The 142422-nt window shown below is 48.3% G+C and overlaps 4 protein-coding genes across 8 annotated transcripts; 2 read left to right on the plus strand and 2 right to left on the minus strand.

Moving 5' to 3' along the window:
* Positions 1 to 345: 345 nt before the first annotated feature.
* Crtap (cartilage associated protein) lies at positions 346 to 16083 on the minus strand. The gene is made up of 7 exons (XM_052723151.1): positions 15337 to 16083; positions 11138 to 11287; positions 9621 to 9792; positions 6168 to 6296; positions 4744 to 4889; positions 3189 to 3272; positions 346 to 841 (listed from the first exon to the last, which is right to left on the minus strand). The coding sequence occupies exons 1-7, from the start codon at positions 16021 to 16023 to the stop codon at positions 788 to 790; spliced, it is 1422 nt and encodes a 473-aa protein (XP_052579111.1). The 5' UTR covers positions 16024 to 16083; the 3' UTR covers positions 346 to 787.
* An 18282-nt stretch (positions 16084 to 34365) lies between these two features.
* Positions 34366 to 110615, plus strand: Glb1 (galactosidase beta 1). Of its 3 annotated transcripts, XM_052723167.1 has the most exons (16): positions 34366 to 34542; positions 51699 to 51868; positions 55287 to 55437; positions 56504 to 56564; positions 58474 to 58568; positions 65979 to 66159; positions 69947 to 70005; positions 73459 to 73580; positions 73661 to 73701; positions 77196 to 77308; positions 83819 to 83893; positions 87714 to 87803; positions 91248 to 91364; positions 94074 to 94205; positions 98422 to 98676; positions 110063 to 110615. In XM_052723167.1, exons 1-16 carry the CDS (start codon positions 34468 to 34470, stop codon positions 110324 to 110326), a joined length of 2001 nt encoding a protein of 666 aa, XP_052579127.1. In that variant the 5' UTR covers positions 34366 to 34467; the 3' UTR covers positions 110327 to 110615. The 3 variants fall into 3 exon arrangements, with proteins under 3 accessions (XP_052579127.1, XP_052579137.1, XP_052579146.1); XM_052723177.1 differs by lacking the exon at positions 98422 to 98676; XM_052723186.1 differs by lacking the exons at positions 34366 to 34542; positions 51699 to 51868 and adding an exon at positions 51879 to 52019.
* Tmppe (transmembrane protein with metallophosphoesterase domain) lies at positions 34429 to 44417 on the plus strand. Of its 3 annotated transcripts, XM_052723222.1 has the most exons (3): positions 34429 to 34542; positions 37234 to 37530; positions 37592 to 44417. In XM_052723222.1, exons 2-3 carry the CDS (start codon positions 37345 to 37347, stop codon positions 38747 to 38749), a joined length of 1344 nt encoding a protein of 447 aa, XP_052579182.1. In that variant the 5' UTR covers positions 34429 to 34542; positions 37234 to 37344; the 3' UTR covers positions 38750 to 44417. The 3 variants fall into 3 exon arrangements, with proteins under 3 accessions (XP_052579182.1, XP_052579172.1, XP_052579161.1); XM_052723212.1 differs by lacking the exon at positions 34429 to 34542 and adding an exon at positions 34567 to 34828 and having other exon boundaries at positions 37234 to 44417; XM_052723201.1 differs by lacking the exon at positions 34429 to 34542 and adding an exon at positions 35219 to 35333 and having other exon boundaries at positions 37234 to 44417.
* A 16106-nt stretch (positions 110616 to 126721) lies between the features above and the next one.
* Positions 126722 to 128028, minus strand: Ccr4 (C-C motif chemokine receptor 4). The gene has a single exon (XM_052729856.1). The coding sequence runs from the start codon at positions 128008 to 128010 to the stop codon at positions 126937 to 126939; it is 1074 nt and encodes a 357-aa protein (XP_052585816.1). The 5' UTR covers positions 128011 to 128028; the 3' UTR covers positions 126722 to 126936.
* Positions 128029 to 142422: the final 14394 nt, after the last annotated feature.

The raw sequence follows: 142422 nt of genomic DNA on the forward strand, positions 1-142422 counted from the left end.
CTCTGCACATCTACTCAACTTGTTTCTCAGTGGGTGCGGGGGTAGGGGTAGGGGTGGGAGTACGGGGGTGGCTCAGGTCAGACTAATTGAAGACCATCGTGAGGCTCCAGGAAGCTTAGCCTTTATCTTCTGTCATTTTAACAAGTGACTTGCCGGGTGGTGGTGGTGTGCGCACTTAATCCCAGCACTTGGGAGGCAGAGGCAGGTGGTTCTCTGTGAGTTCAAAGCCAGCCTGGTCTACAGACTGAGTTCCAGGACAGGCACCAAAACTACACAGAGAAACCCTGTCTTGAAAAAACAAAACAAAACAAAAAAAGTGATGTAAAGGAGATGAGAGTCTAGAAGGGCAGAGAGACCGAAGAATTCTTCAAATATATTTATCATCTTTTAGTGTTTTTCTTCCTTAAAAAATAATACTGATTTTTTTTTTCAAGGATTAAAAACAGACCACAGAAGAGACTGTCTTTCTGGGGGAGACAAGACAAATGTGAACATGGGGGACAGACGGGATGATGGGAAGGTGTGTGTGGGTAGAAAGACGGGTGTGAACAAGAGGAAGATGGCTGGGGAGACATGTGACCATGAAGACGAATGTGACCAGAGAAGACAGGTGGGAAGGTGGGTAGACAGGTGCGAACACAGGGAGGGCAGGCTGGACCCTGGTTCCGCATAGTAAGAGAGAGGCTGGCTCCCCTTTCCTTTAAAAAGGGAAGGCTTTGAGGTATCATCAACCCAGGCACTTGAGGGAAAGGGAACACAGAAGAGAAGTCTCTTTAGTTGCTGTGGACTAGCCAGCCTCTTCCGCCTCCAACAGGTCATCCACATATTCCACAACCTCTCCCTGGAAGACAGAGCAGACGCGCAGTTAGGCGGGCCGCACATGAAAGGCACCCAAGAGGCCACCACGGGCTGGCTGCTCGGGCCAAAGCAGGTTCCCCTCCTGGCTCAGAGCCCAGGTGACCTGATTCCTCCCAAGGAACGGAACCTCATCTTCTACCCCATGTGACCTCAGCGTCAAGTGACCTGCCACCCCAAAGACGACCCATGTCACGCAGGTGGTCTAGCCACCAATCTGAAAGGCTCCACATGGTTCCCCGCTCTGGGCATTCTTCTTCTCCCTCCTGGTCCCTCAGTTCTGCCTCGGGAACTCATTTTTCTGGTACTTTCTGCTCTGACCAGCAGCCCACACTTCCCAAACCACCGCAGCCACACTCGCTCTGAGAGCATCCCTGGGACTCTCTTCAATGAGACCCAATCTAAGGCTCAGGCCTGGGCATCACTTTTTATTCATTTATTTAGCAGCCCCGGGGATTGAACCCAGGGCTTTGTGCATTGCAGGTAAATGCTATAGCACTGAGCTACATCCCCAGCCTCCACTTCCTCGCTTGCACAGCACTTTCATCCCCAGTGGGCATTCCATTCTCACAGCTATGGTCACTCCTATTTCATAGAGGGCTGACGCTGTCTTCCTTAGAGGCGGTAGCCCTGTGAATCAGCATGGTGAAACTCCCCTGACCCTGTCTTTCTCAGAGGTGCTTCCTCCAGAACTGGAACGGTAGGAAGAGTGGGTGGAGGGGGGTGGGGGAGGGGCAGCTCAGAGCCTCTGGCCCGGCCCAGGCCCAGCATCTCTCAGAACTTCCCATCCTCCAGGCTCCTCCAGGATGTGAAGGATCAGGACAGAAGCAGCTCCCAGCTTTCTTCTGGCTCCAAACACAGCAAGTTCCCAGCTTTCTTACAAAGCATTTTCCAGTTCCTTCCAAAAAAATCTCTCTAAGTAATTAGGGGTACCCACAGATGGCTTCTCTGTGGCCCGGCTGCCCCTCCACTTCAAGTCAGGACGAATCAAGAAGGAAGCAATCAGGAAATATCTACCATGCAGCAGGTAGAGTGCAGTGTGTGCCTGGCGTGGGTCAAGTCCCGAGCTGACACTGGGCATGGTGGTAAGTCTCTGCAAGGCCAGCACTTGAGAGGTCCCAGTAGGTGGGTCAGAAGTTCAAGGTCATCCTCAGCTACACAGCAAGCTGGGGGCCAGCCTGTGCTACGTGAGACCTTGTCTCAAAGCACAAAACGCCTCAAACAAACAACAAAGGGCTGCCTAAGGGACATCCAGCCAGGAAGTCTGCTTCCAGAAAAGGATGAACTTCGAGCAGCAAGGACATCTTCTAATAACCTGGTGGGAAATGGGAGGGATTCCCAAGCGTCTCCAGAGTGCAGAACAACTCACCACACTCTTTAAGAAATGATGGTGTGGGGACCTGAGAGAGAGCTCGGCGGGTAAAGGTGCTTGCTGTGAAGCCCGACAACCTGGGTTCAATCCCTGGCACCCACATGGTGGAAGGAGAGAACCATCTGCCTCAAGCTGTCCTCTGACCTCCACACTGGTGCTGTGACATGCCCCTGCCCCTCCCCCACACATATAAATAAGGTTTAAAAAAAACATGGCATGGTGAGACACACCTAACACTTTACACTTGGGCAGGAGACAGGGCTGTTCAAAGCTAGCCTGGGCTACATATCACTTTTGAGGCTAGTCTGGGCACATGGCAAGACCTTGTCTTACAAAAAAAAGGGGGGCTGGGAGATGGCTCTGTGGATAAAGTGCCTGCTGCTCAGGCTGAAGGCCCAAGTTCTGATTCCCAGGATGCACGTACATAGCACCAAGGCACAGACACATGTCTGTCACCTCGACGCCGGAGAGGAAGACAGAGCAAGGAGGGTCCGGGAGCTGGCTTCCCAGTCACTCTGAATGAATAGACTCCAGGTTCTGTGAGAGACTCTGCTTCCAAAAATAAAGTGGAGGGGCCAGCAAGATGGCTTAGTGGGTAAAGGAACTGCCCTACAAGTCTGGTGACCTGAGTTCAATCCCTAGAACTCCACAGGGTTGTCCTCTGACCCCCACACGTGCAGTGACAAGTGCCCCCAACCTGTATCTCACACGCACGCACGCACGCACGCACGCACGCACGCACGCACGCACACACAGACATCTGGCGCATACTCCAAACTTCCTAGAAAGTTGGACTTTTCCACACCAGAGCACTGGCTTCATTAAAACCCCCACAGCAGCTGCTTTCTCGAGGGCCCCTTCTGTTCCTTGTTTAAGGGAGGACTCGGCCTTTAAGGGACTCTAGCAGAGACATGAGTCATGTTTTCTCTCAGACAGACGTGTGCAGAACACGGAAGCTTACCTCATCGTCATCCATTAGGTGCTCCTGAGCAAAGCTGTACAGTTCTTTCTGGAGCGTAGTCACATTAAAGAACTGAACTGCTTCCTGTTCAGACACAAGAGAGAACCATCAGGGGACCAGATTTCTCACGTGAGAGCCGGCAGCAACTGGGCACAGGGTACCAGATTTCATTCAAGGGATGAAAGTATTTACAAGCGAATGGGAAAAACCAGAAGTTCAAAGTCATCCTTCATAGCAAGCTCAAGGCCAGCCTGTGCTATATGAGACCCTGTCTCAAACAAAACAACAACAATAAAAAAAAAAAAAAAAAAACCTGGGAGTACAGCTTAGTGGTAGAGCACTTGATCAGTATGAACAAGGTCCTGGATTCAATCCCCACAGCAACTGAGTAAATGTGTGAACGTGTGTTTCAGCAAGGAATTGAGATATGGAAGATTTATTTACGAAAACCTAGGACAGCATACAAAAATCCTGAAGAAATTACAAAAAAATCTGGGTTTCTGTTTTATTGGGACAGGGTGTTGCTTTATAGCCCAGGCTAGCCTCAAACTTACAATAATCCTATTGCCTCTGTGTCCAGAGTGCTAGAATTAGTCAGATGCCACCATGCCCAAAAGTGGCAATGAAACATTATTAATTAATAATTAACCCCCTGACGATAGGTATAAAGCCTCACATTTATCTGCCAAAGGAATCAAAGATGGTTCATTCTTGAAAGTCTATAACCCCAGCACTTGGGGGGCAGAAGCAGGAGGATTGCAAATTTGAGACCAGCCTGGGCTAGACAGTAAAACCCTATCTTTAAAGACCAAGGGCTGGAGGTGGCTCTGTGGTAGAGCACCTGCCTAGCATGTGGGAGCTCTGGGCTTCTAACACCATATACGTGTGTGTGTGTGTGTGTGTGTGTGTGTGTGTGTGTGTGTGTGTGTGTGTTGGGGGGTACGACAAAGTAAGTTACAAAAACACCATGAGAAGTAGAATCCTGTTTTTGTAAAACTAAATGCAGGCTGTGTGCATAAGTAACATATTGACTCAAAGAAGGGATTAAAAGGCTGTGGGGGCCTGGACAATAGCTCATTGGATAAAGGTGCTTGCCACCAAGTCGGGCCACTTGAGTCCAATCCTTGGGACCCACTGTGTAGAAGGAGGGAACTGATTCTCCTAAATTGTCCTCTGAGCTCCACACGCATGCTGTTGCAACTGCAAGCACACGCACGCACACACACACACACACACACACACACACACACACACACACACACAAAGTAAAAATATAAGAAAGAAATTAAGCAGGGTGTGATGGCATATGCTTCCAATCCCAGCATTCAGAAGGCAGAGGTAAGTGGGTCTCAAGGCTAACCTGGTCTACACAGTGACTTCTGGGTCAGCCAGGGCTACAGAGTCAGGGCCTGATGCAAGAGTGGCAGGGGGAACCAAGAGTAACCAGAAACAGAGAGAGTTCCTTCATTTCAGAACTGCCTCTCTCTGAAGGGCAAGCAGTCTCCTGAAGGCTGGAAGAAGGAAGGACAGAGGGGACCCAGTGTGGGACACTCACGGGTCTGGGCTGGAAATGCTCGTCCGAGAGGCCCCACTTGTCCCTGTGGTACTGGTAGTAGACCAGATTCTGCTGCATGACCTTGTCGTTCTTGTCGAAGAGCAGGTAGCTGACAGCGCAGGGGGCTGCGTTCTTCGGGTCGTTCACTGGAACCAGGGAGAAGAGGCTAGGCAGGCGGGCAAGCCATGCGCTGCAGCTCCAGGGCCACCCCCTCGAAGGCAGAAGCTTGACCTTCCTCCAGGAAAAGACCACGCCTGAGGCTTTCCCTCCAGCCCCTTCTCCAGAAAACCCTTGACCTCAGAAGGTGGGCAGGGTACAGGCTAAAGGATGGGGGAAGCCTCGGGTCACCCTCAGGCTGTGCTGACTCATCACAGGAGGTGGGTCTCAAGGCCTGGACCACACTGGGACTGAGGAACAGAGGCTGTTTAACTACAAAGGTTCCTGTTGGAGGCTGCAGTTCCTGGGTCCCATCAGGAGAGGACAACACCACCCAGAGAAGGTGGGCCCTCCTCCAACCAACCCAGATTTGGAAGACATAAAGAAGGGCTGGGGGTGCAGTTCAGGCGGTAGAGGACTCGCTGAATGTCCATGAAGCCCTGGTTCCAGCCCCACTTCTCCATAAACCACACATAATGGCACATTCCCAGCACCAGGGAGGTGGAGGTGGGAGGCTCGAGATTCAAGGTCATCCTTGGCTATACAGTGAGTTTGAGGCCAGTCTGGGCTACGTTGAGACTTGGTTTCTAAATACATAAATAAACAAATAACAAAGACTTGAAACTAGAGAAAGCAACAAGATAAACCACGGTAGGCTCTCAGAACTGGAAGAGTCAAAAGTTACCTTGTCCTGCCATCTCCTGGGTACAGGGGTTCGAACCTGCTCCAGTCCCCCTGCTTAGAACTGTACCCCTACATCACCATCAACATGGGCATTCTGCAGGGTGGCATTGGTCTTGGAAGGGAGGGGAGTCAGGCAAAAAGAAACGAGACACAAGCTCCTGGGTATTTATCCAGGCCCCTTCCACAGCCACTTCTAACCTGTAAAGCAGGCAACTCTATTATGTAACGAACTCTGGTTGGCAGGCATGACCCAGCCGAAAATGACTCAATTGTGCCACCTAGTGGCTATTTTTTATAACGACAACTTTTAACTTCAAGGAGGCTCTTCCCACAGAGTCTGGTGAGGGCTTCAAATGTAAATTACACCTACATTCAATAAATGTTAATTTTTACTTACACCTTTATCTACCTCCCTGGGAAGCAAAGATTTCCCAGGGGACAGGAGGCAAAACCTGAACTCAAGCCCTGCAGCTCAGGGTCTCTTTGTGCACAGCATGTACATGGCTTTGATGGGCCTTCTCAGCCACCATAGGTAACAGGGAAGTCTTGGGACGTCATTCAAGATCCTGCACGGGGTTACTTACACTTATAATAAGCAAACTGCAAATAGTGGTACATGGTGGCCACGAATTTCTCCACGGGATAGCCTCCTATGACTGGGGTCAGGGTCTCCTCACACTGAATCTTGCACTCCAGCACTTCTATATAATGATCTGAAAAACAGACATAAATTCTCAGAACAGTCTCAGCCCCTCTCCCAATCTCTCTCTCTACCACTAATCCAGCCCCAGCCGTTACTACCTTCAATCTAGTTCTGCCTTCCACACACACAGGTAAGAGAAAAAAGACACAACATTTAAAATAAAGAACCTGGAGTTAAGGACTGGCTCAGTGGTGAACAGCACTGGCTGCTCTTCCAAAGACCCAGGTTCAGATCCCGGCACCACATGGCGGCTCACAACCGCCTCTAACTCCAGTTTCAGGGGATCCTGTCATCCTCTTTTGGCCTCCAGAGACACCAGGCACACACGTAGTACATAGACAACATGCAACAAAGTACTCATACACTCAAAAGTAAATAATTAATTAAATAAATCAAGGGACTTTCATCTTTAATATTCAAAGTGTCTTAAGATCAGTAAGAAAATGACAAACACCTATCATAAAAACAGCCAAAGAGGGGCTGGGGGAAAAGAGGGTGGCTCATTGGGTATAGAGGCCTGCCGCCAAGACTACACACATAAATTGAATCCTCAGGACCCCACACAGTGGTGGAGAGAACCGACATCCACCAATTGTCATCTGACCACAAGTGTGCCACAGCGCTAACCCCCCCAAAATAAATAAATAAAAATACAATTTAAAATGTTTTAATGGCCAAAGAATGTTAATACACATTAATATGAACAGCAATCGAGCACTCGTGAGACGCTCTGCCTCTTCTGCAGCGAACAGTACCACTTTTCAACAGTTTAAACGGGAGGCTGGGAGTTTAGCTCACCGGCAGAGGGCTGACCTGACATGCAGGAGGCCCTGCATTTGATCCTGGCACCACAAAGACAACAGCAAACTGTCGAGTTGGTAGAAAAAAATTGAGACAGTGTCTCACGTAGCCCAGGCTGGCTTCAAACTGGGTGTAGCTAAGAAAGACCTTGGAACTCCTGATCTTCTTGGCGAAGATAAAAGGCATGCTCCACCATGACCAATGCAGAGCTGGGAACTGAACCCAGGGCCTCGTGCATGCTAGGTTAAGCTCATCAACTGAGCTACACTCCCAACCCCAAATAACATAAATTCTATGTTCGAATTTGGATATGTGAAATGGAAAAATGAAAACCGGAAGAGAGTTTGACATATTATTCCTCTTCTATCTAAAATAAGCACACAAAATATGGGGAAATTACTTATGTATGAGTAACCTTTACAGAAAAAAATGTTAGAGGCAAGAATGTCCAGGGGTGACGCTGGGAATGAGGAGAAGCATTTAAGGAATGTGAGTCCTCAGGGTCTGGCTGTTAACATGTAACTGGTAAGGAGATAACACTAGCCCTGCTCCAGCAGATACTTTAACTAAATGCTTAAGAATGAACAGTGCTGGGCTAGGACAGGGCGCAGGGGTTGGACATTTATAGAGCATATGTGAGGCCTAGGTTCAATCCCAGCATTGCAATACAAAGATAAAATTAAAAACATCACTTTCTATAAGAGAGTAACAGGCATCACACACGTCTTGATGTGACATTCTGAGGCTACTTCCAGTGTTCAGCCAAAAATGGACACTCCTAATAAAACTCTCAGAAACCAAATCATCTTGTTCACTTGTTTGCTTTGTTGTTGATTTTTGAGAAAGGGTCTCACTCTGCAGCTCTAGCTGTCCCGGAAGTCACAGAGATTTGCCTGTCTCTGACTCCCTACTGCTGGGATTAAAGGTGAGTGCCACTGTGCCCAGCCCAAATGAGAAATAGTTACAAAGTAATTGGCCTAAATGTCTTTAAAGTAAGGTTGGTGGCATACTACAGTAGCCAGGCACTCGGGAGGCAGAGGCAAGCAGATCTCTGTAAGTTCAAGGCCAGCCTGGTCTATAGAGTGAGTTCCAGGACAGCCAGGGCTGTACAGTGAAACACTGTCTTGAAAAATCAAAAGAGAAAGAAGGAAAGAAAGAAAATTGGTAATGTGGAAAGAAAGGCAGCAACATGGATGAGAGATTCACAAGGAAATGGAGGTGGGGAGGGCTGAAATGCTCGAAATGAAAAGTTCAATGAATGAAGAACACAATGAAATCAGTACCGATGATAATGATTTCAGAAGAAAGAATATTGGGGATGAAAAACAAGGCTGAGGAAATAATCCATTCAATATCAATAAAGAAAAAAATAACCCTGACCACCTTCTAAGAACTCCACCATAATCAAAACCCAAATCTAAACTGGGTGTGGTGGCCCACGCCTTTAATCCCAGCACTCAGGAGGCAGAGGCAAGAGGATTTCTGTAAGTTTGAGACCAGCCTGGTGTACATAGCCAGGCCAGCCTGGGCTACACAGTGAGACCCTGTCAAAAAGGAAAAACAAATTTCTTTTCTATCTTAAAAAAAGCGTTCCTCGCTCTTTTTCGTGGCACCTCCTAGGCGGTCGGCTGCGTCAAGATGAAGCTGAATATCTCTCCTCCCCTGCCACCAGCTGGCAGAAACTCACTGAAGCGGATGATGAATGCAAGCTTTGTACATTCTATGAGATGTGCGTGGCTACAGAGGTAGCTGCTGATGATCTGGGTGAAGTGGAAGGGTTATGTGGTCCGAACCAGCGGTGGGAATGACAGGCAAGGTTTTCCCAGGAGGCAAGGCATTTGACCTGGGCAGAGTGTGCCTGCTGTTGAGCAAGGGGCCTTCTTGTTAGAGAGCAAGGGGAACCGGAGAGAGGAAGAGCAGGTCTGTTCGATGATACACTGTAGATGCCAATCTGAGTGTTCTCAACTCGGTTACTGTGAAAGAAAGGAGAGGATATTCCTGGACAGACAGACACTACCATGCCTTGTAGGTTGGGACCTAAAAGAGCCTGCCGAATCTGAAAGCTTTCGTTTTGTTTTGTTTTTCCCTGAGACAGGGCTTCTCTGTGTAGCTTTGGAGCCTGTCCTGGAACTCACTCTGTAGACCAGGCTGGCCTCGAGCTCACACAGATCTGCCTGCCTCTGCTGGGATTAAAAACAAGTGTGCCATCACCACCCAACCAATCTGAAAGCTTTTTAATCTCTCTAAAGATAATGTCCGCCAATACATTATCAACAAGCCCTTAAAAAAGGTCAGAAGTCCAGGACCAAAGCATCCAAGATTCAGCGTCTTGTTACTCCACTCCAAAGAAAAGCACGAGGAACGGAGGGCCAAGGGATGCAGACTGTCCTCAATGAGAACTTCTACTTTTAAGTCTGAGTCCAGTCAAAAACAATCTTTAAGGGTAACAAATAAATAACCATACCTTGAAAAGAAAAGTGTTCCTCAGGTGCCAATCAGGGCATCTGGAGCGCAGGCCCCACCCGCCACTGACCTGCTATGGACAGGTAGAAGTCCTTGAAGTCCTTAATCTCCCTGGAGCCCTCGCAGGCAGCCAGGCATTCATAAAAGGCCTTGAAGAAGTCGGGGAGTGCCAGTTCCATGTCCGTAATGGACGTCCTCCAGTTCTCCCCATTATAGGCCCGCACCGCACGGACAAACAGGTTCTGGAAAGCAAGGACATGCAGTGAAGCTCTCTCCTGGCAAGTGGGAGACACGCCTGGCCACCCCCAAAAGAACCACGACCCCGGCCGAGCCATGCTTCGTCAGGCCTGGATGACCCTTGACTGGATGCAAACCAAGTATTGGGCACGTGAGTGTAGATTTGCCCACACTGTTCACAAGAGGTCCATTCTTCTAAAAACAGAATCTAGTACAGCCCAAGCTGACTTCAAGACCCCTGAGTAGCTGAGGATGACCTTAACCCCTTTTTTAAAAATTTATTTTTACAGTCTATTTAGTGTGGACTTACAGAGTCAGATAACAGCTTGGGGGGGGGGGCAGTTCTCTCCTACACCCTGTGAATCCTGGGGATCAAACGCAGGTAGACCCCCAGGCTTGGCAGCAAAAACCCTTACCCAGAGAGCCTTCTTGCCAGCCCAACCTTGAACTTCTGAGTTTGGAGTCACAGGCATGCACTCTCATACCCAGTTTTATATAACACTGGGGGCTGAACTCAGGGTTTTGAGCGTCTAGGCAAGCATTCTACCAACTGAGCTATGTCCCCAGCCCAAATGACTATATTTCTTCTTTAGTTCAACTCAAAATAGAGCAAGTATTTGACAATAAAATCAAATTCGGACAAAGGTAAAAGGAAAAGAAATCAGATCAATGATTCCCAGGAGTCAGGGGCCAGCCTGACTGAAAAGGACGGGGGAACTTGTCAGGCTGGGTGATAAACTCCTCACCGTGTTCTTTGTAGTCATCATAACACATGAAGTTGTCCTACATCACTGAACTATGTAAAGTTCATCAACAGTTAGCTGAAAGGGCACGGTGGTGCATGTGGCCCAGCCTGGCTTTGAACTTGCAGCAATCATCAATGCCTCAGCCTCCTCAGTGCTGGGACTACAGGCAAAAGCCACCATGCCCAATTTGCTAATTTTCCTTCAGGGAAATTTTGTGTTCAGCCAGTTGTTTCCTATTGTCATAATTCAGCAAATGTCACTGAAAATATCACAAGCATTCTTTAGACGTCAGCATCTGGGCCAGGAAGATGGCTCAGTGGATAAAGGTGCTTGCCACCAAGCCTGATGACCTGAGTTCAATCCCCAGACCCACATGGTCAAAGAAGAGAACTACACATTGTCCTCTGACCTCCACACAAGCGCTGTGTCTCACACACACACACATACACACACACACACACACACACACACACACACACACACTCTTACACACACACTCTCTCTCTAAATAATTAGAATGTAATTTTTTAAAAAGATACTAGTTGCTCCCAGAGACATGCTTCTTTAACATGCTGCACCAGCTGTGGGGTAAGCCAGAGAGTACCTCATAGGACTTGATTTCCAAGTCTTTAATGTGGTCTTCAGCTCCAGGCAAGCTCTTGTAATAGGCCATGTTTCTCTTCATCATCTCGTCGTCAGGGTGCTTCAGAAGGTAGGTGTGAGCCGCAGCGATGGCCTTCGGGAGGTCATTGGCCTAGGTGCACGGTGAGAGGGTAACAGTTCGGACACACGCTGAACCCTCAGTTTTAGAACTGAGAGCTTCATTTCAGCAACTTCTCTTGGCCCAGTCTTATGCAGCTCAGGCTAGCCTCAAGGCTGAGGATGACCTTGAACTTCTGACTTCCTGCCTTTACCTCCCCAAGTGCTGGGATCACAGGCATCCATGAATACACCCAGTTTTATGTGTCGATGGGGCTCAAACCCAGGAATGCTGCATGCCAGGCAAGTACTTTCCCACCTGAGCTACCCCCACCCCAGCACCAGCCTCTTCAGGGAGCCTTTTGGTTCCTTCTTTACCCAAATAACACTTCCGATTAAGAGGTCAATGACTTCAAGGCCTATCAAGACTTGGGCCAGCCATTCTGATGAGGCATTGTTCCCAGAAAGTGACAGTGCCATGGCTTCACCTGCTGTCCACTGTCTCCACCATCTAGGCCCCAGGAGGATGGCCTCTGTGGCATTTACAGCAGTCTCGGTGCTCTCTGGCTTCCACAGGGGTCACCCGTGAGGAGCCCAGTGGGAAGCTAAAAGGGAGGGCTACAGTCTACTCCATCTTCTGTCTCTCCCTCCAGTCACCCCTGACTGCAGTGTTCTCAAACTGAAGGTCACAGATCCTGTCAAGACGGCCTTCTCTACATGGTCACTCCTCCTCACTCCTCCCAACTCCCAGTAACCACTCACCTCCTCGCTCCTTCCGGCCATGGGTGGGGTACAACTGAGTGGCACTATGCTGGGGGATTAACACACCCCTTGTGAGTCTCTGCACCAGCACACACTTCTGTGGACAACTGTCCTGACAGAATTTCCCCACATCATCTCTTCTGCTGCAACCCTGACAAACAGCAATGTTCCCAGACCTCTCACAGAACCTCTGCCTCCGTTCTCGGGGACCTCTACTCCCCTCTGACTCATCTACTCCATGAAGATTTGTGAGGCATCTCCCATAAGCAGGCACTGTTTTCAGTGGTCAGTTCATGCAGGGTCTGCAGGAGCTGCAGGGCCCAGGGCCCTGGGTTGAGAGCTGTCCACCTGATCAGTACTACCAGGAACACAGATGATCTCAAATAGGACAGGTGTGCCATGGGGGGACCTTAGGAGGCAATGTGATGATAAATCTCTATCACTGGCTTCATGGAATCTAGAACCAGAACCACGGAGGAGACGAGCCTCTCAGCATGTCTGTGAGGAATTATCTACATTAAGCTTTAATTGGGATTATCCACCCACTGTGGGTAAATGCCATCCTGTAGCCTGGGTTCTACAGCCTGGGCTCCCAGACTTCAAACAGAGAAGGTGAGCTGAGCACCAGCATGCATCCCTCTCTGCCTCCTGACTGGGGACACCATGTGACCAGCCACCTCGAGCTTTGACACCTTGACTTCCCCTCCATCATGGACTCTATCCTCAAACTGTGAGCCAAACAAGCCTTTCTTAAGTTAGCTCTGCTGGGCATTTTGTCACAGTAACTTGAAAAGTAACTGACATGGGCAGGAGATGGTGACAAATCCACCTCCCTGTGGGGACACATGCCAACAACCTGAGGGCCCCATGTTGACAGAATCCTGGCACAATCTGGCAGAGGGAAGGGTCCCCACCATGGATGCACATAAGGCCTCCTTCAGCCTACCCAAGGAACACTCTGAGGCTGGGATGGTGGTCAGGGTGAGACAGACAGACAGACGGACAGACAGACAGTGACAGAAAGAGACAGAGGCAGAGAGAGAACCCGTGAGACATCAAATTCTCGAGAATAGGATTAGATAAGATGGTACCCATCTGTACCAGAATGCCCCTAAATTTGAGGCAAGTCATCAGATACAGCGGTGGAGTCCACGTGGAGAGGGGAGTGTGTGGAGAGGAGGGCAGGCTCCCAGATGTCCAGATGTCCAGGCTGACACCTGCAGAATGACAGGAGGTGGCCTGCGGCTGATGGGACTTGGGGAGACCTAGGCTGGCAGCTAGAGAGAAGGGAAGGCTCTGAACGCAGCCAATGACATGGGACTCGCTCTAGGAAGAGCGTTTAGGAAGAGGAGTACAAGGGCCAGCAAGATGGCTCAGTGGGTAAAGGCGCTTGCCACCAAGCTGGATGACTGATGGCTGGCTGGAGCCGACAAGCTAGGAGAGGGCAGGCTCCCAAGAAGCCATCCTCTCACCTTCACACATGCCACTTGTGCCCACACACAAAAACACGTGAACACACACACAATAAATGAATAAAAGCAAAAAATAAAAAATGTTCCTTAACCAGAAAAAGGAGAAACTGAGTTGAGAGCTCTCTCTCTGCCAAGCCCTGTGAAGGCCCAACAAGCTGAATCCTTTCTGTCCGGCAACTGGGAACTCAAACCTCCCGAGCAAGGACTTAGAGGGCAGGGAACTGCAATTTGTGGCTATTTTTGGCAAGCAATCACAAGCAGAATTTAAGCAGCCATAAAGAGGCGGCAGTGAACTGTGTGTGTTAAATTCTGACAGAGAAAGAGCAGAGATGAGCCTGGTAAATCACAGTGCAGACATTTCTCTGAGCAGAGAAGATCCTGCCCCCAAAGAGCAGGCCACATTTATGAAGACTTTTTTCCAGTTCCACGTACTTTGCTGGGGCATCCTGAGGCATATCTGCTACCTTAGGACAGTCTGCACCAATGTTCCCAGGAGCTGGGAGGGGTGGAGCATGCAGAGGTATGCAGGAAGGAAGACGAGGAATTCATCATCAGCCTCAGCTATGTAGCAAGTCCGAAGCCAGCCCGGGTTACATGAGACCCTGTCTCGAAAAGGAAAAAAAAATAATTCTCCTGCTTAAGATGAGGGAGGAAGGGCAGTGTTCTGGAACAGTCTTTTTGTGCACTGTGAAGATGTGTTGTTTTCATTGGCTTAATGAAGAGCTAATGGCCAATAGCTAGGCAGCAAGAGGTTAGGTGGAACTTGCAGACAGGGAAAAAGGTGGGGGGAGAAGGGCGGAGTCTTGAGGAGACTTGGAGAGAAGATAAACATGTGGAGAGAAAAGGTACCTCCATATGGTATAGCATAGATAAGAAATATGTGTTAATTTAAGATGTAAGAGCTAGTTAGTAATAAGCCTAAGCTATCGACTGAGCATTTACAATTAACAATAAGTCTCTGTGTGGTTATTTGGGGAGCCCGCAGTCCCAACAAAAAACTCCACCTACAGGGCATGATTTGGAGAGCGTTAGCAGAGCTGTGTGGCAGAACCCGGGTGAAGGGGGCTAGAGCAATATCTCAGTGGGAAAGGGCACTTCCTGCTGTTCCAGAGGTCCCAAGGTCGGTTCCCTGAACTCAAGTTGCACTGGGTGGCTCACAACCTCCTAACTCCAGTTCCAGAGTATCTGCTGCCCTCTTCTGGCCTCCAAAGGCATTCACACATATGTGGCCTGGTATCCACACACACACACACACACAGGCAGACACACACATGCGATAACGGAATGATGCTCAAGGTTGAAGGAAAGGGCTGATCCTTGGGCATGGTGGGTCTAGGCCTAGAGCAGTGACCTAGAAGAGGCCCAATATGGGATGTTGCTGGTGGGTGCTCAGAATGAGACTGAGTGGGCTGGGAGAGGCAGGGTGGGGCTCGGTGGGGGGAGGCTCAGTAAGATAGGGTGGGATCTGGGGGTGGTTTGGAGGGAGGTTTGGTGAGGCGGGCTCAGGGGCAAGGCTCTGTGGAGTGTACTCTACGACAGAGGTGGAGAGGGTGGGAGGCGGTGTGGTTCCGGGAGCCGGCAGGGAGCTCCACCGGGCGGGGCTCAACTGAGACCGGTCTTGAGGCAGACTGGGCCCCTGCTCAGTGGGATGAGGTTTGAGAGAAGACTGTGCAAAGGAGGGCCCTCAGGGGGAAGGAGATGGGACGGGCGGGGCTTGCGTGGGGCGGGGCTCATCTGGGCTGCAGGCCTGCTGGGCGGGGCTTGCGGTGGAGCAGGGTCGGCTGGGTGGAACTTAAGGTTGGGGGAGGGGCTGTGCTCGGGTGGGCGGAGCTTCGCGGGGCGGGGTTCGGGGCGGGGCGAGCGCCCTTACCTTGAAGTAGGCGAACTGCAGAAACTTGTAGGGCTCGCGCTGCTGAAAGTCGGCCAGCACCGCGCGGCTGGGCTGCGACTGACGGAAGGCGGGCAGGCCCTGCTTGCAGCGCTTGAGACACTGCGCGCGGCGCAGCACGCCGCCGAAGAGGCGCAACTCTGCGTGGCCGGCGGGGCCGGCGGGACCGGCGGGCGCGGCCGCGCTGCAGTTGCGGTGGCAGAAGGCCTCGCTGTCGCGCAGCAGGCGGTGCAGCCGCAGGCTCACCTCCAGGTAGCCCACGCTCTCGGCCCAGTGCTCGCCGCCGTACTGGTCGAGCGCGTGGCGGTAGGCCGACTCGAGCGGCATCAGCTCGTCCCGCGGGAAGCTGCGGAAGCTGTAGCGCTCGTACTGTGCGCGCCCGGGTGGCAGCGCGCACCCGGCACACAGCAGCACCAGCAACACGGCCGCAGGGCTGCGGGACCCCATCGCGCGTGGCCCGCTGACCCGAGCCCAGAGCGGAGGACGCGCGACGCGGCAGGGGTGGGGAGGCGGGCACGCCGGCCGTGGCCCGCCCCGTCCGGCCGACCTCCCCGCCCGGGGACCGGGATGGGCGTGTCCTGGGGGGAGGCGCTCAACCCTTGAATCTGAGAGGTGGAGGCGGAGGACCTTAGCGAATTCCAGGCCAGCCTGGGGTACATGGGACCCCATCTCTGAAAGGAAAGAAAGTTTATAATCACTTGAAGGATGTATGGACCACGCGCCCCTAGTTTCTGGTTCAGCACCTCCGGTTTGGGCTGAGTCTTCTCCCCACAACCCCACCCCCGACGGCGGGGGGGGGGTGTTCCTTGCAGTAGCCCAGGCTAGCCTTGAACTCACTGTATAGTCCAAATTGACTTTAAATTTCCTGCAGTCCTCCATCCTCCTCACTGCTGGGAGTCACAAACATTCGCTACCAAGCCTGCCCTAAACAACTGAGGCTGCGGGTTTACAGATCACACTTTGAATAGCAATGCCACTGACCTAAGGTTTTAAAAGATGTTGCGTAGATAAAATTAGTAAGAATGCCGGTGGCTCTTTGTAAATTGTATGACTTGTCATGTTGAGAATGCGTTGCATGTTAGGACAGAGTATGCTGGAGAAACTTGTGCATGAGCAATGATGAAGACAGCATCTTTAAAAAAAATCTTTACACTTCTGAAATAATATACAGCAAAGTTGTAGGGACAGAATCCAAAATTCCTATATATGCCCTTAATGAAAACTTAAAAATTGACTGGCACACCTTGACTTTGAGCACTTAGAAGGCAGAGGCAGTGAGTCTCTGGGTTCCAGGCCAGCCCAGGCTACATAGTGAGTGAGACCTTGTCTAAAACAAACCAAACCCAAAACTTATTTAGAGCTTCGAGATTAGTGGCTAAAGGCACTTGTTACCAAGCCCAATAGCCTGAGTTCAATCCTGAGACACACTTTGGGGGAAGGAGAATCAATCCTCCAGGATGTCCTTTGACCTCCACAGGTGTGCTGTGGTACCTGAGTGTACTCTTCTGAGTCAGGGCTGGGAAACTGATGTTCTGTGGGAGACTCCCATGAAAGACTGATTAAGACAAGCATTCCTCTTTCCTTTTCCATACCATATTTTCTGTGCTATTCAATAAATAGGTGGCCTTGAGCCGGGCAGTGGTGGTGCACACCTTTAATCCCAGCACTTGGAAGGCAGAGCCAGGCAGATCTGTGTGAGTTCGAGGCAAGCCTGGTCTACAGAGTGAGTTCCAGGACAGGCACCAAAACTACACAGAGAAACCCTGTCTCAAAAAACCAAAATAAATAAATAAATAAATAAATAAGTGGCCTTTGTTCAGGACTAAGATTAAATGGCTATTAGATTAGAATAGGAGAGATCAGGAATCTGAATTAAAAAATCTGAATAAATAATGCCAACCAAGAATTGGTCTTCTTGTATGTGTCATGGCCAAACCTTATCTCCATTACTAATTAATTAATTAATAATAGGGCTACAGAGATGGTTCAGTGGTTAAGAACGCTGGCTTCCCTTCCAGAAGTCCTGGGTTCGATTCTCAGCACTCACATGGCAGCTCACAACCTTCTGTAACTCTAGTCCCAGGGCATTGATTGACCCTTCTGGCCTCTCTGGGCGCCAGGCACATAAGTGGTGCACCAGGCAGGCAAAACACCCATACACGTAAACTTTACAAAATGAAAAAGGCTCAGGGACTGAGTATTTACCTAACATGTATGAGGTCGGTCCTAGGTTTAGTCCTCAGAACTAAGGAGGGTGGGTGTTTGTCCTCTTTACTTTATGTTGCTGTGTTAAAGCATCAGGATCAAAAGCAACTTGGCAATACAATAACTTATTTTGCTTACAGGTCACAGTCCATCGTCAGAAGCCAGTGTAGGAATCTGGAGGCAGGAGCTGAAGAAGCCAGAGAGGAATGCTGCTCACTGGCTTGCTCAGCTTGTTTGGTTTTTTACGCCCCAGGACCACCTTCTCAGAGGTGGCACTGCCCACAGTGGGCCCTCCCACGTCAATCATTTTTGAAGAAAATGCCCCCACAGGCTTGTCTAGAGGCCAATCTGATTGGGGCATTTTCTCAGTTGATGGGTCTCTCTTCCCGGATGACTCAGTTTGTGTGAAATTGACAAAACAACAATAACAAAACCAACAGCACAGAGTTCTGTTGCTGCGATAAAACACTGGCCAGAAGCAACTTAGAGAACACCTTATACTTCCGGGTCATGACCCATCATGGAGAGATGTCAGGACAGGAACTCAAGGCAGGAACCATGGAGGACTACTGCTGGTTGGCTCACTCAAGCTCATGCGTAGCTGGCTTTCTTTTCTTTTCTTTTCAAACACTTTTTATTTGCTTGTTTATTTTTAGGCAGGGTCTCACTCCTGACTGGCCTGGAACTTACTATATAGACCAGGCTGGCGTAAAACTCACAGAGATCCACCTGCCTCTGCCTCCCCAGTGCTGGGATAAAAGGCGTGCGCCACCACACCTGACTTAGCAAGCTCTCTTGTACAAGCTCAGGACCATGTGCCCAGGGAATGGTGCCACTCACATAGGCCAGGCCCTCCTAGGTCAATTAATAATCAGTACACTGCCTCACAGACATGTCCACAGGCCAACCTGATCGAGGCAATTCCTGAGTTGAGGCTTCTCAGAAGACTCTAGGCTGTGTCAAGAGGGCAAATCTAGCCAGGACACTGGGGTTCCCAGAACTTATGTCTCTTATGATGTCACTTTCTGGGACTTTGGACCCAGACCTTCTCATCTTTCAGAAAACAAAACGGGAAATGCAGATTATGTCATCCTCTGGTTGTGTGTTGACAGATATAGAAATTAAACTTGAGATGCTAGTGGACCAACATGGCGTGGGCCAAATGAATAACTCTTTGGGCCACATCTAGTTATGACATTTGATCCAGATAGAAAACCACTATGATTATTCAGAGACTAAGTAAATCGCAGCCGTAAATGTGGCTGTAAGCTCAGAGAGTGGGGTCAACCTAAGGAGCCTCCCCAAAGAAGAAACAGCAGGACGTGGGGAATGACCAAACGTACCAGAAAACTAACCAACCAAAAAACTCTAAACAAACTTTCAAGTGTGTAGCACCAGGAAGCACGTACTCCCTACAGAAGCAGTCGTTTTTTTTGCCCCTACCCCACCCCTGCCCCCTCCCCAGGGCTCCCGTGGGTCCTTGGATGTTGTCAGGCAGCTGAGACTCCTGAAAGGACACATGTGGATGACGACATCCCAGAAGCCCTCGCTGTCATAGGACCAAGCGGGCTCCTGACACATGACCATCAACTTTTATGGGGTTGCTTGTTTCTCAATTTTATCTTTTCATTGCTTTATGACTGATCCCCTAGCTTGGTTGCACAACTTAACCCTGAGATCTGGAGCTCATGATTTTCTTTGTTAGAAAACTTAAGGAAGTGAGAAAGATCAGAAAAGGACCTGGAGCCTGTGGTGGCCCCCACCTTATAATCCCAGCACTCCAGAGGCAGAGGCGGGCGGATCCCTGTGGGTTTGAAGCCAGCCTGGTCTACAGAGAGTTTCAGGACAGCCAGGGCTGCACAGAAGAACCCTTTCTCAAAGACCAAAACCAAAAGAAAAAAAAAATGACTGTGGCACAGCAGAACTGCCACGGTTTTAGCTGGGGTGGGCGTGGGAGGGGCTGCTGTTTACTTCTTATCACACTTATTTATTTATGTTTTCGGGCACACACGTGCCACCGCTTGTATGTAGAGGTCAGTGGACAGTTTGTAGGAGGTGGGTCTTTCCTTCCACCCTGTGAGTTCTGGGGATTGAACTCGGGACTCCAGGCTATCAGCAAGTGCCTTCACTTGAGCTGCGGCTCCTGCCCTGTTGGTTTGGAACATCTTGTTCTACAGCTAGGACTGCCCTTAGATTTGCAGTCCTCTCTCTTAGAGGACTTCCAAATCCTGAGAGTACAGGTGTGAATCACCATGCCTGGCTTATTTATGTATTTACTGTTTAAGTAACTTTTAATTTTATATTGAGTAGGTGTGTGCGTTTGTGTGTGCGCACAGGTGTATCTGTACGTGGAGTTCAGAAGTTGATATCTGGTGTCTTATTCAATCACTCACCACGTTGTTTTGACAGAGTTTTGAATCTGGAGCTCACTGACTTGGCAAGACTGACTGACTAGAGGGGCCCAGGGACCCTCTGACGTCTGCCCCCCCCCCCCCAATCCTGGAATTATAAGCGTGTTGGGCACAATTTTTTTTTTTCTTTTTGCAACATGATTTCTGAAGACTCAAGTTCAGGAAGTCCTCATGCTTATGTGACAAGCTCTTTACTGATTTTCAATTTTGATATGAGTTCCTAACTGGGCAGTGGTGGCATACGCCTTTGATCCCAGAACTCGGGAGGATCTCTGTGAGTTCGAGGCCAGCCTGGTCTACAGAGCAAGATCCAGGACAGGCACCAAAACTACACAGAGAAACCCTGTCTCAAAAAACCAAAATAAAATAAAATAATAAAAACACAGTAAAAAGAGCTCCTTTATGCCAGATATAGATCTATAGATGTAGATATAGATGCAGAGGGGACTGGAGAGATGGCTCAGCAGTTAAGAGCACTGGCTGAACAAGGGGTGTCAAGATCATGATGGGGAAACCCACAGAGAGCTGACTCAAGCCCATGAGAGCTCATGGACTCCAGACCAACAGCTGGGGAACCTGCATGAGACCTATCTAGGCCCTCTACATATGGGTGAGAGTTGTGTAGCTTGGTCTGTTTGTGGGGCCCCTAGCAGTGGGACCAGGATCTGATGACCCTGGAGCATGAGCTGGCTTTTTGGAACCTATTCCCTATGGTGGGATGCCTTGCTGAGCCTTGATGGGGGCGGGGGGGGGGGGGGGGGGGGTGTTGGTACTGTCTCAACTTGATATACCATGCTTTGTTGACTCCCATGGGAGGCCTTGCCCTTTCGGGAGAGTGGGGTATGGAGTGTGTGTGTGTGTGTGTGTGTGTGTGTGTGTGTGTGTGTGTGTCTAGAAGATTGAGGATAACTTGGGCTACATGATACCCTGTCTCAAAAAAAAACAAAATAAATAAGGTTTTAACACTTGAACTAAAATAAAAGTGGTACAGTGTCAGAAACAACCTACAATCTGCCTTCTCCTGGCAAGCTATTTCTGCACAGGGCCGAGTAACAAGCATTTTAGGTGTGTTGCTCCTGAGTCTCCGCTGGGACTGCTGCACCCCTTCAGTGCATCGGGAAAGCGGTCACACTGGAGAACTGGGGATGACTATGATCAGGAGTGCTTTAGCCACGGACACTGACATTTCAGTCTTAAACGTGTAGGCTGAGGGGATGGAGGGCTCAGTGTGTGAAGTACTTGTCTTGCAAACTTGAGGACCAATCCCCAGCACCCATGTACAAATAACAGGAATGGTGGCACAGCCCATAGTCCCAATGCTGGGGGTGCAGAGACAGAAGGGTCCCTGGGGCTTGATGGGCAGCCAGGCTGGCCACTGAGAGGTCCTGTTGCAAAGAAGGTTGATGGTGTTCCTAAGGATGACACATGCTCACATGTGTCCTCTGGCTTCCACATGCTCACATGCTCACATGCCTACATACCACACCATACATACACCAACACACAAGGGTACAAGCACACACATGCACAGTGTGGAACTGGGTCTCTGGCCAGTCCATCACTTCCCATCTGAAAATATAAAAGCTATTCTTAGCTGGCAGGCCATTGAAAAACAGGCCACAGGCTGCATTTGGTCCTCTGCCTATAGTTGGTCAACCCTGCTCTAAACACTCAGCCTCAATTCTGTGAAAAATGTTTACTACATGTTATCATCTTGTATCTAAAAACTGAGGAGAAACAGAGAAGTTAGATTTACCATGTTCTAAGAAAATTTTAAAACATCATGTAAAGTAATTTCAGACTTGAAAAAAAAAATAACACAACACAAAGAATCCCTTCATTGATTGATTCCCCAAATGGCACCATTTTTTCCATGGTTCTTTTCTTTTCTCTGGTTCTCTTCATGCTTGGAATACCAACTTTGGGATACATTTTTTACCCTTCTCCACATTTTTTTCTGAATGGGTTGGAGTCATTCATAAAAAATGTGTCCAAAAAGAAAAAAATGAACAGAATAGTCTCTCACATTCCCACTGTAATGATCAAATCAATAAATCAACCAAAAAAAAAACCTTTATTTTTAAAAGAGAAGGTCTCATGTATCCCAGGCTGGCCTTGAATTCACTGTGTAGCCAAGGATAACCTTTAACTTCTGTTCCCTTTGACACCACCTTACTTACTCCTTTGGCTGTGGGCCATTATCAAATGAGAACACTAACCAGGTGGTGGTGGCACACACCTTTAATCCCAGCACTCGGGAGGCAGGGGCAGGCAGATCTCTGAGTTTGAGTCCAGCCTGGTCTACAGCGTGAGTTTCAGGACAGCCAAGGCTACCCAAAGAAACCTTGTCTTGAAAAACTAACCAACTAACTAATGAACAATGAGAGCACTGCCCTTGAGATAAGGTGTTATCTAATCTATGGGTCTAATTCTTTTCACAACCGCCAGCTACCATCCTGTATGAGCCAACCTTCTAGATACTCATCAGTCTGGTGACTACCTCCATGACCCAGTGAATTTCATATTACAGTCTCTATCTCACCAGGGTGTGATCTAAGGTGAAGAGCGTCTGCCATTGCCCAGACACATGGAGTAGGTGACAGAGCCAGGAGCTCTAAGGCATGACTGAGATTCAAGCTACTACACTCTTGCACACCAGTTGCGTGCAGTCTTGAGGGAGCTGGAGGACGTAGGAAGTGGACTTCCCCACCCCCGGCTCTAATCAGGAGTGGGGACTGCAGTGAGGCAGCTTTTGTGGGTCACCAGTCGTGCGGAGGTGACACTTTGCCGTGGTGCAGCTGTTATTGAGTGACTCACGCTTCTGTATGTGACCCTAGTAAAGTCACTGGGCCACCAAGGTGTACTTGGATGGAACCATTTCTGTGGGTTATCACCATGTCTGGGTGAATAGACATCTGTTCACATCTCCCCCAGGAAAAACGAGACAATGAATCAGTACGCAGAAGCAACACAACAGAAGCAAAGACGAGTCTGGGAAGGGCAGTTGTATGGTCCTCGCTACGGAGTAGTAAGACACGCAACCAAAGCTGAGCTGTCTGGAGGCGGAATGTCTGTGAGAAATCCTGATGGAGCCATCTAGCTCCGTGTGGAGAGACAAGGGACAAAAGCCAAGGTTTCTACCCACAGGGAAAAGCAAGGTGGATGACCCTTGGCAGAGATTCCAGAGGGGTGGGTCCTCTTCCTCTGTGTGATGTGGGGTGATGTATCTTTAACACTGTCTGGGGGACCAGCCTCTAGGCAGCACAGGGCTTGAAGGGAAAGTCATAGTGGCATGTACTGGGCTTTTCTGTCTGAGGGGGTTAGGAAAAAGGACACTCACACATTCTCTTCATGGCTTCCTTCTTTATTCACCGGCCTCGTCCTATGGACTGGACTGACTGGGGGTGAACAGCCATACAAAAGCATATTTATAGATTGTTACATAAAGTTATTTTCTCATACCAAGGTCTCTAACCTTAATTTATATGTCTTGCTGCAGGAGACCATCATGTGCCTCCATGGCCCTAGCCCTTCACTATGCATCGTGCAATACACAATAATACAAGAACCTGTGGGGCTGGAGAGATGGCTCAGAGGTTAAGAGCACTGGCTGCTCTTCCAGAGGTCCTGAGTTCAATTCCCAGCAACCACATGGTGGTTCACAGTCATCTACAATGAGATCTCGTGCCCTCTTCTGGCTTGCAGGCATACATGCAGGCAGAACACTGTATACATAATAAATAAATAAATAAATTTAAAAAAATAATAATACAAGAGCCTCAGGTGTGCCTAAGGTGTCTTGTGACCAAAGTCATGTGATAGCTGTAAGACCCCCCTCAGCTTAAACAATCACTGTTTTCCACAAGGATTCTTCAAGGTCAAGACGCTTCTAAAAAACAGCTGTTCATTCTAATATCTACCTCATACAGTGATTTTACTAAGTTCCTACAAAGTACATGTAAAAAACATGTTTTTCATCTCCCATACATGATTAAAAACAAAGTCATCCCAATATCCCATATACATTTATATCTAAGCAACTTATTACAGATTAACGAAACATGAGCAGATAGAAAGTATTTTTCACAGCCAACTCTTGTTGGCAGGCTGCATACTGCTGTTACAAAGAAAAAAATCAATCATTTTACTGTTTATCTTGAAAGTTAATCTTATAAGGAATCTTAAAGGAATCATAAACATAAACTTTTGTACATAGAAGACAGTTTGCCGGGGTTGGGGATTTAGCTCAGTGGTAGAGCGCTTGCCTAGCAAGCACAAGGCCCTGGGTTCGGTCCTCAGCTCTGGAAAAAAAAAAAAGACAGTCAGTCAGCTGTACTTTAGATCTTTAGGGTGTATACCCATTTATCAATAGTTTCTTGTATCAAGAGATTGAGGGCAGGAATTGGGTACAAAGAGTTAATCATCACCTTTAATCACCAACCAACCTTAACAGTTGGGCTGCTTTGTATTTTTGACCTCAGCTGTGTGTCCTTGTGGACATTAGATTGTTTTCTATGTTTTTTTCTTTTTCTTTTTTTTTTTAACCTTTCTAGAGCTTTATTGGGAGAGAGAGAGAGAGAGAGAGAGAGAGAGAGAGAGAGAGAGACCATGTGGAGGGGGGAGTATGGAAGGAGAGACTGCGGAAAGAGCTGGTTTTTTCATCCTAAAGCTATTGTCAAAACATCTGCTCTAACCTGAAGTTATTACAAGTTTTTGTTTCAGCTAACGACATACACCAAAACCCATGACTGCATCTTTTCAGCATTAAGAGAATTAAGACCAGCTTGGCTCCCAGGGAATTCGATTGCTTTCCTAACTATTAACCTGAGCTTGTGATCTGAAGCAGCTCCTTAGGTGGAACTCATAGGCTTAGCTGTGTAACATTTCCTTGTATTTACTTTTATTCATCAAAACTCTGTATAAGCTAGCATTATATTTATCAATTAGACAGTACAGTTTAAGAAGAAATCATCTTCATAGTAATGCCCAGTAGAATGGGATGCATTCATGTGACAAACACATTTCCTTACAGCTGAGTATTTATAATTCATATTCAGCTTCTGAGTTAGTTATTTGGGATGGGGTGGTTGGGACAAGAAATGTCCATTTACAAGACAGGCTCTTACTATATAGCCTTGGGTGTCCTGAAACTCACAGAGATCTGCCTGCCTCTGCCTCCTGAGTGTTGTGATTAACGAGTGTGCCAACATGCCTGGCTCAGTTTTAACTTTTTTTTTTTTTAAGATTTATTTATTATGTATACATTGTTCTGCCTGCATGCCAGAAGAGGGCGCCAGATCTCATTACAGATGCTTGGGAGCCACCATGTGGTTGCTGGGAATTGAACACAGAACCTTTGGAAGAACAGCCAGTGCTCTTAACCGCTGAGCCATCTCTCCAGCCCAGTTTTAACTTTTTAACTGTTGATTTTCATTGTTTTTTCAGATGTCTTTTCAAATATATATATCTATACGAAGGGTAGAATATATTACTAAGGGTAGAAACCTGAGGCCCACTATTTGTTCAAGCAAGTATGAAGTGCACTTGGGATCTAGTAGCTGAAAGGATTCTTGGGCAATTGCTTTTTCTCAGTTTTTGGGCCAAATTGATAATCATTTTCCAGCTGATCAATTATTGCAATTCACCCAAATGCATTCCTTTATATTTCCTAAGGTTGTGATGAAAGATCCTGTAAGAGATGCTTTGCTGTTTTTTTTTTTTTTTTTTTTGGTTTTTCGAGACAGGGTTTCTCTGTGTAGCTTTGCGCCTTTCCTGGGACTCACTTGGTAGCCCAGGCTGGCCTCGAACTCACAGAGATCCGCCTGGCTCTGCCTCCCGAGTGCTGGGATTAAAGGTGTGCGCCACCACCGCCCGGCCGCTTTGCTGGTTTTTACTGATGGTTCCTCCAGCGGGAGAGCTGCTTCTGCTATCAACGGTAAAGGTCACATAGAACAAACAACTCCAGCTCCAACTCAGATAGTAGAATTGAGAGCTGTGACTATGGTTTCCCAGCTTCTTGTCAATAGTTTATTTAATTTGTATATGGATAGATGGTCATTATATTTATAGAGCTCTTCAAGTTATAGAAACTGTTCCCTGCATTGGGACTAGTAATGGTCAGGTTAGGATGCTGTTTCAGCAAATTCAAGATGCCGTTCATCAAAGAAAGTTACTGTGCTTTGTGGGTCTTTCCAATCTTCCTGGCCTTTAGCTAACAGTAATGGATCAGCTGATAAATTAACACGGATGATCACCTTATCCCAGATAGAATTACCTCAACGGTCACATGCCCTTCATCATCAGAATACCAGAAGTTTAAAAACCAATTTGGCCTTACCAAGGAAATTGCTCATCAGATCATTAAACAATATTTGCCTGTGCCTTACTTTGGGGTAACTCCTTGAGGCCTTCTTCCTAATCACTTATCCCAAATAGATGTTACTCATATTGTGGAATTTGGTAAATTAAAATATGTGCATGTGACAATAGATACTTGCCAGGCAGTGGTGGCGCACGCCTTTAATCCCAGCACTCCGAGGCAGAGGCAGGCGGATCTCTGTGAGTTCGAGGCCAGCCTGGTCTCCAAAGCGAGTTCCAGGAAAAGGCGCAACGCTGCACAGAGAAACCCTGTCTCGAAAAACCAAAAAAAAAAAAAAGACAATAGATACTTATTTGTAACTCGAATGATAGATGATCTTTTAATAAAAACCCAGAGCCTGATATTGGGATAAAAGCTGAAAGATCAGAGAAGCAGAGCAAACCACAACCTCTTACCTCTCCAACTCCTCAGCTTGAAAGAGCCTTTAGCTAAAAGGGATGCTTCTGCTGAAAAGCCTTTAGTTCCTGTCTCCTCACGCTTTATATACTTTTCTCCACCCAGCCATCACTTCCTGGGATTAAAGTCATGTGTGCTTCTCAGTACTGGGATTAAAGGTGTGTGCCACCACTGCCTGACCTCTGTGTTTAATCTCGTGGCTTGTTCTGTTCTCTGATCTTCAGGCACTTTTTATTAGGGTACACAATAGATCGCTACACTTATTCAGGATTTTTGATGGTCAGTGCACAATCTGGAGAAGCCACTAAGCTTGTAATTGCTCATTGCCTGAAATGTTTCTCCTACATGGGGATACCAAAAGTTATTAAAACTGATAATGGTAGCCGGGCGGTGGTGGCACATGCCTTTAATCCCAGCACTCGGGAAGCAGAGGCAGGCAGATCTCTGTGAGTTCGAGGCCAGCCTGGGCTACAGAGTGAGTTCCAGGAAAGGCACCAAAACTACACAGAAACCCTGTCTCAAAAAACAAAAAAAAAAGATGTCAAAATGTAGTTGGATTTTGATGCAGCTAAAATTGCTGTGAACATCCTGGACCATTTAAAAAGGCCATTCTATCTTAATCATCCTCTACTCCTTTACTAGGAGGTATAGCAGCCATAAGGAGCATGTGTATTGCTATGATTATTCCAGCTACTAGCAAGCTCTTAGTGGAAAGCTGATTCAGACAGAGCTGCATAGAGTTAAGCTCTGCACCCTCCTTTGCCAGAGGCTGGTAGTCAGAGAATGGTAAATTCTTCTTACCACCTGTCTACCTAAGACAGGGCACCCTTGGTGGTAAGTGTGTTTCAAAGATGGGTACGACTGGATGGTTGAAGAAGGTGACCTAAGACAGGCACAGTCATCTGAAGGGTCCAAGAAAAGGGGGAATATGTGGAGGCCCACAGAGACCCCAGCTTGTGGTTTGTTTTCGTCTTGACTCAAAATCAGCTTGTTTTCCCCTGCAAGGCTGCATAATAGGATGTTTTGGCCAAAGGCATGGTTACCAGGTATCTTATACTTCAAGGCCTATTTACAGGATGCTTTGCCTTAAGACATGGTCACCAGATGTCTTGAGTACTAAGGAGATGTTTACACATGACTGTACTTTGTACCTTGAACTGTGATGTCCTTGAAAGGGAGAGGTCTTTTGCCCCCCTTGCCTTGGGTATATAAAGGCTGTGAGTAATAAACTCAGGTGTCTGTGGTATTGACCCAGAGCCCTCCTGAAGCTATCCTGTGTCTCTGTCTTTTGCTTCATCTACGTCTATATCTCAGAGCTATCATTTCCCAATTCCACACTTCTCCCTTTAGAACCGTTCGACAGGTTGAGCGGGACACAACAGCCACTTCTGTCTCCTCTCTGTCCAGGGGCAGTCCTTTGTCACCTGGGACAAATATCCCTGCTGCTTCTCCCTGTTCCCTTCCCCTTCTTCCTCTGCCTCTATCTCCTGTCTTTGTCCCTTTGTCTGGGGCAAATAAATCTCCTTTGTGCTAAGAACTTGGTCTGTGAATTTGGTCTTGGAGATCCTGGGCTGATATTTTTCCTTTCAGTGGGGCCAGAAAGATGGCTCACTAGGTAAAGTCACCCTGACAACGTGAGTTTGATCCCTGTGACCTACATGGTAGAAGAAGAGAGCTCACTACTGCAAGTTGTCCTCTGACCTCCACATGTTCATTTTAGCATGTATGCACCCCCCACATACACACATAAATGCACAAATATAATAATGTGGGAGGTTTTTTGAGAAAAGGGGACTGGAGAGAGCTCAATGTGGGGGACCAGCCCCCACATTTTTTTTTACCCCAGGGACTCTTGAGGAATGAGGAATAAGAAACTTGGGGGCTGGAGAGATGGCTCAGCGGTTAAGAGCACTGGCTGTTCTTCCAGAGGTCCTGAGTTCAATTCCCAGCAACCACATGGTGGCTCACAACCATCTGTAATGAGATCTGGCGCCCTCTTCTGGCCTGCAGGCGTACACGTATACATAATTAATAAATAAATCTTTAAAAAAAAAAAAAGAAACTTAGTTAGAAAGAAAGAGGGGAGAGAAACAGAAAATACAGGATAGACTCGAGTGGGCCTGGATCCTTATCCACCGGCCCAGCATGCCAAGGGGTGGAGCAAAAGACCTCCCCCTTGCTAGTTACAAACACCTGGTACCCAGGCCCATGGTCCAATCAACCTGTTATGCAGTACTGCTTGGGACAGCCACTAGGAAACCTAGTGGGCTCCAACACCTCAGCATCTGAAAGCTCTGCCTACCCATTGCCACTGTTGCACACCAGAACAGGATGACAAACCCTTATTGCCCAAACACTATATCCTCTAGTTGCAGGGCACAGAGACTGGGGCAGAGCTGGAGGTCTCCTTCCTGATGGCTGGCATACATAGTACCAGAAGGCATGATGCAGACTGCCCAGAAAGAATTGTTGCTGTCAGTCCTGCTCAGTTCTGGATACCACTTATCACATTACCGACATGTGAGCAAGATATTTATTCTACTTGCAGTAGTGTCCTGACAGTTATAGGTACAACCAACTACTTTCTGGCTGGATTTAAGACTCCACCCACTCCAGAGGTGAAAACTCAAGTTTGATACTCTACGTACCAAACCCTGTGGCTGGCTAGTTGTAGGCACCAGGGGGAGGCTAAGGTTGTTCTTTTGGTAAGTAGACGCGTGTTTGTGTTTACATCCATATAGGACTTTTCAGCTGAGGTCCAGAAAATCTCTTTTCTGGTATGGGTGGAGGTAACCGTGGAGAGGTGACCACAGAGATTGATAACCAGTCAAGCTGGTGGGAATAAGCAAGCAGCTGTTGTTTTGGTATAATGTCCCAGTGCTTAGAAAAGAATCATATCTACACCACTCCTTCAAAGACTGAACTTGGCTGAAGAGGCGGTAGAAAGAATTTAAGAGCCGGAGGAAGGGGTGGAGGGTTGTGGTGTCACCGTTTCCTTCTCAAATGATGTGACTGTCATCAGGAAGCAGAAGTTGCGGAGGGGACCAAACAGTACTTGGGTCTTGCAGCCATGGAACAAAATCAGCAAAGCAATGACAGCCAGCTGTAATGTGGTAGTCATGGGTCTGGAGACAGGGTCACCAGACCCTCACCTGGGATTCCTGTCACCATTCCTCCCTGCACCCATCTGCTGATGATCTTGGGGAACGCTGGGTGCACAAGAAGAGGAAGGTTGAGGGGTCAAGACCTCGTGACACACGCCTCAACCATGTGTGGGTGACATGTTTCTCTAATGCAACTACTTTTGAGTCACCCAGGCTCCTGTAATTAACCCCAGTAAAATCAATGATCTACCAAGCTGGACTTGGATGGAACCATTTCTTTCCACAGGTCATCAGGCTTTCACAGCCTTAACCTGCTGCACCATCCCCCTGAACCCAAGAAAAATTTATTCTTGCACATTAAAATTTGAAGGAAGAAGCTGGGTGGTGGCAGCGGCACACACTTTTAAGCCCAGCACTCTGGAGGCAGAGCCAGGCAGACCTCTGAGTTCGAGACCAGCCTGGTCTACAAGGTGAGTTCTAGGACAACCAGGGCTACACAGAGAAATCCTGTCTTGTAAGAAAAAAAAAAAAATGAAGACTTTCAATCTATCTGGGCCCTAAGTAGAGCATACAATTATGAGCATGCAGCCAGTGTGCAAGTGAGGGGCTTAGAGACATCAGGTCTAGGGATGTCTATCTAAAGTGGCAGGTAACCCAAGCTAGCCTCTTATTTGTGACAATCTTCCTGCCTCAGTCCCTGGAGCGTTATGATTACAAGGGTGAGCTGCTGTGGGATGGCCTGTATGTCAAATTGCTCTGATTGGTCAATAAATAAAACACTGATTGGCCAGTGGCTAGGCAGGAAGTATAGGTGGGACTAACAGAGAGGAGAAAAGGAAGAACAGGAAGGCAGAAGAAGACACTGCCAGCTGCCACCAGGACAAGCAGTATGTAAAGATGCCAGTAAGCCACCAGCCACATGGCAAGGTATAGATTTATAGAAATGGATTAAGATATAAGAACAGTTAGCAGGAAGCCTGCCACGGTCATACAGTTTGCAAGCAATATAAGTCTCTGCGTTTATTTGGTTGGGTCTGAGCGGCTGTGGGACAGGCAGGTGAGAGAGATTTGTCCTGACTGTGGGCCAGGTAGGAAAACTCTAGCTACAAATGGCGCCCAACGTGTTGGCAAGAGTTTTTACCTAAAACCTGAGAAAAAAAGATTCTAAAATGGAGCTAAAAGCAGTTCCTAGTTGTCTCTTTCAAGTTAGTGGCAGCCTACATTTTAAGCTACTATGGCTGGTTCCTGGTGTTCCTGCTGGACCTGCAGTATAGCGGGAATGAGGCCTCTGCAAGTGGCACATTAAGCTGCATGGTGGATTTAGTCTTTGCTAGTACAAAACAAAAAAAAGAGGTTTCTGGGCTACACGCTGCTTTGATAGAAGCATAGACCCACTATTTCTGAAAGTTGATGGCTCCCAGAACTGACAGAAAATGTACCACCGCCATGTTGGGAAGCTGAAGTGGGCGGAGCCAGCAGCCACAACGCTGTTTCAGTCTTAGAATGTTGCAGTTTAAAGCAATAGGCTCAAGGTAATATAAAACATAAGCCACGTAAAGATGGCTACCACACAGAGAATCTGGATTATGTTCTCTTTGATATTCGTAACTGAAGAAAAATATTTGATTGCAAAAGCTGTTGAGTTATGCCAAAATGTATATTTTAAAGGTACCTTGACTTCAAAATTTGGATGTAAGGATATGTTGTTTTGGAAAGGAGGCTCTGCTTTTGTTCCCACAGAAAGCCAGAGGCTATGGATTTGTTCCAGATTAAGATACATCAGGTTTGACCAGCCAAGACCCCCTGAAAGGTCTCCGATGACACCATGGCCCAGATGATCCACATCCAGAACCGTTTCAAGGCAACTGGCTCAGACGATACACCCTCACAGACTACTCCATAATCCTAAAATTTTCTTTGTGTCCCCATAAGATACAGCACCCCCCTCCAGCAGGAAGTAGTAAGAGAAGCTACGCCCAAATTCCCAAATATACCAGGCTGGGTTTGGAGATGTGTAAAAGTTAAAACCTTCCTCTTTAAAAAAAAAAAAGGGGGCGGGGGAAGTGCTGTGGGATGGTCTGTATGTCAAATTGCTCTGATTGGTTAATAAATAAAACACTGATTGGCCAGTGGCTAGGCAGGAAGTATAGGTGGGACTAACAGAGAGGAGAAAAGAAAGAACAGGAAGGCAGAAGAAGACACTGCCAGCCGCCACCAGACAAGCAGTATGTAAAGATGCTGGTAAGCCATGAGCCACGTGGCAAGGTATAGATTTATAGAAATGGATTAATTTAAGCTGTAAGAACAGTTAGCAAGAAGCCTGCCACGGCCATACAGTTTGTAACCAATATAAGTCTCTGTGTTTACTTGGTCGGGTCTGAGCGGCTGTGGGACTGGTAGGTGAGAGAGATTTGTCCTGACTGTGGGCCAGGCAGGAAAACTCTAGCTACAGTGAGCCACCCCAATACCCCCAGTATAGAACTAACCGTAATTGTCAAACTGGAGGTCCAGGTGAGAAAATGGCATGAGGACTTTAAAGTCTCATATGTCAATAACATAATTTAATGACACATTTATTTATCAAAATAGAATGTGAGAGTGGACACAGTGGTACACACCCTTAATCTTAGCATTTGGGAGGCAGAGGCAGGCAGATCTCTGTAATTCAAGACTATGGTGATATGTTGTATGTGCTTTAACAAATAAAGTTTGTCTGAAGAGCAGAGAGCAGAGCCCGCCACAGAGTTAGCCACAGAGGCCAGGCAGTGGTGGCTCACACCTTTAATCCCAGCACTAGGAAGGTAGAGACAGGAAGTGATATGGCTGGGCAGAGAGAGGAATATAAGGCCAGAGGAGACAGGAGATGTGAGGGGGCTCTTTAGGCTGAGGGATCAGGGTCATTCAGTCTAAGTATTCATGGAGACAGGATCTTCCCCTTTTGGCTGAGGAGTTGGTGAGGTGGGAAATGGCTATGGCTCGTTTCCTCTGATCTTTCAGCATTTACCCCATATCTGACTCCAGGTTTTTATTATAAGACCAATTAGTATTGGTGCAACACAAGACCAGCCTGTTCTACATAGAGAGTTCCGGGGCAGCCAGAGCTACATAATAGAGACCCTGTCTTATAATGCCAAAACAACAACAAAAACTGTTGTAAGTTTGAGTACAGTCTGTACTACTTGAGATCCTGTTTTTAAAAGCTTAAATTAGGGGCTGGAGAGATGGCTCAGAGATTAAGAGCACTGGCTGCTCTTCCAGAGGACCTGGGTTCAATTCCCAGCAGCCACACGGTGACTCACAACTCACTCTTACACAGGCATACATATGCAGGCAAAACACCAATGCACATAAAAAGTAAATGAATAAATATTCTAAAAAAGGCCGGATTGTGGTGGCACATGGCTCTAATTCCAGAACTTGGGAGGCAGAGGCAGGTGGATCTCTGTGAGTTTGAGGCCAGCCTGGTCTATAGAGTGAGTTCCAGGACAGCCAAGACTGTTTCACAGAGAAACCCTGTCTCACCTCCCCCGCAAAAGAACGGTTTTATTTATTTATTCGTATATTACATGTATATAGTGTATATTTGTGTGTATATGTTCATGTATGTATTTGTGTGTGTCCATGTGTGTGTGCCATGATGTACATGTGGAGGTCAGAGGATAGTGAGAAGCTGTCTCAGAAAAATAAAAAATAAATAAATAAGAGAAAACAGAGAAATAAAGAAATGAACAAAATAGGGATTTAGGGGTATGGTCCAATAGTAGAGTACTTGCTTGGTATTAATGAGGACCACTGCAAAAATAAATAAAATAAATAAAAATGAAACAATGCCTGAAATAAATGAATATTGTTATAGATGACAACCCATTAAAGCTGGAAAACCTTGAGTATGTACATTTAATTCAACCTCACTTAAACCAGAGGTGGTGGCATGTGACTGTAATTCCAGCACTCAGGAGGCAGTAGACCAGAAGTTAACAGTGGGAAGTGCCGCTGTTCTTTCTCACCACTAAAATTCGAGGCAGCCTGAGGCTGGCAGTTCAAAATAACTTCCCCATAGCTGAGTCACACTTAGAATCCCTCAATAACCTAGCGCAGCGCTTCTCCAGCTTTAGCATGCACTGAAACTCAGAGCTGGGTCCTGTCCTAGAGTCTGTGTTTCGAGGACCCATTTCCCAAATTTGAGTGGCCTGGCCTGTGGACCACACCTTGTAAGCATCAGACCACGTGCTAGGGAGCGTTTACGGGGCGAGGCTTCTACTGCTGGGGGCAGTGGGGACTGGCTGTTTCCCTGCTCAGTCCTTTCTCGGTAGCCGGGACAGCCTGAAGGCCCCGGTGGATGACCAGCCCCTGCGCTTAATCAAGGCTGATTCAGGGGAACCGCCATTCCGGAGGGACGCGCAGATGCAGGCCATGATTAAACAGCAGCTGCTCCGGAGTCACGTGGCCGGGAGAGGCTGGGTCTCCGCTCGGAGCCCAGAGCCGCGGGGCGGGGTGGGGCGGGGCGGGAGGCGGGTCCTGCTGGGGCGGGTCCCGGCTGAGGGTCCTCAGGCCCGGAGGTGGAGCGGCTGGCCAGAGTGCCCACGGCCGAGTGGAGCGATTCCACCCGATCGCCGTCATGCTTCGGGTCCCGCTGTGCTCGCTGCTCCTGCTACTGGCGCCGCTCCGGCTGGGCGCTGCGCAAGGCGTCCATGTAAGTCTTCGGTGCCACCGCGCGGGGACGCTCCGCCGCTGGGAAGCGGCCAGAGGCCCAGGGAAGCCGCGGCTCTGCACAGCGGGAATCCGGGGAACCCTCAGTCACCCCTCGGAGCAAGCGGGCCGCCGAGGCGCAGGCAGTGGCCAGGCCTCCCTTAAGGGGCGGGCCGGCCGGCGGGGCGCGCGTCCTTCCTGGTTGCTGGCGCGCTAGGGTTCCGCTGCGGCGGTGCCCTGCGCGCAGACTTGTTTCCTCGTTTGTGCAGCGTGTTCGGGGGTTAGCTGAGGTGCGCCCGCACCTTTCCAGCTTCGGTTTCTGGGGAGAGGGGCTCCAGGCTGCGCGGGGTTGCGGAAGGGCTCCTCGGGCCGTGGCGTGGGGCGCGATCCTTGCGGAGTTCGGGCTTCACGGAGCGCTCCGGAAGGAGAAAAATGGGGTCAGGAGAGGCTCCTGCAGTGGGGTCACAGGAATATTTGTATTAGGGGACATCGCCCTTCTCAAACATCTTGTCCGCTTCTTGCTAGCCACCTGCTGGATGCTTTTAGTTTGGGGTGTTCATCGTCTTTCTGGAAGCCTTTCCTTTTAGAGTTGAGGGTGGGAAAAGGCAAACTGCCCCAGGCGAGATCTCCGGGGGCGGCGGGCGGGGAAGAGGGGGGCTGAGGCTCGTTGGACACGGCCGCTGGGGAGGTTCGCACCGAACCTGTGAAGGCGACAGTGCCTGGTGGAACACAGCTGCTGCTGCTTTGCATTTTGAGCGAATCAGCTTGGGGCCCTCCAGATGGACTGAGTCGGGGGTAAGTTAACGTACAAGTTAGTAGACTTGAAGCCTTACAACTTGCAAAAATTACTCTCTTGGAAATGGCACACGTTTATCTAAAACCAGAGTTGAAACTTTTAAGTTTTTGGAAAAGAGTTGCTGAGAATGCTTTCATTTAAGGAAAAAGTTATTGCAAATTGAGTGCCTGCTGCTCCGTGTGAGCTTGCCATCCTTGAGAACCAATGGGCAGAGGCTCATGGGAGCAGGTAGGGTAGAGGGCAGAAAGGAACCCATAATTCCTTCAGTATCAGTATGGACAGGAAGAGACTAGGGTTTATGGAGGTCATTGGCCTGGTGTAATTCCTTAGGTAAGAAGTAGGAGGGGCCCTGGGAGAGGCCTCTGCAGAGGTTGCTGTCTCATCGAGAATCTAAGTACCATCTTGAGCCCTTAGACTAGGGTCAAAGAGAGATACCAGTCGACTATAGCTTTCCATTGTTTTTTTGTTTGCATCTGCAGCATTAACTCTCAAACTTTAGGCCTAGATGAAAAGTTAAAATGCGTGCTTTCTTTTTTCTGTTTTTTTCAAGACAAGGTTTCTCTGTATAGACCTGGCTGTCCTGGAACTCACTCTGTAGAACAGGCTGGCCTCAAACTCAGAGATCTGCCTGGCTCCACCTCCCAGAGTGCTGGGATTAAAGAGGGCAACACCAGCAGCCAGCCATAATAAACCGGGCTGGAGAGATGGCCCAGCAGTTAAGAGCACTGGCTGCTCTTCCAGAGGACCCGGGTTCAATTCCCAGCAACCACATGGCAGCTCACAACTGTCTGAAATTCTAGTTCCAGGGGATTTGACACCTTCACACCAATGTATATAAAATAAAGTTTAAAAAAAAAAGAAAGAAAAAAAAGTCATAAACCAATTGCACAACATACATTGTATGAAAAAGAAATGTCTCAGAATTTTCAGAGTTGTAGTTACATTAAGATAAGTCCGTTCTTTTGTTTTTAATGACAAGGTCTCATGAAGCCCAAGGTGACCACCTCTAACTTAGTATGTAGTAAAACATAGCCTTGAACTTCTGACCCTCCTGCCTTTACCTCTCAGGTGCTGGGGATATAGTTGGGTACCGTTGTGCCTGTTTATGTAGTGCGGAGGGTGGAACCCAGGCCTTTGCTCATGCTAAGTACTCTACCAACTCAGCTATACCCCAGCCCCAGAAGTCAGCTTTTTATGTTGACCTTTGCAGTCTGCAGTGAACTCACGTGTTGGTAGTCTTTGAAAAACTCTATTGTACACTCACAGTAAGAGTGAGAATGGAAAGGCAGTGACATTTAATATTGGTACGAAAAGAGTTTTGACTTAGGGAGAGATTTTCCCTAGACTTCACGCTGACAGCTGGTAATTTAGAGTGTTTTTCCTATTATTAAAAAAAGGAAACAATTCATACCCATTGAGGGGAACCTTTAAACATACGAAACACTGTTAGGACGATGAGCACTGAGGCTGGAGATGTGGCCTGCCTGGTAGAGTGCCTGCCTAGCATTCATGAAGCCTGGGATTCCATCCTCAGAACCACGTAACCAACCACCCATGGCAGAGCACACCTGTAATCCCAGCACTTGTTAGGTGGAGGCAGGAGGATTGGCAATTCAAGATATACTTGGCTACATTGTGAATTCAAGGCCAGCCTGGCCTACGTGAGACCTGTCGTAAAAAAGAATAAAAAGAAGGAAAGAACAAAATAAAACTATCCGTCACGCATCACGCCATGATTGCAGTTATTTTAATAATAAAGCATAGCAACCAACTGATATTCTAGTGGCTTGGATTTGAGGCAGGTTGGAGCTGTGTAAGTGGTCTGTGGGCTTTTATTGGCTGGGGATGAGGATACTTTAATATCTATCCCACAAAGCTGATGCCAGTTCCTGGTTGCAGGCGGAGTTCATCTGGAAGTCTCTCATTGGCCACTGTCCTTTCTAAAGAAGTCACTTGCCTTCCCGAGTCTGCCTGCCCTGAGCTGCTGGGGACTCTCTGGGAGCTGAGAGAATGGTACTCTTCAGGCAGCTGTCCCCGGGTTCCAAGGCTGCCCTGGCTGCAGCCACTGTCTTCGTGTCCATGATCCTCTCCCGCTCCTTTCTGGCTGAGACCCTTGAGCTCCAGGCTTGGCGCTGGCTGTTCCGCCTGCAGATGGTCCTGTTTGTCAACTCCCTCATGCTCATTGGTTCCTTGTACATCTGGCGGAGCACAGATGGTCCTGTTTGTCAACTCCCTCATGCTCATTGGTTCCTTGTACATCTGGCGGAGCACAGTGAGCAACCTCAGCCATTCCCCTGCCGTGGAATCCACCTGTTTCCAGCTTTGGAAGCTGGTTGTCGTGGCATTTCTGGCCCTGGCACATTCCAGTTTCTTCACCATGCTCTTCTTGGTGGCCGAGGAACCCTATGTGTTTTCCTTAGCAGCCTACTCCTGCCTGGGTGCTTACATTATTATGGTTTTCTTCCTTTGTATCTTGAACGCCACGGAGCAGGCCTACCAGTTCTTAGCCTGGCGCACTGGTAGGGTGGTGGGCAGCCTTGACAAGACAAGGTACCTGGTGCTCAGGCCTGCCCTGGCGGTGGCGGTGACGGCCGTACTCAGTACCATTGGCCTTCTGAATGCTGCCCAGCCCCCAGTGGTGAAAACCGTGGAGGTACCCATCCATCAGCTACCCCCCTCTATGAATAACCTCAAGATTGTGCTCCTTTCGGACATTCACTTGGGGCCCACAGTGGGCAGAACCAAGATGGAGATGTTTGTGAGGATGGTGAACAGGCTAGAGCCGGACATCACCGTGATCGTGGGTGACCTCTCCGATTCGGAGGCCTCCACCCTGCAGACGGCAGTGGCCCCTTTGGGCCAGCTCCGTGCTCATCTTGGCACCTACTTCGTCACGGGTAATCACGAATACTACACGTCGGACGTCAGCAACTGGTTCGCACTGCTGGAATCCTTGCATGTCCGACCTCTGCATAATGAGAACGTGAAGATTTCTGCCCCCCGGGACCAGGACGGTGGTGGGGCTGATAAAGAGTGGGTCTGCTTGGCGGGCGTGGACGACATAGAAGCAGACATCCTCCACTACGCCGGCCACGGCATGGACCTGGACAAAGCTCTGGAGGGCTGCAGCCCGGATAGCGCCACCATCTTGCTGGCTCACCAGCCTCTGGCTGCCAAGAGAGCCCTCCAGGCTCGGCCAGATATCAACTTAATTCTTTCTGGGCACACTCACGCAGGGCAGATCTTCCCCTGGAATGTCGCAGCCTATCTCCTGAACCCTTTCTTTGCTGGACTCTACCAAGTAGGCCAGGCTACATTTGTGTATGTCAGTCCAGGCACAGCCTACTATGGGATACCGATGAGGTTGGGGAGCAGGGCGGAAATCACAGAACTCATCCTGTGGCGGGCTCCCTAAGCCTGCCCCAGTGGCCCTTGCCGCCTTGTCCTTACCCAACACCTTTGTCCATCTCCTGCTCCGGCCTAGCCCTGCCAGCACCCCTTTGGCCACAGCCTGCTGGGAGCAGCGATTTGCAAGGGAACCGGCTGCCTGACAAGTTCAGGCTGATTAAACTCTTCAGATAATCAGTTGCTTTTTGGTAGTACACCTGTGATTCCACTCGGCCACATAAATGCGAACACACGTTTGTTTTCCAGCCTGCTGTAGAGAAGAGGCTCTTTTGTAGAGGGTTGAGTGCTTGGAAAGGACACCTCAGGGAGAAGCAGGGACACTTGTCTCCTGTGGGTTTAACCCTGGTTAGGACTTGGGTGGGTTCTGAAATTTCTTGATCTAGAGACAGTTGGTCTGGGCATGGACCATGTTGAGAGGTCAATTGAGATGGGCGCCATCCCTCTGCTTGCTGGAGGACTGTATCCCTTTCCCCCTTGGTTCAGTCAAGGTCACCTTTATTGAGGACATCAGTAGAATCAATGAGAGCATGGGGCCCTTCCTGTCTTGACCTTGAGGGGTGCTGATTGCTGGGCTTGGTGGCTGGAGAAGAAATCATGGGAATCCTGGTAGGTGACGGCTCTAGTCTCTTCATATCTTGGCGGCTCTGAATCCTGGTTCTGTGTCGTCTTTGGATGTTTTCTGTGTTCAGGGGTGAGGAAAGGACACTGATGTGATGGGGTATGTCTCAAGGCTGAGAGTGTGGTGCAGAGACAGAGCTCTTGCCTAGGAGGTGCCCGACTTTGAGTTCCAACCCAGCATCACAAAACAAAACTGTAAGGTAGAGAGAGTGTGTGAGTGTGTGTATACACATACATGTGAAGGGATACTAAGTCCTTCTGAAAGGTCATTTTATGGCCTGATGGTTAAGTAGCTTTATTGGTCATGGTGAGTGCAGGATTCTTAATACAGATAAACATTAAACAAGGCCTTAGAAACCCATGTTCCCTTCAAAGTGGTTTGCTTGTTTGAGGCTGGCTTCAGTTCACTCATAGCTAGATGAAGTGAAGCCTCTGAGAGTTGCTAATGGCAGGAGGCCATCTGTCACAGTTGGATGACTCAGGAGATTAGAGCCCCCTTCCCATTACCCCAGGTTTGCGTCTGAGCTTCTGGTGAGAGGCTGCGGTTTCTTGTCTACCCATAGGAAAGCTGAAGTTGATATGACTGTGATCTACCTCTGCCCCTGCACGTTCCCCCAGGCCCTGGCTCTGAAATGACAGGACTGGCTTACCTGGCTAGGGGCGTGGGGGGAAGACGATGGACACGGATGGACTCTAATCCATCTACCTTGGCCTCTGGCAACAGAAGCATAGGGTCATCCCTAGGGCTTCTAGACCCACAAGAAAAACAAAGGGGAGCTGGAGAGATGGCTCAGGGGTTAAGAGCACTGGCTGCTCTTCCAGAGGACCCGAGTTCAATTCCCAGCAACCACATGGTGGTTCACAACCATCTGGTGTCCTCTTCTGGCCTGCAGGCAGAACACTATACATAATAAATACATCTGAAAGAAAGAAAGAAAGAAAAGCAAAAGGAGCTATCTTGTGCAATGTCTGCAGATTATTGGTCTAGCCTTTGCCAGAGGCGAGAGAGACTGTGCCCTTTTTATATCAGAAAGCTTCTCTTAGGAAAAGGCCTCATTGAGATGTGTTGAGGAACATCTGAGTAGCTTAGATTCAGGGCCTGGAGTTCTGTATAGGGAGGTGCAGGTGCCCTCTGCCTGGAGAGGGGCTTCCTGCTGCTTATGAGGGAGGGCTGATGTCTGGCAGTGACATGTCCTCCTTAGATCTCTGGCTTCCATCAGCCCCGAAATGGGTGTAATTCTTGAATATACCTCAAGGCTGCTTTGGCTGGGAAAATGTGACGACTGTACCCATAGTCGGCCCTTAGTGTTAGATTTACATCAGTGCTAATCAGAGACCTGCTAAGGAGTGTGCCTGGAGAGTCTCTGGAGCAGCCAGGCATGGGAATTGTCAGTGAGTGGTGGGATGCCCTCCAGCAGAGACCAGATGGCCATGTGATACCTGCTGAGAGCCTCCTTCCTGTGCCTGAGTTTCCTATGCGCACTCTGCTTTGTAGATGGGGGTTCTTCATCTTCTTGTCCTTCTGGTGTGATGGGGTCTGGGGGGTGCAGGAGACTACTCACACAGTCTTGTTTCCCAGTAGATAAGGTATTGGCAGAGGGCCATCCAGTTTAAAAAAAAAAAAAATACATGCCTGTCATCCCCAGCACTCAGCGAGTGGAGACAAGACATTCAGAGTTCAAAGCTACTGGTGAGTTAGTGAGTTTGAGGACATCCTGGGCTACATGAGACCCTGTCTTGAAAAAAAGAGAGAGAGAAATAGCTTTGTTTTGAAACTGTGGCATTCTCATCCCCTCTTACCTTGTACAGATTTCAGTGAACTGGGAGAGACTTTGTAGAAACCACGATGTATTGATGGGATTCTGGGAGAGACCACTACTCAGCCCCTAGCTTTCCCACACCCTCCTGGGTACCTCTCCCACCTGCCACCCTCTGGCCTCAGGAAGGTCACTTTCTCCAGTGTTCCCCATTTCTGGTTTCTCAATCCCTTTCAGGGTCCTGACTGGCCTTCCTGTTCTGCTTTGCTTTGGGTCTCCCCAGACGGAGTTGACATCTTTTCACTCCTGATGCCATGGGGAGCCCTTGGACTCCAGACTCCTGCCCCTCCGGTTATGTTTACTGGTTCCTTGACCTCTGGATCCGTCTCTTCAGGGCCCTGGGCTTGATGAAGTTGGCTTTGGCGTCCTGGGTCTCTTGTGTTTGATACTGTCATATTGTCATTCGTGTGCATGGCATTCATTCTGTTGTTTTTATTTTTGAGACGGGGTCTTGCTGTGTGTACCAGTTGGCCTTCAGCTTACAGTCATCCTCCCACCTCGGCCTCCCAAGTGCCGGATGCCAGGCGTGTGTCACGACGCCTGGCTCCTTCATCCTCTCTGAACTGTTTTACCAAATACTTTTCTATTAACGGGTGTGGGTTGGGTTACAACTCAGTGGTGGGGAACTTGCCTTGCAAGTGTGAGGCCCTAGGCTCAGTCTCAGGACCATGACAGAAAGGAAAAACAGTGATCAGAGGCAATGAGGTGGCCCAGCAGCTGACAGCCCCAGGGCCAGTGAGGTGGCTCTGGATGACAAGCCTGACTCCACAGAGCTGTCCTTGGACCTCCCCATGTGTGCGGCGCCAAGTGTGTGCCCACACTCACACACAGATCACATAGCACACACGCAATCATACGAATAGACTCTCTGAAGAGACGAGACTGCCTGCTCTTCTGAAATCGTGTATAGAAGGGAAACAGCTGTTCTGTTCTCGGCTGTCTCTCTCCTCCTACTTTGGTCTTAGTAGAGCAAGTTTGCTCCCTCACGCCTCCGGGTTATCCAGCCTGTTGGCATGGAGGTGTTCATGGAATTCCCTTCTCCTCCTTTCTTCCCTGACTGGGTCTCACTAAGGCGCCAGCTGCTCTGGAAGTCATACTCTTCCTGCCTCAGCCCCCTGACTCGGGATTGCAGACATGTGCCTCCATGTCCATCCCCTTACAGTCATCTTTATTTCTGTGGTACCAGTTGTAGTGGCCGCTCCTTCCTTCCTGAATTCGGTTGTTGGAGTGTAGCTAAGGGTCAGTTGATTGTGCCGTTGCCAAATATCTATTTTGCTTATTCTTTGTGCGTTTTTTTTTCTGGCTCCTATTTCATTGATCTCTGTTCTTTTGTTTTGGTTTCGTTGTTGTGATTGTTGTTTTTTGTTTGTTTGTTTTGGAGACAGGGTCTCAATATGTAGCCCTGGCTGGCCTGAAACTCACTACATAGACCAGGCTGGCCTGGAACTCAAGGAGAGCCTTCTGCCTCTGCCTCCTGAGTGCCGGGATCAAAGGTGTGCATTCCCAGTTCCTTCTCTAATTTCTCAAAAAGCTGTCTTTTTACAGTTTTCTTTGGTTTGAATCCAAGTCTGAAAAAGTTCCATATGCCGTGCGTGCTGTGTCTAAGTGTATGACATTCCCCGTACACACACATGCACAAAGAAGTAAGTGAAAATAATTAAGGACATCTTTCGTTAATGTGTATTTTAACGTGTGTGTGTGTGTGTGTGTGTGTGTGTGTGTGTGTGTGTAGTGCTAATATAGAGGTCAGAGGTCAGCTTGCAGGAGCTAGTTCTCTCCTACCATGTGGGTCTCTGGGATCGAACTCACATTGTACAGCTTGGTGCCAAGTGCCTTTACTCAGCTATTTTTTTTTTTAGATTTATTTTTATTTTTAATCATGTGTAGCTCTTTGTGTCTTACATGTGGGTGTGTTGTGTGCACATGCGTGCAGGTGCCTCAGGAAGCCAAAGGCCTGGAGCTGGACTTAGAGATGGTTGTGAGTTGCCTGACTTGGGTCCTCTGAACCACCGAGCCGTCTCTCCAGCTTCCTAGTTTTATTTTATTTTGGGTTTATCGAGACAGGGTTTCTCTGTGTAGCCCTGGCTGTTTTGGAACTTACTCTATAGACCAGGCTGGCCTCGAACTCACAGAGATCCACCTGCCTCTGCCTCCCCAGTGCTGGGATTAAAGGCGTCACCATAACCGCCCAGCTTTTTTTTTTTTTTTTTAAACTGTATGTTTGTCTTTTTATTTTTCCCTGAGATAAAGGGACAGAATTAAGCTGATTACTGGTCAGGAGTGCAGGAGGCTGAGGATCCAGACCCAAAGTGCTCACTGTTCTCCGTGTCCTCTGCTCGCCTCTGCCTGTCCCATGGCACTGCCCTCTTTTTAGCCAGACCTTTGAAATGTGAAAAAGAAAAAAAGTTTTTAACACAAGACATCTATGAATAAACAAAATTAATAAGCAGAGATGTGGGGCAGAGCAAGTATCCGTAAATCTGTCCCTCGGGGTATTAACTGTCACCATGACCTCAGTTGCTGTGTTTCTTCAGCCTGTCCAGACTGTACTGGCCACAGCAGCCTCTGGGTTTCTGGTCATCAGGAATCGCCCTTGGCTTTCTCTGTGATATGTGACCATAAGGGACTGAAGAGGCCTTAGCTGTGCAGAGCCCTCCCAGCCTCCTCCCCCTCTTTCCAGTGCCCTGGGTTGCTAGTGGACAGCTGGGTTTTTCCACCCTGGAGCTGGGGGGAGCTGACAGGGCTTTGTGGAGACCCATTGGATAGAAATTTTGCAGCTTTCTCCAAAAGTTCATAATGACCCTTAACCTGTGACATCACCACACTGCTTTTACTCTTTGTTCAAGTCCAGGAATGTGCATAAGGGATGTAGATATATTTATTTTTAGCACTGAGGACTAGAACTCTTAGGGGAGATGTTCAAGTTACCCATTGACGCCTGTACTGTTACAGTTAATGTTTTATTTTTTTAAGATTCTTAGAGCTGAAAAAAAATCACACTGGTCAGCATTAGACTCTTGGGAAGTACTTGGTCAAAGGGTATTTTGTGCTGCCTTTTTTTTTTTTTAAACCTCCAATATTATATGCATTGTGTGTATAGTGGGGGTGGGGACTGGAGGGTCCCTGAACATCCAGTACGGCTGCTCAGAATTAATGTTTTCTGTTCCTATGGCTATATACTTTGTAAACACTGATGCCACCACACCCTGCAAGTGTGAAATAAAAATGTATCGATCATGATGCCATTTCAGTGTCCAGTCATTCAGAAGGGCTTGAACTGTACACGGGGCAAGTCTGAGGGGTTTGTTAGTCACCAGAAGCTAGCTCCCTGTCTTTCCTCTTTTGCTTTCTTCCTCTTCCTCCTGCTCCTTCCTCCCCTTCCTCTCTCCTCCCCTTCCTCCTCCCTCCCCTCCCCCCTTCTGCCTCCTCTTTTAAGAAAGATTTTATTATTTATTTATTTGCATGTGCGTGTGCCTGTGTGAGTTCATGTGCACCTTGTGTGCAAGAGGCCAGAAGAAGGCGTCGGCTCCTCTAGAGCTGGAGTTACAGTTGTGAGCTGTATGATGTGGGTGCTGGGGACTGAACTGCGGCCTCTGGATGGGCGGAAGTGTTCTCTTTACCCCAGAACCACCTCCCCAGCCCTCCTACGATTTTCTGGAAACCTCATGGGTGTCGGTGGTACCATAGGCCAGGAAGTCCAGAGGGAGCTGGCTGCTGAGGGGGATTGCTTTGGAACCACAAGTGGGTTTTCTTTTCCGTGGCAGTGAAGGTTAAAAATGACTGTCTGGCCGGGCGGTGGTGGCGCACGCCTTTAATCCCAGCACTCGGGAGGCAGAGCCAGGCGGATCTCTGTGAGTTCGAGGCCAGCCTGGTCTCCAAAGCGAGTTCCAGGAAAGGCGCAAAGCTACACAGAGAAACCCTGTCTCGAAAAACCAAAAAAAAAAAATGACTGTCTGGAGGCTGGCCAGTGGTGGCGCATGCCTCTAATCTCAGCACAAAAAAACAAAAAAAAAAAAAAAGAAAAAGAAAAGAAAAGAAATGACTGTCCTTTGGATTCCCCACCTCTGCTGTTGGCATTACTGCTCCTTTGAGACCCCTTCTTGGACCCCTTCCCCGGGTCCGAATAACATGATGTTGTTCATGTATTGGATGAGCAGGACCGTCTGTGGATGTCGTGGGAGTTACTTTTCTTTTTCTTTTTGGTTTTCGAGACAGGGTCTCTCTGTGTAGCCCTGGCTGTCCTGGAACCCACTATGTAGACCAGGCGGGCCTTGAACTCTCAGATCCGCTGCCTCTGTCTCTGGAGCACTGAGATTAAAAAGGCAGGCGCTACCAAGCCTGGCTATGACAAAATGCCCTGACATTTATGTTTATGGGATGAAGGGCTTATCCTCACTTCTTTAAAATTACTACAGTTTTTTGTATGTGTATGCATGTATGTGCGTGTGCACATGCTATACACATGTGGAGATCACAGGACAACTTTTGGGAGTTCTTTCCACCCTGTGAGTCCTGGGGATCAAGCTCAGGTTGTCAGGCCTGGTGGCCAAGTGTCCACTCTCTGTGCCATCTCCCTGGTGCTGTCCTGGCTAATGGTTGAAGGAGATGCAGCCCATCCTGGCGGGGGAGGCATGGTGAGGCATGGTGAGGCATGGTGAGGCATGGTGAGGCATGGTGAGGCATGGTCATGCTGTGTAAGCAATCAGGAAGTAGAGTTGACCTACAAGACCTGCCCTCAGTGGCGGGCTTTCTCCAGCAAGGGTCTAAATGTTCCACAACCTTCTAAAACAGGATCGTCTGGAGACCAGATGTTTGGACTCTGTGCCCATGGGTGACATTTTACATTCAAATCGCAACAGGTGTACTCTAACAGTCATGCTCTCAGGTGACTGTAGCCTGTGGCAGGAGAGGGTGAACACTACTTCCTGTCCGCTCACACAGGCTGCTTTTCTGCCTCTTGAGGGACAGGGTTTGAAAAGATCCCCACGGGGGCAGCATGCCAAGTGCTGGAGGCATGTCCTCTGTTCTACGATACCCCACACCTGGGGTACCCGCTCTCGGAGCCATGCTTAGGTATAAATAGTCCACTGCTGCCCCCGTGGTGCTTCTGCTGTTAGCTGGGCCCCACAGGTGGGTCAGGTGGAATTCCATGGAGAGGGCCTTTAAACCTTGGTCGAGGACCATGTAGCTGTTCCAGGTTTATCTTAAGGAAGAGTAAAAAGTTCTAGAACTTTCACTGGATCCATAAAAGCCCTTGTACATGGCGAGGGCTCGCTGGATGTTGATAAGGAAAACCATTCCAGTTTGGTCCCAGTTTGTATTCCAACAAGAGAAATAACAGGAGGATGCTCTCTTTACTCCTGGGATCCACTGGGAGTGACAAGAGAGAATGATGGTGTGTCACATTTCCTAGTATAAATGTTGGCTTAAACTGTGCTGACAGTGTTCCTAAGGCCTGGACACACCTCTTTCCTGAGGACACAGGTAGGTACCCTAAGTCCCATTGTTGAGGGCTTGAGAATATTGCTTGTGCTGGCGGTGACACTGTAGGGTCCTTCCTTCAGGGGATCCATTCACCTCTCCCTTTAACCACTGTGTCGGGAAACTGACTCAAAGCTGAGAACTGGAAACAGGCATCTCAGTTTTCTAGTGGAAGACAGCCATTGCCTATCTATCTCACCACACGGGGATACTGTTGTAGCAGGAACCTTAAAAGTTCTTATTGATAATATCAAACCTGAGGCCAGGTATTGGGGTGAATACTGGAAGATCAGAGAAGCAGAACAAGCCACAGCTACCTCACCTTGCCAGTTCCTCAGCTGATCCTGTTTCCTCAGGACTCATCCAGAATGAATCTCAGCTGAACTGTTGCTCAGAGCCTAAAATCTTAACCAGCTAAACACTTCTAGTTTCTGGTCTTCACGCCTTATATATCTTTCTGTTTTTGCCATCACTCCCTGGGATTAAAGACTTGCTTTCTGGGATTAAAGGTATGTTTCACCATGCCTGACTGTTTCCAGTGTGGCCTTGAACTCGCAGAGATCCAGAGGGATTTCTGCCTCTGGAATGCTAGGATTAAAGGTGTGAGTACCACCATTTTCTAGCCTTTGTATCTAGTGGCTGTTCTGTCTCTGACCCCAGATAAGTTTATTAGGGTGCACAATATTTTGGGGAACACAATACCACCACATACTGTGATTTCCAAGACACTGCCTGGGATCACTGCTGGAAATTGGGTCCCTCAGCTTTTGATGTTTACAGTGGTCCCCTTGATAATGCTGGGATCTTGTCATCCCCAGCGATAGAGGGGCCAGTGTCACAGCCGTACCTTTGGTCATCACTCTCTCCCGAGGATACTGCCATGGAGAGGCTAAGGTTACCAAAGCCCTCCTCACTGATGTCCTCACTGAAGGTCCATCTCTGGGCCTCCTGAGGCCTGTGGTTTATATAGTCAGACAGTAGGTTCTCTCGTGTCCGTCTTTACCTTGCCCCCTCCCTGAACCATTGCTTCCTCAGGGTCGTAGGCAACGCCCGGCATCGTCTCTTCCTGCGGGCTGCTGTCATGTTTGTGTCCAAGAAACCATTCCATGAGTTTAGGGATCAGAGCCAGCACCAAGGTGAGACTCATGGGTCATGGCAGACACCCCACTCCAGTGTCCTCTCCCAGGACACTGTGCTTTGCCCCTCTAGATTCATTCCACTGTTCCACCATGGTTAGACCCTCCACCTTGCTCTCCTGGTAGGAGATGAGGGTCTCTGCAGACACCATCACAGAAGCGTGTACCACTCAAAGACTGCCCCGAACTCGTCAGTCTCTCTTCAGAGCTTCCAAACCTCCTAACCAAGCCAGCCAGCCTTGCAGTCTGTCCAGCTCCTGGTAAACCAAACGAGCTAAGTCACATGCCAACTCCCGCATGAGGAGATTCTTCAGTGGGTAGAGCACTTGCTGTGCAAGCCTAATGATCTGGGTTCAATCCCACAACCTGCAGAAAAGAGAGGGAACTGACTCCACAGTTGTCTGATCGCCTCATGTGTGCTGTGGCACATGTGCAACACCATACATGCTACATGTTCTCTCTCTCTCTCTCTCTCTCTCTCTCTCTCTCTCACACACACACACACACACACACACACACACACACACACAAAGTCACATGCCAAATCCTGCCCCCTTTAACCTCTTCTGTCCAGCATAGGTGAGGAGCATGGCATTCATTTTGGGGTATCCTTGCTCACCCACTAAACACTAGCTGTAAGGTCTGGTTGCTAGTCGACACCTCCCAAAACTCCAGATGCTGACCCACAACGCATGTTTAGATGTTTGTTACAGCTCTCATTGCTCTGGCAGAAGAAACTTAAGGGTTTATTTTTGCTCACGGTGTGAGGGTGCAGTCCACCATGATGGGGAAGGCATGATGGCAGGAGTGTGAAGCGGCTAGGCACATTGTGTCCACAGTGGAAAACAAGAAATGAATTTTGGTGCTCAGCTCAATTTCTCTTTTTCCTCAGCCAGGGACCCCAGCCCATGACATAGTGCCTCCCACAATCTGAGTGGGTCTCCCATACCCAGTTAAAACTTCCTGAAAACTCTCTCATAGACATACTGTGAAGAGACACCATGACTAAGGCAACTCATAAAAGAAAGCATTTAATTGGGGGCTTGCTTAGAGTTCCAGAGGGTTAAAGTTCATAATCATGGCAGGAGCGTGGCAACAGGTCGGCAGACACATGGCAACAGGTAGGCAGACATGGTGCTAGAGCAGTAGCCGAGAACTGACATCTGATCCACAAACAGCTAACTAGGAAGGCTCGGCTTTAGAAGCCTCAAAGATTACTCCTAGGGACACATCTCCTTCAACAAGGCCACACCTTTTCCTGGCACACCTCCTCTAAACAAGACCACACCTCACAATCCTTTCTAAACATTCTACCCGGAGGGCGGTGGCAGTGCACGCCTTTGATCCCAGCACTTGGGAGGCAGAGGCAGGTGGATCTCAGTGCATTAGAGGCCAGCCTGGTCTACAAAGTGAGTTCCAGGACAGCTAGGGCTTACACGGAGAAACCTTGTCTAGAAACACCAAAAAAGAAAAGAAAAGAAACAATTCTACCATTTGGGGACCAAGCACTCAAATATATGAGGCCATGAGGACTATTCTTATCCAAAATACATTTACCCTGGAGGTCTCTCTTGGTGATTCTAAATTCCATTAAACTGACAGTCAGGGTTACCCTTCTCATGAGGTGATTCCTGGTACCACTTGTCTTAATCTGGGTTCCTCTGAAAACTGAACCTGAAACAAGAGCTTGGGGGCAGGTAGCTTGAGAATCCAGACAAGAGCACAGGAATGAGGGGCAGGAGAAGAAGGGAAGCCCTGTGAATATACACCTCATTTTCTAGCCCAAATTATGGAGGTCAGCCAATCCATCTGCTGCTTAGGACCACGCTTCTGTAAGTCCTCAGTTAACTGCAGTCCTGGGTCCATCCACCTTTTTCTTCAGCCTCATGGCGCTTGTGACTAGGTCCTATAATACACCATGGATGAGCTTTTCCAGAACAAGTGCCCCTCTGCTCAATTTCAGCCTCAGTAGCGGTAAAGCACTCGTGGCTACGTCTCATTCTATGGTTCAGCATGAAGTGGGAAGTCCCACCGAGAAAGTGGTCCTAAGTCGTCATTGGTGGGGACATTTAGAGTCCAGCAATCCAACTGACAAACAGTGGAGCCCTGGACTCCCTAGGCTGATACCAGGCCACAGGTGAGATGTTTCCACATGGCTTCCAAAGCTGCCGTAGGCTATGATGCTAGTGAATCCTGGCATTTTGCCCTCTGAAAGCTGAAAGGTGCTTGTGGCAGCTTCCCAGTACTCTGGGATAGTAGGCTGCTGGCTTCTGGTAGCCCTGGCTGCAGGCGGGGGTGGTGGGGTGGTCCGTTCCGGTCGCCCTCGCCACCGTCTTTGTGTCCACCAGGGCGCAGTGTTGCACTTTGCCTAACAGCTCCTGAAGTGAACCCCAAACTGGTTTCCCTGAAACGTTGACTCCTTATTTGACATTACAGCCAGTGAAGGTGTATGTGTGTGACTCCACACGGTGTAACAGGCATTTCAGAGGGAATGCAGTGGATACTGTGTGCAGTGCCCTGTTTTCTGTTCTTGTGAAAAGGCGCTGATTGACTCCACCTACCCCCACCCCCCCATTCACTTCAACTCATCAACTGGATTGGGCCCTACAGCTTTAAAAATGTTGATTTAAAGTTCCTTTTCTCTGATACCCTGGTAGTTATGGCTAAGATGTAGAGTTGGAGCAGACACTTGCCCAGGCCACTCTGAGACTCAGAGCGGCAGCTAGCAGGGGCCTTCATGGATCTGTTGCTTTAATTGAGACAGGGTCTGATGTAGCCCAGGCTGGCCTCAAATTCAAAAATGTAGCCAAGAATCACTTTGAACTCCTCTTGGCGACACATCTCCAGCACCTGATTCATTGGTTTCTGCCCTGTGCTTTTTTTTTTTTTAAGATTTATTTATTTATTATATATACAGTGTTCTGCCTGCGTGCGAGATCTCATTACAAGTGGTTGTGAGCCACCATGTGGTTCCTGGGAATTGAACTCAGGACCTCTGGAAGAGCAGCCAGTGCTCTTAACCACTGAGCCATCTCTCCAGCCCTGCCCTGTGCTTTATTCTTAGACTTTTCTGAATGGGTCTTGGTGATCCCAGTGATATGGCTGTTTAGCTGATGTGTGTAGCATGAATCTTAAAGAGTCTTATTAATAAAAACAAACCCAGAGCCAGGTATTGGGGTGAATGCTGGAAGATCAGAGAAGCAGACAAGCCACAGCTTGCCAGTTCCTCAGCTGATTCTGTTTCCTGAGATTGGAAGCCTCTGAGTCCTTATCCAAATGGATCTCAGCTGAACTGCTGCTAAAAGCCTAAAAGCTTAACCAGGCTAAAAGCTTACCAAACTCTAGTTCCTGGTCCTCACGCCTTATATACCTTTCTGCTTTCTGCCATTACTTCCTGGGATTAAAAGCGTGAGTCACCATGCCTGGCTGTTTCCAGTGTGGCTTTGAACTCACAGAGATCTGATGGATCTCTGCCTCCCAAGTGATAGGATTAAAGGTGTGTGTGCCACCATTTTCTGGCCTCTGTATCTAGTGGCTGTTCTGTCCTCTGACCCCAGATAAGTTTATTAGGATGCACAATATATTGGGGGATACAATATATCACCACAGATGTGTCTCCATGCCTCACAAACAGTACAGTGGATATATAGTCACAGTTCCTAAGCATCTATGGGCTCCAGATTTTGGGAGCAGAGCCAAAGTAGTAGATGGCCTCCTCAATGGCTCTGTTAGCCAAGTCACCCTGTGTGCTGGGCTGAGCAGTAAACTTGTTTGGTACTCCAGAGACTGATAAAGTCTACTGATATATTATGTGACTTAAACAGAAAATCACCAGCCCCTACCCACAGCTTCACTTCTGAAGTAAAGGTCCACATTCTCACGGGGTCCCTTCCTCTCCCTCCAGAATGTCTCCCGGAGGACATTTGAGCTGGACTACAGCCAGGACCGCTTCCTCAAGGATGGGCTGCCATTCCGATACATCTCAGGAAGCATTCACTATTTCCGGATACCCCGCTTCTACTGGGAGGACCGACTGCTGAAGATGAAGATGGCTGGGCTGAACGCCATCCAGATGTAAGGAAGGGCACCTGGCTGAGACCCCTCCCCATGCTCACACCTAGTTCTATTGCTCCAATATCAGCTATTCCATTCCTCAGAGAAGTAGGAGAGCGCCCTGTGTGGATTTCTGAGGGGCTTGTCACAAGCTTGACGGGCCTTTCTTCAGGTAATGAACCACTTCTCACTTGAGCTTTGTCGTCAGAAATCATAAAATAGAAATCAACTTGATGAAAAGGCAACAGTAGGGGCCGGTGAGTGACTCGTTTGCTGCTGCCAGACTTGACAGCTGAGTTCCATCCTGGGGACCTACATGGTGGAAGAGAAGAACAGACTTCTGCAGGGCGTTGTCTGGTCTACACGTGTACACACACACACACACACACACACACACCAATAAAAGAAGGCAGGACCAGGCAGGTGGCGCACGCCTTTAATCCCAGCACTTGGGAGGCAGAGGCAGGTGGATCTCTGTGAGTTCGAGGCCAGCCTGGTCTAGAGAGCGAGATCCAGGAAAGGCGCAAAGCTGCACAGAGAAACCCTGTCTCGAAAAACCTAAAAAAAAAAAAAAAGGCAGGATATAGTGAACTCTTGGAACGTACAGGGCACTTTGGACAGAGTGGTTCTGCCTGTCTGAGATAGACATCATGTTCCTGTTTATAGCTCATGAAACTTACATTTCTGCCAAGGTCATTGGTTGTTGGTCCAGCGAGGCGCCAAAGGTGAGGGAGTTTGGAGGCAGCCGTGGCTGCTTGGGGGCGCTCGGGTGGAGGAGCCTTCTGCAGCGGCTCTGGTAGGGGAGCCTTGTGCTTAGGTTTTTGGAACCCAGCTTGCCTTACCGGGTCAGCTTTGAGCCCAGGCAGTAGGTTCCCACCCACGGGCAAGTCCCCACCCCCTCTGATACTGTGAGCTGACTGACTGGGAGGGAAGCTGAGGCAGCTGACCACTCTGGTTTTACAGAGCTGATGTGGATTACTGCTAGTGTCTTAAAAGATAAAGGGTGAGAAAGCTTTAGGTGCTTTAGTAGACCGCTAGGGGGATGTCCCACTTCTTACTCTGTTTCTGTGGCCCCTGGCAGAGTGAATCCGAATCCGGGTTCACTGACACTGGTAGATACACTGAGTTCTGTAGCCAGATTTCTATGTGGTCTTATTAAATAAAAACACAGAGCCAAATATAGGGGTGAAATTCTAGAACCGTGGGACTACAGGGGTGCAGGTGGACTCACCAACAATGGTTGTGTGCTAAGAATGAATGGCTCACGTGCAAATGTGTGTCTCTACCAGAATTGAGGGAGCTAGTTAAGTTTGGTTCACTTTATTTCCTGGCCCGGTATACCTGACAAAAATCCTTTGTCTTCTTGAAGTGATTGGAGAGTTTCCTGTGGTTCGGTTCCCAGTGCTGAGAGCCGAATTCAGACTTTGCACATGCTGAGCACTTTACCACTGGGCTACGTAGGTCTCTAGATGGGGTGGTTTTCTTGTGTTGTTTTGTTTGCTTGGTATGGATGTTTTGTATGCATGTATAGCTATGTACCTGTGCATGCAGTGCCCACAGAGGCCAGAAGAGGGCGTCGGATCCCCTGGAACTGTAGTTACAGATGGTTGTGGGAGGCCATGTGGGTGGGAACCAAGCCTAGATCCTCTGAAAGAGCAGGGAATGCCCTTAACCATTGAGCCATCTCACCACACACACACACACACACACACACACACACACACACACACACACACACACACACACACACACACTTTTAAAGATAGATCTCTCTATGTAGCTCAGGATAATCTAGAACTCAAAATCTGCCTCAACTTCCTGAGTACTAAGATTACAACAGGTAAGTACTACCCACCAAGCCTGACTTATTTTTACTTTTCTTAAAGTGTTTTTGTTTGTTTGTTTGTTTTGAGACAGGGTCTCTCTATGTAGTCCTGGCTGTCCTGGAACTTTCTATGATGGCTAGCCTTGAATTCACCTGCCTGTGCCTCCTGGGTCCTGGGATTAAAGGACAGTGCTATTTCTTTGTTTTTCAAGTAGAGTCTCATGTAGCCCAGGATACCCTCAAATTTATTGTGTACTCCAGGCTGGCCTTTATCCCCTTCTTCTTTTGCCTCCACTTCTCAAGTCCACTGTGCTCCACTCAACATTTATTTATTTGTTTGTTTGTTTATTCATTCATTTACTTATTTTATATATTTCTTGTGTTTTTTTCTTCTTCTTCTTCTTCTTCTTATTATTATTATTATTATTATTATTATTTTGGTTTTTCGAGACAGGGTTTCTCTGTAAAGTTTTGGAGCCTGTCCTGGAACTCACTCTGCAGACCAGGCTGGCTTCGAGCTCACAGAGATTTGCCTGCCTCTGCCTCCCGAGTGCTGGGATTAAAGGTGTATGCCACCCGGCCTTAACCTTTATGTTTTAAATAAATATAACTCATATTACTTTAGCATGATAATTAGGGTTCATGTATTTTTTTTTTCTTGTGGAATTTTTCAGTGTGCTGGAAGATCTTTCTGTCATAGTTTCTCTACAGATTGTTCTTGAGGGCTGGGTTGGGGCTCCATGTCAGAGCGTGTGTCTGGTATGCTTGAGGGTTGTATTCAGTCCTCGGGGTGATAAACTAACTAGCCAGGTACAAAGTGAATTCAAGGGAGAAGCTGATGAAGAGAGGTGTACAGAGCTGGCCAAGAAAGCCACCTGAAATAAATCTGTCTGGGCAGATAAAGGTGGTAAATATCATTCATGTCCCTCAGAGCGGTTCTCTCTGTGTGAAGATCATCCTTTGTAACCCTACCAAATCACCAACCAACAAAAATCTACAAATTAATCTCTATTTTCATGATCTTCCCTGATCACCAGTCAGTAAGCAAAAGAGAATAGAAGAGTCAGAAGTGGCCGGGCCAGACCATCTCCAGCGCTGTGTAGAGGGCATGCACCTGCCTCCTTCGAGTCAAGCTATGTGTCTCCCATCCAAGGACTAACCTGGCTTGGCTCTGCTTAGCTTCCAAGATTAGTGTGTTATTGCCACACACTGGGTATTAGTTCTCAACAACACTCCCACTCCTCTTTTAAAAAGATTTTTCTTTATTACACCTTATTTACTTTGTGTGTGTGTGCGTGTGCGTGCGTGTGTGTGTGTGTGTGTGTGTGTGTGTGTGTGTGTGTGCATGTGCATACCTGTGCAAGTGTGTGCTGCAACATGCATATGGAAGACAGGATAAAGTGTAGAAGCTGGCACTCTCCTTACATCATGCAGGTTCCAGGGTTGAACTCCTGGGGTCAGGCTTGGCGGCAACGCCTTTACCCATGAGCCTTTGCACCGGCCGGTGTTCCACCCTTGGCCTGTGTTTTCAAGTGGTCTTAGAGCTGAGCTCCCTTCTCTTCCCTCCGACTCAGCTACCATCTGTGAGGATTTTGGCTGTGTGTGTCTTCATAGGTACGTGCCCTGGAACTTTCATGAACCGCAGCCAGGACAGTATGAGTTTTCTGGGGACCATGATGTGGAGTATTTCATTCACCTGGCTCACGAGCTGGGGCTCCTGGTGATCCTGAGGCCTGGGCCCTACATCTGTGCAGAGTGGGACATGGTGAGTGTGTTAACACAGGCCTCTGCCTGCCTGGTGGGTGTGAGTTGAGGCAGGAGTGGTGGACAGCGATCGGTGTGGTGTCTGGGCAAAGCAGCTTAAAGTGATCTACGACTCAAAGTCTAGAGCATGTGGTGCTGTGCCTCCACGGGTGTCTGTTCCTTTAGCGAGGTGCCAGGCAGAGAGGAGCAGGCTTGAGCCAGAGCACCGGGGCTTCCTCTTGGCCATTCACATACGCACAGAGCCACACAGTCAAACCCAGTGTACAAAACCAAACCACAGCAAGAAAGTAGAAGGAAAGAAAGGGAGGGGGGAAAAAGAAAGAAAAAGAGGCTGGAGAGATGGCGCAGCAGTTAAGAGCACTATCTACTCTTTCAGAGGACCTGGGTTCGATTCCCAGCACCCACATGGTGACTCACAACCATCTGTGATTCTCATTCCAGGGGATACAACGTCCTCTTCTGGCCTCTGAGGGCACTGCATGCACATGGTGCACAGACATACATACAGGCAAAACATCCATACACATAAAAAGTAAATAAATAAATACATTTTTTTTTTGTTTTTTTATCGAGACAGGGTTTCTCTGTGTAGTAGCTTTGCGCCTTTCCTGGAACTCGCTTTGGAGACCAGGCTGGCCTCGAACTCACAGAGATCCGCCTGCCTCTGCCTCCCAAGTGCTGGGATTAAAGGCGTGCACTGCCACCACCGCCCGGCAATAAATAAATACATTTTTAAAGAGGAAGAGAAGGGGGAATGTTGCTGGGTGTGGTGGTCATGCCTGTAATCCAAGCCCTTAAGAGGTGAAGACAGGAAGATCAAAACTCTCGATGCCAGCCTGTGCCATATAGGGGTTCCAGCCTGAGACTTAGCTACATAGTGAGATTGTCTCAAAACTAAAGGAGAGGGGGTGTTGATTCTCAGAACACTACCAATAGAGTGATCTTAATTTTCCATTCTTCCAGAAGCCGAGGTCATTTTCCCCTCTCTTTCCCTCCCTGCTGACAAGACTCTCTCATCTGTTTTCATGAAGTGGACAGTGTAACAGCTGCTGTTTTCTGTCTCTTAGGGAGGCTTACCCGCTTGGCTACTAGAGAAAGAATCTATTGTTCTTCGATCTTCTGACCCAGGTGAGTTACTGATGCCTTTAAAGGATTCTAGCAGATTGGGTGGTTTATATAATTTAAAGGTAGGGCTCCTGTGTGTAGATACTGGTCAGTGGGTTGTCAGTCACCCCTCACCGGACGGTGAGCGTGCAGGGGATGCTGCCTCTCGTGGGCTTGAACAGATCTCTCTGATAAATGGGTCACTCTGCATTCAAAACCTGCTTAGCCAAGTGGGCGCAATACTTGTTTTCTCTTCCTACACACTGAGTGACACAGCCGGCTAATCAGAAAGGCAGGCCCGGTTCTGCATTGGCGTCACTCGGTTTCCTGGAGCCGCGTGTCTTCTGTGTGCTGGCATTTTTGGAATGATTTGTAAATGACAGCTTTTTGTCTTATCTTTTTAAACCACGAGAGATTGTTTCAGCTGTAAAACCCTAAACAGTCATTCAGTTGTGTGTGCGCGCGTGCGTGCGTGTGTGTGTGCGTGTGTATGCACGTGCGTGTGCGTGTGCGTGTGTGTGTGTGTGTGTGTGTGTGTGTGTGTGTGTGTGTGTTTCCCTCATACCATATGAGCTTCTCTTTTATACTCTGGCCATATTATTCTTGTTCTCACATGAGTCCCCATGACACCTTTATGAAGCATGTGCTTTTGTCTGTCTCTTGGGTTTGTAAATATATGGCTTATTAGATGTTAATTTTGTCTGGATGTAGAGGCACACACAAGTGTGCCTTGGAAAGTGGAGGTAGGAGAATCAGGATTTCAAGATCATCCTCAGCTACATATCAGGTTTTAGTCTAGCCTGAGCTATATGAGACCTTGTCTCAAAAACAAAAAACCTCTAAGTTATTTATTTGTTTTTTTGTTTTTTTTTTTGGTTTTTTTTTTTTTTTTTTTTTTTTTTTTTTTGGTTTTTCGAGACAGGGTTTCTCTGTGTAGCTTTGCGCCTTTCCTGGAACTCACTTGGTAGCCCAGGCTGGCCTCGAACTCACAGAGATCCGCCTGACTCTGCCTCCCGAGTGCTGGGATTAAAGGCGTGCGCCACCACCGCCCGGCTTTGTTTTGTTTTTGAGACAGGGTTTCTCTGTGTAGCCCTGAATGTTCTGGAACTCACTCTGTAGACCAGGCTGGCCTTAAACTCAGAGATCCTCCTGCCTCTACCTCCCAAGTGCTGGGAACATATATCACCATGCCTTTTCTTTTAATGTATATGGTTGCATATATGTTTATGCCATGTCAGAAGAGGGTGTTGGATGCTCTGGAACTGGAGTTAAAGACAGGCAACATGTGGGTGCTGGGGGTTCAACCTTACACTCTCTGTATAGTTGTAGATGATCCTGAAGTTCTCATCCTCCTGCCTCCAAAGTGTTGGGATTATAGGTGTGTGCTTCCATGCCCAGTGTATGCAGTGCTGGGGATCGGAAGCCAGGGACTGGTGCATGCTCGGCAGGCCCTCTACCAACTGAGCCACATCCTCTACCCCACTGTGACTGAGAGAACTTGGTCTTTGGCACCTCTATGCCTCTCATACCTTGCCTGGTAGGCCTGGCTTCTGGCTTTGAGCCCTACAGCAGGGTAAGTTGCCAGGGACTTAGCTGGATAACAGGACTACTAGCTTGCAGGACCATGTCCAGCTGCCTGTGGCTGCCTCGTTTTCCAAGACAGTTGTTGAAGGCGCAGGATGCACTGGTATCTCCTGGCTTTAAAAGTCAGCCAAGATAGCTTAGCTGACTTGATCCAGGAAGCCGTCTCTGAGACTTGCACTCATGCACACTCACACAGAAGCACGCATGCACATGCGCGCACACACACACACACACACACATACACACACACACACACACACACACACACACACACACACACACACACGAACACTAGAATAAACTAGTTGACAAAGGTGTGTAACACTGGCCATACCATCTTGTTTTGTAGATTACCTTGTAGCTGTGGATAAATGGCTGGCAGTCCTTCTGCCCAAGATGAAGCCTCTGCTCTACCAGAACGGAGGGCCAATTATAACCGTGCAGGTACCTGGGGCTGAGCCTGGACAGGGGGGAAGAGGGGAGCAGCTGTCCATCAACATTATGTAAATGATGCTGGTGACACCAGGGTGCAGTGCTAAAAACAACACTTTTACTGAAATTGAACTTGGGGCAATGTTGACTGCCTGTTTCTTCTCTCTTGTCTCTTCCCTCTCTCTCTGTCTCTCTGTCTCTGTCTCTCTCCCTCTGTCTCCCTCTCTCTGTCTCTCTCTCTCTCTCTCTGTGTATGTGTGTGTGTGTGTGTGTATGTGTGTGTGTATCTCAGACAGGGTCTCGTGTATCTCAAACTGATTTCAAACTGTGTACCTGAAGATGACCTTGAACTTCTGGTCCTTATGCCTCACCTCCAGAGTGCTAACAATACAGGCATGCACCACCATACCATTTTATGTGCTGCTGATCAAACCCAAGACCTTGAGCAGGCAAGCATTCTACCAGCTGAATCGCTACATCCACAGCCCAGGACCTACCTTACAGTATCAAGTACATTTTTACGTACTTAAGCCACCACCAAAATAAAAAAAATTCCATGACAGAATTAGAACTAGAAAAACAATCAACTTTTAAGTTTTTTATTTGATTGTTTTATTTTAAATTTTTAGATTATTATTTTCCTGTTACATGTATGAATGTTTTCCCTGCAGTATGTATGCATACTACCTGTGCACCCAGTGCCTGTGGAGGTCAGAAGTTGGCACTGAATTGTAGGCGGAGTTTTCCTGTCCTGAGCCCCTGCTTCCAAATAACCCACAGCTGCTTCCCAAATAACTGACTTGGAGACTTAATATAAATTATAAATGCTCAGCTGATAGCTCAGGCTTGTTACTAGCTGACTCTTACACTTAAATTAATCCATATTTCTTATCTATGCTTTGCCACATGGCTTGGTACATTTCTCAGTACGGCACACCCATCTTGCTCTCTCTGCGTCTGCCAGCGACTCCTCTGACTCCAGTGACTCTGCCCTTCTTCCTCCTAGCATCCTCTTAGTCTGGTTTTCCTGCCTAACCTCCTCCTGCCCAGCTATAGGCCAGTGAGCTCTTTATTAGCCTATGAGAGAAATACATATTTATGGTGTACAGGGTTATTCCACAACACTGGATCCCCTGGAACTGGTGATGAATGGTTGTCAGTTGCCATTGTGGGTACCGGGAACTGAACCCGGGTCCTCAGCAAGAGCAACAAGTGCTCTGAACTACTGAGACATCTCTCTAGCCATCAATTTTTTTTTTAAACTTTATGTGTATGTGTGTTTACTTATATGAGTTTATGTATACCACATGCCTTTGGGAATCTACAGAGTCCAGAAGAATGTGTCAGATCCCCTGAAACAAGTTATAGATAGTTGTGAGCTGCCCCACATGGGTGCTGGGAATCAAACCGAGGTCCTCTGGAAAGGGCAGCCAGTGTTCTTTGTTTAGGTGGGAGCTCCACCTCAACCCCTGGCACCCTGGCATCCCTATACCCAAAGAGTCTGGAATGTTCTGGTAGAAGATCCACCTCAACTCCCCTCCTCCATCTCTTTCCCTAAACCCGCCCCTTCAAAGCCCACCAAGCACAGCTCCTCCCCCAGAGAGGCTCAAGACCATTCTCACAAGGTATATAAGCTGCATCCCAGAAAACAGACACATGGTTTTCCAGTCTCGTCCCCGTCTCCCCTCTCGGGGGCCAGAGAATCACCCAGGAATGCTTTACCCATTAAACCAAGGCCTTTTCTAATTCAGTCTGATTTGGATTGCTGCGTCGGCAGAGGCCTGTCGGGGTGCAAAAACCTTTCACTCTTGACCACTGAGCCATCTCTCTGGCTCCTCATGCTACCTTTTTTTTTTTTTTCCTTCTCAAATATGGTTTCTCTACATAGCCCTGTCTGTCCTAGAATTCACCATATAGATAGACCTGGCTGGCCTCAAGCTCACAGAGGTCTTCTTGCCTCTGCCTCCCAAGTGCTGTGATCAAAGGCATATGCCACTATACCTGGCTCATGTTACTACTTTGTTAATGCCCATGAGTATCTGCTTCTGTCCTGAGTGTCCTGCCAATGCTGTTCAGTTCTTCCAGACATCTCCTTTTAAATGTAGAAGTTCAAAAAGAGAGCTGGAGAGATGTTCAGCAGTCAGGAGCACTGGCTGCTCTTCAGAGGACCTGGTTTGAGTCTCAGTATCCACATGGTGTCTCATAGCCATCTGTAACTTCGGTTCCAGGGGATCTGATGCCCTCTTCTGGCTTCTGTGGGCACTGCACGCACATGGTACACATACATGCAGGCAGGCAAAGCACCCATACACATAAAATAATAATAATAAAAAAGTTCCAAAAGATGAAGTGACGTGCCAAGGTTGCCTAGCTGCCTGGCATCAGAATTGCCACAGCGCACTTTGTCTGCTGACCCCACAGCACCTGTTGCAGTCTCTTTCCAGCTGCTCTAGGCCCTGCAAAGATGCATGGCTGTGGGTACATCCTGGGCACATAGACACTTGACTTTCAACAAGTGTTTGTAGTTTTACTCAGGTGAAGCATGAAGCCTGGTTTGGTGACCACTGGCCAAGCCTGTTTTTATTGAAATGAGCAAAGTGTGGAATTGCCTGGCTCCTGGGATGCCAAGGGGATGAGGTGTGACCCTCCCTGAGGAGTGTGGTTCATATCCTGCTCATGGCCTGCTCTATGGATGAGTCCTGATGGAGAGGGAGCATGACCATCAGGTGTTGTGGCCTGAGGTGATGGGAGGGCTGAGTAGGTCAGGCGTCCACTGTGAGAGGCTAGGTGGCTGCTCTGGAGAGACGGAGTTCGTGAACCTTAAGTGCCCCCTGTCACTTACTCAAGTAGGAGTCGGCACCAAGAGGCCACAGCTTCCTGTGTGAAGACAGTGAGTCTGAAACTTGGGCATGTCTTTGCTCTGTGCAACTGGATCGTGTGTGTGTGTGTGTGTGTGTGTGTGTGTGTGTGTGTGTGTGTAGTGTAGTGTACAGGCTTGTCTGTGGAGGCCAGAGGAGGATATTAGATGTCCTGCTCCATTACTCTTTACCTGATTCCTTCGAGACAGGGTCCTCACTGAACCTGGAGCTGGGTTGCAGCCAGAAAGCTGCAGGGACCCTGCTGTCACTGCCCTCCCCCAGCACTGAGGTCACATGTGCATGTGGACCTGCCTGGCTTTTCACGTGGGTCCTGACGGCATCTTGAGTCACTTTCAATTTCTGCTCACAACTTTCCAGCATCTTTTGGTTAGAGATCTACGATCAGAACTATGGTCAAATGCAGGACATGGTGACACACGCTTAAAATCCCAGCACTTGGGAGGCCAAAACAGGAAGATCAGGAGTTTGAGGCTAGCCTCAGCTGCCTATTGAGTTCTTGGCCAGCCTGGGCTACTTAAGACCCTGTCTCCAAAGTCAAGCCACAGGCTTTTATCAGGCAATCATTAAGAACGCAGCTATTGTTTTAAGCAGAGCAGAAGGATTGCTGCAAGGTGTGTGAGCCAGCTTGGTCTACCTAGGGCGTTCCAGGGCTACATAGTGCCAGGGCCTTGCTGCACAAAAAAGAAGGGAGAATGCAGAGAGATAGCGTAGAGGTAAAGGTGCTTCCCACACGGGTCTGGCCGCCTGAGTTCCATCCCAGAGACCATGCACAGGTGAAAGAGAGGGCTGGCTGCAGAGTTGGCCTCTGACCTCCAGGGCATCCCACGGCACTCTCGCTCCCCCAGCATGGATGTGCATACACACACACACACACACACACACACACACACACAAAATTAATACTTTAAAACCAAGAAGTAAACCGCCCATCTGTTTTAACTCTGCAGTAGAGAGCAAAGCCACCCATTTTGGGGACGTTTCCCTTGCCCATCTTGGCCACTGCTCCTACCTGGCCACTCTGCCCTCTCCTGGTCCCCCTCTTCATTCCCCTTCTCTCCAATTATGTCTCTGCATGCTACAGCTCCACCTGTTCATCCTCACAGGCAAAAAAATGTGTGTCTGTCACTCAGCCCTCAGGAGCCAGAAGCAGAGTTCGTCACATTTCGGGTGTTTTCTGGAAGATATTTCGTCCCCCTTTTCTCTTCCTTTCTGCAGTTTATATGATGTGACCCGTTTCCTGTGAGGCCTTTTCACTTCGTTCACATGTCAAAGGCCTCTTTCACATCTGCAGTTCTTTGCACTTAATTGGGTGTTTCCCTGCTTGTCTTTTGGGTGTTTTGTTTTGTTTGAGGCATAGTTACCCTGTGTAGCCCAGACTGGTCTCAGACCCAATGATCCTCCTGCCTCAACCTCCTTGGCACTAGGATTATGAGTGTGGTTCCCCATGCCCGGTCCCACCAGCCTCTAACTCAGTGTACCTGAGACTGATCTCGAACTCCTGACCCCCCGTCTGCCTCCAAATGTTGAGATTTCAGGTGTACACCTGGCCTGGTCTCTGCGAGGTTGGAAATCCACACCAGGCTCTTGTACCTACAAAAGCACTCTACCAGCTGAGCTACATCCAAGTCCCACCCCATTTACTTTTTGTTTTGTTTTGTTTTTCAAGACAGGGTTTCTCTGAGTAGCCCTGGCTGGCCTGGAACTAATTGTGTAGACCAGGCTGGTCTCAAATTTACAGAGATCTGCCTGCCTCCCGAGTGCTGGGATTAAAAGCACCACCACCACCTGGCTCCCATTTGCTTTTTTTTTAAAGGTTTATTTATTTATTATGTATACAGTGTTTTGCCTGCATGTATGCCTGCACACCAGAAGAGGGCACCAGATCTCATTATAGATGGTTGTGAGCCACCATGTGGGTGCTGGGAATTGAACTCAGGACCTCTGGAAGAGCAGTTAGTGCTCTTAACCTCTGGGCCATCTCTCCAGCCCCCCATTTGCTTTTTAAAGATAGGCTCTCACTGGGCCTGGAGAGATGGCTCAGCAGTTAAGAGCACTGATTGCTCTTCCCAGAGGACCTGGGTTCAATTCCCAGCACCCGCATGGCAGCACACAACTGTAACTCCAGTTCCAGGGATCAGCATTCTCAGACATACATGCAGGCAAAGCACCAATGCACATAAAATAAAAATAAATAAACTTTTTTTTTTAAAAAAGATAGGCTCTCACTGAGAGAGCTCGCAGAGTGACTAGGCTGGCTGCCCAGTCAGTGAGCCCTGGAGTCTACCGTCTCCTCATGGCAGCACTGCGGTTACAGACAGGTGCCACTGTGGTTCTGGGGATCCCAACTTGGGTCTTCAGGCATTTAATCTTAACCAAGAGGATGAGACTCATTCAGGTCCTCACTAAGGCTTGTCCCCATCCCCTGTTACTGTGCTGTGACAAAGGGTTTTGTATGTAGACTGAGCTAGCCTTGGACTTAACAGTGGTCCCCCTGCCTCTGCCCCTCAGGGGCTGGCTGGGGTCTCAGTCACACACCACTCCACCTAGCTGTGACAGTTGTTTTGACTCCTCCAAGTCAAGAGATAGTGAAGGCTTTACCCAGAACGTGACATTGGTGCTTCCCAGGGGAGCCCAGGGAGGTTGAGGGGCACTGCAGGAAAGGAGAGGCTGTGTCTGTAACCAGGGTGAAATGGGCCGTGCAGAAGCCTCCATCCTCGGCCCAAGGACATGCAGGCTTTTCCACCTTCGGCCTTCCAGATTTGCCCCATGTAAATGTTTATTTTCAGGAAAGGTAAGCCAGGCCGGGGCCACCTAGCATGGGTTTCACATGGAGTGTTAATCTTAGTTTTTACCTAAAAATGAGTGAAGCTAAAGTCAGGTGTGCTGGTTCATGCCTATAATCCCAGGACCCAGAAGGCTGATAGAGGAGGACTGCTGGGCATTCAAGGCCAGCCTGGGCTACATAGTGAGTCCTGTGCTGAGCCGCTGTGTGAAACACTGTCTCAAAACAATAACAACAAATGAATTTGGCAGTACCCATTTGTTTCTGGGGGGGTCACTTTCTCCCAGGTTCCTTGTGTCTTTTTCAGAAACCTAAGAACCACACAGTGACAGACAGCAGAGTGACCTCAAGGCCAGCACAGAATCAGAGCCATCGCACGGAGCGGTTGCTGCAAGAGAGCATTGGCTCCTGAAGTTAGAACAGTGGTTCTCAACCTGGGGGTCAGGTGACCCTTTCACATGGGTCACATATCAGATATCCTGCCTATCAGATATTGACATCACAATTCCTAACAGTAAAATTACAGTTATGAAGTAGCAATGAAAATAATTTTATGGTTGGGGTCAGCACAACATGAACTGTTGTATTAAAGGGTGGCAGCATCAGGAAGGTTGAGAACCACTGAGTTAGAGTAAAACTCACTAGTGTCTGGGGCCTCTGTCTCAGCTGGGGTTACTGTTGCTGTGATGAAACACCATGACCAAAAAAACTTGGGGAGGAAAGGGTTTGTTCAGTTTATGCTTTCGCATTCCTGTTCATCATTGGAGAAAGTCAGGGCAGGAACTCAAACAGGGCAGGAACCTGGAGGCAGAAGCCGATGCAGAGGCCATGGAGGAGTGCTGCTTACTGGCTTGTACCTCATGGCTTGCTCAGTCTGCTTTCTTATAGAACCCAGGACCACCAGCCCAGGGATGGCACCACCCACAATGGGCTGGGCCCTCCCCCATCAATCTCTAATTAAGAAAATACCTTACAAACTGGTTTGGAGCCTAATCTTACTGAGGCATTTTCTCAATTGAGGCTCCCTCCTCAGATGACTCTAGCCAGCACAGGCTCCTTCTGGGAGGGTCCTAGAGGAAGAGCTGGCTACTAAGGGGTTTACTGTGGATGTGGGTGGGTCTCTGGGCTTTTTTCCCCAGTTTGTTTCTTTTGTGTGTGTGTGTGTGTGTGTGTGTGCCACTGCACACATGTGGAGGTCAGAGGGCAAGGTCCAGTATGGCTTCATTGCATACTCCAGGTTAGTTGGTTCAGGAGCTTCTGGATGAGTCCCTTGTCTCTGCCCACCCCGACCCTATCCCCCTACCCCCATCCTGCCAGATTATAGATGCTCGCCAGCCACCATGTCCAGCTTTTTCCGTGTGTTCTGGTATCGACCTTGGGTTGTTGGACTTGTGCAAGCTAGCTCCTTTGCCCACCAAGCCATCTTCCCACCTGTTTTGATTGACAGACTTGGGATATGCAAGCTTTTCTCAACTGTATGTCTTTTCCCACAATGCACCTGGTATGTACAATGCATATGTACATCCAATTAGACGTAGGTATAAGATTGCAAATAGAGGATTCTTCCTAAAAAGCTCACACAGAGGGCATGGCTTGCTTCATTGTTCATGTACTCCAAGCCAGTTCAGGCTGGATCTGCCCCTGCCTCCCTTCCCGGATATGGGGTATGTTTTGGATGTATGATGTGAATTAGAGTTTCCAGGGATTGCTAAGGCTGCATTGGCATCTGGTGATTTCTCATTCTTCTTTCTAAATACCCAGGTTGAGAATGAATACGGCTCCTACTTCACCTGTGATTATGACTACCTGCGTTTCCTGGCACACCGCTTCCGTTACCATCTCGGTAATGACGTCCTTCTCTTCACCACCGATGGGGCGAATGAAAAATACTTACGATGTGGGACCCTGCAGGGCCTGTATGCCACAGTGGATTTTGGAGCAGGTTGGTATTTGTGGCAACTAAAAAACGCTGCTTAAAGTTGGTTTTCACTCACTGACTATAGGCACAGCTGTTGCTTAAGTGTTTGAGCAGATAGAATGAGGTGTCTCAGCATTTCCTTTACCAAGTGAGCTAGTCGGCTTTGCGTTACTGTGGCAAAATGCCTGAAGTAACCAACGTATAAAGGGAAAGTTCAATCCACAGTCTGTCTGTCTTGCACAGTCTGTAGCAAGAGAGAGTCCTTCTGGGAGCATATGATAAAGGAGACTGTTCACCTCAGGACCTGAAATCTCAAGAGCCAGAGAAGAGACTGCCACAGTCTTTCAGGAACATGTCCCCAGTGACCTAAAACCTAAGCCCTCCTCTTGAGACAGGGTTTCTTGTAGCTAGGCTGACTTCTCATTCATGGTCTAGCCAAGGATAGCCTTGAGTGTCTGACCCCCTTCCTTCCCTCTCCCAGGAGCTGGGGTTCTAGATGTGTGCCACCCCTGCCGTCAGCCTTTTCCTACTGTTCATCCACCTCCGTACAAGACTCAAGTGATGGGCCAGCAAGATGGTTAAGGGGGTTAAGGGGGATTGCTGTCAAGTGGGATGACCTGAGATTGATTCCTAGGACCCACATGGTGGAAGGAGAGAACTAACACCTACAGGTTATCCTCTGACCAAGCATTCCATGACTTGTATGCACTCATGCATGTATACATGGACACACACACACACAAAGCAACTAAATAAAAATGATGAAGAAACAGATTCGAATGGAGAGTAAAGGTTTTAAAACAGGACTGGAGAGACAGTGTAGTCGGACTTTTCTTTCCTGCCGCCAGTTCCCAGATAACCACAAAGAATTATTAATTATAAATGCTCAGTCAATTGCTCAGGCTTGTTACTAGCTAACTCTTACATTTTAAGTTAACCCATATTTCTTATCTACCCTCTGACACGTGGCTCAGTACCTTTTCTTGTTACATCAAGTTTTTCTCCTTCTCTCCACATCTCAAGATTCTGAGACTCCTCCCCTTCTTCCTCATGCTCTCTTTTTGTCTGCAAGTCCTGCCTAACCTCTATCTGTTCAGCTATTGGCCAGTCAGCTTCTTTTTTAACCCAATCACAGTGACACATATTCATACAGTGTAAAGGAATATTCCACAAAATGGTACAGCAGTTAAGAGTTCTTGTTGCTCTTTCAAAGAACCAGGGTTTGATTCTCAGCATCCACATGACAGCTCATACATACAAACAGACAAAATACTTTTTATAATAGAAACTATAAAACAGGCTGGAGGTATGTCTCAGTAAATAAGAGCGTTGGCTTCTCTTCCAGAGGACCCAGGTTTGATTTCCATCACCTACATGGAGGCTCACAATCATCTATGACTCCAGTTCAGGGGTGATACAGTGCCTTCTTCTGAACTCCATGGGCATCTACATGCAAGTACACAAACACATACATAAAAATATTTTTTTTAAATGTGAGTTCAAGGCTAATCTTGACTATTTAGCAAGTTCAAGGCCAGTCTAGGCTATATGAGACCCTGACTTTAAAAAAACAATACGCCGGGCGGTGGTGGCTCACGCCTTTAATCCCAGCACTCGGGAGGCACAGCCAGGCAGATCTCTGTGAGTTCGAGGCCAGCCTGGGCTACCAAGTGAGTTCCAGGAAAGGTGCAAAGCTACACAGAGAAACCCTGTCTCGAAAAACCAAAAAAAAAAAAAAAAAAAAAACAATACAACAACAACAAAAAAAAAACTTTTCAGGGCATAGTGTGCATAACTGTAATTCTGGTACTCTGGACATGGGGCAGGAGGCAGGAGGATTGCTTTGACTTAGAGGCCAGCCTGGACTACAATACACAACATAATAAATTCTAGGCTAGGAAGATCACATATTAAGACCCTGTTTTAAAAGATTAACACACAAGGGAACTGGCTCAGAGGTTAAGAGTATTTGCTGTTCTTGCAGAGGACATGAGTTCAGTTCCCAGCACCTACAGGCTCACAACCATAGTCCCGGGGGATCCAACACCCTCTTCTAGCCTTGGCGGGCACTGCATGCATGTGGTACTCAGGCACACACTCAAGCACACACATGTACACATAACATAATAAATAAGGGGCTGGAGAGATGGTTCAGTGGTTAAGAGCACCTACTGCTCTTCCAGAGACTCTGGTTCAATTCCCAGCACCCACGTGGTAGCTAACAACTGTCTATAACTCCAAAATCTGACATCCTCACACAGACGTACATGCAGGCAAAATGCCACCTCACATAAAATAAAAATAAATAAATAAATAAATCCTTTTTATAAAGAAGATACACACATAAAATGAGAAGCAGAGAAGGGAGGGGGAGGGAAAGGGGGGAGGACAGGGAAGTGGAGGGGAAGGCAGGAAATAGGTAGTTTGAATGGCTGAGGTGTACAGATTGACACTCAGAATAGTCTTAATTCATCACAGAATAACAGAGTGGCCTCATCTCCTTGAACCTGCTAATTAGCTCATAGATACCTGTGGCTCTCTTGTGTGGACAGAGCTATGGAGTCACAAGGAAGGTGTCTAGAGCAGGCCCATCCTGGAGGGGAGCAGCTAGGTCAGTGGTTGGCAAAAGGCAGGCATGTGTAGGGAAAGGGGGGTGCAGTTTTAAAGGCAGACCTGTGGGCATGTGTTCAGGCAAAGCCATGGAGGCCTGCTGAGGGAGACAGCTGTGTTGTGTGGTCCCCACACACCCCTCACATGGGTGGCCTGGGCTCTTCTAGAGCCAATTTACAGGTATTCCATGGGTCTTTCGGCCTTGAACCTCCTGTGGATTAGGAGAATGTCTATGATGTTCATGTCTGGAAATTACAAAAAGGAACAGAAGAGGTGTGGGGAAGGCAGGGGACTGTCTCACTTGGTTCAGGAGGTTTACCTTGACCTCTGGTATGCTTCCCGCCCCCTCCCTAGTGCTGGGGTCACACACACAGGCACGCATCACTCCCCCAGTTTATGTGTACTGGAGCCCGAGCCCAGCCTGGCACATGCTGGGTAAGCACCCTACCAATTGAGCTACACTCCAGCCCAGTTTAGATTATTGCAACAAATTAATGAGCCAGGTGTAATGGTACAATCCTGTTCTCTCTCTGAAGATTGAGGCAGGGGGATCATTGAGTTGAAGATCAGTCTGTGTTGCATGGTGAATTCCATGCCAGACTGAGCTTCACAGTGAGACCCTGTCTCAAGAAAAATTAAAAGAAATAAACAAAAAAATTACTGTATTGTTCACAGTTCTGGGCACTGCAAGGTCCAAGATCAGGGCTCCCAGGGGTGCCATGCTGAGTGAGGACCTCTTCTTCTGCTTCACATATCAGTTTCTTGTTGAATCCTTACATGGTAGAAAGGGGTGAGGGGTCACCTCAATTATAAAACATTAAATGTCATTTATTCATAATGGAGAGGGGAGGGACTGACTAAGTTACTTCCTGGAAACTCCACATCTATAAGACAAACATTTTTCATGTATTTATTTTTATTGAGGGGATGTTCAAGAGCTATGGAGCATGTGTAGAGGTTGGGATAACTGTGGGACTCATTTCTCTCTTTGTATTGTGTGGGTCCTGGGGATTGAACTCGGGTCATCAGCCTTGGTGGCAAGCACCTTTTTCCTCTGAGCCCTCTTGCTGGCCCTCCACTTCCTATACATTTTATATGGGATTAGAGTCCAACTTGTGAATTCTATACCAGTGACCATAGCAGGCTGGCTTATCTTCTTATGCCTATGACTGACTTTTCTTCTCCCTCTTGAAATTTCCAGTCAATAATGTCACAGAAGCTTTCCTAATCCAGAGGAAGTTTGAACCCAAAGGACCATTGGTAAGAACTGGGTGTGTGGTATAGACTGTGGGCTTGTACCAACTCATCACAGCTGCTCCCAGAGGAGGTGACAGGCTGCAGAAGAGAACATGTACATCTTTGATGTTATTTTTTATTTATGGCTCTGGGATGAGCAGCTGATGGGTCTTGGCGGTAGGGGATATAGATAGACTGGGTTTGGGGTGAGGGGTCACCTCAATTATAAACTCAGTGTGTAACCAAGGCTAACTGTAAACTCCTGAGCCTCCTGCTTCCTCCTTCCAGACACTGGGAATAATCGTGAACTGCCATGCCCAGCTTTATGTGGTGAATCAGACCCAGGGCTTCCTGCATACAAAGGATGGCGTTCTATGAACATCCACAGGGAACACGTCAGTGGCTCTGATTTGAGGGACCTAGGAGTGCCTGGGCCAGGATCTGTTTCACATGTGTATTTTTTTTTTTTTTTTTTCGAGACAGGGTTTCTCTGTGTAGCTTTGTGCCTTTTCCTGGAACTCACTTGGTAGCCCAGGCTGGCCTGGAACTCACAGAGATCCGCCTGGCTCTGCCTCCCGAGTGCTGGGATTAAAGGCGTGCACCACCACCGCCCGGCTCACATGTGTATTTTTTTAAGATTTATTTTATGTCTGTGTAGAATCCCCCTGGAGCTGCCTGATGTGGGGTCCCGGGAACTGAACTCCAGTTCTCTGGAGGAACCACAGTTGCTCTTAACCTCCAAGCCGTCTCTAGCTGAGAGACTTGTGTCTTAACTCTTTGAGCTTCTCCACCTCACTTGAGGATCCGGTCAAAACGCAGAATTCGTTCTGCTGGGCCTGGGTGGACCCGATGGTCTGAGGAAGCACCAAGGATGTAGTTTTGCTGAGCAGTTCTGGGGCTGCTGGGAGTTGTGAGGCGGGGGCTGGGCCGCCATCAGCCCCACACTCTCCGCTCTTCCCTCCTGGCTGTTGCAGCAGCTGGTGTTGGCTGCACAACAAGCCTTGTTTGCAAAAGAGCTCTGCCGGAGCTCTTCGGGTGGGGCCATTTCCTGGAACCTCTCCAGGTTTCCTTCTTCATTTCTGATGTTTGAGCTGATGTTAAGTTGCTTGTGGACAGATCGTCCTCATGTTAGCTGGTGAGTCTCAAGATCAATAGTCAGACAAAAGGAGTGAATTGTGTGTAAAGGCTGAATTTGGAGCTGTTTTTTGGTTTTTAGTTAAGGTGTTATGGGGAGCCCACCAGAGATGACCGCTCAGACACAGCTTATAGCCAGTTGAAAGTCTTTGGGGCCATGCTCAAGCACTGAGGACCTTGGTGTGGCCCCGACCATTTGAACCAAGGGGCTTTTAAAGGCAAAGACCATACCTCTTATCTAGCTCAAGAGCAGCAGGAGGGAGATTTGCTCAAGCATGAAGTTTAGCAGAAACTATGATAAGCTGTTAGCTGCAGGGGGATATTTGCTCAAGCAAGCAGTTTAACAGAAGCCAAGATAAGCAGTTATCTTAGGGGCTCTCTGTACAAGCAGGCAGTTTAACAGAAGCCAAGATAAGTTAGCTGGGGCATCTTGGCCTCAGGGCCTAGAGCAGAGCTGGATAATTTTCCACTGGATTGTCCGTCAAGGAGCTCAAGTTCTAGGTAATCCTGAAATGATCTCAGCAAAAGTACAAGATGGAGGAACCTCTACACTGTTTTGCCCTGTCACACAGGGATTGAATGCAGGGCTTACACATGTAAGCAATTTCTCTACTGACAAGATAAATCCCCAGCCCTTGGGTTTTTGTGTTTTCATTTCCAATAGTCTTGCTAGGTGGTCTGCAGTTGGTTTCAGATTGATTAACTATGTAACCCAGACTGATTTTGAACTCATAATCCTCCTGCCTCAGCTCACCAAGTGCTTGGGTTATATTTATGCACCACCATGCCTGACTGTATTAATTATTTATGAAAATATCATATTGGACTAAATGTTTTGGCGTTGGGAGAAGGGGGCATGGAACGTGGGAGCAGCTAACAAAACTGATGTAAGTAAAAAAAGGACCAGTTGTCCCCAGCCTGGAGAGATGCTCAGTAGTTAAGAGCACTGACTGCTTTTCCAGTGGACCTGGGTTCAATTCCCAGCACCCACAGGATGACTCAGTTGATTTTTTATTTTATAATTTATTTTTATTTTATGTTCATTGGTGTTTTGCCTGCATGTATATCTGTGTGAAGGTGTCAGAAGCCCTGGAAATGGAGTTACAGACAGGTATGAGCTGCCATGTGGGTGCTGGGAATTAAACCCACGTCCTCTGAAAAAGCACAGTGCTCTTAACTACTGAGCCATCTCTCCAGCCCCAGCTCTGTTGATTTTTAAGCCAGGTAGTGGTGGCACACACCTTTAATTCCAGCAATCCCAGTGCCCAGGGAGGCAAAGGCAGGTGGATTGCTATTGAGTTCAAGGTCAACCTGGTCTACAGAGTAAGTTCCAGGGAAGCTGAGGCTATCCAGAGAAACCCTGTCTCAAAAAAAGAGAGAGAAAGAAAAGAAAAAAGAATCAGCTGGGCGGTGGTAGCACATGCCTTTAATCCCAGGATTTGGGAGGCAGAGCCAAGTGGATCTCTGAGAGTTCGAGGCCAGCCTTGTCTACAGAGTGAGATCCAGGACAGGCACCAAAACTACACAGAGAAACCCTGTCTCAAAAAAAAAAAAAAAAAAAAAGAAAAGAAAAGAAAAAAGAATCAGTTGTCCCAAAATATTCATGGGGGATTGGATATTGGATGTGAGATTCTGAACCCTCAGATACTGGAATCAGTGGCTTCTCAGATCCCTTCCATAAAATGGTGCAGTTCTTGTAGACTTATATTGTATATTCTATCCTAGGCTTAAATCCTTTCAAGGTTGCTTAAACCTGATATAGCACAGATGCTCTGTGGATATTTTACTTCATTATTTGGGTAATAATGATGGGAAGGGGCAGAGTCTGTACATGCTCAGTACTGATACAAATTTTTTGTACAAAAAAGCCACTTTTTTTTTTAAATATAAAGTCTCATGTAGCCCAGGCTGGCCTCTGACTCACCATATAGCTAAAGATTGCCTTGAACTTGTAATCCTCCTGCCTCTACCACCTGAGTACTGGGATTACAGGTGGGTTATCACCATACCCAGTTTATTGCAATACTAGGGATGGAACCTAGGGCTTCATTCATGCTGGACAATCATTCTACCAATGCAGCTACATTCCCAAACATTTCTGACTGGCAGTGGGTTGGCTCTACAATGTAGAACTTGTATTGAGTAAGATGAGATGTCACAGTTGGCTGACACTCATGGGACAGGGTGTTAACCGCCCCCCCCTCCCAGCTCTAGGTTAAGCATGCATATCAATCTCCCTTACCACCTGTTCCTTGGAGAAGTGAACAGGACATTACAGGAACACCTCATCATTATTTGAAGGTCAAAGCATCTCTTAAGTGCCGCCCCCTTTTCCCTCCTCAGATCAATTCTGAGTTCTATACTGGCTGGCTAGACCACTGGGGTGAACCCCATTCCACAGTGAATACTGAAATAGTGGCTGCCTCCCTCTATGACCTGCTTGCCCGTGGGGCCAGTGTGAACTTGTGAGTATCCAGTGTGGGGAGAGGGAGTCCTTTAGCTGTGGCTCACAGTGAAGTCCATGTATTCTCTTATTTCTCTGTAGGTACATGTTTATAGGTGGGACCAATTTTGCCTATTGGAATGGTAAGATTCACTTAACATCCATTAGTAAAAGCTTGTTTTGTTTCTGATGCGTGATTTGGGAGACGGTACCTGTGGCCAGTTTCCATTTGTCTTCTAAATTTTCTAACACATAAGAATCATTTTAGTGTGTAAAAAAAAAAAAACTTTAGGGGACATAATTCGATCGTTAAAGGTCTTATTTTCAGCCAGGTCTCTCTGGCAGTCTAGTGTGGCTGTGTGTGTTTACATGTTCTGCTTTGGGGTGTGTGTGTGTGTGTTTATATGTTGTGCATGTGTATCTGTGGGTATCCATGTACGTGGAGGCCAGGGAATACCCTCAGGTGTCCGTCCTCAGGCACCAGCTATCTATTTTTTTTTTTTTTTAAACAAGGTCTCTCACTGATCTGGAACTTACCAAGTAGACTAAACCAGCCCCTGAGCCAAGGGATCCTCCTGTCTCCATGGCTCTGCCTCCCCTGATATTTCTCTCTCATTTTTCTGTCATTTTCTTGCTTCGAATCCCCACACACATGTGCCTTAAACACGCACCGCTCCCCTGTGGTGCTAATAACTTGCCATGCAAGACTGGGACTTGATTGAGTTCGAGCCCACATTCAGAAAAGCCGGGCAAGCCAGGAGTGGTAGTGCGCCCCTTTAATCCCAGCACTCCGGAGGCAGAGCATGTTGAGACCAGCCTAGCCTATAGAACAAGTCTCAGGACAGCTAGGGCTACACAGAGAAAACCTTGTCTCCAAAACAAAATGAAAGAAAAAGAAAAGCCAGGCATGGTGAGGTGAACTTCTGTAATCTTAGTGCTAGGGAGGGGAGACAGGCAGATTCCTGGGCTTGCTAGCCAGCCAATGTAACTGAATTGGGAGCTCCAGGCCGATGGGATACCCTGCCTCCCAAACCAGATTAAGGGCCAGGGAGACGGTGCAGTGGCTACTGCCAAGCCTAACAACCTGAGTTTGATCCTCAGGACCTACGTGGTGGAAGGGGGAAAAAAGGAAGGAAAGTGACCCCGGAAACTGACCTCCACATAAATGCCATGGTACATATACAAACAAAATTAATTTTAACTTAGTTTTTTCATCCATTTAAGACAAGATGGGTCGCTCCTAGCTTGTTTATGCATATGCCCACCCGTGCATGCCCACACATGTATGCCCACCTGGGCATACAATGCACCTGTGTGCATATGGGCCTGTGTGCACATGCATGCACTCACACACACATAAAGAACTAGGAAAAAGTCTCCAGTTGACCCATTAGTCCCCTGTTCATTTCACTCAGGCTGTTGCATTTGTGTCTGGAAGTTACACTTGTTGCATTCAACTACACACTACACACTACACACTGATCTCCCCACCCCCATGCCAGGCTCAGGCTGAGGACTCGAGGGTCAGCGTGGCCTGGTCTGCCTGTAAGGTGTATGAAGTTTAGTGCAGATGGAGTCAAATAAGAACCCCCCCTCGGAAGAGGAGCCACACAGAAGGTGAACTCCCTAGCTGAGGATGTGGTTTATAATCTCTGTGTCTCATGGGGAGGGATGTCTCTGAACCTGTGCTGCCCCTGGGGCAGGCAGACCTGATGGAGAGCTGTCTCTGAGAAGTAGGAAGTAGAGGAAGTCAATCCACCAATCTGTTGACTGAGTGGTCCAGGTCTTCCAAAGTGAGATTCTGTGTGGAGAATTAGTGAGAAAGCGAAGGTTAACCTGATCCCCCCAACAGTGGGTCCTCAGGCCCATCATTTGTGAACTTATCACTAAGGATTAGCAAGCTGTCATATTTTGTGCCTCATTTACTTACAAATTAAGCTCTTAAAAAGAGCCATCTCGAAATCACTTCGTTCTGACACACCTGCGTGGCGTCTCATCTGCGCTAGCAGGCACGGGCCTTGCTGGTTCACGGCAGGCTGCAGCGGCACTGCCTGTTAGAAACGCAGTCTCAAGGGCTGCAGATGTCACTTGCTTGGTAGAGTGCCAGCCCAGCCTGCAGGGGGCCTTTGAGAGGTAAGAGGTAGGAGATCAGAAGTTCAGGGTCATCCTTGGCTACGTAGTAGTTTGAAGCTAACCTGGACCTTGTCTAAAAAAAAAAAAAAGAAAAGGGAAGAAAGACAGTCTCTGCCCCACCCCCGCAGGAACCAGGCTCTCCATTTGCAGGGCTCAAACACTGTTTCTGCAGACTCCCCATATGTCTTTTATGCATGGGTAAATTTTCAGAGGACTGGCCAGTATGACAGGGAGCCTAAACCTGTGAGCATCATCTTTGACAAGCTTGGGAGATTCTGGTCTAGACTCTGCGCCTTGGACAATAATTTTTCTGGTCATTTTGTGTCCCCAGCCCCAGCTCTCCTCATTGGTCTTCGTCACAGGTTGAGCTCCAGGAAAGTTGTATTGATTATATTTCCCATCGCTGTGACAAGACTCCCAAAGCAAACTTGCGGAACTGGGCAGGAGCTTCAGGTGGCCACATCACACCCGAAGTCAGGAAGCAGTGAGAGATGAATTCTGGCGCTCAGCTGGCTTGGTCCTTAGTTCAGGACACCAGCCTATAGAACGGGAGCGGCTTCCATATTTAGGGCGGATCCCCTCACCTCAGTTAACTGAGTCTAGAAACTCCCTCACCGACACCGCAGAGGTTTGTCTTCTAGATGATTCTAAGTCCCCTAGAGTCAGTAATATCAGCCCTCACGGGAGCAGGCCCCAAGATAGCCAGACAAGCCGATCCCTGGGTGTGTTCTCAGGAGCAACACCTGTCACACAGAGAAATGACTGGGTGTAGAAGGTGGGGTTGATGTAACTCTGTGAGTGGCTTCAGTCTGTCCTGAGGAACTCTGGAGCAAGGAAGGTGGTTTGTATGTCCCCAGCCTGATTGGTTGGTAGATAAGGTCTTTCCCTGGAGGGATGTGAACTGAGGAAAAGCAGGTCAGAGAAACAGCTGCTCTTCCAGAGAACCTGGGTTTGATTCCCAGAATCCACACGGTTTCTCACGTCTGTCATCTCCACCATCTGTCACTCCAGTCCCAGGACATCTGACACCCCCTTCTGGCCTCTTTGGATCAAACATGGCATATATGCTGGAAAAACACATATACACATAAAATTACAATGAGAAAAGAGATGACCTTGAACTTATGATCTTCCTGCCCTACTTCCCAAGTGCTCAGTTACAGGTGTATGCCACCACATCCGGTGTGCTGTGCTGGGGAAGCACTTGACCAGCTGTATCCCAGCTCTGATGATTTGGGTGTTTTTGTCTCTGTTTGTTTATTGTTTGTTTTTTGTTTTTCGTGACAGGGTTTCTCAGTGTAGCCCTGGCTGTCCTGGAACTTGTTCTGTAGACCAGGCTGGCCTTGAATTCAGAGATCTACCTGCCTCTGCCTCCTGAGTGCTGGGATTAGTTTGGGCTACCACCACCTGGCTCCTTAAATGTGTCTTCAATTTTCCTCACCCTAACCTGAGACCCTGAGCAAAACCTTCATTAGTGACCAGTGACATATTTCTTGTCCTCTAGGTGCCAACACACCCTATGCAGCTCAGCCCACCAGCTATGACTACGATGCCCCACTGAGTGAGGCTGGGGACCTCACTGAGAAGTACTTTGCTCTTCGAAATGTCATCCAGAAGGTGGGTCCTTTGAACCCTTGGCAAGCTGGACTGGTGGGGAGCCTGCCATGAACTCCTTGTGGCTCTGTAGCTGACTTCCTGCCTGGAACCTTATTGACAGAGTGGATGAAGAGATGCATGGGTTTAGGGTGCAGCCGCACCCGATGAAGACTCCATGAGTTTATCAGGGATGCTATAGGCTCTGTGCCTCTCATGTGTAAGAGTGGGGTTAGGGTACCTAGTCATGCTGTAGGGAGAGCAAAGGACATGGATGCGCCATCCACGATGGTCTGTGACATAGTATGTCCAGCAAGTAGAAGCCAGAAGCTCAAGCATGTCGGGAGGGTAAGTGACAGGTGACACCGGTGTGCAGGGCTGCTGTGCACTGTGCTGAGAGAGATGCTGCTCTATCTGGCACAAGTGACTGCTATTTCCTCTAGCTGGCCCTGGAACCTTGGCCCTGCCAGCAGCCAGCCTTTGAAGCACTTCAGGTTCTCAGGTGGGGTTTCCTGTCTCTGCGGTGAGTTAAAAAAAAAAAAAAAAACCCACAGTTTTTCTGCTCAGTCACCTGAGTTTTGAAGTTTAAAAAAACATGGGTTTTCTGTCTATAAGTGGTAGGAATTAAGTATCGTGTAATGTCAATTTTAAACATGTGTTAAGATTTGTGTTAGGAAATATTTTCTTTCGTTTTTTGGAGGGTTTCTTTTGTTTGTGTTTTGAGACAGGGTCTCTCTATATAGAGGAGGTTGGTACTTTGAGTTTACAGAGATCGGCCTGCCTCTGCCTCTTGAGAGCTGGGATTAAAGATGGGCGCCACCATAGCTAGCTGGCATGTTATGGGAAAAGCATGCTATAAACCAGGTGTAGTACACACCTGTAATCTGGAGGTGGAGGAAGAGGATCAGGAGTTAAATCATTCTCAGTTATATAGTTCAAGGCCAACCTAGGCTACATAAGACCCTGCCACTGCCCTACCCACCCTGCCAAAAAAAAGAGAGAGAGAGAGAGAAAGGGAAAAATATATTCTCACCTAAAATTCCTTTTACCTTTTAAAAGTTTTATTTTTATTTTTTTATTTTTATTTTTTTTTGGTTTTTTTTCGAGACAGGGTTTCTCTGTGTAGCTTTGCGCCTTTCCTGGAACTCGCTTTGGAGACCAGGCTGGCCTCGAACTCACAGAGATCCGCCTGCCTCTGCCTCCCGAGTGCTGGGATTAAAGGCGTGCGCCACCACCGCCCGGCAAAAGTTTTATTTTTTTTAAGGGGTGTGTGTGTGTGTGTGTGTGTGTGTGTGGTATACGTGTGTGGGGGTACCTAAGGATGCCAGAAAAGGGCACTGAACCCCTGGAGCTGGAGTTACAGTTAGCTATAAGCTCCCCGGTGTGGGTTGGTACTGTGAACTGCACTAAAAGAGCAGCAAGCACCTTAGCCGCTGGAACACGAGCCCGCTGCCCCGCACCTTAGCAGCCGCTGGAGCATGAGCCCGCTGCACCGTAACACCGCGCACCAACTGGTTCTGTTTTGTACGTGTGCATGTCTGTGTTTGTACATATCCGTGTGTGCCTTCCTTGCTCCTTCCTCACCTTGTTCTTGAGGCAGAGGCTCTCACTGATTGAGTTGGGCTGGCTGGCTGGCGAGCAAGCCCCAGGAACCCTCCCACCGCCACCCCCATCTCTGGGATCACAGGCGCAGGCGCCCTGCCCAGCTTTTTGTGGGGCTGGGGGTTGAACTCCACCGCTCTTGCTGTGTGGCAAGTGCTTCAGTTAGCGTCAGAGCCGCCTCTGCAGCTGCACAGAGATCAAGTTCAGCTGATTTGTGTGTGTGTGTGTGTGTGTGTGTGTGTGTGTGTGTGTGTGTGTGTGTGTGTGTGTGTAATCTTGCCCTCCCTTCTTGTGTTTCTTCTCCTTATTACTTTCTCTTTGCCTTGTTTGAGGATGTTTTTTGTGTTCTTGTTTCCCCTTCTTCTGGTTGGGAAGGTTTTTTTTGCTGTATTTTTGTTTTCTTACCCATTCAAGTGTGTTATCTGTGCCCCTAGAAGAACCTGGTTCCCAAGGCTCTTGTATATGCAAAGTGAATAGAATGCAGCGACCAACGCCCAGTGGGAGCCTCCCTGGTGCCCCTTCCTCATCCTCAGCACCCACCCACCTGCTCTGAGCTGACCACTGCCCTAACTTCCGTTGCCACTTGTTAACTGTACTTGTTTTGACCTTGATATAAGCGGATTCATACAACACGCACACCTCCATGTCTGCTATCAGGAAGCTCCACACTCAGTTACGGTTTGTAGTAGCAAAGAAGTCGGTTGATAGAGTACTCAGCTGGCATGCAAGGAGCCCTGGATTTGATTCCTAGCACTGTGTAAAGGGTGTGTTGGTGACGCCTGTGATCCCAACATTCGGGAGCTGGAAGCGGGAGGATCCAGAGATTCAAAGTCATCCTTGGCTACACAGGGAATCTGAGGCCATCCTGGACTACACGAGACCCTACCTGAAAAAATAATTTTAAAATATAATAAGGAGCCGGGTGGCGGTGGCACACACCTTTAATCCCAGCACTCAGGAGGCAGAGCCAGGCGGATCTCTGTGAGTTCAAGGCCAGCCTGGTCTATAGAATGAGATCCAGGAGAGGCACCAAACCCAAAACTACACAGAGAAACTATGTCTTAAAAAAACAAAAAAGAAAAAAAAAAAGAAAGGAAGGAAGAAAAGAAAAAGTATAATAAGGAGCTGGTGAGATGGCTCAGCAGGTACAGGCACTTCCGGTGGACCTGAGTTCAGTACCCAGCCCCCACAAAACCTAGGCTGGACATGATGGCAAATGCGTGGAATCCCACTTGGGAGGTGGAGGCAGGAGGATCAGGAGTTTAAGGTCATCCTCAGCTACCTTGAGAATTTGCCGCTTGGAATCGTGTTTTAACTAATTACTTAACCTAGTGCCAGTTAATGATTTTATCCACGTCTCGTTCCTTCACAGATGGTTACACAGGTATGTGTCACGTACTGATTTGTGCTAGCTGGTTTTAGCTTCTTGGTACATACAGGCCTCCTGCAGAAAGTAAAATCTGAACCAAGACTTCCAGGCAGAGGTGAGAGAGCCGCGTGTTGGTGGCCAGGGCTGGAACATTGTCAGAACTCAGGCAGTGAGAGGAAGGCACCCTGCTTCTAGAGTGCATTGGAAGGAGCCGAGCCAGTGAAGGGTGGGATGAAGCCAGGGGAAAGTACAGGCCTGTTGCCTGCATCTCCTAGGCCAGACTGAGGCCGCTTTCCTCAGAGAAGGAGGATGAGTGGGAGAGTTGAACGTCACTGCCGAAGCGCTATGCAGGCTGCAGGAATTGACCAGGAGGAGGGCACAAGTTAGGGTCTGGTGGTGATTGTGGCGTGTGCATACACACCATCAGTCAGACTCAAACCGCAGTATGAAAGTGGAAAGCCGCGCGTGCTGTGGCTGAGACCCATAACCTCAGCCCTTGAGAAACTGAGGTAGGAGGGTCGCCGTGAGTTTGAGATCAATCTGAGCTGCACAGTGAGCTCTAGACTAGCCTCAGCTAGCCACAGTGTGATGGTTCATGAGTAAAGTGCTTCTCACCAAGGCTGAGGACCTGAGTTCGAGTCCCAGGATCCACAGAGAGAAAACTGACCCCTAAACGTTGTCCGCTGATCTCCACATGCAAGCTGTGGCAGTGTACACACACACACACACACACACACACACACACACACACACACACACACTAATAATAATAAAATTTTAGACATAAGAACCCAACAACATGCCAGGTAGTGGTGGCCAGCACTTGAGAGGCAGAGGCAGGTGGATCTTTGAGTTTGAGGCCAGCCTGGTCTACAAAGCAAGTTCCAGGACAGCCAGGGGAACACACAGAGAAACCTTGTCTTAAAAAACCAAAAAAAAACCCCAAAAAACAAAACAACAACAACAACAAAAAAAAACCAAAAACAACCAACAGCATAAACCCTATAATAACCAGAATCAAATGTCTCTCATTGGAGTTGTCACTTCTGTGTTGGAGATCGTGTGTGTGTGTGTGTGTGTGTGTGTGTGTGTGTGTGTGTGTGTGTGTATGTGTGTGTGTGTGTGTACTCGTGTACGCGCACGCTATGGTACTTGTGTGAAGATCAGAGACATCTCCATGACAGTCATCAGCAGAGGATGTCTGCAGTCCACACAGTGGCTGAGATTGCATGTGGAGTATGAGGGGGAGCAGACAGAGGACCGTGCAAAAGACCCACACAGGAGATCACATGGATCTAGCCGTCAGGCCAAGTAGGACAGACCTGGGAGGGGAACCATCTTCGCAGTGAATGTGACAGAGCCAGCAAGGCGGCCCGGGCAGGTGAAGGCCCTGGCCGGCAAGGCTGACAACCTGAGTTCACCTTCCAGGCCCCACGTGGTAGGAGAGAATTGACTCCCACAGTGGTCCTCTGACCTCCACGACTGCACGCCCACGTAATAATTTTTTAATTAATAAATAAAATTTTTTTTTAAAAAAAACAAATGTGATAGATTCCAGTTTAACATGTGGCCCTCTCGTTCCCTCCTTTCCTCTCTGCTCTCCCACCTCCTCGCCTCTTTTTCTCTTGATTCTTCTTTCTTTTGTGATATTTCAGGTCTAGAGGGCAGATGACTTGCTTTATGTTACCATCATCATCATCATCATCATCGTCAGGACTAGAGGATAGAAATGCCTTATTTTTTTTTCATTCATTCACTCATTTATTGATTGATTGGTTTTTCGAGACAGGGTTTCTCTGTGTAGCACTCGCTGTTCTAGAGTTCACTCTGTAGACCAGGCTGGTCTCGAACTCAGAGATTAGCCTGCCTCTACCCACCCACCGAGTGCTGGAATTAAAGGCCTGGCTCTGGAATGGCCTCTTTTAAAAGGCACAGTGGAGCCTTCTGTGTCCCCCAGTGCTGGGGTCACACCCAGGACTTTGCACACCAAGTAACGCCGCTGGCCCTTAGCGGTCTCTCTCATGGGATTTGCAGATGTGTGGGTAATGGATTTGTTAAAGTATTTGGAATGTTTGCTGGCATGAGAAAGGGAAATATCTAATGACAAGTGCCCCATGTAGACTCTGCCTGGCCCCTCTCTTCTCCAAAGACGTAGGGAGGAGTGGAAAGTCTCTCCCTGTGAATCAATGTTAAGGGTACCCAAATGGAGAGGTCTCCCTCCGCCTTGGACTCTGGAGAGAACGGCTTCCCAGCAGGCTGCATAAGCCTGTGCTCACTGATAAAGGTCACGTGTGACTCTTCAAGGCATCAAGGCTTGACAAACTTATGACATTTGCATCTTTTTTTGAGGTACTGTCTTTGGTGTGGGTAAAGCTGAACCAGACATGGTTAACACTTTGACCATAAAACTATAGTTCCTCCTTGTCCTGTCCTGATTAGGCAGTGGTGGCTCTATTTTTATGAGCTCTTGAATCAATTGGTAACGTGTTTTAATAATTCTATAATGTGTGTGTGTGTGTGTGTGTGTGTGTGTGCGTGCGCGCACTCCTGTGAGCTTGTCTGTGCATACATGTGTAAAGGACAAAGGCCAACTTCCTGTATCTTTCCCTGTCTCTCTCTGGTCTATTGTTGACATAAGGTCCCTCACTGGACTCTGGGCTTGATGTATCAGCTGGACTGACTGCCTAGCAAGCCTGGGGATCCCCCCTACCTCTGTGTCCCCTGGTGCTGGGTTACAGATGTGTGCCACCACACCCGGCTTTCCTGTGAGTCCTGAGGATCTGAACCCAGGTCCTCATGCTTCCATGGTGGGCAGACATTCCACCCACTCAGCCACCTCCCCAGCCCAGCCATTGGCCTCGGCCTTGTCTCCGCGCAGAGTACTCATGCCCATTTCTGGCTGTGTAATAATATGGGAATCTTTAACACACGACTTAGTATGAGGTTCACACAGCCTCTGCGGGTGTTCCTCACACTGGACAAGGACTGTTTATAGCTACAGCTACCAAGCGTCGCCACACAAAATGCTAAATAGAATGTGTTGGAGGGTGGGTGAGAACAGGAGACTGGAGCACGACAAGCCAGTTTCTGTGGAATCTGCTTGATTCCCTGGGTGGGAAAGCAAAGCTGCTCTCTGCTGAGTATGCCCCAAACGCTTTGGCAGGCCGTAGTGATGGCAGTCTGAAAGCCATGTTTCGAGCATGGATGATGATGGTGATAATGGAGAAATAAAGGATAAGAGATACAGCATTTGTGTGTATTTGCTTGTTTTCTGAAACATTAATTACCTGGAGAGGAGGTTATGATTTTGCTAAGTAATAGACTAGTATTACAATTAAACAGAGATGAGAGGTGGTGGTACACGATTTTAATCCCAGCACTCAGGAGGCAGCAGCAGATGAATCTCTTGAGTTCAAGGTCAGCCTGGTCGACAGAGTGAGTTTCAAAACAGACAGGGCTACCCAGAGAAATCCTGTCTTGAAAAAAGAAAGAAAAAAGACTTTACAGATATGTGTTTAAAGGGCTAACAGTTTTTCTCTTCTCTTCCCCACTCCCCTTTATAGTTTAAAGAAGTCCCAGAAGGTCCTATCCCTCCGTCTACACCCAAGTTCGCATATGGAAAAGTTGCTCTGAAAAAGGTAAGATGGCACAGGGTCGGGAGTGTGGCTCAGTGGGTAGAGCGCTTGCCTGGCATGCGTGGAGCCCTGGGTTCCATTCCCAGTACCTCATAAACCAGGTGTGCTGGCACACACCTGTCACCCCAGCATGCAAGAGGTAGAGACAGGAGGATCAGGAGTTCAAGATCATACTTGACTACATAGTGAGTTAGAGGCTAGCCTGGACTAGGTCAAATCTTCACTGAGAATCAGATGGGGAGACACAGTGAGTGAAAGTGTCTCAGGCCGGGGGTTTGCTGCTTTTCTCTGAACTTGTTTTCTGAGAGCTGGTGGTGATTGATGTTCTCAGGGAACGAGATGGAAGATAAGAAGATAGGGATGTAAACTGGCAGCATGCAGAGACACACCACAGGAGAGTGAGAGGTGTTCTTCGGCACTCGGGTCATTTTGGTCCAAGTCTTGGCTTTCAGAGGCAGTGCCGTGGGCTGCTGTGGAAATGACATCCTACTCTGTTACTCTGTCCAGTGAGGCTTTCTCCCATCGTTTACCTCTTTGATTTTTTCCTTTATTACATTTATTTTTGGGGTTGGGAGACATGCATACCCTGATGCTCCAATGGAGGCCAGTGGAGAACACGAAGGAGTCTCTTAGCTCTTTCTGCTGTGGGACTCTGCTGACTCGAACTCAGGTCATCAGACACGGTGACGAGAGCCCTTACCTGCTGAACCATCTTGCCAGCCCCATCCACCCCCTTTTTAATGAGTTCCTCCAAGTCCCAGGATTTTTGATATCTCTGCCCTTAAGTTAGATCCAAAAATCATATCCTAGTGGTTTATTGGATACTGGAATATCAGAGGAAAAATATAGAAATTAATCATTAATAAGAAGTGAGGTCCTTTTATTCTGGGAAAACAGGAGTTACTTAATGGTTGGGAGGAGGGATGTACCAAAATTGGTTTGTTTTGACTCTCTGGGTCTTCAGGTTTTCCCCTCGACCCATCCCTTACTCCTACATGTATTCGTTCACAAGAAAAAGAAGAAAACATGAACAGTCACTTATTTCTTAAGAATCTTGAAATTCTAAAATAGCAACATATGTTTTTATCTTTAAGCCAAACGCCAAACACCATAGTGTAGTTTTTCCATTCGAAGCCCTCTGGCTTCTGGTTGGCTGGCGGTGCTTCTGTAATAGTTTCCACCACCTAGTGTGGAATCCTGTGCCACATTCTACAAAGAATGTGGTCTCTGATAGGAATCTCTTCTTAGATTAATCATGCTTGAATCACGCTTGGACAGGGAAGCTTAGTCTTCTCTGTAGCTACCTAAGACAAAATAGTTGCTTGGTTTTAAAACAGTAAAAAGTTCTTTTATGTGATATAAAATAACCTCAAATGTTTAAAACAACAGCAATAATAAGCTGAAAAACATTTTTTAAAAAATACAGCTTAGTGCCATGAAGGAAATCAGCACACTGGGCATGATAGCTCATGCCTGTAATCCTAGCACTTTGGAGGCTAAGGCAGGAGGATTACTGTTATGTTCAAGACCAGCCTGTGCTATATAGTTGAGTTTGAGGCTAGCCTGGGCTATAGAGAAAGATTCTGTTTCCAAACAAAAAGATGAGGGGGAGCAGATGTGTTGGCACATGCTTGGGAGTGGGAGGTAGGAGGGCCAGATGTTCAGGGTCATCATTTTGGCTACATAGAGAGTTCCAGCCTGGGCTACAGGAGTCACTCACTGTCTAAAAAACTCAAAACAAAATACAAAAAGGGAGGGAGGGAGGGAGGGAGGGAGGGAGGGAGGAGAAATCAGCATGCAACTGTATTCAGTTTATACAAAACATAGTATATGAATTAAAGTTTTTCATTTATTTAAGATTTTGTGTGTGTGTGTGTGTGTGTGTGTGTGTGTGTGTTTGCACATGCACAGGAGAAAGAGAGAGAGAGACAGAGCGAGAGAGAGCTCATTTGTTCGCCCTCATACACACTTGTGGAGGTCTGAGGGCAACTTTCAGGAGGCTGAGAACACATGCCACATAAGCTTGGAAGACAGTGAAGCGACTGTGAACGAAGCATGTGACATGGTCGTGGCAGATCTAATCTTAGAGTTATTTGCCTCTAGCTACTATCTTTGCTTCAGAGCTCTTCCTCCCTTGAAAACCTGTTGTAATGCTTTGCAGAGGCGGCAGCCTCAGAATCTTGGCTGTCATTCATTTGGAAGCCTTTCTTAGATAGATAGCTCTGAGCTGTATTTCTGAATGGGTGCACTTCAAACTCTTTTTTTTAAAATAATTTATTTAACTTTATTTTATGTGAAATGATGTGAAGGTATCAGATCCCCTAGAACTGGAGTTATAGACAGTTGTAAGCTGCCATGTGGGTGCTAGGAATTGAACCCGAGTCCTCTGGAAGAACAGCCAGTGCTCCTAACTGCTGAGCCATCTCTCCAGCCCCGAAACTTTTTTTTTTGGGGGGGGGGTTTCGAAACAGGGTTTCCCTGTGTAGCTTTGCGCCTTTCCTGGAACTCACCACCGCCTGGACAAAACTCTTAAGACTACCATCATTTACATTTTCATCAAGAGTTAGGGGCGTAGCCGGGCGGTGGTGGCGCACGCCTTTAATCCCAGCACTTGGGAGGCAGAGGCAGGCGGATCTCTGTGAGTTCGAGGCCAGCCTGGTCTACAGAGTGAGTTCCAGGAAAGGCGCAAAGCTACACAGAGAAACCCTGTCTCGAAAAAACCAAAAAAAAAAAAAAAAAAAAGAGTTAGAAGCAAGGCCTAAAGAGATGGCTCAGCATTTAAGAACACTGACTGCTCTTTTTTTTTAAAGTTTAGTTTTGCTTTGTTTGAGATAGGTTTTGTCTATGCCGTCTTGGGTGTCCTGGGTCTCAATATCTAAATCAGGCTGGCCTCAAAGTCACATTTGCCTGCCTCCCAAGTTCTGGAATTAAAAGTGTGTGCCACCATGCCCAGATCTGACTTCTGTTCCAGAGGAGCCAGGTTCCATTCCCAGCACCTACATGGCAGCTCACAACCATCTGTGACTCCAGTTCCAGGATCCAACGCCCTCTTCTGGCCTCCTCGGGCACTGCACACACACAGTGCACAGACACACATGCAGGCAAAAACACACACACACACACACACACACACACACACACACACACACACACACACACACACACGAGAAAACAGGAAAGAGCTGGGAGCAGTTAGGGCACTAGTGAGGCAGAGGCTGGTGGATCTCTGAGTTCAAGGCCAGCCTGATCTACATAACAAGTTCCAGAACAGCCAGGGCTACATGGTAAGATCCTGTCTCTAAATAAATAAATAAATGTTAAGAGCGGGGCCTAGGGCTGCAGCTCAGTGGTAGAAATCTTGCTTGTCCACCTTGTGGGAAACCCTGGGTTCAGTCCCCACCACTGCAAAAGATAAAAATAGTAAATAAAGGCTCTGCATTAGCTCAGTTAGTGGAGGGCCTGCTTGGCATTCAGAAAGCCCTGAGTTTGAACCCCAGCATTCTGAAATAAGATGGGTGTGTAGCACGTTTACATAACCCCAGCGTTTGGTTCAGGGTCATCCTTGGTCACATAGCAAACTTGAACCCTGACTGGGACACATGAGACTGTCTCAGAAAGAAGGGGGTGGGGGAAGAGGGACAGAATGAGGGAAGAGGAGGAGTGGAATGAAATCAAAGGTGATTGTGAAGCAAATGGACTTGCACAGTTGAGGCTTAGGTCAGTGTCTTTGATAATTCTGAGTAACGTAACCCCCAGCGCTCTCAACCTACCCCACCCTGCTCACTGGGGACACCACGCTGAGTCTGTTTTTGCTTCTCTTCAGTTCAAGACGGTGACTGAAGCTCTGGACATCCTGTGTCCCAATGGACCTGTGAAAAGCTGGTATCCCTTGAAGTTCATCCAGGTGAAACAGGTAGGGTCCCCACAGACAGGGAACACGTTGTCTGTCTTCTCCTGGCAGCACGGGTGTCTCCTCATCACTTCCTGGGCATCGTCGGTATTTTAATACTGAGAAATGGCAGTTTAGAGCTGAGGACAGGGCTTCTTTGTAAGGTGTTTGCCTGGCATGAGCAAGGCCCTGGGTTCAATCCCCAGCACCGCATAAACCGGGTCTAGTGGCATGCCTATCATTCCAGCCCTTGGGAGGTGGAGGTAGGAGGATCCAAAGTTCTAGGTTTTTCTCAGCTACATAGTATTCAAGGCCAGCCTGGGCTACATGTGACCCTGTCTCAAAAAAAAAAAAAAATCAATTTAATTTTTCCTTCTTAGAAGTTCCTTTTCCTGCTTAGGAAAGAAGACCATGTGTGCTCTTGCTTATATGTGCTCCATTTCCTGGCACTCCCTTGTCTCCAGAAGTGTCTCTCAACTTTTTATTTTATTGTAGTCCACTTTTCATCTGATTCTTCAGTTAGCAGTAGTCCCTGCCTAGTGTGTGTGTAGGGGACTGCTTTTTCCCTTTAAGCATCTGTCTGTCTGTCTGTGGTGACCGATTCCTCAGAGGCTGTGGACAGCACCAACCTGGGCTTCCAGGAGGGGAGGAAAGCTAAGTGTTCTCTGCAGACTTGGCTCGGGCCGCCCTTGCAGGCACCCTGTGAGCGAGTGGGCCTCGCTTTTGCAGTTAAACTGGAAAGAAGCATTGTGTGGGCTCGTCCTAGACTGGAAACATGGAGGCTCAGGCACCCCACCCAGTTCCAGAGCAGTACACTGCCGGCCGGGGTCTGAAAGCACAGCTGAGACCAGTGGCCGCCGCGGGACTGCAGAGTGGCCCCTGTACAGCGTACTGAAAAGACTCAGCTCTCCTGGACCCAACTGTGAGACAGCTGTTGAAGCAAAATGAGTATAAAAATAGCAACTGGAAGCAAATGCCAAGCTAAGATTAGATGTGCTGTAGTGTCTCCACCTCCAGACTCCAGGAGGGTGACCTCCACCGAAAGCCAGGAAGGAAGACTCCGGTGGGTGACTTGACACTTCAGAAGTAGGGTTGAGATCCCAACCAAGTGGCCAAATGTGACAAGGGGCCCATGGCATCCCGATGACATCACCCCCGTACCACACGCGCCCCCCCAAGACATGTCTCCTCTTCTGTGTCCATATAAAAGGCATTTTAATGACTCCACGAAGGGAGGAATGGTCTAGGATCAGTCTGAACTCTTCAAAAACTATTGATATCAGTCTAGCTGAGGTGGCCACATAGGTAACTGCACATGAGAGAGGCAGAGGCAAAAAGATAGGAAAGGATGAAACGGCACTGGTGGGTCGGCGGAGCCATGGCAGAACCCAATATTAGTTTTCAGAGCTTTAATGGAGGGAAAGGCGGGGCCGGGGTGGGGGTGGGGATGGGGGAGGCAGGCCTGACAGAGAGAGAGGGTGGGGGTCCATTGCGGCTTTTTGAGGCGGAGATTGCGTGACCACGCAGCCATAGTCCCCCTGATGACGTAAGACGTTAGACCCAAACTGCGCATGTACAGAATCCTAACATGGCTGGAGGCCTCCATAGTAAGGTCCAGCTGTTGGAATTCGTGGCCACTGGCCACCCCCACCTCCCCAAGGTACATGACCACGCTGCGCTGGCAAAATGATTAGTCATCCCATGGCCTGAAGTCCTACTAATCCGTGCATAGCGTGACCACGCAATCTATGCTAATGCAGGCCGTAGCTAAGCCCAGATGCGCATGTACAGGGGAATCCGTAAGTGGGTCACAGACTCCCCCTTCTCCTCCTTCCTCTCTCTGCATGTCTTTTTTACTTTTTTTTTTTTCTTTTGGTTTTTCGAGACAGGGTTTCTCTGTGTAGTTTTGGTGCCTGTCCTGGATCTTGCTCTGTAGACCAGACTGACCTCGAACTCACAGAGATCCGACTGACTCTGCCTCCCAAGTGCTGGGATTAAGGGCATGCGCCGCCACCGCCACCATCACCGCCTGGCTCACACATGTCTTTCAAACAGGCCTGAGCACACCCTCTCCTGTCTGTCCTTCTCCTAATAAACTCTCATAGTGGGTTTTGTTGTGCCTCGCACCGTAAACAGTGCCACTTAGTAACACAGCACCACCGCATAAAACCAACACCAGCCTGGCCTTCATAGTGAGGTCCAGCCTGGCCTGAGAAACAGTGCAACCTTATCTCAAAACAAAAACAAAAATGAGAAAATACAATACATTAACCAAAATTCCAATGAGATCATGCATTAGAGACCAGACTTTAAAAAAAGAATTTAAGGGGCTGAAGAAATGGTTCAATAGTTAAGAGGACCTGGGTTCAGTTCCCAGCACCCACATATCAGCTCACAACTGCCCATAACTCCAGCGCGAAGGGATTCAAAGCCTCTAGCCTGCATTCAGCATTCATGACACATACCTGTACATGTGCACATATACATATGCCGAGCATGGCACCATTACCACGTGTAACCAGATGTGGTGGTACACATATGCACTCGAAGTTCAAGATTGTCCTTGGTTGCCTAGTAAATTTGAGGACAGCCTAGACTACCAGTCTTTGTCTCAAAAATCAATAAATATTACTCCTGGTTTGGTAACAACACCCGCCCCACAATTCTCTTTTCTCTTTGCTTCAAATGGTTTCAGATTGAGTCTTGTTTTGTTTTGTACCCTAAAGTAGATTTAGCCCAGGAACCTGGAGAATGTTTTACTGAGTAGAATTCAATGTGTGTCCTGTGTTTGGGGTTTTTCCTAGCTTAAAAAAAAAAAATGTGTACACGAACGAGTGCTTTGCCTGCTTGTATGTGCACTACCTACATGCCTGGTTCCTGCAGAGGCCGAAAGAGACCTTCAGATCCCCTGGAGCTGGAGTTACAGATTGTTGTGAACCAGGGCCTCTGCAAGAGCAGCAAGTGCTCTTAATTGCTGAGCCATCTCTCTCCAGACCACATTTATTTACTTACTCTGTTGGCGTGTATGTGTATGTGGGCCACAGCACATACATGAAGGCCAGAGGACAACTTCTGGGAATGGGTTCTCTCCTTCCACCATGTGGGTCCTGGGGATCGAACTCAGGTCCTCAGGCTTTGTGGCAGGCACCCTTACCCACTGAGCCATCCCACCAGCTCTTGACTGGTTTTTGAGTTAATACTAGTGACTTCTGACATATAGGGCGTGACTTCCCTAGGCCACTCTGGCAATGGCTTGACTTTTGTTTCCCCGTGTGGCAGAGAAGAGAGTCCCTGGCTATTCAGATAGTTCCACCAAGATCAAAAAAGTCAGCTTGAATGTGGCTGTGGGTGGGGGAAGTTTTTCATTCCCTACAGTTTTCAGAAAGTTGCTCTCATCCAGATCAAGGGCAGCCGAGTTCTTAGTACCTGAACTTGAGAATGAAGCATATTTCTTATATCCTTTTCTAGTTTTTTGGGTATGTGCTGTACCGAACAACACTTCCTCGGGACTGCAATGACTCGGTGCCCATTTTCTCTTCATCCATCGATGGTGTCCATGATCGGGCTTATGTCTCTGTGGACGGGGTAAGAATTATCTTTGAACTGTACATCTAAGCCTTGACGGGGGTGGGGGGTGGGGGGTGGGGGGAGGCATCTACACTTACTAACGTGGCATTTGAAGCTCTGGTCACATCTCCGGTTTCAGCCAGTGTCCCCTGGCAGTGACCTTGCTTGCTGATCCAGCTCACTTGCTGCAGACTCAGGGCTGTTTTCTAACACTCACACTCTAGGAAAAGCAGGGTCTCCTGAGCCCAAGGTCAGTCATCCTTCCCTGACTGAACTCAGCATGTCACCCAGGCTTGGTACCTGTCACCATACAAAGTGTGTTAAACAGGGTGTCTCCCCCTAAATGAGGCATCAGAGTTTAATGGGTTGTTCGTGACAGTTCTAACTAGAATGCACCAAGGACTTGATTTCACAGCAGAATGCAGATACATTTTTAAACACCCTTTCCAACATCTAGTTTGATAGCACGTGCCTGCAACCCCAGCTGTCAGAAGGTTGAGGCAGGAGAATTACAAAAAACCAGGCCAGCCTACCCCCACAGGATGAAACCCAGGGTCCAAAAATCATAAACCAGAACAAGAATAAAAGAGCCAGAGCCAGAGCTAGAGCCAGTGAGACAAGACAGCTCAGCAGGTGCAGGCACTTGCCACTGAGCCTGAGGATTGGAGTTTAGTCCCCTGGGACTGACGTGGCATAGAGCAGAGACTCCTGCAAGCTGTCCTGATGTCTGCCTGTGTGCCTCAGCACTTGGGTGTGCACACACAATAAATGAATAAATGTAATAATAAAAAAACTATCTGTAGCATCACCCCTCGTTGAAAGGTGTGGGAAAAGCTCATGGGCAGATTTTCCTCAGCAAGGAATTTTTTTCAGGAAAGTATTATAGTTTGGAAGGGTTTGGGGTTTGAGTTTTCAAACAGGGTCTTGTGCAGCCCAGGCTGGCCTCAGACTTGCTTTGTGTCCAGGATCAGCCTTGAACTCCTGGTCTTCCTTCCTTTTCCTCCCAAGTGCTGGTGATTACAGCTATGCACATTCAGAGTGGTTTAAAGTAAAATATTTCCATTCTCGGTTTAAAGTAAAATATTTCCAATCTCGGCTGGGACCATAGCTTGCCTTGGAAGCGTGTAAGGACCTGAGTTCAGCCATATATTCAAGCAAAACACTCAGACACATAAATAAAGGAAGAAGAAGATGAAGAAGAAAACCAGGAGTAGTGGCATGCAGCTGTGACCTCAGTTCCAGCAAGGTAGGGACCGGAGGGTCCCGTGGGAGCCTGCCAGCCAGCCTAGTCTCCTTGGCAAGTTCCAGGTGAGCAGGAGACCTTATCTCAAAAAGGAAGTTTCTGAGGAATGACACCTAACATTGTCCCTCTGTCCTCTACACACGTGTACACGTGCACTTTCATGTGAACACACACAATGGTGGTAATAACCAACAGATTAATTTCAGCGGGGACAAGCCCTGAGATGTGGCACTGTGCTTGTCATGTCCTGGCCTTCATTAAGAGTTGTGTTTTAAGCCGGGCGGTGGTGGCGCACACCTTTAATCCCAGCACTCGAGAGGCAGAGCCAGGCGGATCTCTGGGAGTTCGAGGCCAGCCTGGGCTACCAAGTGAGTTCCAGGAAAGGCGCAAAGCTACACAGAGAAACCCTGTCTCGAAAAACAAAAAACAAAACAAAACAGAAAAAAAAAAAGAGTTGTGTTTTAGTGATTTATGGTCAGTGTAACCAGTCTAAAAAATAACCTCTTAAGTTAGGGATGGGGTTGGGGATTTAGCTCAGTGAGAGAGCGCTTGCCCTGGGTTCAGTCCTCAGCTCTGGAAAATTAATTAACTAATATGATTCAAATAAAAAGTTAGGGATGTGTCGTTGAAAAAATACCTGTTGTTTTCCCTTGTTCTGTTACATAATCTCTGCGGTTAATGCATCCTACCAAGTGAGGGGAGCCGGCTCCACCTCACTCTGATTTTATCTGTGACCTGATGCTGTCTGTTCTCTCCGTGTGTTTAAAGGCTCTTTCTTTACACCTTACTTGGGCTGTGTGGTTGTTCAGTAATCCCTTCTCACAAGAACACACTCCTGGAATGTCTTGTGTGTTTTATCCCTTTAAAAACAGAAGTGTAGGAACGAAGCTTGGCATGTGAGATGTGGGGGCAGGAGAACCAGAAGTTAGTTCCAGGGAGGCTGAGTTCAATCCCTGGGACCCATGTGGTGGAAGGAGAGAACTGACTTCAAGTTGTCCTCTGACCTCCACATACAGCATGGTAGATGTGTGTCTACACATCTATGCATGTGCATACACACACCCCCACACAAATAAATGTAAAATATGTATATATACATACATACAAAGCAAAAGGATGCCTGAGCCAAGCATGGTGGTTCACACCTGTAAGGCATTTGTGAGGTGGAGTCAGGAAGGTCTCAAGTTCAAGGCCAGCCTGGGGTACGTTGTAAGACCTTGTTCCCATTAGAAAGGAATCTCACTTACCATAGCACATTCCCAGGCAGGGGAGTGTACCCTGAGCTGTGTGTAGCCAACCTCCCCTTTGGGAAGACAGTGAGTGTGGGAACTTGGTCTACTGTCCAGGGGCTCGGCCTGAACATATCTGGACTCTCGCTGTAAATCTGATGACACTTCAGGACAGGAAAAGTGTCAGATTAGCTGTGCACATTGCTCTGTTTCTCTGACCTTACCCTCCATTCAGCCTTTGGCTTCAACCCTCAGGTCCCCCAAGGAGTCCTTGAGCGAAACTATGTGCTGGTCCTGGACATACAGGGGAAAGCTGGAGCCGTTCTGGACATTCTGGTGGAGAACATGGGGCGTGTGAACTATGGCAGACACATCAATGATTTCAAGGTAGGACACTCATGTGAGGGATAGACCTATGCCTGAGTGGTTGGAAGGAGTTTTGTTTGTTTGTGCACACAATACTCACACATACATCTTTGTTCCCCTCTTCCATTTATATAGAAACAAATTTAAATACTTTTTCTTTTTTTTTTTTTTTTTTTTTTGGTTTCTCTGTGTAGCTTTGGCTGTCCTGGAACTCACTCTGTAGACCAGGCTGGCCTCCAACTCAGAGATCTATCTGCCTGCCTCTGCCTCCTGAGTGCTGGGATTAAAAGTGTGCACCACCATGCCTGTTGACTTTGAATTTTTGATCCTCTTGCCTCCACCTCCCAAGTGCTGGGATCACAGCTGTGTGCCACCATCCTGTTAATGAAATTCTGGGGATTGAATCCAGGGCCTCCCGCACATCAGGCAAACACTCTACCAGCTGAGCTACATTTCCCAGTCCTTAACATTTTAAGAGAGAGAGAAGTGTGTGTGTGTATGTTCGTGTTCTGAATGATCACCGCACACCTCTGTCACACATCACGGCAGCTCCCTTTCAGAGCCCACACACTTTGCTGAACCTGAGGAGTGAAGCGCTCTGATTGGTTTTGTAGCCTAGAAGACAGATTTCTTTGAAGGGCTCTTTTCCTGTGCAGACCATGAGAGCCCTGAGCTTTGCAAGCAGAACACTCCCCTTGTGCTTGAGCTCAGTAATCTTGTGGAGAGAAAACGGAAGCTGCTCCACCATGCTCTTCCTCTGCTTTGAAAACCCACCCAGCTCATCAGAGGTGCTCCGGACTCAACCGAGCCAGCGTGGTGTCTGGTGGGCTCAGGTGTGCAGGCTTGGACTGGTGTGCAGGCAAATCCGTGCTCTACAAAGTCCCTTCGCTGCTGCTCTGCCATTGGCCTGCTGATTCTCCTCTCTCCAGGCACAGTGTGGTGTTCTAACCAATCTTCCTAGATCATTAAGAAACTTGTTGTTTAACTTGGGTTTTTGTTTTGTTTAACTAACTCGTTTAGGGAAAAGTCTTTAAGCCCAGGCTGGGCTGGAACTCATTGTGTAGGCGAGGATGACCTCGACCTCCTGAGCCTCCTGCCTCTACCTTCTAAGTGCTGGGTTTATGTGGGGCTGGGAAGTAAACTCAGGACAAGTGAATCCTCTACCAACCAATCCCCAGCCCAGGAAACTTTTTTTTTTGGGCAGGGATGAGGGGTGGGGGGTGGGGTGGATAGCCAAGGATGGTCTGGAACTCACAGCAGTCCAGATTCTGAGATTACAGGTTCGACCACCACACTCAGGTCAAGAATCATTTGTTACAGTTCTGTAGTGTCCCCAAGGTGCTTTCGGGAACACAAAAATGGGGTACAGGCTGCTCTTTCCTGGAGAGAAGGCTCCAGGCACTGCCAAGCTTCAGACAGGACAGGGATATAGGCTCCTTCCTGACCCTGTTTTTATTTTATTTTATTTTTTTGACGTGTATGCGTGTGTGTGCTCACATACAAGTATATGTGTATTTATTATGTATGGGCATAGATGTGTGTTCGAGCACACATGCACATGTATGCCGTTAGTATAAGGAGCCAGGATTGACACTGGACTTCATCCTCAATCGACCTCCGCCCTGTACTGAGACAGGGCCTCTCAATGAGCCCAGAGCTCACATATTTGCCTGATCTAGCTGACCAGCTTGCCCTGGGGATTCTCTGTCTCCTCCTATGTGCTGGGATGACAGGCCGGCTGTCATTCCCAGCCAACATTTGTGTGGTGCTGGGACCAGAGCTCCAGGGCTCACTCTTGCACAGCGAACAGCCCCACTGAGCCTCCTCCCCCGCCCCCTTCAGGACCCTCTTGTGGGCAGGGGAGGAGCCATTGCGACACACTGCTCACTCACACTTGCCTCCCCTCCATGTCAATGTCTCTTACCATCCTCACGTTCAGGCTGTAATCCCAACCTTCGGCCTGACTCAAAGTGATTAGACCCTGCTGTGTGGTCTCTGGTCCCAGCACACAGCACCACAGTCAGACTGAATCTCTAAACTGACAGCCAAGACTGAATATCATATGGAACCCTTCAAAGATTCTGCTAGAGTGAAAAAAACTCCTCTTGTAAAAAGTGGAGAATGGGCTGGACAGTGGTGGGGCACACCTTTAATCCCAGCACTCGAGAGGCAGAGGCAGGTGGATCTCAGTGAGTTCGAGGCCAGCCTGGTCTACAAAGCGAGTTCCAGGACAGCCAGGACACAGAAAAATCCTGTCTCGGGGGTCGGGGAGAATGGAGAATGGGTGAGAAATGGCAGACAAACAGACAGACAGGCAGACACACACACACACACACACACACACACACACACACACACACACACACACACCTACCTAACTCCCTCAACCCCAGCACTTGTGAGGAGGCCAGCCTGGGCTACATAGCAAGAACCTGTCTCAACACACAAATAAAAAAAAAAAAAGCCCACAAGTAAGAAATTAGATGAGTTGCCAGGTGTATGTCTACAATCCCAATGCTTGAGAGGGAGGAAGCAGGAGAATTGGAGGATTTAGGAGCTCAAGGCTAGCCTAAGCTACGTAGTGGGTTCCAAGATAGCCTGGAACACATGGGCCCTTGTCTCAGTAACACTGAAAAAAGTTAGCTACATTGTGATTATAAGTTTCTATGTGATGGTTGTAGCCAGGGATACCTCAGCCCCTGGCCCCATGGGACAAATAGGGTAACTTCCAACCAGTTCTGCATTCTTCATCATCATCCTCCTCCCTTACATCCTCTCCTCAGTCCCACAGAACTCCACACGCAGGGTCCTTCCAGCTGGGCAGGTGCTCGGCTGCTCAGGATCAAGGTTAGTTCTCTGGTTGGTGTGAGGGCAGAGGCCGACCCCTGCCAACTGCACCCGGGTGAACGTCCCTAGATTCCCCTCCATCCTCAGTCTCCTTTTCCTTGGTCTTCTTTTTTCTTTTTCTTTTTCTTCCATTCTAGCAAATTCTGAAGGCAGGGGGATTCAGGCTCAAGGGCTCCCTCAGAGGCACCCACTTCCTGTAGAGGCAGAGGCCGGGGTGACTTTGTGGTGATTTGTGGTGAAGCCGAGTATAGGGATGTACCTCTTTCCGGATTGTTCCCGGAGTTGTTAGGGCAGGAGCCTGAGCTGCAGCTGCCTGGAAACCAGACGCTGGACACTGAGAAGCAGACAGATTTATTCCGTGTGGCTGTCTGGAAAGAGGAATACAGAGGTGACATCCCCACTCCCACACCACCCCAACACCAGTCCATCCTCGGAATCCTAATATGGGAGTTAGGTTTAAATAGAAGACTAGAAGGCAAGGGATGCTCTAAACCGTTCTGCTAAAGATGGCCCTGCCCACACTGACCCATCTCCAGCAGGGCGCTCTGATACTAGTCAGCCCCTGGTGACCTCTCTTCCTGGGAGATAGACTCCTGCTGATGCCAGGCTTTGGCTTTCTTTCTCCTAACAGATTGGGGAAATTCCACTTCCTAGGGTTCCGTTGTCTGAATTGTGTGAGGGCCAAAGGGAGGAGCACCGGTGTCTCTTGAGGATGTCTGCATTCTGAGCTGCAGGGGGCTCAGGGGCCGCTCACAACAGCCTGTAACTCCAGCTCCAGGGCATGCAATGCCAGAAGGTGCTCTCTTTTGGCCTCCTTGGGTACCCACACGCATGCACACACACAGCCCAAACACAGGCCACAAGTAGAAATAAATCTTTTTAGAGCTGGGTGGTAGTGGCACACACCTTTAATCCCAGCATTCCCCTTCAGAGGCAGGCGGATCTCTGAGTTCGAGGCCAGCCTAATCTACAGAGCGGGTTCCAGGTCAGCCAGGGCTACACAGAGAAACCCTGTCTCGAAAAACTTTTTAAAAAGGCTGTCTTCGCCAGGCGGTGGTGGCGCACGCCTTTAATCCCAGCACTCGGGAGGCAGAGCCAGGCGGATCTCTGTGAGTTCGAGGCCAGCCTGGACTACCAAGTGAGTTCCAGGAAAGGCACAAAGCTACACAGAGAGACCCTGTCTCGAAAAACCAAAAAAAAAAAAAAAAAAAAAAAAAGGCTGTCTTCATTCCTGCCAGGACAGTAGGTTGTGACTGAGCCTCCAGCCTGACCAGGGTCACCTGGCTGTACACACAGCTGAGCCTCATTTCCTACTCCTTCTCCCAGGGATTCAGTGACAGCCACGAGTCCCTTCCTTCCAGCCCGTGGTTCTGTGTTTTCCCCTTTACAGGGTTTGGTTTCTAACATGACCCTCAACTCCAGTATCCTCACCAACTGGACAATCTATCCACTGGACACTGAGGCCGCAGTACGCAGCCATCTAGGGGGCTGGGAGGCCCATGATGATGGCCGCCATGATGGACACATGACTTTCAGCTCTTCAAACTTCACAGTCCCCACGTTTTATGTGGGCAGCTTCTCCATTCCCTCGGGAATCCCAGACCTACCACAGGACACCTTCATTCAGTTTCCTGGATGGACCAAGGTATGTGTCTTCTTGGAAAGAGTTTGAATCAAGCCTCAAGCACTTGGTTCTTAGTATCTGAGAAGGAATCGGAAGACTGTTAGGATGCTGTGTGCCATTGGGAGGCTTTTCTGCTAGGTCACACTCAAGGATCAGGACCATGGCAGATCGAAAGGGACCAGTGTCCAGCGTACAGGTGTCCTTCTCTGCCCTGTTTTTTGGTTTTTTTTTTTTTACTAACAACTTGTTTCAGTGAACGGTAGCTCACTTGCTTCCTCCAGGAAGAACTAAGGCCTATTTATTTATTTGTTTGTTTGTTTTAATTTCATTTATTTATGGTGTGCATTTGCGTGTGTTGTTCATATGCACCTGCCACGGCACACGTGTGGAGGGCAGATCACAGCCCATGGGAGTCAGCTCTCTCCTTCCACCATGTGGGTCCTGGGGCTGAACTCAGGTCATTAGACTTGTTAGCAAGCACCCTCAGCCATGGAGTCATCACACCATCCCCAGGTCCTCTTTAGATGCTGCTTATGAAGGGAACAGTTTTTTTGTCTACATAGGTTCTCAAGTAGTCCAGGTTAGCCTTGGATTTGCTATGTAGCCAAGAATGTCCTTGAACTTCTGATGGTCCTGTCTCTACCTCAGGTGCACACCATCATACCTGGCTTTAAAATGTTTGCTTTTTCAGCCAGGCAGTAATATCATACAACTTTAGTCCCAGCACTTGGGAGGGCAGAGGCAGGTAGATCTCTGAGTTCAAGGTCAGCCTGGTCTACAAAGTGAGTTCCAGGACAGTCAGGGCTATGCAGAGAAACCCTGTAAAAAAAAAGCCACAAAAAAAAAAAAAAAAAAAAAAAAAAAAAGAGGAGGCTGGAGAAATAACTCAGCATCTAAGAGTGTGCACTGCCCTTGCAGAGGACCAAAGTTTGTTCCCAGCACCCACATGGTGCCTCTTCACTGTCTCTAACTCCAGTTCCAGGGGATCCGATGCCCTCTTCTGTCCTCCATGGGTGCAGCTTGCACAGACACATACGATACAATAAGTCTTGTGAAAATTATATAAAGAAATTGACTATTGCACAAAGAAAGTAATCAAGCTGGGGATAAATACATTAAAATATCTTAGTGATGCCAGGAAGTGGTGCATGCCTTTAATTCCAGCACTCAGGGAGGCAGAGGCAGGTGGATCTCTGAGTTTGAGGCCAGCCTGGTCTACAGAGAGAATTCCAGGACAGCCAGGACTACACAGAGAAATCCTGTCTTAGAAGACAAAAAAAGAAGAGAAAAAAATTCTTAGTGCTGAGGGGCGGTGGTGGGGAAAGATTCTTAGTGACAGATTAATTAATGATTGGAAAAATGCAGATTAAAACGTATAATAAAAAGCCAAGTGTGGTGACACACACTGGTACAAGCAGTCCTTGAGAGGTTGGAGGCAGGAGAATCAGAAATTCAAAGTTATCCTCTGGTGCAACATAGTGTTGGAAATGAGATAACAACAAACTGGGAGACTAGAGAAAACAAAGCAGTGATTAATAACAATTAACTAACAATAAAAATAATAACAATTAACAATTTAAAAACAGTTGTGCAGAGCGAGACTCAGGCACAGAGAAAAGGCAGATGGCTGGGGGCGGACTGGCTCATGACTGGTTTATGAAGTCCAGGACCGTGAGAAATCCCTGCCCTCTCTTCCCTTGGGCCAGGACGTCCTCCCCGCCTGTTGGTTTAGCACACCAAGCCTTATCTAATGAATACCCTGGATCTCAGGACGCCCCCGTTTTGGAATTGGGCTCAGGACGCCCCCGTTTTGGAATTGGGCTCAGGGTTCTGAGATAGCCAGTGCTAACTGCCAGCTACGGGGGAGGGGCCGGTGCTTCCTGCTGTTTGTCGCTCTGATGAACTCCAAGTGCACCTCACACTAAAAATGGACCGTAGCAATGTATTTCTTACAGTATCAAGTTCGAGGCCAGTCTGGGCTGCCCGAGGAACTCTCAAAACAAAACAAGAGCCATTGGTCCATTCGAGTTGCCCACCCCTCCCCCGCCCCGCCCCCCCCCCCCCCCCCATCCCAGCGCCCTGGGAGTGAGTCGCCATTGTCCTCTCGGCTGATTCACCGTGTACCAAGTGTAGCCAGGCTTCTTCTGTGTGTTGGTCCTCACCACGGTCTCCTCAGTCTAAGCTCTGCCTGCCCAGTAAGCTTGGCCCTTCTCTAGCCTGTCCCTGGGGACCCCTCCGTTCTGACTGCCACCAGGTGGGACTCCTGTTCCCTGGACTCCTGTGACTCCCTGCCCAGTGCTCTCTAGAAGAAAGGCTCACTTCTTCCTTCTTCCTGGGCACCAAACCCCTGTTGTCACACTTTGTCTGTCTGCGGCTCATCAACCTTTTCCTCCCTTTTTGCAGCAAAGACGCAATATCTGGGGCTCTAGGACCCGAGAACAGGACGTGCAGCCCTGGCTCTTCCCCCGCAGCTGGCAGGGACTCTGCCTCCCAAGCCACCTTTGGCTTCTCCCCCTCCAAGTAGAACCTACAGCGAGGAATGAAAGGGTGAAGGGCGCTTTGGGGAGGTGTGCAGGCTGCTGGGCCGGGGGCTGCTGGGCCGGGGGCTGCTGGGCCCTGCCGGTTTTGTGCTTGGCACTTTGACAACACTCTCTCAGCTGTCATGCTGCAGAATGTTCTCTTGTTACTTGAGCTTTAGCACAAAATACCAGCTTTGGCAGCCCAGCCCACCAGCCTTGGCTATTCACAGCTGACAATTAAAGAGACAACAGAGGGTGGGGGTATAGTTTGGTTGATAGAGGCTTGTTTTGTGTGTGTGGGCTCGGTCCTCAGCACCACATAAAACTAAGCAAAGTGGTGCAGTCCCAGGACTCAGACGGTGGAGAGGAGGATACTAAATTCAGGGTCATTTCAGCCACATAGCAAGTTCAAGGCCAGCCTGGGCTACATGGGACCTTGGTTTGACCTCTGGTTCCACCTTGATTTTGTTTTGTTTTGCTTGTTTGATGTTATTTCACTGTTTATTATTACTGTCAACATCTGGGTGATGTGTATGTGTGGATGCAGGAGTCACAGGTACTGTCAACGTGTGTGTGTGTGTGTGTGTGTCTGTGTGTGTCTGTGTGTCTGTGTCTGTGTCTGCTGGAGTCACAGGACAACTTCTTAGCATCAGTTCTTTTCTTTCACTTTAGATTTTAGGGATCAGACTGAGGTCTTCGGGTTTTCACAGCAAGCCCTTTTACTTGCTGAGCCAACTTCCCTGCCCCGCCTTGTTTTTTGAGGCAAGGTCTCTCTCTCACTGGGGACCTGGTTCAGATTCAGCTAGGCCTGCTGGCCAGTCGTCCCCTCCCCCACCCCCAGATCCTCTAGTCTCCATCCCCCCCAGCGCTGGCATTATAAGGAACTAACACTCTATTTAGTGAATGAAATCAGTGATCAACGTGATTCGTGAGATAAAAGCATCAGTTCTGATTACTCTGGCTTTTCTTGGGTCGGATGTGGCTTTCTGGTTAATCGAGCGTGCTCAGCGAATTCCAGTGGTAAGGGGTAAGGGTGCCTGCTCTGTCCACACAGGTCAACACCCTGTCTGCACCGTGTCCCAGCTGACTGTTAGACTCCCTCAAAGAGACATGTTCTCCAGGGCTTCGGTGATGGGTCAGAGTGTGTGAGTCATGCATGACGTGTCTTGTTGTGCTGAGGCAATGGCATTTATCCTGCTCATTTCCTTGGATGAACATTAAAATATTATGGCAAGCCATGCACGGTTATAATCCCTGCAAATGGGAAGCAGAGGCAGTCAGATCTCTGGAGTTCAAAGCCAGCCTGGTCTACATAGTGAGTTCTAGGATACCCAGGGCTATTTAGAGAGACTGTGTCTCAAACAACAACAACATAGCTATGTCATGAATCAGGTATGGTAATGCACACTTTTGATGCCAGCTCTCAGAAGCTGCATAATGAACTCCAGACCAGTCAAGGCTACATAGTGAGAATCTGTCTCAAAAGAAAAAAAAAAAGTCATGGGTAAAAATAGCTCAGTGGTAGAGCACTTGCCTAGTATGCATAAGGTCTTGGGTTCAGTTCCCTGCACCACAAAAAAAAGAAAAGAAAAAGAAAAACATTATTCAGTCTTCTCCCATTTCTATGCTTTTATACCAGGTGTGTGAGAAAACATGATGGACAGGGCAAGAAGGACCCGCTCTGGCCACCAAAGCTGTGCTTTGAAGAGCTGAGAGTGTAAATGAAACACTTTTCATTTGGGCATGGGTGGGGCAGTTTGCTGGTCATTAAACTCAGCAAATTAGACTCCCTGCATGTTAGGAAGGTACTCCACCAAACCTGCTGTTGTTGTTGTTGTTGTTGGAGAAAGGCTTTCTCTTTGTAGCCCTGGCTATTCTGGAACTTGCCTTCTTGCTCTGTAGACCAGACTGGCCTCAAACTCACAGAGATCTACCAGTCTCTGCCTCCTGAGTGCTGGGATCAAAGGCGTGCACCACCACTGCCTAGCCCAACCCTACATTTTAATTCATTTGTTTTGAGGAGGGGGCGGGCACAAGAGTGTCCCAGCATACACAAGGAGGTCAGAGGACAACTTGCAGGAGTCATCCCCCCCCCCCCCCCCCCCCCCCCCCCCCCCCGCCATGTGGGTCTCAGGGATCAAACTCCAGTCACCATTTGGTGGTAAGTGCTGACTCACTGAGCTGTCACACCAGCTTCAAGTATTTTTTTTTAAAAGAGAGTAATCTTATACTCAAGATGTTTAAGAGGGAGTGGCTGGAGTGCACCATATAAACCGAGCATACTGGCACATAATCCCAGCACTTAAGAGGAAGCCTGGTGGTGGTGGTGGTGGTGGTGCACACTTTTAATCCCAGCACTTGGGAGGCAGAGGCAGGTGGATCTCTGTGAGGTCAAGGCCAGCCTTGTCTACAAATCAAGCTCCAGGACAGCCAGAGCTATACAGAGAAACCCTGTCTCAAAAAAAAAACAAAAAAAAAAAAAACAAAAGTAGTGTAGGCAGACTTTTCTGTCCCACCAGACAGTTCCCAAATAACCACACAGAGACTTATTATTGATTATAAATGCTTAGCCATTAGCTTAGTCTTGTTACTAACTAGCTCGTACACTTTAAATTAACCCATTTTTATTCCTTTACTTACTGCCACATGGCTCATTGCATGTTACCACATTTTGTGCATGTCCTGCTTCCTCTGTAGCTTCCTGGCATCTCAGACTCTGCCATTCTTCCCAGTGTCCTCCTAGTCTGGCTCTCCCACCCAATCTCTTCCTGCCCAGCTATAAGCCAGTCAGCTCTTTATTAGCCAGTGAGAGTAACACATATTCACAGTGTACAAAGATTGTTCCACAGCAAAGTGGGGGAAGATGTATTAGAAGTTCAAGGTCATCCTCCAGGTACATATCAGGTTCAAGGCCAGCCCAGAATACATGAGATCCTGACTCAAAATTTTAAAAAAGGAACAAATATTGTAAAAGAATGTGGGGCCAGAAAAAAGAGTCAGAAGTTAAGAGCACTTACTGCTCTTGCAGAGGACCTAGGATCGATTCCTGGCACCCACCTGGTGGCTCACAGCTGTCTGTAACTCCAGTTCCAGGGAATTTGACACCCTTTTCTGGCCTCCATGAGTTCCTGCATGTACATGGCATATATAAACACACACACACATATAAATAAATCTTTTTTGTTTTTATTGATTGAATTTTACTTTTGTGAGACAGGGTCTTATTATGTAGCCTTGACTGACTAGGAACTCAATAAGATCTTCCCGAGTGTGTGCTGGGATTAAAGGCATGTGCCACCACACCTAGCCAAATATTTTTAAATGAATTAATAAGGTTAGAGAGCTACCTCTTTGGAAAAAGTGCTTGCTAGGCAAGCAGGAGGACATAGGTTCAAGCCCCAGCTCATGTGTCAGAAGCTGCATTTGGTGGTGGTGCTCGCTTGTAGTCTTAGCTGGGGAAGTGAAGAGAGGCAGGTCCCTGGCCAGTTTGCTAGCTGTCCTGGAGCTTGATTTGTAGACAAGGCTGGCCTTGACCTCACAGAGATCCAACCTGCCCGTCAGTCACTCGTGGACTGACACCGCCCAAACCTTTCTTTCTTCCAGTTGAATGTTTTGGGTGTTTGTTATGGTAACAGACAGTATCACAGAATACCTCCTAAAATACGCAGCAACCCAAAAGCTGTTTCACTTTACTACTAAGAGCTGGGCAGGTGTAATGCACACCACCTGCAGATAGCCGAGGTAGCTATGAAGGAAGCAAAGTTAATTTCCCTGTGTATTTCAGGGGATCTGTTACGTCTTATCTCTACGTGTGCCCCTTTACCTTATAAAATCGAGCTTTCTCTCACCACAGAGAGTCATGAGTGATGAGTGAGAATCTTTTAACCTTGGGAATTGGCCTCTGTTTCCCAGTTTGAACCCCCCAAGGACCTAGACTTCCTTTTAGTGTGACTTATTGGCCCTTAGTTTGTCGTTTTTGGTTTTGTTAGACAGGGCCTCACTATGCTGCCTGGCTGTCCTGGAACTGGCTGCATAGACCAGGCTGGCCTACAACTCAGAGATCCATCTGTCTCTGCCTGATGGGAGTGCTGGGATTAAGGGCTTGCACCACCACGCTAAGCCTATTTCCACTTTTTTAAGGAACTTCTGAAGATCTTAAAACAGTATTGAGGGCCAGGCGTGGTGATGCACACCTTTGCTGAGAACTCCAGAGGCAGAGGTAGGTGAATCTCTGAATTCTAGGCCAGCCTGGTCTACATAGTGAGACCCTGTCTCAACCAAAAACAAAACAAACAATGGTATTGAAAGTTTCACTCTAGGGTCTGGAGAGAGGGCTCAGAGGTTAAGATCACTGGCTGCTCTTTCAGAGGATCTGGGTTCAGTTCCCAGCACTCACATGACAGCTCACATCTGTCTGTAACTCCAGTTCCAGGGGACCTGACGCCCTCACACAGACAGACATGCAGGCAAAACACCAATGCATGTATGAAATAAACATTTTTTTAAAAAGGAAGCTGCATTCTAAATTCTCCTGAGAAGAGTGACCTTATCAAGGTAAGTTCACACACACACACACACACACACACACACACACACACACACACACACACACACACAGATCTATGTGATCAACTGAGAAGTAGGTCAGGCACTTCCAAGAACTTCAGCATTGCTGTTACCTTAGAGTTAATGGCAGAGGGCAGAAGTGTGTGCCGGGGTCAAGATGGTCAGAGATGGCCTTTTTCATGAACCCCAGAAGCTGGGGCTGCCATGGGGCACCCCCCAGCCACTGACTCTTCTGTTATTAGTGCTTGTCCCCAGCCCCCTGAAGTCACCTCATTAACATAAACCTTTGGGTTTATCAAGAATAATTTACCAAGAATAGCTTCAGCGTATTTCTTTCTTCTTGGTCTTTGGTGACAGGGTTTCACACTTAGCCTAGGCTAGCAAGAGTCCTTCCACTGGACTGTACTGAAGAAAGAGAACCGACTTCCACAGGTTTCCTCTGATGTCCATACTCATGACTGTGGCATGTATATTGCCCCCCCCAACAAGTAAATAAATCTTAAAAAAACCAACTCTGAATTGAGAGTAGAGGACCATGAAATAACCTGTTCAGTGGGGCTCTGAGTCACCTCTTCACCGTGTCTTTTCATTTGTTTTATTTTTAGACTTTTAATTTTTTATTCTATCTGTATGAGTGTTTTGCCTTCATGTATGTGCACCACACATGTGCCTGGTTCCCGTGGAGGTCAGAAGAGGCGAGAATAGGATCCCCTGGAACTGAAGTTACTGGTGGCTGTGAGCGACTGTGTGGGTGCTGGGAACAACCCAGGTCCCTTGTAGCCCCTCTTCACCGTGTCTTGTCTCGGGAAGAATTGTCAGCAGATATGACCTAATGAGTTGGCTGAGTAGATGCTGAACACATATGTAATTTATACAATAGTGTGTGTGTGTGTGTTCATGTGAGTATGTATTTTTTTCCATCTTTTTTATAGCGAGTCTGTGCTAGAGCCCCCAAATGGTTGACAGACCAGTCAACAAACAAACGACATACCCACCACTGGTAATAACTACAGGAGGAGGGAGGTTAACGGGCTGGTGAGTGGCCGAGATGAAGAGGTCGTGACGGTACCCTCTGAGGAGGTCAGGAACTGCAGCTGTGCACTGTGAGCTGCACATGGGGAGACAGTGCTCGGGTCTGAGGACGCTGAGGAAGATGAGCAAGTGTGGGTGTCAGTGTGATGGGGACAGGTGTGGTGCCTGCTGAGCGAGGACGCTGGGGAGGTGGGGAGGCCGGAGCACAGTGGGAGGGTGAAGACTGGCGTGTGAGCCCCCGGGGTTGCCTGCATGTGTTCGCACACATGTGTTCGCACAGCGGAAGAGACCGGGCTCTGCAGTTCACAGAGGACGTCAAGGCCTGAAAGGAGGGTACAGTCGTCTCAGACAGCGCTGACCAGGGCTCTGTATCAGTTATTTTCTCATAGCTCTGAATACATTCCTGATAAAACAAATCCACGAAAAGAAGGGTGTGCTCACCTTTAACCCCAGCACTCGGGGCAGAGGCAAGTGATCTCTGGTTAGAGGCCAGCTGGGCCTATATAGTAAGTTCCAGGCCAGCCAGAGCTGCAGAGTGAGGCCTTGTCTCAGTAAATAGATAGCAGGATTTCTTTGGCTCACAGTGTGAGTACAGTCCATCAGGTGGAGAAGGAGGAGGCAGCACAAGGCAGCCGGTCACACTGTGTCCACAGGAAGCAGATGTGACTGCTGTGCTCAGCACTTTCTCTTTTATACATTCGGGACCCCAGCCCGTGGGATGGTGCTGCCCACTTCAGGGTGGCTCTCCCTCCTCAGTTAAACATGTCTAGAAACTCCCTTATAGGTACATCCAGAGATGCGTGTCCATGGTGATTCTACATCCAGCCAAGTTGATGATGCAGCTGAAACATCACAGGCTCACTGTAGGGACTGGCCATGAGGATGGAGAGAGATAGGGGGATGGGTTCTGATGAAACCACTGTCTTCAGGGAGCCTGTTTATATTTAAATTTGATTCAAAGTGAAAATTGGGCCCATGACATGGCTCAGTGGGTAATCTGGCTGCCACCAAGCCGGAGGACCTCAGTTTGATCCCTAGGACCCACACGTAAAAGGAAAGAACCAATCCCTACAAGTTGTCTTCTGACCACAACATGTGTCATGACACACACACACACACACACACACACACACACACACACACCACATGTAATAAAACATTTTAAAGTAGACATTAGTTTATTGTCAAAGCTGAAAACCATTCTCCTTTGTACTCCTGCACTGGCTCCTGCTCTAACACACCATGAAGGCTGCACACATGCTCAGCCTGTGGCCTTGCAGCTCTGTTCTCCCATAAGATGAGTGTGTGTGACTCAGACTCAAGGTACAGAACAGACATGTAGGGTTTGGGGTGTGGCTCAGTTGGCCGAGTGCTTATCTAATCTGCTTAAAACCCTGGATTCAGTCTCCAGCACTCCTGACTTCCTAAGCCAGGTGGTCCATGCATGTAATCCTAGCACTCTGGAGGTAGGAGCCAGAGGATCAAGGTCATCCTCAACTATATCGTGTGTTTGAGGCCATTCTGGGCTGCATGAAACTGATCATGTGTCAAAAAAAAAAAAAAAAAAAAAACAATCTGGAAACATTTTCAGTAGCAAAGGAATACATAGGCATATTCTGGGTTTTTTGTTTTGTTTTGACAGGGTTTCTCTGTGTAGTTTTGGTGCCTGTCCTAGATCTCATTCTGTAGACCAGGCTGGCCTCGAACTCACAGAGATTTTCCTGGCTCTGCCTTCGAGTGCTGGAATTAAAGGCGTGCGCCACCACCGCCCGGCCTCATAGGCATATTCTGAATGTAGCTTGGTGGTAGCAATACACAGGCCCTGCTTTAATCCCTAGAACTGAAGGAAAATCAGGGAGCAGGGAATGATGTATTAGTCAGGCATGATAGCACATGCCTGTAATCATAATCGCAGCATACAAGAGGCTAAAGTAGAAGGATCATGAATTTGAGATTAGCCTGGGCTACAAAAAAGTCTCAAAAACTAATGGGTATATCCATACCATTGAATGGCATGTGCTATTTAAAATGACAATGCGTTTGTCCACTTATTTGCGTCTGTATATGTGTGAGTGTGTGGGGTACATGTGTGCACGTGCGTGCTCCTGCACAAGGGCGGAAGTCAGAGGAGTACAGATGTCCTGTTCTGTCTCTCTCCCCGCTTATTCCCTTGAGACAGGGTCTCTCACTGAGCCTGGAGCTAGGCTGACTGAGAGCAGGTCCCAGTGAACCTCTCGTCTCTGCCCCAACAGAACTGGGTTCCAGGCAGGGGGATGACCACACCTGACTCCTTTATGTGATAGCTGGGGATTTGAACTTGGGTCCTCATGCTTGCCCAGCAAGTGCTGTCACCCACTGGGCCATCTTCCCAGCCTGTTTATGTACAGTGATATGTAGCTAAAAATTAGTCAAAACGAATGCATGGCAAATGAAATCAGGAGCTGGTCTCTGACTGTGAAAACAAGGTTCTGGTAGAGATGGAGCTGATAAAGTCTGGGTGAAACTGTTTAGGGCTTATGCCTTTTAGGAAGACAGAGGAAGACAACAGATCCCATGGCAAAAACAAGAGTAAAGTAGTTCTGAGAACTTCGAAACTGCCACCTTCTCTAAATGACTTAATCCAACCGACAGGCCCTTATGAGTCGCTGACCTCCTTCTGTGGGCCGTGATGCCAAGAGCTTCGGTTTCAGGGTTGTAAGGGGCGCTCAGATCCGCCCGGGAGCACAGCCCCTGCACCAGGTGCTGGGGTGACCACCAGAAATGTGCTGTTGCCCCCTCGGCTGGCCTGAAATTCACAACAGTCCTCCTGCGGGAGCCTCCCAAGTGCTGAGATTACAGCACCCGCCCACACACCCTTACGTTCATCTTGGGATGTTTGGAGGACAGTTCTCAGACTGTGGGCTTTATGCACATCAGATAGCGTCTGTGGGGCAGAAAGAGCAGGGAGACTCACCTGCCGGCGCCTGTGGCAGCAGTGACTAGAGAGGACTGGTGTACAGACAGACAGGCAGTACCTGGGAGCCAGGGTAGAGCAGGAATGCACTGAGGTGTGCTCCAGGACTGAGATCGGCAGCATCTGGAGTCTGGGGCTCCATGTGCATTTTTCTTATAGTGGAAATTGGCATTTGGGGCAGGCTCTGCCGTTCTTCCCACCCATTTTCCACCCACCATGAGATAGCGGGATGCTGGACTAAGGGGACCTGATCCTCAGGCCATCTCTGAGGGGCATCTCTTGCCCCCTCTGTTACTAGTGTTTCCTTGGCTGATGGTCTCTCTCTCTCTCTCTCCAGGGTCAAGTGTGGATCAACGGCTTTAACCTTGGCCGATACTGGCCCAAACGGGGCCCACAGGTGACCTTGTTTGTGCCGAGGCATATCCTGACGACTTCAGCCCCAAACAACATCACGGTGCTGGAGCTGGAGCTGGCTCCCTGCGGTGATGGGACCACAGAGCTGTGTACAGTGGAGTTTGTTGACAGGCCAGTCATTGGCAGGTCCCTGGCCAACAGGTTTCCAGGTTGGTCTGATCAAGACTCATGGCTGAACCTCCTGTGATGACTGAGCCTCTAGGACCACAGCCCTGCACTGACTACATGGATCATCCTTTTCTGGCTACAGTGGAAGATAAATTTATGGGGTGTGTGTGTCCTTCTGGTGTCTCTGCAGCCTTACATTGCCTGACCACAAGAGTGGCCACCAGGAAGGCTGAAGGGAGTAGTCATCACAGGAACACACACAGTTGGAGTATTGTGCAGACTTGGATCAAAACTTGAATGATGTCTCTTCGTTTGATTTGAAACAATCATGTCGTCTTTCCGTTGAATAAAGTTTGTACTCAAGTGGCGATGGTGGTGTTGTTACTATCGGGCAGGTATTAAACTCCGTGGTCTGACTGAAATCTCAACTAGACTTGAGTGGGCTGGGTGAAGCCACTTCACTAGCTTGAGGTTCAAAGTGGGTAGCAGAGAATCCTGGTTTGGGCTAGCCAACGGTTGCTTTTCTGACCCTGATTTGACTGTTTCTGAATCTCTATACTATCTACTAGGTAGGAAATCTACAGAAACCATCTAAATGATTAACAGTTGCTCCAAGTAGGTGGTACGGTCCCTCTACACAATTGACTAGGGTTGTACCGTGTGTGTGTGTGTGTTTATGTATGCATGCAGATGCATGTGTATGCATATATGTGTGTAGGACTGAGGTTCATGTTGGGTGTCATTGCTCAGGAATGCCTTAGTGTCTAGGCACATGTAAGATTTATAAAATATAATACTGCTTGTGTTTGAGACCCTGCTAAGGTGGGGCTGGGATGTAGCTACATTGGCAAAACAACATGTTTACCATGCAGGAAACACCCTAGGACTCCACAAAACCAGGCATTCTAGTACACACCTGTAGCAGCATTCAAGAAGTGAGACAGGATCCAAGTTCAAAGTTTTTCTGAGCTACACAGTGGAGTCAAGGCCTTGAGGTACAAGTAATCATGTCTCAAAAAAAAAAAAATATGATTATATCTGAATGGTAAGCATTTGGGTAGTTGGTCCCTTTTTCTAACCTATACTTTAAAATGGGGGGGGGGGGTGTGTGCAACCACATCCATGTACAGATACTCATGCTATAGCATGCATGTGGAGGTCAGAGGACAATGTTGAGTGTTGAAACAGGATCTCCTATTCGACACTCACAGTGTACTGCGGACTAGCCTAGAAGCTTCGAGCCTTCTCCCAACTCCTCCTCTCCCCCCACAGGAACACTAGGATCACACTCTTGCACACTACTGCACCCAGCTGTTACACAGGTCCCAGAGGTTCAGACTCAAGTCTTCATGCTTGTTTGGCAAGTGCTTTTACCCACTGAGCCGTTTCCATAACCACCTTTTGTAAGATGAATTACTAAACGGTCTGATTAATAAAAACCCAGAGTCAGATATTGGGGTTAAATCTGAGAGATCAGAGGAATAAGACAAGCCACCGCCAACCTTACCTCACCGTCTCCTCAGTCTCCAAAGAGAGCTACTTCCTGTATACCCACACCTATATGCCTTTCTGTCCCTGCCATCTCACTTCCTCTCTCTGCCCAGCTACATCACTTCCTCTTCCTGCCCAAATCTGTCACTTCCTGTCTGTCTGTACAGACCTCCAGACCTTTATGGTTAACTAGTGTTGGAATTCAAGGTGTGTGCCATCACACCTGGCTCTGTTCCTAGTGTGGCTTTGAACTCACAGAGATCTGGATCTATCTCTGCCTCCTGAATGCTGGGATTAAAGGTGTGTGCTACCACTGCCTGACTTCTATGATTACTATAGTGGCTGACTTTTTCCTCTGATCCTCAGATAAGCTTTATTAGGGTGCACAATACATTGAGGGACACAATATATCACCATATTCTTTTGTTTTGTTTTTTTAAACAAAGTCCCATGTTGCCCAAGCTAGCCTTGAGTTCATCATGTAGCCAAGGATAACTGTTTTGTATTTGTTTTTTTCCTGTTTTTTGTTTGTTTGTTTGTTTGTTTTGTTTTGTTCCCCCAGAGACAGGATTTCTCTGTGTAACAACTCTGGCTGTCCTGGATCTCGCTCTGTAGACCAGGCTGGCCTCGAACTCACAGAGATACACCTGCCTCTGCCTCCCGAGTGCTGGGATTAAAGGTGGGCGCCACCACCGCCCAGCTGCCAGAGATAACCTTTAACTTCTTCTGATCCTCCTGACCTCCCTTCTTGATCACAAACATTTACCGCCATGCCATTTTTAGGCTACGCTGGGCATGGAACCCAGGGATTCAAGCGTGTTGGACAGACACTACTGACAGAACTACAGCTCCAGGCCTCTCCCCATGTCCAGTGCCATTTTCTGTTTGCCAGTCTGCCCATCTCTATTTTTTGATAATTCCAGTTTATTCTAAATGAAATTGCTTAGCACTGATCAGAGTCTGGGGGTCCACTTTTCCCCAACCAGCCTTGTGTCCTCTGTCAAGTGACAAGATCAGCAAACCGTTTCCTGTGATCTTTATTTCTTCCTTCTATGAAAAATCAAAGGTCATTTTCTGAGTCACAATGAGGATCTGTCTAGGCTATGGTACAATACCACACGTGGGCTGTAGGAACACCAGGTGACTGTCCAGGGTTAGGAGGGAACAAGCTGACTCTAGGTGACGGCGTCCCAGCCCCTGAAGGTCAGAGCAGCCCCTTGGCTTCCCTTGTCCCTCAGACTATCTGGAAATTTGCATTGAGAATTCTATACCATCCCCACTAGACACTTTTTTTTTGTTTTGAGACAGGGTTTCTCTGTGTAGTCCTGACTGCACTGGATCTCACTCTGTGGACCAGGCTGGACTGGAACTCACAGAGATCCACCTGCCTCTGCCTCCCAAGTGCTGGGATTAAAGGCATGCACCACCACAGGCTGAGGGGCTTACCCAAGTGTGAGGAAATGTCCCACAAACTTAGACCCTCCTGACTCCTAAAGGGACAGAATGTCCCCAAAAGCTAAAAACCAGGTCACTGGACCAAGGATGTGGCTTAGTTGCTTTGCCTAGCATGCATGAGGCCTGGGTTCCATCCCCATAACTGAAAAAAACAGGGTATTGTCGGGCACCCATGTAATCCTAAAACTCAGAAGTGGAGGCTGCAGGAGCCAAAGTTCAAGGTCATATCTGCATAGCAAGTTCAAGGTCAAAATAAAATTAGGGATAACACTAACAGGCCAGACTTTGTAATGGAAAACTCATGTTAGTCTCTCCCACCCCCCTTAATAACTGGCGTCAAGAAAGTGGTTCCCTTACATGCCGTGGTCTCCTCAAGTGTGGTCCCCACTTGGTAGGCTTTTTGGATTGCATCAATCCTGGAAGCATCTCAGCTCGCGCCTGCCACGGAGCATGTTGTTCTAGTTTCATTCTGTTGTGTTAGCACCTTGGCAAATAACAGCTGAAGAGAGAAAAGGTTTGTTTCAACTCACAATTCGCTTCCTTCAGGGCAGTTGAGGTGACAGGAGCTTGAAGCGAGTCACACACCCCACCGTCAAACGCAGACAGAGGTGAGTACATGAGTGCCTGCTTGCTTAAGCTTAGTTCAATTTTACCACATTGTGCTGTTTGAGACCCCTGCCCAGGGAATGGTGCCACCCACCGTGGGCTGGGTCTTCCCACATCAATTAATTAGACAGTCCATCATAGACATGCCCAAAGGCCACTGTAGTCAACTCCTCCTCACCAAGGCTCACGTCTCCCAAGTGAATCTACATTGTGTCTAGTTGACAAAGTTCAACAGCACACACATGTTCACTGGTTCTTTCCATCATGTTCTCCGCCTAAGCAGGGAAGCCTAAAGGTACCCGAGATGGTTCTCCACACGGCTCTGTTCAGTTCAGCAACATGGCGCTGCTCAGCCACTGTGCTAGGAAGAGCCTGCTAAGCAAAGGAGCCTGACTATGATGAGCCATGATATGAACCAAGGACTGGAGGTCGGGAAATGGCACCATCCAGAGAGACCATGGAACCATGACCTGGGACCGTGGTGGACACTCAGCCTATGGAGAAGGCTCCAGGCCCGGGCCTCCAGGGCTCCAGTGTGTCCCTCTTCAGGGTTCTGGTTCCTAAAACCACTGTGCTCTTGTTCTCAAGCAGCAAAGGTGACTTCCTGGCTCCAGTACAGTGACTTCCTGCCCACTGGGCATGTGTCACCATTACCTGCTGCTTTGATGGTGTCTGTGACTCTGTAGCAAGACACTGAAGGAAGCTGGAAGAGACATAAAGCAATTACTGTTCTTTCGTTTTTGAAACAGGGTCTCGTGCAGCCCAGGCTGGCCTCAAGTTCACTATGTAGCTGAGGATGACCTTGAACTTCTGATCCCCCTGCTTCTACCTGAATTACAAGTGTGATCCACCATGCTTGGTTTTATGCAATTCTGGGAGTCAAATCCAGGGTTTGTGTGCATGCTAGGTAAACTGTCTACCAGCAGAGAGCTACATGGAACAGACCAAATGGCCAGTCCAAGAGGGGCCTTTTGTCTTTCCTTTCTTTTTTCTTTCTTTTTTTTTTTTTTTTTTTTTTTGAGACAAGGTCTCTGTACATAGCGTTGGCTGTCCTAGAACTCACAGAGATCTGCCTGCCTCTGCCTTTAACCCTAACCCGAGTGCTGGGATTAAAGGCCTGCATCACAGCGCCCGGCAATAGAGGCTATTCTGAAAAACTGTTAACAGCATTCAGTTGCAATGTTTGTATCTGCCTGTCCGTTTCACTGACCGTTCAAGACTCTGACCAGAATTGAGTCCTATGATTTTGGGTCCGACCCCACTGGCAGAGGACAGGGCTTGGTCCAGACGAGGTTCACTTGGCCTCTGTTTTACAGCGAGCGTTCCTTGGGTCCCTTCAGCTTGCCTTGGCCCCTGGTGAACTCACCAGATGGGAAGTGATAAGGACAGAGACCATGAGCACAGGCTAGGAATGTGCCCCGCCAGCCGCACACTGGTGTGAGAAGCACCAAGCTAGGTTTCTTTGTTTCTTATCTGTTGGTAAAATCTTTCCGTCAGGGTTCTGACGGGCGGTGCTGTCTATCCTGTGTGCTTCCTCCTTGCTCTGAATTTTACTAAGCAAAGAGACTTTGTCTCTGGAGGCTTTGTTGTGTCTACCCTGCCCCCTTTCCTGTGGACTTTGGAATCATGAAATACCCCTAGGAGTAGCAGCCGAAGGGCTTAGGTCTTCCTCAGGAGCCTGTGTGATGGTACACACTTCTATTTCCAGCACTTGGGAAGTAAAGGCAGAAGGATCAGAAGTTCAGGGTCATCCTTAGCTACATAGGAAGTTCAAGGCCACCCTGGGCTACATCATGATATCTTGTCTAAGAAATGAATCCATAAAACAGTGTGGGGGTGGTTCACACCTGTGACCCAAACACTGGGGAGGCTGAGGCAAGAGGGTTGCGGAGGGTTCCCAATCCCTCATGTGATGTTCAGTTCCTACATTCGGGTACCTGGTAGAGCACATCTACCATAGCAGGTCCTCAGCCAGTGCCTCTGGCAGGGTAAGTGCCCCCCGTGCTTGCATGCCTGCATTCACACTGCGGGCTTAGCGGCCCCGGGATGCCGCTGCTCCTTCAGGTGTGTCTGACACCCCAGTGCCCAACCTCTCGAAAGAGCCAAGATTTCATTTAAAAGAAAAAATGTTAAGCCTTCCCAGAGAGGGCTCGCTTTCCTGCTGTTTCTTCTCACTAGACAGTCATCTGTCTGTTTCTTCCAAATAATTCAGTTCACGAAAGACAGCACCATCCTACACACTTCTTCTACCATGTCATGACTCAAATGGGGAGCAGCATGCCTTGAGTTCCATAACCCCTCACCCACACTGGGCCTTCTTAACCTGCAACACAGAAGCCTTGCAGCGGGAGAGGCCGTCCGCTCTGCGACTGCACAAACTCAGGAGCACTGAACAGGCAGGCGATACCAATTTTGTTCCCTTTTTCCCTGTGCAGTGTGTGTTTGTGTATATGTTTGTGACAGGCTGGCCTTGAACTCACTATGCAGCCAAGGATGACCTTGAACTTCTGGTTCGGCCTCTACCTCCAAATCCTAGAATTGTAGGTGTGGGCTATCATGCTTCTTTTGTGTGGAGGAATCCGGGGCCTCATGCACGTTAGGCAAGCACTCTACCAACAAGCTACGTTCCCAGCCTGGCACGCCAGTCTTGAGACGTCCTCCCACCCTCTGTATTGCTGGGCCATGCTTTTGTCTTCTTTGCCCTCTCTTACCTCCTCATTTCTGGTCGTTTTCAAACTAACCCTGTCCCGTCTGAGTTCCTGAAATGATACACGCTTGCTTTCTAGGTCCAGGGCCTCAGGATGAGGCCTTGGGAGGCAGGAAGGAGGCTTCTCAGGTCAAAGTGAGAGAGAAAGGGTCAGAAGGCAGCAGCAGCAGAGCGCCATGGCACGTGCCTGCAGGCCTAGCAGTGGGGAGACAGACAGACAGACAGACAGACCAGCCTACTCAGCAAGTTCTAGCCCGGCGAGAGACCCTGTCTCAGAGAACAAGGCAAGGCCAGTGACTCAGCAAAGACACTTGCCACCAGGCCTGACAGCCTGGGTTTGTTCTATGGGACACACATGGCAGAAGGAGACTCAGCTCCAGCACATCGTCCTCTGACCTTTACACGTGTGTGTGTGTGTGTGTGTGTGTGTGTGTGTGTGTGTGTGTGTGTAGCTAGAGTTTTCCTGCCTGGCCCACAGTCAGGACAAATCTCTCTCACCTGCCAGTCCCACAGCCGCTCAGACCCGACCAAGTAAACACAGAGACTTATATTGCTTACAAACTGTATGGCCGTGGCAGGCTTCTTACCAACTGTTCTTACAGCTTAAATTAATCAATTTCTATAAATCTATACCTTGCCACGTGGCTCGTGGCTTACCGGCATCTTCACATGCTGTTTGTCATGGAGGCCGCTGGCAGTGACTCCCTTTCCCTTCCTGTTCCCTTAATTCTCCTCTCTGTTAGTCCCACCTATACTTCCTGCCTGGCCACTGGCCAATCAGTGTTTTATTTATTGACCAATCAGAGCAACACATTTGCCATACAGACCATCCCACAGCATGTGTGTGTACACATAATTTATTTTAAAGATTCGAAACTTTTTATTTTCAAGTACGTGGTCGAGCTGTGGTGGCACACATCTTTAATCCCAGCACTCAGGAGGCAGAGCCAGGCGGATCTCTGTGAGTTTGAGGCCAGCCTGGTCTACAAAGTGAGTTCCAGGAAAGGCGCAAAACTACACAGAGAAACCCTGTCTCGAAAAACCAAAATAAATAAATAAATAAAGTATGTGTGAATATGTGCATGGGAGTGCAGGTACCCAAAGAGGCTAGATGAGGACTGGAGTTACAGGCAGTTGGGAGTCCCTGTGCTTGTTGGGAACCAAACTTGGGTAATCTGCATGAGCACCAAGTGCTCTTAAATCCTGAGCCACCTCCCCAGCCCCACTAGAAAATATGTGTGAAAGGGAAAGAACAGAAAGAGTTAATTTCTAAAAGGAAGATGGCTGACCTAAGGAACAGCTGAGGCTGGCCTCCAGCTCCCACACACATGGGCACGTACATGCCTTCACCATACTCACATATGCACTATGCACACGAGCACACAGTCAGGGGCCGGTGAGCATCACTAGGCTTCCCAGCCGTCTCCCCCTCCACGGTAAGACTCTTCAGGTGGGAGGACGCCGAACAGAGGCTCGGAGTCTGAGCAAGCAGGCTCGCAAAGGAACAGGACCCCTGAGCTCCCCTCATGTTTCAGGCTCAGAGGTAGTCAGTGCGGGTTGACTTCGTGTATGGGTCAGGTCACCTTCAAGTGCAAGTGGACTGGACAGAGAATGGGGAGAGGAGGGAGACTCCCCACCCCACCTAGAGCACAGCACAGCCTTGAGTAGCCCCATGACACCTTCTGAAGCCACAGAGCAGACCAGGAGAAATCTAAGCATTTCCCAGGTCTCAAGGCTGCAGAGGACCTGAGTAAGATGTGGCCCTGTGGGCTGGGGAGAGGGCTCACTTGGTAAAGTGCTTGTCAGGCAAGCAATCGAACCTGAGCTTCAGCCCCAGAACCCACATAAAAAGCCAGGCATGGTAGCCTGCTCCTCATCCCCAGTCGTGGGAAGCCAGAGACAGGCAGACCCCTGGGGCTCTCCAGCCAACTAGCCTGCTTGGTGGGTTCCAGGCCAATGAGAGACCTGTCTCAAAAAACAACAGCCAAGATTGTCCTAGGGTGTCCTTCTCTGTCCACACATCCGCGCGCGCACACAGGCGTATGCCCAAAGTGGCCCGGTGGAAGGCCTGCGTTCGAGAGTGGGTCTATTCCGCAACCCAGCAGGTGGGGACATCAACAAGTGACAAGTGTCAAGGTCACTCTTCAAAGTCGCAGTGTTTGTAGAGGACCGTTAAGTCCCCGCCTTCGGAAGGACTGGAGGCACAAACTAGAAACTGAGTTCAGCTTTAGACGGAAGTTTACCACTGACACCTGCACACCTCTTCTGACACCTTGGGTATCAGGAGACATGCTCTCAACTTCTGCCCGTTCTCGAACGGGCAGAAGATTTCCTTAAGTCAGCCTACCCACAGAAAGCGTTTCCCACACTATTCTATTTACATGAATTCACGTTTTCATCGCTGATCTTGTCGATTGCTGTATAGTTATGTTTCTTCCCTGGGCTGTGAGCTTTGGGTTGGATGCCTCTTTTGCATGCAAGATTTCCTAGTATTTGTCAATATCTCTTTCCTTCTCTTTCTCCTTCTCCATCACCCTCTCATCCCCTGCACAGCAGTTTCTCAGTGGCCCCTGAATTGGATGTTCTTATGGAGAATCTGCATCATTAATTTGTCTAAAGTTAGAGCCCCTGTGGAAACACAACTCTGGGTATATCTATGCGTGTGTTTTCAGGGAGGCTTGTCTGAAGACCCCTGATCCTGAGTGTGGGCAGCACCATCTAGTGGGCTGGAGTCCCAGCATTCATCTGTTTCCTGACTGCATGTGCACTAGGATCAGCCGCCTCGCGCTCCTGCGGTGGTGACTCCCCGCCATGGAGAACTGTACCCGCACACTGCGAGTGAACATAAACCCTTCCTTGTTTGCGTCAGTAATTTTGACACATCAAAACGAAAAGTAACTAATACAATGTGCTACCTAGAAAACTTGACGAGTAGGTGCACCCTCTTCGAGTGCCTAAAAAGATAGCTCCTCCGTTCCTCACACAGTTACTCCTTTCACTCCTGCCGTGCCTGCCCCGGGAGGCTGAGGCAGGAGGATCACCTCCAATTCAAGACCAGAGTAAGTGCAAGGTCAGCCTGGGCTGTTGCATCAGTGAGAACATGTCTCAAAAATCAAAACCAGGGGCTGATGAGATGGCTCAGCAGGGAAAGGTGCTTGCTGCCAAGCCCGAGGACCTGAGTTCAATTCCCAGTTCTCACATGGAGAGAACCAACCCCCTTAAGTTGTCCTCTGACCTCTACACATGCTCTGTGACGCATGTGTCCCACAAAAAAATAAATAAATGTAATTTTTAATTTTTTATATTAAAAAAATCAAGAACATTAAAAAAAAAAACAAAAAACACCTGGGCAAGGTGACACACATCATTAATCCCAGCACTTGGGAAGCAGAGACAGGAAGATTTCTGAGTTCAAGGCCAGCCTGGTCTACATAGCGACAGGACAGTGGAGCTACATACAGAGACACTGTCTCAAAACAAAACAAAACTGTTGGCTCACTGACGGGGAGGAGGCTCTGCTGGCGTGAACACATGAAAGGTCAGGGATCCCCTGCTGTCCAGAACCAGCTACAGAGGAGATCCTGGCTCAGTATCTTCCCCTTTCTGTGTTAACTTTTCCATCCTCCTCGGATCCCCCGAGGAGCAGCCTGGAAATTCCTCAGACTGTGCAGTAGTTACTTTGCTCTTGGTGACAAGAGGCACAACTTGCAGCTGGAGATGTGGCTCAGGGGTGGCGTGCTGGTCTAGCATGCAGAAGACCTTAGATTTGATCCCTGGAACTGCGAGGAAATTCAGCGGGGAAGAAGGCAACTAAACGTGGGAAGAATTCATCTTGGCTCAGGAAGTGAACGTCTAGAGCCCATCTTGGTAGGAGAAAGGGCAGTGAGTGGTTGACTGTGGTCTCCTCACCTCTCAGTGACACAGGATGCAGAGCGAGCCAGGACTGGGTTAAAACCCCACTCCATTGATTCTCAGACCAGACCCCACCTCCTACAGACACCTCCAAGACTTAGCCAGACAGAGTGGCATCTGTCCTTAATCTCAGCATTCAGAAGGCAGAGGCAGGTGAATCGCTAAGATTTCAAGACCTGGTCTGCCCAGAGGGTACCAGGACAGCCAGAGGTATTTAGTGAGGCCCTATCAAAAACAAAACAAAAACAGTTTCTCAAACAGCACCACCAGGGAACAAGTGTTCAAGTCAAGTGTCTACAGGAAGCATCTCCCATTCAGACCTAAACACTGGACTTCCTGGCTAGGGTCTGCCTCTAGAAACGCACCCTAAATCCCTCGCAGCCTGCAGCCTGGAGCCCGTGCGACTTCGCTGGTTTGGCTTGGTGTTAAGTGTGAGTTTGCGTTTATTCCCTGTTGTAAAAGGCCAGTGTCTCACAAACAGTTCTTCAGCAATGAGAAGGTCATGGACCTGCCCAAGCTTCTAACTTCAAGGTTCCTCATCTGATGTGGTCTGCTACTTTCTGCTTCAGGAAGCTCTGCTTCTCCTTTCTAGGTCTCAAAGACGCTTTTTTTTTTTTTTTATGAAATGTAAGTAATATTCACACCAAAGCGTACACGTTTTTGCTTTACATTTTTATTTATTAATTGTGTGTGTGTGTGTGTGTGTGTGTGTGTGTGTGTGTGTGTGTAAACCCGTGTGCCATGGTGCCAAGGTGGAGGTCAGAGGACAACTCTCCTTCTCTTTTGTGAGTACCAGAGCTTGAACACAAAGTCATCAGGCTTGGCAGCTAGTGCCTTTACTCACTACGCCATCTCCCCGGCCCTGTTTTTTATTTGGTTTTGTTTGTTTGTTGGGGGGGGTGATATGGGTTTTCATACAGCTGAGGCTGGCCTCAAACAAATTATATAGATGAGGATGACCTTGAACTCCTGACCTTCCTGCCTCTAGCTGCCAACTAATGGGTTTACAGGTGTATGCTGCCATCCTAACTCAAGCATGCCTATTTTGAGCATGTGATATAATAAGGATGCTAATGAATGTGCATACCCAGGTCTCCCATGTGCGATGAAATACAGCAAAATTCTAGTGAGCTCCGTTAGTTTTTTCTCCATGGATTATTTTTCCTGTTTTGTAATTTCATGTGGATATATGACTACACAAAGACCTGTGCACTTCCTCTGCTTCTGTGTCTTTGGAGCTACGTGAAGGTTCAGCTCAGGATGGAGGGTTTGTCTACAAGCATGAGGTCCTTACTTCAAAAATAAAATAACTTGGGGCCTTATTAGTCAGGTATGGTGGATGGCACCTCTAATCTCGGCATGTGGGAGGCTGAGGTAACAGGGTCTTGAGTTCAAGGCTAACCTTATCCATTAGTGAGATGCTGTCTCAAAAAATAAAACGGGAATTTATGGCTTTTAAATGTATTCTTCTTGATGTTATTTTACAGTTTCCCAGAGGGGAAACTACAGACTCAACTCTCGCACATCTGTTCATATCAAAAGTCTCGATGAAGTAATTTTTTTAACCCAAACCCACCTACTGCTTCTGGAACAATTCGGTCAGTCTTTGAACCTGGTCACATAAAGTTTTATTAGAAACATACTTGGGGGATTTTGGAGATAAGTCCGTGACTCTGTGTACTTAAACCGAAACTGGCCTTACTAGAGCAGAGGCCTTAGGCAGACAAGGGAGCCCATCCACAGAGTAAGGAATAACCAGCAACCGTTTGGTTTATATGTTTCACTATACCTGGACATGGTGGCTACTGTTGGTGGAGTTAGTTAAAGTCATGTTATAACATTGTTTCCCTGAACCTCAATTTATTTATTTATTTATTTATTTGTTTATTTTCTGTCATCTCATGTAGCCCAGGCTGGCCTTGAACTCAATATGTAGGTGTCTATGACCTTGAACTCCTGACCATTGGGCCAGTGAGACGGCTCAGTTGGTAAAGGTGTGCTGCCAAGCTAAAGACCTGAGTTCCATCCCTGGGACATGGTCGAAACAGAGAGCAGACTCCTACAAATTCTCCTCTGAATTCCACATGTACACCATGCACAGACACACACAGACACACACACACACACATACAGACACACACACACAGACACACACAGACACAGACACACACACACAGACACAGACACATACAGACACACACACACAAAGAGACACACACAGAGACACAGACACACACACACAGAGACACAAACACATACAGAGAGACACACACAGACACAGACACACACACAGAGACACACACACACACAGAGACACAGACACACACACACAGAGACATACACACACAGACATACACACACACAGACATACACACACACAGAGACACACACACACAGACATACACACACACAGAGACACACACACACACAGAGACATACACACACAGAGATACACACACACAGAGAGACACAGACACACACACACACAGAGACACACACAGAGACACACACACACAGACACATACACACAAAGACACAGACACACACACACAGACACACACAGAGAGAGAGACACACACACCGATACACACACACAACAAATAAATGTAACAAAAGGTTTTGTTTTGTCATTTTAAACTGATTCCCCTGCCTCCACCTCCCCAGTGCTGAGCCTCACAGGCATCTGCTCCCATGCCCCTTTTCATGTAGAGCTGTCGCCAAACCCAAGGCTTCCCTCATGCTATCAAGCACCCTGCCAACTGAGCTACATGCCCAGGCCCCTGAACCTTAATTCTTGGAATCACAAAAGTGACCATATCTCCTTTTTGAAAGTCTGAAATGAGTTTCAACTTGTGAAAGTACTCGGTGGATTCTGGTGTTCTGAACGGGGAATTTGGAACTGTCAGAAACTTGTAAGCAGTAAACTGTTGTGGGTTGGGGACATGGCTAAGTCAGACAACCTGAGTCTGGTCCCAGGACCCACAGAGAGGAGGAGAGATGTGACTCCTACAAGTCACCCTCTGATCGTCATGTACACACTGCGGCAAGCAGATGCTGCCACACCCACTAAATAACAACAAATGTCATTTTCAAAAACAAGTCAAGTGCTGTGAATACAAAAGGGAGTCGGCTCATTTTGTTGAGGGAGGCTGCCGAGGGAGCAGACCCTGTTGAGCACAGTGGCAGAGTGAGTCTGATGGCAGAGGAGTGCTGTATGGAAAAAGCCCCAGGGCCTAAGCGGGTCACCTGTGACATGAGAGTACAGGAGCCAGGACCAAGTGTGGCAGATGTTTGGGGCTGACGAAGGGCGGATGCTCCTGGTGTAGGACTTCTGGCCTGGTGTCGTGTTAGGCCCTCACCTCTCCTGGAAACAGCCTGAGATTCTGAAAGCAGCATGCAGGGAGCCGCGAGCCTTCTTGGAAACACCTGTATGGGAATGAGCGACACCAGTTTGGGCAGAAAGAAAGGCTCACCATGATGGGGTCACCACAGCAGCCTCAGATCATCTTAGGGGAGCTCACAAGCTGCTAGGATCCTTCAGAGTTGTCCCAAAGATGGGTGGGGAGAAAATGCTTGTCTCCACTAATAATGCAGTCACTGGATACAAACTGCCCCCAGGAGATGACAATTCATGAAGAGTGACTGAGAGCTGTCGGCCGCCAATCTCCTAGTAAGTACTAGAGTAAATGCTTCTGTCCTGAGCAGGGGTGGAGGAGACAGACAGGTGTCCCATCTCTGAGGCCACTGCAGGAGGGTAGCTTGTGGGTAACTCCACACAGCTGTCTCCTTTATGAGTGAGTGGAGATGACAAGAGACGCGCCTCTGGTGAGAAATCCTACACCCTCTGTACAAGCTTGGAACATGGATGCTGGGCAGGAGTCCTCTTACTGATTTCTTTCAATCATCTAGAAATACATTTCATGGGCTGGACAGTGGTGGCACACGTCTTTAATCCCAGCACTTGGGAAACAGAGGCAGGCAGATTTCTGAGTTCAAGGCCAACCTGTTCTACAGAGAGAGTTCTAAGACAGCCGGGGCTACATAGAGAGACTCTGGCTAGAAAAACCAAAAGGAAAAAAGAAAAACCTGGACAGAGCCTACACCCTTCTGTTACAGTTCAGATTGGTGCAGGATGCATGTGCACATTTATGGAGTACAGTATGAGTATGACAATCCAATATATGACTACAGTGTGTAATGAATCATATCTGAGGATGCAAAGGCTGAGTGTTGCCTATCCTTTCCTAGAGGGAGAAAGCAATATTCCACACTAGATACACACAAAGTTAGGAGTCACTCCCACCTCTGTGTCCCCTCATCCAAGGCCTCCCAGAGACCCAGCTGGGGTGTTAGGTTTCCATCCCCCCCCCCCCGTCTCTCTCATGTGTGTGTGTGAGTGTGCACACACATGCGCACACTCAAACGGCACAGACAAGGAGGTCAGAGAACAACTCTTGGGAGCCATTTCTCTCCTTCCTCCCACCATGTGGGTCCCAAGGATTAAACTCAGCTCACCAGCCGGCCACCTTGCCAGCCCCCATGTGGAGAAGTTAACAGCTAGCTCACCCACTCTTTCTTTGGACTTACACCATGTGGCTAAACCTCGGGTGGGTCAGCAACTCCGACTCCCACCCACACCAGGTCACACACACATACATGATCAGGAATGAAGGCTTAGTGCAGCTAAATAAGCAACTTTATTTTGTTTTCTATAAAGGCAATATCAAATTTTCCTCTTAAAGCCACTCTTCAGAAAATAAACTTCTAGCAAGGCATTCTTTATAAAGGCAGCAAGGATTACAATGTACAAACTTAATGGGAGATTCGAACTCAGTATCTCTCCAGATTGGTTCTCACTCTGGGAGGGATTTGCTCTCACAAACTTTATTGGAGTTTTGCTTAATTCTGAGCAATCAAAGCTTTGGAGCCAGATATGGGGCTCACACCTACAATTCCAGCACAGGAGAGGCTGAAGCAAGAGGCCCGGGGAAAGGCCAAGTCCTAGGGCACACCGAGTCCTAGGGCAGGCAGTCTGTGCTACCAGTGAGACCATCTCAAAAACAAAACAAGGGGCTGCAGAGGTGGCTCAGTGGTTAAGAGCACTGGCTGCTCTTCCAGAGGTCCTAGGTTCAAGTCCCAGGTCTACGGGACAGCTCACAACCATCTTTAACTCCAGTTCTAGGGGATCCAATACCTTCTTCTGGCCTCTGCAGGCCCACATGTGAGGCACAGATACACATGCAGGCAAACACCTATACACGGAAAGTAACTTCTAAAAATTTAAATGGCTCGAGTAAAAACAGATATAGCAAGTTATCTTAATGATATAACATGATAAATTATTAAAATATCATAAGAATAATTGTTCTAATCCTGGCTGTCCTGGAGCTTGCTCTGCAGACCAGGCTGGCCTCAAACTCAGATCTGCCTGCCTGCTTCTACCTCCCAAGTGCTGGAATTAAAGACATGCACCACCACCGCCCAGCTCATATAGCTCATGGTTTTGGGGTTTTGTTTTTGTTTTTTGAGACTGGGTTTCTCTGTATAGCCCCGGCTATCCTGGAACTAGATTCATAGACCAGGCTGGTCTCAAACTCAGAGAGATCCTCCTGCCTCTGCCTCCCAAGTGTTGGGATTAAAGACACTTGCCACCATGCCCAGTAACAGCTCACATAAAAAAAATTTTTTTTTTAAATGAACTTAGGGTACTCACAAGAGCCTTTCAGAGCTTTGGGGTTTTGCTTGGTATTGATTTTGGTATTATCTAGGTAATCCTTGAATCTAAGATCCCTTGGTCTCAGCCCCAGAGTAGCTAGGATTACAAGGGTGTTTCACCCTTCTCTGCCCTGATTCATTTCTTCTACAATTTCTTCTATGTGAATAACCACCTGTTATAATTAAAACATATGTTAGCAAGCCAAGCCGCAAGTGCATTTCCACAGGCATGTTCTAAATGCCTGTTTCAAGTGGAGACAGGCTTGTCCAAATGCCTCATCATCCACACTGTCGCCAGGCTTCAATGAACAGCTCTCTAGTGACAAAAGAATCAAGACCTAAGATCCTCATTTCTCTCAACATCTGGCTTCATGGAATACCACTGGAAAAACACTAGGACAAGAGCATGCCAAAGTCTTCTAGAGAGTTCCACAAAGACCAGAGACTCATTCCATGGTGAAGGAGTGATTTCCTCCACCCATCAGGGCTCTGAAACTCTCTGGAGAGTCCCTGGGGAGGCTGGGAAGAGAGGAGGTGTCTTCAGTGCAATCAAGACACCCACTGAGAGTCTGCTCACAGGCTCCCCAGGTTCCTCTCTCCCGGTAGACAGACCTGGTGTGTGAACGAACTCAGTCCAGCTAAACACATTTCGGACTGCACTTCTCTATGGAAAGAGAAAGAGCCAGCTGCAGGGTGAGAAGCCATCTTTCCATATTTTTTGTTGTTTTCACCCTTAATGAAAACAAGGTGAGCATGTGCTGGCTGTGGGGAGCTTGTTAACACCACGTTACCCTGTTCACGTGTTACAAAGCGTCACGGAGGTCATGGTCCACAGTGGACTGTGTGTAAGAGGAGCTGGGGGTGTCAGCCAAGTAGACCTGAAGGAAGTCACAGTGTACAAGAGGACCCCAGCATGTTCTGAAGAGTTTGGCGATGTACTTCCGGAATTTCTCCCCAAGAAAGAAGTAAATGACAGGGTTGAGGCAGCAGTGAATGAAGGCCAGGGTTTCTGTGGCCTGGATGGCATAGTCTAGGTACCTCTCCAAGGTGCAGTCCTGAAGAACTTCAAGCTCCACCAGGGTCTCCAGGAAAAGCACCACGTTGTACGGCGTCCAGAAGCCAAGGAAGAGGACCACCACAGCGAAGATCATCCTAACCGCCCGGTTCTTCTTCTCATTCTTACAATGCTGCAGGGTCCTAATGATCATGGAATAACAAAACAGCATGATCCCCAGGGGGATGACCAGCCCCAGGACGTTGATCTCCAGGGAGCTGAGGACCTTCCATGTCGTCGAGTTGACTGAGTACTTGGTTTTGCAGTATGTGTGGTTGTGCTCTGAATAGCAAGTGCTGAACAAGAGGCCTGGAAGGGAGGCGAACACAGCCACTGACCACGTGACCAAGCTGGTTATGACCCCATAGGTCAGAGTCCTCGCTTTCAAGGAAAACACTGCATGCACTATGGCCAGGTATCTATCTATGCTCATGAGCATAATGAAGAAGATGCCACTGTAAAAGCCCACCAAGTACATCCATGAAACAATCTTGCACAGACCTAGTCCAAAAACCCACTGGTCGGCGGCATAGTAGGCCCAGAACGGGAGAGAAAGTACAAAGAGCAGATCTGAGATGGCAAGGTTCAACAGGTACACGTCGGTCATGGACTTGAGTCTTTTGTATTTGAACAGCACCAGAACCACAACAGAATTCCCAAACAGACCCAACAGAAAGACCAAGGAATAGAGAGGAGGCAGGAAGAGCTGCCCAAATGCCTTGATGCCTTCCTTGGTGCAAGGCTTGGGCATGCTTTCGTAGGCATAGTAATTATTGTATGCGTTTTCATCCTGTGTGGTGTCTGCTACATCCGTGGGGTTCATCTTGTTGATTCCCCAGGCCCTGGGTCCAAGCAGAAGCCAATGGAAAGAGCAAATGAGATGCCTGTAAGAATGAAATAAATTGAAAGATCACTAAATGCAAGGAATAGCTGCACATGATGCTGCCCCAAACTATTACATCTGTCCCTGTTCAGAAGGGACGTAAAGTCAGAAAAATCATCTCAGCCTTGGGAGTCCACAGATGCGTCCACATCCCAGACTTCTCCCTCTCTGCTGGGAAGCTCGTTTCTCTCACCGATAGGTGAGGACTGCACTCCTCCCTCAAGGTGGTACAGCTTAAAATGGCCTCTGTGGCCAGTGGGATGTCCCAGCAGGTAAAGGCACTTGCCACTGAGCCTCACAACCCGAGTCTGACTCCTGAGAACCACACAGGAGAAGGAGAGACCTGACTCCCAAGAAAGCTGTCCTTCTGGCACAAGTGCCCCCCACACACACACAATAAATGTAAAAGAATAAAAAAGCTGAGCATGGTGACGCTTGCATTTAATTCCAGCACTCAGGAGGCAGAGATAGAGCTCTGCAAATTCAAGGTCAGTCTTGTCTACATCGAGAGTTCCAGGCCAACCAGGGCTCCATAGATAGACCTTGTCTCAAAAAATAAACATGAGGCTGGAGAGGTGGCTTAGTGGTTAAGAATTCTGGCTGCTCTTCCAGAGGACCCAAGTTTGATTCCCAGCTCCTACATGGTGACTCACAACCAAGGGTCTGACGCCCTCTTCTGGCCTCTGTGGGCACCAGGCACAAATATGGTACCCAGACATAAAAGTAGGCAAAACAAGCATACACATAAAATTAAATTAAAACAAACAAAAAACCCAGGGCCGATGAAATATTTCATCGGGTTAGGGTACTTGTTACTATGCCTGTCAACCTGGTTCAATCCCTTGGAGCCATGGGATAGAAGGCAGGAACCAATGGCCACAGTTGTCACCTGACTTCCACACTGGTAATGTAGCGTGCACACACACACACACACACACACACACACACACACACACACACACGATACCATTTTTGTAAGTTAAAAAAAATAGCTAGGGATGATGCCCCACACCTTTAACCCCAGCACTCGGGAGGCAGAGGCAGGCATAAGTTTGAGGTCATCCTGGTCTACAGAGCTAGTCCCAGGACAGTCAGGGCTACACAGCGAAACCCTTTCAAACAAATAAATAAAGCTCTAAAATGACTAAATGAATTGGTGGCTACAGAGGATAAAATATTTTTTAGTTATTCACACAAAATACTCACCTGAGCACGGTGGGACTGAGTAGCTTTTCTGGACCACCCCCGTGCTTCCTGATCTGTGTCTCGGTGGCACCCTGGCAGTCTATATTAAATCTTCTCATTTTGTTCAGTAATTCACATCTACTACATGCCTGAACACTCTAGTGTTCCGACGTGTATGTGTGACGGGGTAAACATATGCGTACATACCTGTGAGCATGTGCAGTCATCTCTACCTGCACTTATGGGGAGAGAGGTGTCTTTCTCTGTCACCTTCTGTTTTGAGACACAGTCTCATCTCTGAACCCAACTCTCCCCCCCAGGATGTGCCCATCTCCACCCTCAAGGCTAGGGCTACAGGCATGTGCCACCACACCTGGCTTTGGCTTGCCTGCTGGAGACCTGAACTCAGGTCCTTGTGCATAAGCCACAAGGCACTTTGCCCACGGAGCCATCTCCCCAGCCCCTGCCCCGGTGTTTCTCAACAGAGATTTTGTTCATTTGTTTTTCTTGGAAAGGTGTGCTGATGACTTGGTGCACGACACGGTCTCCGAAGAAGTTTGTCAATGACTAACAACTATAGTGTATCACTGTCATTTTACTAGTGAGAACTAAAGGAAAAACCAAACAGAGGAGTGGAGAGAGTCTCAGAAGAGCAAACAGGTTAGCCCAGCACAGTGGCTCATGCCTACATGCCAGCTCTTGAGAGGCAAAGGCAGGAAGACCAGGAGTTCAGGGCCAGCCTCAGCGACACAATGAGTTTGAGGCCAGCCAACACTACATCAGACTCTCAAAAACAAATGGGCAGAACCGATGGCTCAGCAAATGTAGACATCTGCCATCAAGCCTGAGTTTAATCCGCTGGTTCCACGAGGTAAAAGAGACCAGACCTCTGAAGGTCATCCTTGACCTCCACACAAGCACCCTGACATGCATGTACACACATATACATATACCCACAATACACAGGGAGATGTAAGAAATACATCGTAAAAGAAAATTAATAAAGAGGCAAATAAACTGCTTACAATTCTGTAATTCCTACATATGTAGAAGTCCTTGGCTCGAAAAACTTGTTAGAAGAAGCAGAAAAGTTATCAATCCTAGTGAAAGTTGACGGTTTGGGGGCAGAGCTGAGTCTGCATGGATGCCTGGCCGATGAAGCCATGAAAGCAGGCAAAAAGTGTGAACACTCCAAACAGGCCAGGGAGCACCAGCAAGATCAAGAAGCCTGAGTGTGGGGCTGGAGGAAAGGCTCAGTGACTAAGATCACTGGCTGCTCTTGCAGAGGACCTGAGTTCAATTTCTAGCATCCGCATGGTGCCTCACAGTAACTCCAATTCCAGGAGAGCCAAGGCCCTCCCTCATCTGATGACCTCCACAGGCACCAGGCGCACTCATGGGGCACTACACATATGCAGGCAAAACACTCTTACCCAAAGAACAGATCTAAAAGAAAAGACAAAAAAGCCGCTGAATGCTGGGCTGGGGCAGGTGGCCAGCTACCTGTCCGTGCTGCCTCAGGTACCTGCAACAACAAGCCACAGGTCCCACACATGCCCCGTCTCCACTTACCTGGCCCTTTTGAAAGTGTCCTGAGGACAGTCTGTGAGGCAGTGCCAGGATCCCTGAAGTAGCACAGGTGCTTTGAAGGGTATGACTTCCTGTGACATACCGGCTCTTCCCTTACCCATATGAGACTTCTTGACAAAAGGAAGAAGAAGAAAGAAAAGAAAAAAAAAGCCCTGAGTGACTCATTTCCCCAAACTCAAAGGTTGCGTGGCATGGTTTCTTCTGTGGGAAGGGAGAAAAATTAAGAGCTGGGGGCCGTGGTGCGTGCCTGTAATCCAGCTCTCTGGAGGTGGAGGCAGGAGGGTGAGGAGGCCGAGGTTATCTTTGGTTATATAGCACATTTAAGGCTAACCTGAGCTACATGTGACCATGCCTCAACAAAGAAGGGGAGGGAGGGAGGGAGGGAGGGAGGATAAAAAGAAAACTTTTAAAGCTTTTTAAATTTGTAAAAATGTATTTGTGGTTGGTTAGGGAGGTGGAGAATTGGCATAGTGTGATCACGGCCCTGGGTTCGATCCCCAGTACCACACAGAGTCAGCTCTTTAAAAAAATAATATTAAAAAAAAACATTTTGGGGGTTGGAGAGTCAGCTCAGTGGTGGAGCATTGGCCTAACAAGTGCAAGGCCTGGATTCAGTCCTCAGCTCTGGGAGGGTTGAGGGTGGACAACAAAACAAAACTTTAAGTTTTCCTCTTGACTGATCACATCATAGAAAGGTTCTTTCTTTCTTCTTTCTCTTTTTTTTTTTCTGGTTTTTCCAGACAGGAGCAGTCCTGGCTGTCCTAGAACTTGTTCACTCTGTTAACCAGACTAGCCTTGAACTCACAGAGATCCTCCTGCCTCTGCCTCCTGAGTGCTGGGATTAAAAGCGTGCACCACCGCTGCCCGGTGTCCCTTACATTTTTGGTAAGTGGCCTGTTCGCCAGTCCCCTCTTGCAAACACGCAAGGCAGGCAGGCTGCACTTGGAAAGCAGAGACAGGTGGATCTCCGTGAATTCAACGCCAGCCTCCATCTACATAGCAAGTTCCAGTGTTGTTCTAATCTTAGATGGTCTTTAATATAATAAAAACCCAGAGCCAGATATCAGAGTAAAAGCTGAAAGATCAGAGAAGCAGAACAGCCAGCCACTAGTTCTTTTTGTTGTTGTTGTTGTTTTGTTTTTCGAGACAGGGTTTCTCTGTGTAGCTTTGGCGCCTTTCCTGGAAATCGCTCTGTAGACCAGGCTGGCCTCGAACTCACAGAGATGATCTGCCTGCCTCTGCCTCCCAAGTGCTGGGATTAAAGGCATGAGTTGCCACCACCCAGCTCAGCCACTACTTCTTACCTCTATGAAATCCTCAGCCTAAAGAGAGTGAGTTCCTGTTTCCTCACGCCTTATATAACTTTCTCTGCCCTGCCATCTTACTTCCTGGGATTAAAGGTGTGTGTGCTTCCCAAACAAAGGCATGAGATCTCAAGTGCTGGGATTAAAGGTATGTGCCATCACTGCCTGGCTCTGTGTCTAATCTAGTGGCTGGCTCTGTCCTCTGATCCTCAGGCAAGTTTATTAGGGTACACAATATATCACCACATTCCAGGACAGCCAGGTCTACATAGAGAGACCATGTTTCAAAAAATTATAAATAGGGCTGGAGAGATAGCTTAGAGGTTAAGAGCACCGACTGCTCTTCCAGAGGTCCTGAGTTCAGTTCCCAGCACCCACATGGTGGCTCACAACCATCTGTGATGAGATCTGGCACCCTCTTCTGTATATGTAATCAATAAATAAATCTTTAAAAAATTATAAATATATCTTTTTTAATGCTAGACAGGCACTCAACTGTGTGAGGCTCTCCAAATGACTTGGCATCAGTTCCCAGATACTGTCCAGATCTGCAAAGGCCAGAACAAGAACAGGGAAGAGACTCAAGAAAAGAGGCACTCGCATGTGGAGCAGGACAAAGCTGGTCTAACAGTGTCTGTCTGACCCCGAAGGTGACTTTGTAGGCCTCTTTAATTCAATAAAGAGGCTGGCTGTCCTGGATAAGGGGGTCAAATTGTAGTGGTAACTCCAATTCCAGAGGCTCTGATGCCCCCTCCTGGCCTCTGTGAGCATGTACATGGAGGCAAAATATCCATCCATGTAAAAAAAAAATAGAAATGGAAATGGCTGAGCCTGGCATGTCCCCCTTAGCCATTCCTGTATCCCAGCAACTGTTTCAGTGAACCGTGAGCTGGTCTTGAGATCCAGGGCAGCTTTCAGCCTTCAAGATAGCACAGTTATCACCCCAGAGATAAGCAGCTGTGAGGCTGGCAAGCAACATCACAGTCGGAAGATATATAAGATAAATAGGCTTTCCTTCGGGAGGGATTTCAAGCTGGACACCAGGGGCTGCAGAGGTGGCTCCGTGACCAAGAGCACTGGCTGCTCTTCCAGAGGACCTGGGACTACTTCTCAGCCCCCAAGTGTCTGTAACTCCAGTTCTAGGGGATCTGGCACTCTTTTGATCCTGTGACCACCGTACACATACGGTACACTTACATACATGCTGGCAAAACCCTCATACATGTAAAATGAAAATAAATAAATTTTTTTTCAGGGGCAGGGGTCCTGGAGTTTGAGACAAGGTCTCACTACATAGCCTTGGCTACCCTGAAATTCACAGAGGTCTGTTTTGCCTGCAGAGGTAAAACAAGTGCTGGCATTAAAGGCATATTCCACTAAACCCGACTAAAAATAAATAAACCTTTAAAAACAACGACAATAATAAACTAAAAATCAAAAATAGGATTGAGCAGGTAACTAGGATGCATTGTGTACATGTATGAAATTGCCAAAGAATAAAATTTAGTAGCCGGGCGGTGGTGGCGCACGTCTTTAATCCCAGCACTCGGGAGGCAGAGCCAGGTGGATCTCTCTGAGTTCAAGGCCAGCCTGGTCTCCAAAGCGAGTTCCAGGAAAGGCGCAAAGCTACACAGAGAAACCCTGTCTCGAAAAACCAAAAAAAAAAAAAAAAATTAAAATAAAATTTAGTAATAAGTATAAAAATAGGATCAATTTTTCACCATGTCCAGATCATATGTGAAGAAACAGGAAGTCAGGGAGGGACGATGGTAGGTCCCGAGCCAGAGGGACACAGTTAGGCCTACAGTCGTGCTCTTGACATCTCCATAGCCTCTGTAGGCTTGATTTCTGAGAAAGGAGCACATGGAAAGAACAGAATTCAATGGAAAGCCTGCCCAGACACGGCCACACCAGGCCGGTGTCCAACATGGAGCTGCAGCGACCCCTAGTGGACCAAGTCTGATTCCAACACCAAAGACTTGAAAACACTTCAGGCTACCATGGGAGCAGCATATCTGAAACAGGAAGCCCACCCCCTCACGCCCCCGGTGGAGCCCCCTGGGACTGCGGCAGAACCAACCGCAGTGGCTTAGCCCAGTGGCTAGGCAGCCAGAAACAGCTAGAAAGGCGTGTAGGGAGGACTTCCAGGTGAGGTTAGTTAGGCGCCTGCTGATGGGCAAATTGGAGTAACTTGGACTGGAGCACAGGGGCTAACCCCAGCTGTCTAATCCCTGCTCGGCGGGAATGAGGCTGCTCACAGTGGCTCCGGAGCAGGAGAACCCGCCTAAGGAAGAGATTTAAAATCTGAATTTTGCTGCTGAGGTCAAGCTGACTGGATCAAGTCAGGGACTCAAAACTGAGTCCAAATTGGACATGGTGGCACATGGCACACTATCATTTGACACTTGGGAAGTAGAGACAAAGGGATCAGGAGTTCAAGGTCATCCTCAGCCATATACTCCAGGCTAGTGAGGTTCAGTCTCAAGAACAAACAAAATAGCAAGCAAAAATAAACACGTTGTAAATGAAAAGCTTAGTGAGTCAAAATATATAATGAGAGACTGGAGAGATGGTCCACATGTTCTCAACATTTATTGCCTTTAAGGACCCAGGTTCAGTTCGCAGCACTCCCATGGTGGTTGCCAACCCTCTGGAACTCTAGTCCTAGGGGATCCAATGTCCTATTTTGAGAGCACCAGCCACGCAGGTGGTACACAGACATACATGCATGAACAACACGTATCTGCATAAAAGAAATCTAATTTTTTTTTTTTAAACAGATCTCACTATGTAGCTCTAGCTGTTCTGGAACTCGATATGTAGATCATTCTGGCCTCGAACTAACAGAGATCCTCCTGCCTCTGCCACCTAAGCGCTGGGATTAAAGGCAGGTGCCACCACTCCTGGCTTTAAGGGGGAAAAAATTAACACAATGAAAAACAGGTATCAGCTGTGGGCCTACAGTCTGGGAACTAGGTCAGCATGGGGCGGGGTCCGATCAGTGAAACCGTCACCGAGATTAGCAGCGTTGAGGGGAGAATCAACACATTCACAAATCAAATGTTTGCGTTCGCCCTGTTGGTGGACAGATGCAACGAAGGCTGAGGACCACTGTGTCGCCTCAGCTCGGTTATAATCTTGGGCTGAAGAATGCGGAGACCGGGTGACTGATCTTTTTTGTTTGGTTGGTTTTCGTTTGTGTTTCTGAGGCGTCTCTGTGTAGCCCTGGCTGTCCTCGAACTCACTACCTCCCTTCGCCTCCCTCCCGAGGACTGGAATCGGAACCGAGGTGGCTGCTGGGAGAAGCAGTAGACGCAAGTGCTGCCGGGAAGCACAGGAAAGATGGCTTCTCCTTCCCTTTACTCCGGGCCCGCCCTCATTTCCGGCGTGCTTCCAGGGACACGTGGGCTTCCAGATCCCATCACCCAGAACTCAGCACTTGCCCACCCCGGGGAAGGTGTCTGGGAGTCTCCGGGACCATGTTTAGATAGCTGCGGCCAGTTACCGAAGGTCCCAGACGAGGACTCGGAAAGCCAGCTTGGTTCAGCTGCCTGGCCGCGCTTCCGCACCACCTCGGCTCGGCGCACGCCTGGGCTCTGCCGTGGCCCGGACATGGGTCGGTTGGCCCTTCAGCCCAAAACTGGCTGTGACACAGAAACTGTATTGGCCAGCAGATGGCAGCACTGCCCAGTTTACACTGACCATCATTTAGGAAGTGGGCTTCATTGTTGAAGAGCCGGAAACGGAGCTGGGTGTGGTGGCACGCTTTTCATTCCAGCACTCGTGAGACAGAAGCAGGCAAGTCTCCATGGGCTCAAATCCAGCCTGGTCTACCTAGGAAAACCCTATCTCAAGAACACACTTTTTAAAAATAATGGGTGTGCGTCGGTGTGGTAGCCTGCGCTAGCCATGGTACACGTGTAGAGGTCAGATCCGGAAATCAAACTTAGGTTGTCTGGCTTGGCGGCAGGCACCTTACCTGCAGGGCCATCTTGCCTGCCCTCTCTTTCCTTCACAGAATGGTGCTGGGGCAGAGCTGAATGGCAAAGCACATGCCTGGCAGGCTCAAATCCCTGGGTTCGGTGCACACCAGAGGACAAACAGCGGTCCGTGTTCATGATCCCTACTCCCTTGCCTCTGTTGTCTTTACCTCCTCCACTCCATGGATTCCTGGCTTTAGCGATGACTCGGCAGTGAAGAGCTGTTCTTCCAGAGGACCTGAGGTGGGTGGGCTCACTTCAGCTCCGGGAGCGGGTGGAGTAGGGGGATCCGATTCCCCCTCTGGCCTCCATGGGACCCACATAAATGTGCATGCGCGCGCGCACAAACACACACACACACACACACCCCTAAAATTTTTTTTTAATATGATGACTTTTTCAAAGATGATTCCTGATAGGGAAGGGTACCTCTGTAACCTCAGCAGCACTCCAGGAAGGATCCTGAGGTGAACTCTAGCCAGAGCTACACAAGGTAAAAAGACTGCCTTACGGAAGGGAAGTGGGTAGGCCCACTGCTCGGGAGATGTCCATGACCAGCACCTTAAGCCAGACTTGCTTTTCCTTAGCCAGGCACCCAACATTGTCACTAGGGCTATCGTCCCCCACTTTGCAATGGAAGAGCTGCTAGTGGTCACCCTTCCCCCCACCCCCCAGACAGGGTGTCTCTGGGTAGCTTTGTGCCTTTCCTGGATCTCGCTCTGTAGACCAGGCTGGCCTCGAACTCACAGAGATCCACTTGGCTCTGCCTCCACAGTGCTGGGATTAAAGGTATGTACCACCACTGCCCTGCCCCAGTGGCCATCTTTAGGGGAGGTTGCAGATTGGATTGCATGAACTCTTATCACAGCAAGCCAGGGCAGGGTTTAGTGACATGGGCAAAGTCTTGTGGTTTACTTAGAAGATAAGAAATTTAAACCCCAAATGCAGACAGGTTTAGATATAGTGGGAGGAAGGCTCCAGGACCTGAAACCTGGGTTTCTGCATCAAGCCCACAGAGTGAGGAACACATCTAGGGTGAGAAACACTCTCCCTTGATTCTGCAGAACTGGATCAAGAAGTGAGGAACACAGCTGTGATCAGGCCCTGTCTGACCTAAGGCAAGCTACTGACCTACAAATTCGAACCCGAATCTTCTGACTGGATCTTCAGCTCCACCTGGTCCCTACCAAAGATCTGGTCTCAGGATGTCTCTCCTGGAACTCTCTGCACCTGTCCACAGTCTCCCCTCTGCCTTCCCATCCATCACACTGGGTTCCTGCATCTGACACAGACCACCCTGCTCTGTAATTATTCCATACCTCGAAGCCCACAGGCTAAGCAAAGTTTCAACCCCAAATCCTTGAATTCAGAACTGTACGGGCTCCTGACGCCCAGTGAAGAGCCTCCCCGACTCGGCCACACAATGGACTCAGGACACTCCAGAATCTTCTCTCAATGCACAACCTCAGCAAAGGGCTTTAGAATCAGTCCTAGGCTTGGATCCTCTGTGTTCTGGGCTAAGCTATGACAGTTACCCTGGAGGATTGATGTGAAGACAAAAGTAAAGGGGAAAGTTGCGTGTAAGTCTCAAGAGTGCTGTGTGGGGCCACTGAGATAAAGGAGCTGGCCATGTGCAAGCCAGATGATCTGGGCTTGATCCTCAGAACCCATGGGGTAAAGAATACAGATTTAAGTTGTCCTCTGCCCTCCACACATGGGTACACACACACACACACACTAAAAGCTGCACTGAAAAGATAATTTTATGACTCCTTTCTTGAAAGTAATGGGATAACACACCTCAAGAGGTGGTTTCTCACCAGGCAGTGGTGGCACCTGCCTTTAACTCCAGCATTCAGGAGGCTGAGGCAGGTGGATCTCTTTGAGTTCGAGGCCAGTCTGGTTCATAGAGCGAGTTCCAGGACAGGCACCAAAGCTACACAGAGAAACCCCGTCGAGGCAAAAAAAGAGGTGGTCTTCTCTTGGGCACTTCTGCTTCACCTCTAGAGCTGGGCTAACACACTAGTACCACACTTGTCCAGCATGGGTGAGGCCCCGGGTTAACCGGCTACACTGAAGACTGGGCAGAAAAACCTGATTTATCCATTTGTTTTGAGTCAGGGTCTCACTGTGTAGCCCAGGCTGGGACTCAGGGTGCACCACTAACACTCCTGGTCCCCATTTTTTTTTCTTCAATATGCAGAGACTTCTTTTGTTCAGGGGTTTTTATTGTGACACCTTCATACATCTCTCGTCTTTGCAGCCCCACATCTGAGGCCTGATGGCTGTGCATCCTTACGAAGTGTTGCAGTCTCCAAATCCAAACTTTCCACCCTGCAGGGGAGTTCCTAAAGCAGGGAGGTACACACCAAAGTAGCTTCAGAAACGCCCCCAAAACTGACCAATTCACCAGGCCCCTCCCTGACAGAGTAAACAGAGCCCAGTTCGGAGAGCTGAGGGGCCAAGACAGAAAAGTCCCAGGAAAACCGTGAGAACGGAAAGCAGCAGCCTGAAGACACCAGCCAGGCCGTCTGGAAGAGAGAGAATCACCTGCGGCACCTGGAAAGGACACTCTCCAACCTGCTGAGCTGCCCACAGGCTGTGCAGGGTGCTCCAGGTTTCTCCGTTTTGTTGGCTCTCACCCACGGGCCTTCGTGGGATGCAGCTGTCACAGTCATTTCTGTTCTTGTAAGGAACCCCTCACCCATATTCCTGTAAGTAATGCAATAAAACTCATTGCTTTACTAAGTTGGACTTTGGTGGTATCTGGACTTTGGTCTGTCGTGGGTTCCCTATCTGGAAAGTTTTGTCACATAAGAGGAAGTAACCGGAACCTCAACATGCCTTGACCTGCCCTACAATTGCACAAGGAGCAGACACACTCATGTTTGAGATGATCTCATTCCCTTCTCATCTCTTTCCTGTTGGTCCTTATAGGCTGTGGGCCCAAACTCCCAAATCAAAGAGGAATATCCCAGTCCAGCCCCTACAAACCCTACCCAGTTCTTACCACGCTCATTTCCACCACCTATGGGTGCAGAGCTCTTCTATTCATCTTGCTTTATGCAGAAAGGTTTTCTAATACAAAACTACAATCTGCAGGCTAACACCAGCTCATTTAGAAAGGTCTTCCAATACAAAACTACAATCTGCAGGCTAACACCAGCTCATTTAGAAAGGTCTTCCAATACAAAACTACAATTTGCAGGCTAACACCAGCTCATTTAGTCCTAAAGTTTAGGCCCACTCTCTTAGCAGGTGTTCTACGTTCTGGCCACATTAGAAAAGTGACAAATTACTGTTGCTACGATTGATTGATAAGTAAAACGCTGATTGGCCGGTAGCCAGGCAGGAAGGATAGGGTAGGCAGGATGAGGATAATTCTGGGAGGCAGAAGGCTGAGGCAGAGAGGCTGCCAGCCGCCGCCATGACAAGCGAGATGTAAGGTACCGGTAAGCCATGAGCCACGTGGCAACTTATAGACTAATAGATATGGGTTAATTTGAGATACAGGAACTAGATAGCAAGAAGCCTGAGCCATTATGCCAAACAGCTTAAATAATGTAAGTGTCTGTATTTTTATAAGTGGGCTGTGGCGGGGCTGGAGAGATGGCTCAGCGGTTAAGAGCACTGCCTGTTCTTCCAGAGGTCCTGAGTTCAATTCCCAGCAACCACATGGTGGCTCACAACCATCCATAATGAGACCTGGTGCCCTCTTCTGGCCTGCAAGCATGCATGTAGGCAGAACACTGTGTACATAATAAATAAATAAATAAATAAAAATAAAAATAAGTGGGCTGTGGGACTGTCGGGGCTTGGCAGGAGCTGGAGAGAAATTCTCCAGCTACAAATTACATCAGTTTTAGGAAAAACGTAGAATTCAAGTCAAGTGGGTGACCTCCAGTCTCCAAGAACCTACACTCAAACCCAAGGCTACCTGCTTTGAGAAACAATCAGGTTAAGATTTAGCTCTATTTAAATTCCAAAGGAAGCTGACAACAGGCAGGGCTTGCTTGCCTTCAATCTTTAAAAAAAAAAAATTGATCTATGGGTGTTTTACCTCCACCACGTATGTCTGTGCTTCATGATGTGCCAGGGACCCAGAGGCCAGAAAAGGGCATTGGATCCTCTGGAGCTGGAGTTGGGAACTCAATCTGGGTCCTCTACAAGCACTCTTAACTGCTGAGCCATCTTCCAGCCCGAAAACCTGAGCCCCACACTACATAGCACATGCTGGCCTCAATTGCATGGTCCTCCTGGGATTACAGGCATGTGTCCACCATGTAGAACTCAAAGGTCTGCTAGAGGCTGCTCCCCTGCCCCCACAAGCCACAACTGACAGGAGGGAAGAGTCCTCACTTTCCTTGGGCCACAGCTCAGCTGTGGATCCTTCCCCATCATCCCAAGCTGAGGATAAAAGGCCAGTATCCACCAGGAAAAAAAAAAGAAAGCAGTGGCAGCTGGTGAGTCACACCCAACACTCACCCCTCTGGAGAAACATCTGTTACTCTTCTCCTTTGGGAGAAGGAAGGACAGGGATATAAAGCCCGCTTGTAGTTTTAATTTAAATACGAACACACAGCCGGAGTGGGGGTGGGGGGGTGGCACATGTCATGGTGTGAATGTGGAGGTCAGAGGACAAATTGTGGGAGTTGGTCCTCTGGCTCTATCACTGAGTCCTGGGCTTGGTGACAAGCACCTTACCAGCCAAGCTGTCTGTGCCTAGCCTGTTGTGTGTTAAAACAAACAAACCAACCTACCAACACCCAGTTTAGCATATGTGCCCATGCACAGTCCCGAAGCAGTCATACTAGGGGGTCGTGTGCGACCCCCAAACACACACACACACACACACACACACACACACACACACACACACACACCTCATCCAGATGGAAAGATCACAGACACAGTTTTCACAGTAAGACCCTCTGTTTATTTGATTAAACAAAAATAAAATAAGCTGCATAGGAACAATTTTAAAGTCCAAAGAGACACCGGCTTTGTTTTAAGGCTGCAGTAGCTGATACTGCCTTTGCTACTTCTCCAGCCTCCTCTGTGGAGCACAGAGATACATTCAGAAGCCTGTTAGCTCACAGGAGGTTTGGAACGCTTCTCCACTGGCTCTTCACCTGCTCATTGCCCATCATGCCTGCGGCTGGCAATAATAACATTTAAGGTTTTAAAGGTAAAAGTCCAAAATTGGGAAAAGGGACTTGCCCCAAAAAAAAGAGAAAAAGAAAAATGTCTTTTGCTTTGAGGTTTGGGAAATTCCCCTAACCACCCACTGCCTTGACGAGCTCTGAAACACCCCAGCTGTTCCAGAGGTGGCAGAGGCAGCTGGAACCCCAGGAGGGCTGGCAGTGAGGGACCTGCTGCCAGGGGAGGCATGCTGGCAGTGTGTTCCTGCAATCAGCTTGTGTGACAACAGAGACTTAAGTCACTCTAACATTAGGCAACATGCCTCTGTGAATTCCACCCAGATCTGTATTCACTTCTTTAAAAAAAACAAAACAAAACAAAGAGACCCAAATGAGTTATGTAGTCTCTAGTTACTTAAAAATTAAAGTTTTTCTTTTCTTTTCTTTTTTTTTGGCTGACCAGGCATGAGAGCTAATGGATAGTATTAAACAAGATCCATTAAAACAATAACCAAACAACCCTCCCACCCACAACTACTTGTAACATGCTAGTTAAACATCGCTAAACCACCCACCCTCACCAGCATCAACATTAAGGGAAAAGACATTTTACCACCCTAAAAACAAGAAAGCCCCATACATATGAACAGTCTCCCTCTAAAGGAGCCAACTACAGACGCTAGAAACACGAAGAACCATCGCAAAGCTGGTTACAAAGTAACCGTGGCGGTGCTGCCACGGGCGCCAACATTCAGCCAGTGTGCTCTGAGATAGCCTTAAGATACGACCTGAGCTCGTAAGTTAATACAATCATTAAAAGGAGGTCTAAGACCATGCGGATACACAAAAACATTTAGAACCATTGCTGGTTGAATGACGATGGAAAACAGCCCACCAGGCTGGATCTGTTAACCCGTAAGACCAGTTCTAAAAATAGACATTATTGAGGTATTTCTTCACGGTGACACTTATTCATAAACCCAAAACCCAGTTACTCTGGTGGCCTTCAGGATGCTCTCACCCGGGTAGACCAGAAGGTTACCGGGATGTACAGAGGTAGGTTAACAGTACAGCATTTCCTGATAATGTGCTTCTCAAATTTATCAAGTATTTAACAAACAAGGAAAAAAAGGGGGGAGGGGGCGCACAACA

Source organism: Peromyscus californicus, unplaced genomic scaffold, assembly GCF_007827085.1.
Source record: "Peromyscus californicus insignis strain IS unplaced genomic scaffold, ASM782708v3 Scaffold_11__1_contigs__length_118956290, whole genome shotgun sequence".
Taxonomy (NCBI): Eukaryota; Metazoa; Chordata; class Mammalia; order Rodentia; family Cricetidae; genus Peromyscus; species Peromyscus californicus.

Excerpts from the sequence above, each read along its gene's own strand:
- Crtap (XM_052723151.1), bottom strand. The coding sequence starts at position 16,023 with ATGGGGTCCCATGTACCCCAGGCTGGCCTGGAATTCGCTAAGGTCCTC. Across the intron at positions 11,288-15,336 it reads TGCAGTTCGCCTACTTCAAG|GCCAATGACCTCCCGAAGGC; the intron begins GTAAGGGCGCTC and ends CCGTGCACCTAG. Across the intron at positions 842-3,188 it reads ACCTAATGGATGACGATGAG|GGAGAGGTTGTGGAATATGT; the intron begins GTAAGCTTCCGT and ends TCTGTCTTCCAG.
- Glb1 (XM_052723167.1), top strand. The coding sequence starts at position 34,468 with ATGCTTCGGGTCCCGCTGTGCTCGCTGCTCCTGCTACTGGCGCCGCTC. Across the intron at positions 34,543-51,698 it reads GCGCTGCGCAAGGCGTCCAT|AATGTCTCCCGGAGGACATT; the intron begins GTAAGTCTTCGG and ends CTCTCCCTCCAG. Across the intron at positions 87,804-91,247 it reads AGTTCATCCAGGTGAAACAG|TTTTTTGGGTATGTGCTGTA; the intron begins GTAGGGTCCCCA and ends ATCCTTTTCTAG.
- Tmppe (XM_052723222.1), top strand. The coding sequence starts at position 37,345 with ATGGTACTCTTCAGGCAGCTGTCCCCGGGTTCCAAGGCTGCCCTGGCT. Across the intron at positions 37,531-37,591 it reads TGCTCATTGGTTCCTTGTAC|ATCTGGCGGAGCACAGTGAG; the intron begins ATCTGGCGGAGC and ends GGTTCCTTGTAC.
- Ccr4 (XM_052729856.1), bottom strand. The coding sequence starts at position 128,010 with ATGAACCCCACGGATGTAGCAGACACCACACAGGATGAAAACGCATAC.